The sequence below is a fragment of the Carettochelys insculpta genome, unplaced genomic scaffold, assembly GCF_033958435.1.
Source record: "Carettochelys insculpta isolate YL-2023 unplaced genomic scaffold, ASM3395843v1 scaffold_0036, whole genome shotgun sequence".
Classification (NCBI taxonomy): Eukaryota; Metazoa; Chordata; order Testudines; family Carettochelyidae; genus Carettochelys; species Carettochelys insculpta.
Genome location: NW_027439073.1, coordinates 115,449 through 232,378, shown reverse-complemented (window position 1 = coordinate 232,378; position 116,930 = coordinate 115,449). Strand labels below are relative to the sequence as shown.

Genomic DNA, 116,930 nt, shown 5'->3' with positions numbered 1-116,930 from the left:
GGAGCAGGCCCGGGTGGGGTCTGTGCATGGCCGGATGGGGGAGACCCCCCCCTTAAGGGCCCCCCCACGTGTTGCTGCAGGAGCAGGCCCAGGTGGGGTCTGTGCATGGCCGGATGGGGGAGACCCCCCCCTTAAGGGCCCCCCCACGTGTTGCTGCAGGAGCAGGCCGGGGTGGGGTCTGTGCATGGCCGGATGGGGGAGACTCCCCCCTTAAGCCCCACTCCCCACGTGCTGCTGCAGGAGCAGGCCCGGTGGGGGTCTGTTCATTGCCGGATGGGGGAGCCCCCCCTTAAGCCCCCCCCACGTGTTGCTGCAGGAGCAGGACCGGGCGGGGGGGGTCTGTGCATGGCCGGATGGGGGAGACCCCCCCCTTAAGCCCCCCCACGTGTTGCTGCAGGAGCAAGACCGGGCGGGGGTCTGTGCATGGCCGGATGGGGGAGCCCCCCCTTAAGCCCCCCCACGTGTTGCTGCAGGAGCAGGACCGGGCGGGGGTCTGTGCATGGCCGGATGGGGGAGACCCCCCCTTGAGGGCCCCCCACCCCCCGCGCTGGTGCAAGAGCAGGCCTGGGTGGGGTCTGTGCATGGCCGGATGGGGGAGACGCCCCCTTAACAGCCCTCCCCATGTGCTGCTGCAGGAGCAGGCCCGGGTGGGGTCTGTGCATGGCCGGATGGGGGAGACCCCCCCCTTAAGGGCCCCCCCACGTGTTGCTGCAGGAGCAGGCCGGGGTGGGGTCTGTGCATGGCCGGATGGGGGAGACTCCCCCCTTAAGCCCCACTCCCCACGTGCTGCTGCAGGAGCAGGCCCGGTGGGGGTCTGTTCATTGCCGGATGGGGGAGCCCCCCCTTAAGCCCCCCCCACGTGTTGCTGCAGGAGCAGGACCGGGCGGGGGGGTCTGTGCATGGCCGGATGGGGGAGACCCCCCCCCTTAAGCCCCCCCACGTGTTGCTGCAGGAGCAAGACCGGGCGGGGGTCTGTGCATGGTCGGATGGGGGAGCCCCCCCTTAAGCCCCCCCACGTGTTGCTGCAGGAGCAGGACCGGGCGGGGGTCTGTGCATGGCCGGATGGGGGAGACCCCCCCTTGAGGGCCCCCCTCCCCCGCGCGCTGGTGGGAGGGGCTCGGACCGGAAGGGAGCGGGGCCCAGCTTTGAGCTGCGCGTGCGCACAGCATTGCACTCCTCCTCCTCCTCCCGCCCCCCCCGGAAACGCGCGCGCTGCCCGGCGCACGCGGACCTGCCCGCGCCCTTCCCTCCCCCCCCCGCCCGGAGCGGTGCGGCGCGCGGCGGTTGGGCGGTTGGGCGGGCGGGAGCCGTTGGCGCGCGGCGGTTGGGCGGTTGGGCGGGCGCGCGCGCGCGCGCGCGTGTGGTGGATGGGGAGGGGGTTGGGAGCGAGCTCGCTGGGGCCGCCGCACGGCGCGGGGCCCGGCCTTGGGCAGCCTTCCGCCCCCCGTCCCGCTACCTCCCAGGCTCCGCCCCCTACCCCCTCGGGTGCCGCCCCTTGACCCCTTAGGCCCCGCCCCTACCCCCTCAGGTGCCGCCCCTCGACCCCTTAGACCCCGCCCCCTGACCCCTTAGGCCCCGCCCCCTACCCCCTCAGTCACTGCCCCTGGACCCCTTTAGGCCCCGCCCCCATCCCCAGAGTCACCGCCCCTCGACCCTTTAGGCCCTGCCCCGTGACCCCCTGAGGCCCCGCCACCTCTCCCCTCAGGCGCTGCCCGTTGACCCCTTAGGCCCTGCCCCTGCCCCCTCAGGCGCCACCCCTCGACCCCTGAGGCCACGCCCCCATCCCTCTAGGCGCCGCCCCCTCCACAGTCCATCCCCACCCCCTCAGGCCCCACCCCTGCCCTTCAGGATCCTCCCCCTCCCCCTTCAGCCCCTGCTCCCTCCATCCCCTCAGGCTCCGCCCCCTCTATCAGCCCCTGCCCCCCCACCCTTTCCCCTCTGGCCTTACCCCTCCCCCTTCAGCCCTGCCCCCTCTCTTCGAGCCCCTCCCCCCTCTCCCTTCAGGTCCCGCCCTCACCGCTCCCCTTCAAGCCCCGCCCCTTCAGGTCCTAGCCTATCACCCCTCCCCCTCGCATTCCATTCCCCCTCCCCCTCTGGCCCCGCCCCTCCAGCCCCATCACCCCTCCCCCCCAGGTAGTTGCACCAGCTGGCCACTCCCCCTTGTGCAGGCTTGGAGGCAGGGGGTCCAGGGCACTGGGGGCAGCGGGGCAGCCTGGGCTGTGGGGGTGGAAGGCACTGGGGGATGGGCTGGGAGGGCTGCTGCCGTGGGTGCACCCATGGTCACTCCCTCCCCCTCCCCCCAGGAGTCTGGCCCCATGGCAGTGCTGCAGTTCTACCAGCGCCCCGACCCGGCGGACGTCCCCGCGGCCTTGCTCAGCGCGGCCCAGGCGGTGGTGGGGGACGTCCGCGCCCTGCACAAGGAGCTGTGCTACAACCTCAGCTGGACAGGTACGGGCGGCTCGGCGGTCTGGGGAGGGGGTGTCGGGTCTGGGGAGGGTCACGGGCACCGTGCCCCCCAAACCGCTGCTAGTCCAACAGCCGGTGTGCCCTGTCAGCTGAGCCCTGCGTGTCCCCAGGAGTGGTGCAGATCCGCACCGCACACAGAGCAAAATTCATTCCACACCCGCGTGGGAAACGTTCCTGGGCCGCCGCGTTGCTTCAGCGCGGCCGCAGCAGCTCACGCCCCTGCTTCGGCCCGCCCGGAGCCCTGTTTCCGACTGCCGAACCCCAGCTCCCGCAGAGGGAACCAACAGAAGGTGGCCACGCTCCTTCCATTCCTAGCACCTCGGAGGTTTAACCTGATCCTCCCCCTGTGCGCGGCTGTAGCCCTAGTAGCTCATGCGAAGAGGCAGCTGCAAAAGTGAAACGTTTGTGAACCCCATAAGAGCGGCCTAGATTTCAAATTTAGAAGGAAAAAACGTCCCAGGCCCAAACCTGGGAGTTTTTCACTCACTGGTGCCCCCGTTCCTCCAGCGTGCTGGATAAAAGGCCTTTTACTGCCCCAGGGAAATGGGTCGTAACCCCAGGAAAACAGAGGATTCTCCGGCTCCGAGAGGCGCACCCTTTACTTTTGCCCCAGGGAAATCACGCCTCCCCAGTTTGCTGGAGTTATTAGAGAGTGGTCACAGATGTGGGCCAGGGTGACCTGCCAGATGTGAGGCCCTTGGATTTCCTGAGAGCTTCTGGCAAGGGTGTGATGGAGTGGGGGATACCTGTGTGTGTGTGAGTGGCTCACAGAGGGTGTGGGGCTCCTGCTGAGGGTAACCCTGACAACCAGGTAACACCTTTGTACTGCAGACAAAGGAGGAGGTGGAGCCTGAGGGGTTTGAATTGGAACTGGGAGTTGGAAGCAGTTAGTCTGTGCTGAGGGAGAGAGCGAGACCAAGAAGGGGGCAAGGCCCCGGCTCTGGGGGCCCCTCGGGGCCTCCTCTCCCCAACATAAATTGGACTGGCTGTCTCTGCCTGCTGTACTGACTCCTCTGTACAATGCTGTGTCCTGTCGGCTAATAAACCCGCTGTTCTCCTGCTAAGTAAGAGACTCTCCTGCCTGCGGACGGGGTGCAGAGCTTGGGGGACCCCAGAACCCCATCACAAAGGGCCCTTGCTGAAGGCTTGGAATTGCAGCGTGTGGTCATGAGATAAATCATGGGACCCTCTTGAGGGCCAGTCACGGGTGATTGGAAGCGCAGGCTCGGAATAAATCCAGGCGGGGGGTGGCCGTTGTGGGTCAGGGCCGCTGAGCGATGGAAAAATCAGCAAGGAGTCACAGAAGTGAGAAGTAACAAAAATATACCCCCACCCCTCACTGATCTGTCCCCCAGGTGAGATGGAGGGGGAAAAAAAGCCTTGGGTGTGACCCCACATGAGAAGCACGGGAAAAAAAACCACTTACCTCAAGCTCTGGCCCCACTGGGTAGCGCTGGCGTGGTTTTTTGGGTCAGATCTGAGGGATACGTTGACCTGGGGACATGGCTGGTCCCTTTGGGGCTGGAAGAACCTGGGTGGATCTGGAGTGGGTTTTCGAGTCAGATCTGAGGGATACGTTGACCTGGGGACACGGCTGGTCCCCTTGAGCCTGGAAGAACCTGGGTGGATCTGGAGTGGTTTTTGGGTCAGATCTGAGGGATACGTTGACCTGGGGACGTGGCTGGTCCCCTTGAGGCTGGAAGAACCTGGGTGGATCTGGAGTGGGTTTTGGGTCAGATCTGGGGGATATGTTGACCTGGAGATGTGGCTGGTCCCTTTGGGGCTGGAAGAACCTGGTGGATTGGGTGAGGAGGGTTTCCATTGGGGTAAGGAGGGCCTCGCTGTGGCAAAAGGGAAGCTGGGGCATCTGAGGGAATTGCTGGTGTGACATTTGGCTGACCAAGGCAGCAGTGGAGAAGTTCTATGTGACAGGTTTGGTGCCTTAGCAAGGAGGGCCCCAGTCTAGGGCTGTCAGTGGCCCTGGTTTGGCCCTCTCAGCTGTGCCCAGAGAAACCTCCACTGTTGCAGGGGGATAGATTTCTAGAACTAGCAGGGACCTGGCCATCCCACATCCGCCCGGAGAGAGACCACAGGCTCGGCCAGCCTGCCAGCGTCCCCTTTGGCCGGAGACAGGTGCCCACCTGTGTGTTTGGTGCAAACAAATGAGGTATTCTGCTCCAGGCAGCGTTCGTTGCATCCTTCGCGTACCTGCTGCTGAGAGGAAGCTGTTCTCTGTTACCTCTCCTTTCCTTGGAGAGGGGTCGCTGTGTTCCTGTAGCATCCTGTTGTTAAGCCTCCGAGACGCACACGGGATCTTTTTCGGAGGAGAAGGAGAAACGCGGCAGTTACGGAGAGAACAGCAGAAAAGCTGCTCGCATCTGCTCTGTCTCACACGCTGGCTTGCAGGTCGATGAGCTAGTTCCCAGTCAGTCGCTTGCTTTCCGAAAGTCAGCCAAGCTGGGTCGGGACCGGGTTCCTTTCACCCTGGCCTGGGATAATAGGGAAAGTGGCAGACAGACCCGAAGACTGTGGCCAATCAGCCCCCTTCTTAGAGTCGATTTCTTGCAGCGGGATCGGTGGGTTTCGCGTCCGTTTAAGGGCTTGTTTGCTCCAGTGTCTTTGTTTCCTTGAGTAGTTGTCCTTGCTCATCTCTTGTCCCACCCTGCCGGTTTGGGTCACTGCTGTCTTGTTCCTGTGGACCACTGCCTGTGTCCTCTTCCAGAGTTGTCACTTTGCCCCGTCTCACGTTTTAATGAGGATTTGTCGCCATCTCGTCCCATCCTAGAACACCTGGCGACGGTCCCCTGTTCATCAGAGAGGTTCCTTCTTCCCTCAGTCGGGGGCTTTCGTTAGCAAAGAGACAATAGCAGCATTTGGACAGATCAAGTTATTTTAGCCAACGCTCGTCAGACTCTTTCCCAATATTCATCTCGCTTCCGAGTTCAACGCCTGCTGCAGCTACGAGCAAATACGCGCCATTGGACGAATGCTGATCTGTTAGCTAGGAAGAACGTGTTTGAACCATTCCTAGAGAACGCCGGGTGTTTTCCTGCCCAGTCGGGGGCGTGCTTGCTTCGCCAGCCAGTACCTCAGGTTGTGGTTTGGCCAAGCGTCGGCCTGTTTTAATTCACAGCCTTTGGGTCACGCTGTTCGTTAAGCCCACGGCTCCCGCCAGGCCCGCACTGGGTGGCTGAGAATCAAAGTGGCACGTGGATGAACTTAAAGGGATGCACGTTGGAAGACGTAATCCCAATGCTGCGTATAAAGTGACGGCGACTAAATGAGCTGCTAGCGCTCGAGAGAGATCATGGCGTCCTTGTGGATAGTTCTCCCAATCATCCACTCTGCGTGCAGCTACTACTACTACTACTGCGGATGGAAATCCTTGTACTCCGCATGGAGCACAGACCATCTGTGAGTTTCCTCCACTCCACTCTGTCTCGGGACAAAACTTCTAACTGGCCCCAAGAGCAGCCTAGTTGCCCTTCCATCTCAGGAGACCTTCTCCGCGTTGGCCGAGGTCTTCCTCCTCTGTGTTTTCCCGGCGGGTTCCATGGATGAGCATGACGGACGATCCCGGAGGGTGGCCTGGCCAAGCCCTCTTTCTTCTCTGGATTGGAACGTCAAACCTCCTTGCTGGTGACCGCGTCTCGCCATCGGATGTGAGGGCCGTACCTCAGGCATCTGTGTGGCAACGTCTGTAGCTTGTGGGTGGAAGACTTTTTAGTACACCGGATCTCGCATCCATGCAAGAGCGCGCTCTTCACGTTTGTGTTGAAGGGCTGTAGTTTCGTCTTCACGGAGATTAGTTGTCAGCTCCACGTGGGATGGAGTCTTGAATGCAGCTGTTGCATCTGTTGGAGGAGGTAGGTAGCAAGACACAAAATATCTCATTGCCTTTTCATAAATGCACAGCTACGGAGCCGCACGCGGCTATTTAAGGATTTCTTTGTGGTTTCAGGCCCTATCATTGTAAAATTAAAGAAACAAAACCTCCTGATTGTTTTCTACAAATGATGACTATCTAAAAACCCAGCAGCGAACAACTGCTTTCTAAATAACAGACGAGACATGTGCTTGTAACATTTGCAACCTGTTACTTAGCACAGTGCACATTGGGATGGGGGGCAGGATCTGTGTTTTGATGGTGTCGCTAAGAAAGCCTTGATTTCGGAAAGGAAAAGGGGCTGGCGGGAACAGCAACGCCTGTTCGAAGAAAGAAATCTGAAATTAAATGTGCTGTGAGATCGGCACAGTGGAAGCAGGTCAGAGTGACGGGGCACGGTGACGTGTGAAAAGTCGGTGACCAGCCTGCCGTAAACCCGGCTCGTGTTCGAAACCATTGTGTGCACTCGGTTCTTTGCAGAAAGTGGGGTTTGCCGTCCTTTATGAAGGACCGTTGCGTGGTCTCGGGCGCTGCAGCTCTGGAAGGGTTGAGGTGTTTACCGAATTCGAAAACAAACGGCTCTTGCTGCTGTTCTGGTCGCCGAGCCCTGTCCATGGTACACCCATACCTCGAATGCCGAGTGTGGATCATTCACCTCGGAAGGGCAGCGACTTGGGGGGCAGTGCTAGAGTGGGTGTGCCCGGTGGGGGACAGTGACCCCCCTGGGGAGGGGCTTGAAATTTCACAGGGTCTCCGGCTCGTCTAGCTCATTAACGATGTTGAAATCTGTTCCTGGTTTTGTCTCTAGACCCAGACCCAGTTTCTGTTCTATCAAAACATAAAAGCAGTCAGGTAGCACTTTAAAGACTAAAACAGTCATTTAGTCGTGGGACAGACCCACTTCTTCAGATCAATATGTAAAGCCCAGAGGTCCAAAACTTGTTGTCAGGGTTGACGAATCCAAAGCATCGTTATCAAGGTTGGCAAATCAGAAGAGCAAAGGGGCGGGAGGAGGCGGGTCAAAAGTCGGGTAAAAGAGCCCTTATAACGGGCGGGTCATTGCTGTCCCGGTTCAAAGCACGTGTAAATGTGTTGAATTTGAGTGTAAGTGACAGCTCGGCAGGTTTCCTCCAGAAGCGATCGCTCGCTCAAGTCCGGCTTCAGTAAAATGCAGACTTGCAAAGTGCTCCACTTAGGAAGGAACAATCAGCGTCACACATACAGAGTGGGAAAGGACTGCCTAGGAATGAGTACAGCAGAAAGGGATCTGGGGGTTATAGTGGACCACAAGCTAAATATGAGTCAACAGTGTGATGCTGTTGCAAAAAAAGCAAACGTGATTCTGGGATGCATTAGCAGGTGTGTTGTGAACAAGACACGAGACGTCATTCTCCCGCTCTACTCTGCGCTGGTTCGGCCTCGGCTGGAGGATTGTGTCCAGTTCTGGGCACCGCAGTTCAGGAAGGATGTGGAGAAATTGGAGAGGGTCCAGAGGATACCAACGAGAATGATCAAAGGTCTAGAGAACTTGAGCTATGAAGAGAGGCTGAAAGAATTGGGCTTGTTTAGTTTGGAAAAGAGAAGATCGAGGGGGGACATGATAGCAGTTTTCAGGTGTCTAAAAGGGTGTCATAAGGCAGAGGGAGGGAACTTCTCCTTGCCTCTGAGGATAGAACAAGAGGCAATGGGCTTAAACTGCAGCAGGGGAGGTTCAGGTTGGACATTAGGAAAAAGTTCCTAACTGTCAGGGTGATCAAACACTGGAGCGAGTTGCCAAGGGAGGTGGTGGAATCTCCATCACTGGAGCTATTTAAGAAGAGGTTAGAGAGGTGGCTTTCAGGGATGGTCTAGAAAGTGCTTGGTCCTGCCATGAGGGCAGGGGGCTGGACTCGATGGCCTCTCGAGGTCCCTTCCAGTCCGACTCTTCTGTGGTTCTGTGGCAGAGCGGCCCTCTCCGGTAAAGTGCCGGCTGGCAGGTTTGTGAGGTAGGAGCTTTCGGAGGTCTACTTGGCGTCCGTTCGTTCTCCGTCGCAGGCTGTCCTGTATGCACGGCGCGTGGGCGTTGCTGGCACATGATGGCGTGTGGGATGTTAGCTGAGGGACCGGAGACGTGCCTGGGACCCTGCCAATGACAGGGGTAGCTCCAGGGACGGCATCTCCAGAATAGATAAGTGGCCGGCTTACACGCTTTCCTTTTGCCCGCGCGGGCGGAACTGAGATTTGCGGTGGCGTGGGTGGGGGCAGGCGGGACGAAGGTGGGGCCCGGCCGGTGGGAGCCGTTCGCTCGCGCCGGGCTAGGGCGCGGCGGTGCGTTATCTGCCCTTGGCCGTGAAGCCGGAGGTTTGAAGTACCAAGCGGCGGGGCTCCTGCGGGACTCCTGGCCAGGGGATGCAGCGCAGGGTTGTGTCAGCGGCGCTGGGCTGGGGCAGCCCCATGCTCTGGCCGTCCCCGGCCTCGGAGCGCCAGGCACTGGGACAGGACAAGGCGAATCACTCCCTGCCTGTTCTGTCCTGTTCTTATGGGGCTGGGAGGGGCGTCCTATGCCCCGGGGGCTCCCCTTGCTGCCGGCTGGGTAACACGGCCCCTTGTTCCCCGCAGGCGCCTCGCCCCCCAGCCCCCAGGACACCCAGCGGCTGCATTGGCTCTTCGGCTACCCCTTCGAATCTGGGGCTGTTGCCTCGGAGTCCTTCCTGCACCCAGAACCCACTGACCTGCTGATAGAGATCGGGCCACGGTGTGTTGCGGGGGGCCCTGCGCTGTGGGGAGCCGCTCAGGGGCTGGGGGGGGCCCTGCGCTGTGGGGAGTGGCTCAGGGGCTGGGGGGGCCCTGCGCTGTGGGGAGCGGCTCAGGGGCTGGGGGGGCCCTGCGCTGTGGGGAGCGGCTCAGGGGCTGGGGGGGGCCCTGCGCTGTGGGGAGCGGCTCGGGCTGGGGGGCCCTGCGCTGTGGGGAGGGGCTCGGGGGCTTGGTGGGGGGCCCTGTACTGTGGGGAGCAGGTCAGGGGCTGGGGGGGCCCTGCGCTGTGGGGAGCGGCTCAGGGGCTGGGGGGGGCCCTGCGCTGTGGGGAGCGGCTCAGGGGCTGGGGGGGGCCCTGCGCTGTGGGGAGGGGCTCGGGGGCTTGGTGGGGGGCCCTGTACTGTGGGGAGCAGGTCAGGGGCTGGGGGGGCCCTGCGCTGTGGGGAGCGGCTCAGGGGCTGGGGGGGGCCCTGCGCTGTGGAGAGCGGCTCGGGCTGGGGGGCCCTGCGCTGGGGGGAGCTGCTCTGGGGCTGGGGGGGCCCTGCGCTGTGGGGAGCGGCTCAGGGGCTGGGGGGGCCCTGCGCTGTGGGGAGCGGCTCAGGGGCTGGGGGGGCCCTGCGCTGTGGGGAGCGGCTCGGGCTGGGGGGGCCCTGCGCTGTGGGGAGCGGCTCGGGCTGGGGGGGCCCTGCGCTGTGGGGAGCGGCTCGGGCTGGGGGGCCCTGCGCTGTGGGGAGCTGCTCTGGGGCTGGGGGGGCCCTGCGCTGGGGGGAGCAGACTGGGGGCGCGGCCGGGGGACAGGGGTCGGGGGGGTCCGTGTGCCCGGGGGGAGTGGATCGGGGCTGGGGGGGTCGCTGTGCTCAAGGGCTGTGGGGAGCGGCGGGGGGTCCCTGCATGGCAGGGGGACCGGGACTGGGGGCAGCCGCAGGGTGCCGGCATCTCTCCTGAGTCTGCCCTTTGCCGGCCCAGGCTGAACTTCTCCACGGCCTTCTCCACCAACGTGGTGTCCGTGTGCCGGGCGGCGGGGCTGGGCGCCGTGGGCCGCGTGGAGCTGTCTCGCCGCTACCTGCTGAAGGTGAGGGGGGCAGGCGCTGGGGGGAGCCGGGGCGCTCCCAGCTCTGCGGGGAGGGGCTCGGGCCGCCGGCTCCCTGCCGGCTCCGGTTCCCCGCCTCAGCCCGCCCTTCCCGGCAGTGCGCCCGGCGCCCCACGCCCGCCGACGAGGCCGCCCTGGTGGGGGCGCTCAGCGACCGCATGACGGAGCAGCGCTACGAGCAGCCCATCCGCAGCTTCACCGTGGCAGCCCTGCCCGCGCCCACCTGGGAGATCCGCCTGCTGGAGGAGGGGCGCCCTGCGCTGGAGAGAGCCAACCAGGAGCTGGGTACCAGGGGCTGGGGCTGGGGTCAGGCTGGGGGTGAGCCCTGGGGTTGGGGGGCTGGGGGCAGGCCTGTGTGGGGCGGAGAACTGGGCTAGTGGGGGGCTGGGGTCACGGGGTCAGGCTGGGGGTGAGCCCTGGGGTGGGGGGCTGGGGGCAGGCCTGTGTGGGGCTGGGTACCGGGCTAGTGAGGGGCTGGAGATCAGAGGGTCAGGTTGGGGGGCTGGGGGCAGGCCTGTGTGGGGCTGAGTACCGGGCTAGTGAGGGGCTGGAGATCAGAGGGTCAGGTTGGGGGGTGAGCCCTGGGGTGGGGGGCTGGGGGCAGGCTTATGTGGGGCTGAGTACCAGGCTAGTGAGGGGCTGGAGATCAGAGGGTCAGGTTGGGGGGTGAGCCCTGGGGTGGGGGGCTGGGGGCAGGCCTGTGTGGGGCTGAGTACCGGGCTAGTGGGGGGCCGGGAATCACGGGGTCAGACCTAGGGTGGGGGGCTGGGGGTTGGGGAGCAGCTGGGTGCAGGGGTTGGCTTTGTGGGTCGGGGGGGACACGGGGCTCAGAGCTGAACTTGTGGGGTGGGGCAGTGGCTACAGCTCTGGGCCCCCTGCTGCCCCGGAGGGAACCCCTTGGGGAGCGCTGGGGTCGGGTGTAGCTGCCCCATTGCGCCCCCAACCCCTTCCCCGCAGGCCTGGCCTTCGACTCCTGGGACCTGGATTTCTACACGGCCTATTTCCAGAAGATCAGACGCAACCCAACCAGCGTGGAGTGCTTCGACCTGGCCCAGTCCAACAGGTGTCGGTGCCGAGTCGTGCCCCACACTGGGCCGGGGGAACCGGCGCCCCTAGAGGGGCCAGGCCCTGCCCCATTCCCTGCCCCCTGAGCCGGCCAGTCCTGCCCTGGGCCGGGGGAACCGGCGCCCCTAGAGGGGCCAGGCCCTGCCCCATTCCCTGCCCCTGAGCCAGCCAGTCCTGCCCTGGGCCGGGGGGAGCCGGCGCCCCTAGAGGGGCCAGGCCCTGCCCCATTCCCTGCCCCCTGAGCCGGCCAGTCCTGCCCTGGGCCGGGGGAACCGGCGCCCCTAGAGGGGCCAGGCCCTGCCCCATTCCCTGCCCCTGAGCCAGCCAGTCCTGCCCTGGGCCGGGGGGAGCCGGCGCCCCTAGAGGGGCCAGGCCCTGCCCCATTCCCTGCCCCTGAGCCGGCCAGTCCTGCCCTGGGCCGGGGGGAGCCGGCGCCCCTAGAGGGGCCAGGCCCTGCCCCATTCCCTGCCCCCTGAGCCAGCCAGTCCTGCCCTGGGCTGGGGGGAGCCGGCGCCCCTAGAGGGGCCAGGCCCTGCCCCATTCCCTGCCCCCTGAGCCAGCCAGTCCTGCCCTGGGCCGGGGGAGCCGGCGCCCCTAGAGGGGCCAGGCCCTGCCCCATTCCCACCCCCTGAGGCGGCCAGTCCTGCCCTGGACCGGGGGGAGCCGGCGCCCCTAGAGGGGCCAGGCCCTGCCCCATTCCCACCCCCTGAGCCGGCCAGTCCTGCCCTGGGCCGGGGGGAGCCGGCGCCCCTAGAGGGGCCAGGCCCTGCCCCATTCCCACCCCCTGAGCCAGCCAGTCCTGCCCTGGGCTGGGGGAGCCAGCGCCCCTAGAGGGGCCAGGCCCTGCCCCGTTCCCTGCCCCTGAGCCAGCCAGTCCTGCCCTGGGCTGGGGGAGCCAGCGCCCCTAGAGGACAAAGGCTCCATGTGTCCCCCCTGCCATTTCTGCCCCCCAGCGAGCACAGCCGCCACTGGTTCTTCAAAGGGCGCCTCCTGGTGGATGGGGAGGAGGTTGCGGAGTCGCTCTTCGAGTCCATCATGCGGACCCAGGAGAGCAGCAACCCCAACAACGTCATCAAGTTCTCCGACAACAGCAGGTGCCGCCTGGGAGCCCGGCCGTGGGTCAGGCTCTCGCCGCTGCTGGGCCACGCCGGGGCTGGGACCATGGCCAGGCTGGGGGTCAGGCTCTCTCCTCCGCTAGGCCAGGCCACGGCTGGGACTGTGGCCGGGCTGGGGGTCAGGCTCTCGCCTCTGCTGGGCCACGCCGGGGCTGGGACCATGGCCAGGCCGTGGGTCAGGCTCTCTCCTCCGCTAGGCCAGGCCACGGCTGGGACCGTGGCCGGGCTGGGGGTCAGGCTCTCGCCTCTGCTGGGCCAGGCTGGGGCTGGGACCATGGCCAGGCTGGGGGTCGGGCTCTCGCCTCTGCTGGGCCAGGCTGGGGCTGGGACCATGGCCAGGCTGGGGGTCGGGCTCTCTCCTCCGCTGGGCCAGGCCAGGGCTGGGACCGTGGCCGGGCTGGGGGTCGGGCTCTCGCCGGGGCTGGGACCGTGGCCGGGCTGGGGGTCAGGCTCTCTCCTCTGCTGGGCCAGGCCGGGGCTGGGACCGTGGCCGGGCTGGGGGTCGGGCTCTCGCCGGGGCTGGGACCGTGGCTGGGCTGGGGGTCGGGCTCTCTCCTCCGCTAGGCCAGGCCGGGGCTGGGACCGTGGCCGGGCTGGGGGTCGGGCTCTCGCCGGGGCTGGGACCGTGGCCGGGCTGGGGGTCGGGCTGTCGGCTCTGCTGGGCCAGGCCGGGGCTGGGACCGTGGCCGGGCTGGGGGTCGGGCTCTCTGTGCTGCGGCTGGGGCTGGGATGGGCGTGGGAGCTGCTGAGGGGCGGGCACAGGGGACACGGGACGGCCCCCAGGTGCCCAGGGCGGGGGCCGGCTGACGGCCGCGGCTGTTCCCCCCCTCCACAGCGCCATCCAGGGCAGGGCCGTGTGCTCCCTGCGGCCCCGTGACCCATCCCGGCCCAGCCCCTTTGAGAAGAAAACCTCCGTCCGGCACGTCGTTTTCACAGCCGAGACCCACAACTTCCCCACCGGTCAGTGGCGGGGCCCTGGGGGGCGTACGTGGCGGGGAATCTCCAGGGAGAGGGGTGTCCGTGGGGCAGGGCAGGGGGGTACCCAGGAGGGGCGTCACCCGCCGGCTCTCACCCGTCTCTCCCCCCAGCGGTGGCCCCCTTCAGTGGCGCCACGACGGGCACTGGCGGGCGCATCCGGGACGTGCAGTGCACAGGCCGTGGGGCCCACGTCATCGCCGGCACGGCCGGGTACAGCTTCGGGAACCTGCTGATCCCTGGTGAGAGAGAACAGACCTACCCGCCCCCAGCCCTGCCCTCCCCTTCCCCTTCCCCTTCCCCTTCCCGGCGGTGGCATCGGGGACCCCCAGCATCCTGGCCAGCGCCCCCTGAGCCTCTCTCCTGCCCCCCCAGGCTACCCGCTGCCCTGGGAGGACCCGGCCCAGCCCTACCCCGCGAACTTCGCCCGCCCGCTGCAGGTGGCCCTCAGGGCCAGCGACGGAGCCTCGGACTATGGCAACAAGTTCGGGGAGCCTGTCCTGGCCGGTGAGTCGGGGCAGGGGCGGGGCTGTGTCTTCAGAGGGGGCGTTCCCGAGAGGCCGCGGCAGCTGCCCTGGGGCTCCTGACTCGGAAGGGGTCCCCAGTGGGTGGGGAGCTTCTGGTAGTTGCAGGGGGCTGGGAGTGTCTGGCAGTGGGGGGGTTGTGCCTGGGTCTGGGCTGGGGATGGGGGAGTACTGGACAGCACAGGGTGGAGGTGCGCCTGGCTCTGGGGCGCGGCGGGGGGGATGGAGGCGGCTGGCTGTGGACTCGGGCAGGGGGGTGGAGGCGGCTGGCTCTGGGGTGCAGCGGGTGGCCAGGCGGGGGGAGACGCCTCTGGCTCTGGGACGCAGCGGGGGGATGGATGCGGCTGGCTCTGGACCCAGGTGGGGGGGTGGGCGCAGCCGGCTCTGGGGCGCAGCAGGGGGGCTGGATGCGGCTGGCTCTGGGGCGCAGCGGGTGGCCGGGCGGGGGGAGACGCCCCCGGCTCTGGGGCGCAGCGGGGGGATGGATGAGGCTGGCTCTGGACCCAGGTGGGGGGGTGGGCGCAGCCGGCTCTGGGGCGCAGCGGGGGGGCTGGATGCGGCTGGCTCTGGGGCGCAGCGGGTGGCCGGGCGGGGGGAGACGCCCCCGGCTCTGGGGCGCAGCGGGGGGATGGATGAGGCTGGCTCTGGACCCAGGTGGGGGGGTGGGCGTGGCCGGCTCTGGGGCGCAGCGGGGGGAGACGCCCCCGGCTCTGGGGTGCAGCGGGGGGCTGCATGCGGCTGGCTCTGGACCCAGGTGGGGGGGTGGGCGCGGCCGGCTCTGGGGCGCAGCGGGGGGATGGATGAGGCTGGCTCTGGACCCAGGTGGGGGGGTGGGCGCGGCCGGCTCTGGGGCGCAGCGGGGGGAGACGCCCCCGGCTCTGGACCCAGGCGGGGGCTGCCCCCACCCCGTCTCGCGCAGGATTTGCCCGCTCCTTCGGCCAGCGGCTCCCCACCGGGCAGCGCCGCGAGTGGCTCAAGCCCATCATGTTCAGCGGGGGCGTCGGCGCCATGGAGGACGCCCACGTGCACAAGGGCCCTGCCCAGCTCGGTGAGTGCCCCAGGGACCCCCGGCTCCCAGCGGCTGCCCCCCACACCCCGGCCGGGGGTTCCTGGGGTCTCACTCTTGGCTCCCCCCAGGGATGCAGGTGGTGAAAGTGGGGGGCCCCGTGTACCGGATCGGAGTTGGAGGGGGCGCCGCTTCCTCTATCCAGGTGAGTGGGGCGGGGGGCACTGCCAGCCCTGCCCCCAGCCCAGTGCTGGCTGAGAGCAGGGGGCCTTGCGGGGCAGCAGTGGGGGGTGTTGGGGTGACCTGCTCGCTGGATGGAGGGCAGCTGAGCCAGCCAGCTGCATTCCCCCAGGGCAGGGCGGGGGGCAGAGCTGGGTGGTGGGGACCCCCTGGCCGGGTGGGTGTGGACAGCCCCTCTCGCCCCAGGTGCAGGGGTACAACGCCCGTGAGCTGGACTTGGGGGGGTCAGATCAGGGTGGTGGGGACCCCCCTGGCTGGGTGGGTGTGGACAGCCCCTCTCCCCCCAGGTGCAGGGGGACAACGCCCATGAGCTGGACTTGGGGGGGTCAGATCAGGGTGGTGGGGACCCCCCTGGCTGGGTGGGTGCGGACAGCCCCTCTCCCCCCAGGTGCAGGGGGACAACGCCCATGAGCTGGACTTGGGGGGGGTCAGATCAGGGTGGTGGGGACCCCCCTGGCTGGGTGGGTGTGGACGGCCCCTCTCGCCCCAGGTGCAGGGGTACAACGCCCATGAGCTGGACTTGGGGGGGTCAGATCAGGGTGGTGGGGACCCCCCTGGTCGGGTGGGTGCGGACAGCCCCTCTCCCCCCAGGTACAGGGGGACAACGCCCATGAGCTGGACTTGGCGGGGGGCAGATCAGGGTGGTGGGGACCCCCCTGGTCGGGTGGGTGCGGACAGCCCCTCTCCCCCCAGGTGCAGGGGGACAACGCCCGTGAGCTGGACTTGGGGGGGTCAGATCAGGGTGGTGGGGACCCCCCTGGTCGGGTGGGTGCGGACAGCCCCTCTCCCCCCAGGTACAGGGGGACAACGCCCATGAGCTGGACTTGGCGGGGGTCAGATCAGGGTGGTGGGGACCCCCCTGGTCGGGTGGGTGCGGACGGCCCCTCTCCCCCCAGGTACAGGGGGACAACGCCCATGAGCTGGACTTGGCGGGGGGCAGAGCTGGGTGGTGGGGACCCCCCTGGCCGGGTGGGTGCGGACGGCCCCTCTCCCCCCAGGTGCAGGGGGATGACGCCCGTGAGCTGGACTTGGGGGGGGGCAGATCAGGGTGGTGGGGACCCCCGTGGTCGGGTGGGTGCGGACGGCCCGTCTCCCCCCAGGTGCAGGGGGACGACGCCCGCGAGCTGGACTTGGCGGGGGGCAGAGCTGGGTGGTGGGGACCCCTGTGGCCGGGTGGGTGCGGATGGCCCCTCTCCCCCCAGGTGCAGGGGGACGACGCCCGCGAGCTGGACTTGGGGGGGGGCAGATCAGGGTGGTGGGGACCCCCGTGGTCGGGTGGGTGCGGACGGCCCCTCTCCCCCCAGGTGCAGGGGGACGACGCCCGCGAGCTGGACTTGGCGGGGGGCAGAGCTGGGTGGTGGGGACCCCTGTGGCCGGGTGGGTGCGGACGGCCCCTCTCCCCCCAGGTACAGGGGGACAACTCCCGCGAGCTGGACTTCGGGGCGGTGCAGCGGGGGGACCCCGAGATGGAGCAGAAGATGAACCGGGTGCTGCGGGGCTGCGTGGAGCTGGGGGACGCCAACCCCATCGTCAGTCTGCACGACCAGGGCGCCGGGGGCAACGGTGAGGGGGGCGGGGCGGGGCGGGGCGGGGCGGGGGCTGCTGGGGGGGCAGGGCCGCGGCTGTGGGTGACTCACCTGCCTGCCCCCCAGGGAACGTGCTGAAGGAGCTGAGCGAGCCGGCCGGGGCCGTGATCTTCGCCAGCCGATTCCAGGTGGGTGAGGGACCCCCCCGCCGGCTGCCCCCGTCTCCCTCCGCTCCCGCCCCCCCGCCGGCTGCCCCCATCTCCCTCCGCTCCCGCCCCCCGCCGGCTGCCCCCGTCTCCCTCCCCTCCCGCCCCCCCGCCGGCTGCCCCCGTCTCCCTCCGCTCCCGCCCCCCCGCCGGCTGCCCCCACTCCCTCCGCTCCCGCCCCCCCGCCGGCTGCCCCCGTCTCCCTCCGCTCCCGCCCCCCCGCCGGCTGCCCCCGTCTCCCTCCCCTCCCGCCCCCCCGCCGGCTGCTCCCATCTCCCTCCACTCCCGCCCCCCCACCGGCTGCCCCTGCTGCCCCCGTCTCCCTCCGCTCCCGCCCCCCCGCCAGCTGCCCCTGCTGCCCCCGTCTCCCTCCACTCCCGCCCCCCCACCGGCTGCTCCTGCTGCCCCCGTCTCCCTCCACTCCCGCCCCCCCGCCGGCTGCCCCCGTCTCCCTCCGCTCCCGCCCCCCCGCCGGCTGCCCCCGTCTCCCTCCCCTCCCGCCCCCCCGCCGGCTGCTCCCATCTCCCTCCACTCCCGCCCCCCCACCGGCTGCCCCTGCTGCCCCCGTCTCCCTCCGCTCCCGCCCCCCCGCCAGCTGCCCCTGCTGCCCCCGTCTCCCTCCACTCCCGCCCCCCCACCGGCTGCTCCTGCTGCCCCCGTCTCCCTCCACTCCCGCCCCCCCACCGGCTGCTCCTGCTGCCCCCGTCTCCCTCCACTCCCGCCCCCCCACCGGCTGCTCCTGCTGCCCCCGTCTCCCTCCGCTCCCGCCCCCCCGCCGGCTGCCCCCGTCTCCCTCCCCTCCCGCCCCCCCGCCGGCTGCTCCCATCTCCCTCCACTCCCGCCCCCCCACCGGCTGCCCCTGCTGCCCCCGTCTCCCTCCGCTCCCGCCCCCCCGCCAGCTGCTCCCATCTCCCTCCACTCCCGCCCCCCCACCGGCTGCCCCTGCTGCCCCCGTCTCCCTCCCCTCCCGCCCCCCCGCCGGCTGCTCCCATCTCCCTCCACTCCCGCCCCCCCGCCAGCTGCCCCTGCTGCCCCCGTCTCCCTCCACTCCCGCCCCCCCACCGGCTGCTCCTGCTGCCCCCGTCTCCCTCCGCTCCCGCCCCCCCCGCCAGCTGCCCCTGCTGCCCCCGTCTCCCTCCACTCCCGCCCCCCCACCGGCTGCTCCTGCTGCCCCCGTCTCCCTCCACTCCCGCCCCCCCGCCGGCTGCCCCCGTCTCCCTCCGCTCCCGCCCCCCCGCCGGCTGCCCCCGTCTCCCTCCCCTCCCGCCCCCCCGCCGGCTGCTCCCATCTCCCTCCACTCCCGCCCCCCCACCGGCTGCCCCTGCTGCCCCCGTCTCCCTCCGCTCCCGCCCCCCCGCCAGCTGCCCCTGCTGCCCCCGTCTCCCTCCACTCCCGCCCCCCCACCGGCTGCTCCTGCTGCCCCCGTCTCCCTCCACTCCCGCCCCCCCACCGGCTGCTCCTGCTGCCCCCGTCTCCCTCCACTCCCGCCCCCCCACCGGCTGCTCCTGCTGCCCCCGTCTCCCTCCACTCCCGCCCCCCCGCCGGCTGCCCCCGTCTCCCTCCGCTCCCGCCCCCCCGCCGGCTGCCCCCGTCTCCCTCCCCTCCCGCCCCCCCGCCGGCTGCTCCCATCTCCCTCCACTCCCGCCCCCCCGCCAGCTGCCCCTGCTGCCCCCGTCTCCCTCCACTCCCGCCCCCCCACCGGCTGCCCCTGCTGCCCCCGTCTCCCTCCGCTCCCGCCCCCCCGCCGGCTGCCCCCGTCTCCCTCCGCTCCCGCCCCCCCGCCGGCTGCTCCTGCTGCCCCCGTCTCCCTCCGCTCCCGCCCCCCCGCCGGCTGCTCCTGCTGCCCCCGTCTCCCTCCGCTCCTGCCCCCCCGCCAGCTGCTCCTGCTGCCCCCATCTCCCTCCGCTCCTGCCCCCCCGCCAGCTGCTCCTGCTGCCCCCATCTCCCTCCGCTCCCGCCCCCCACTGGCTGCTCCCGCCCCCGCCAGCTGCTCCCGCCCCCCCACTGGCTGGTCCTGCTGCCCCCATCTCCCTCCACTCCCGCCCCCCCCCACCCCTGCCAGCTGCTCCCGTCCCAGTGGACGAGGACCCCCGTCCGCACTGGCCGCTCCATGGTCCGTACGCCCTCATCTGCCCCCTCCCCCCCAAGGCCAGCCACTCCCGCGTGTGGGGGGCCTTTCCCCTCTCCCAGGGGCGGGGAGCAGCCCCAGGCTCAGGGTACCTGGCTGTGGCCCTGTGGCTCCCCTGCTCCCCACCAGGGCTGGGACCGCGGCCCCCTGCGCCCCCCATGGCAGGAGGACTTTGGCCGTCCACTGACCCCCGTGTGCCCCCAGCTGGGAGACCCCACGCTGAGCGTGCTGGAGATCTGGGGGGCCGAGTACCAGGAGTCCAACGCCCTCCTGCTGCACTCCAGGGACAGCGACCTGCTGCAGCGGCTCGGCCGGCGCGAGCGCTGCCCCGTGGACGCCGTGGGCACCGTCACCGGGGACGGCCGGGTACGGGGCGCGGGGGGCGGGGGGCTCAGCCCCAGACCTGCAGCACAGATGGGGGTCTGCTGGAGCAGGGGGTCCCCGCCCTGCCCTGGCTGTGACACCCCCTTGGGCCAAGGCCCAGCGGGGGGCGCCGTGGCCTGTGGCTGACCCCCACCCCCCCCAGATTGTGCTGGTGGATGACCTGGAGGCCCCGGTGCCGGAGGTGGGGCGGACGCAGATCAATGGGGTGAAGAAGCCGGTCGACCTGGAGCTGGAGTGGCTGCTGGGCAAAATGCCGCGGAAGGTACCGAGGGGGCTCTGGGGCCGCTCCCCACACCCTGCCCCCCGAGTGCCCCTGCCGGTTTCAGTCCCGACTCTCCTGTTGTTTGTGCAGGAGTTCGCCCTCTCCCGCCGCCCCCCGGACCTGCGCCCCCTGGACCTGCCCCCCGGGCTCAGCGTGGGGGACGCTCTCGAGCGGGTCCTCCGCCTGCCGGCCGTGGCCAGCAAACGCTACCTCACCAACAAGGTACCCGGCCCCTGGGGGTCAGCGACCCCCGGCCCCCTGTCTGTCCCACCGGGGGGGTGCCCTGTGTCCCCAGGCCCCCTCTGTGCCCCACCAGCGGGGCGGTGCCCTGCGCCCCCCGGCCCCCTCTCTGTGCCCCCACCAGCGGGGCGGTGCCCTGCGCCCCCCGGCCCCGTCTGTGCCCCCACCAGCGGGGCGGTGCCCTGCGCCCCCCGGCTCCCTCTCTGTGCCCCCACCAGCGGGGCGGTGCCCTGCGCCCCCCAGCTCCCTCTCTGTGCCCCCACCAGTGGGGCGGTGCCCTGTGCCCCCCGGCCCCCTCTCTGTGCCCCACCAGCGGGGCGGTGCCCTGCGCCCCCTGGCTCCCTCTCTGTGCCCCACCAGCGGGGCGGTGCCCTGTGTCCCCCGGCCCCCTGTCTGTGCCCCCACCAGCGGGGCGGTGCCCTGTGCCCCCCGGCCCCCTCTCTGTGCCCCACCAGCGGGGCGGTGCCCTGTGCCCCCCGGCCCCCTCTCTGTGCCCCACCAGCGGGGCGGTGCCCTGTGTCCCCCGGCTCCCTCTCTGTGCCCCCACCAGCGGGGCGGTGCCCTGCGCCCCCCGGCCCCCTGTCTGTGCCCCACCAGCGGGGCGGTGCCCTGTGCCCCCCGGCCCCCTGTCTGTGCCCCACCAGCGGGGCGGTGCCCTGTGTCCCCCGGCCCCCTGTCTGTGCCCCCACCAGCGGGGCGGTGCCCTGCGCCCCCCGGCTCCCTCTCTGTGCCCCCACCAGCGGGGCGGTGCCCTGTGTCCCCCGGCTCCCTCTCTGTGCCCCCACCAGCGGGGCGGTGCCCTGTGCCCCCCGGCCCCCTGTCTGTGCCCCCACCAGCGGGGCGGTGCCCTGTGTCCCCAGGCCCCCTCTCTGTGCCCCCACCAGCGGGGCGGTGCCCTGCGCCCCCCGGCCCCCTGTCTGTGCCCCCACCAGCGGGGCGGTGCCCTGTGCCCCCCGGCCCCCTGTCTGTGCCCCCACCAGCGGGGCGGTGCCCTGTGTCCCCAGGCCCCCTCTCTGTGCCCCACCAGCGGGGCGGTGCCCTGTGTCCCCCGGCTCCCTCTGGCTGCGTCTACATGTGCACGCTACTTCGAAGTAGCGGCAGTAACTTCGAAATAGCGCCCGTCACGGCTACACGTGTTGGGCGCTATTTCGAAGTTGAAATCGACGTTAGGCGGCGAGACGTCGAAGTCGCTAACCCCATGAGGGGATGGGAATAGCGCCCTACTTCGACGTTCAACATCGAAGTAGGGACGTGTAGACGATCCGCGTCCCGCAACATCGAAATAGCGGGGTCCTCCATGGCGGCCATCAGCTGGGGGGTTGAGAGATACTCTCTCTCCAGCCCTTGCGGGGCTCTGTGGTCACCGTGGGCAGCAGCCCTTAGCCCAGGGCTTCTGGCTGCTGCTGCTGCAGCTGGGGGTCCGTGCTGCATATACAGGGTCTGCAACTAGTTGTTGGCTCTGTGTATCTTGCACTGTTTAATGAAAGTGTGTCTGGGAGGGGCCCTTTAAGGGAGCGACTTGCTGTTGAGTCCGCCCCGTGACCCTGTCTGCAGCTGTGCCTGGCTCCCTTATTTCGATGTGTGCTACTTTGGCGTGTAGACGTTCCCTCGCAGCGCCTATTTCGATGTTGGGCTGAGCAACGTCGAAGTTGAACATCGACGTTGCCAGCCCTGGAGGACGTGTAGACGTTATTCATCGAAATAGCCTATTTCGATGTCGCAACATCGAAATAAGCTATTTCGAAGTTGGGTGCACGTGTAGACGTAGCCTCTCTGTGCCCCCACCAGCGGGCCGGTGCCCTGTGTCCCCCGGCCCCCTGTCTGTGCCCCCACCAGCGGGGCGGTGCCCTGCGCCCCCCGGCTCCCTCTCTGTGCCCCCACCAGCGGGGCGGTGCCCTGTGTCCCCCGGCTCCCTCTCTGTGCCCCCACCAGCGGGGCGGTGCCCTGTGCCCCCCGGCCCCCTGTCTGTGCCCCCACCAGCGGGGCGGTGCCCTGTGTCCCCAGGCCCCCTCTCTGTGCCCCACCAGCGGGGCGGTGCCCTGTGTCCCCCGGCCCCCTGTCTGTGCCCCCACCAGCGGGGCGGTGCCCTGTGTCCCCAGGCCCCCTCTCTGTGCCCCACCAGCGGGGCGGTGCCCTGTGCCCCCCGGCCCCCTGTCTGTGCCCCCACCAGCGGGGCGGTGCCCTGTGTCCCCAGGCCCCCTCTCTGTGCCCCACCAGCGGGGCGGTGCCCTGTGTCCCCAGGCCCCCTCTCTGTGCCCCACCAGCGGGGCGGTGCCCTGTGCCCCCCGGCCCCCTGTCTGTGCCCCCACCAGCGGGGCGGTGCCCTGCGCCCCCCGGCCCCCTGTCTGTGCCCCCACCAGCGGGGCGGTGCCCTGTGCCCCCCGGCCCCCTGTCTGTGCCCCCACCAGCGGGGCGGTGCCCTGTGCCCCCCAGCCCCCTGTCTGTGCCCCACCAGCGGGGCAGTGCCCTGTGCCCCCCGGCCCCCTCTCTGTGCCCCACCAGCGGGGCAGTGCCCTGTGCGTCTGTACTCTCCTGGAGGGGTCACACCCTGCCCCTCCGCCCGCCCCTGAGCTGCGCCCCCCCACGGCAGGTGGACCGGTCGGTGACGGGGCTGGTGGCCCAGCAGCAGTGCGTCGGGCCCCTGCACACCCCCCTGGCCGACGTGGCCGTAGTGGCCCTGTCCCCCTTCGAGACAGTGGGGGCGGCCACGGCCCTGGGGGAGCAGCCGCTCAAGGGCCTGATCGACCCACGGGCAGGGGCCCGGCTGGCCGTGACTGAGGCCCTCACGAACCTGGTCTTCGCCCGTGTCACCGACCTGCGGGTGAGTCCCGTGGGGCTGGGGCAGAGTGGGGGGGCCGTGTGGGGGAGGGCCTTGGCGCTCTGCCCCGAGGATGGGATGTGTGCCTGGGGCTGGCTGTGGGGCGGGTGGGGGGCACGGGCTGTCCAAGGTTGACCACCTCTCCCCCAGGACGTGCAGCGCGGAAGGTGTGGGTTTTGGGGGTTGTGGGAGGGATGAGGGGGGCCGTGGGTCAGCTCCCCTCTCCCCCAGGACGTGCAGCGCGGAAGGTGTGGGTTGTGGGGGCTGTGGGGGGATGAGGGGGGCCGTGGGTCAGCTCTCCTCTTCCCCAGGACGTGCAGCGCGGAAGGCGTGGGCTGTGGGGGTTGTGGGAGGGATGAGGGGGGCCGTGGGTCAGCTCCCCTCTCCCCCAGGACGTGCAGCGCGGAAGGTGTGGGCTGTGGGGGCTGTGGGGGGATGAGGGAGGCCGTGGGTCAGCTCTCCTCTTCCCCAGGACGTGCAGCGTGGAAGGCGTGGGCTGTGGGGCTGTGGGGGGATGAAGGGGGCCGTGGGTCAGCTCCCCTCTCCCCCAGGACGTGCAGCGCGGAAGGCGTGGGTTGTGGGGCTGTGGGAGGGATGAGGGGGGCCGTGGGTTAGCTCCCCTCTCCCCCAGGACGTGCAGCGCGGAAGGTGTGGGCTGTGGGGGCTGTGGGGGGATGAGGGAGGCCGTGGGTCAGCTCCCCTCTCCCCCAGGACGTGCAGCGCGGAAGGCGTGGGCTGTGGGGGGATGAAGGGGGCCGTGGGTCAGCTCCCCTCTCCCCCAGGACGTGCAGCGCGGAAGGTGTGGGTTGTGGGGGCTGTGGGGGGATGAGGGGGGCCGTGGGTCAGCTCCCCTCTCCCTCAGGATGTGCAGCGCGGAAGGCGTGGGCTGTGGGGGTTGTGGGAGGGATGAGGGGGGCCGTGGGTCAGCTCCCCTCTCCCCCAGGACGTGCAGCGCGGAAGGTGTGGGCTGTGGGGGCTGTGGGGGGATGAGGGAGGCCGTGGGTCAGCTCTCCTCTTCCCCAGGACGTGCAGCGTGGAAGGCGTGGGCTGTGGGGCTGTGGGGGGATGAAGGGGGCCGTGGGTCAGCTCCCCTCTCCCCCAGGACGTGCAGCGCGGAAGGCGTGGGTTGTGGGGCTGTGGGAGGGATGAGGGGGGCCGTGGGTTAGCTTCCCTCTCCCCCAGGACGTGCAGCGCGGAAGGTGTGGGCTGTGGGGGCTGTGGGGGGATGAGGGAGGCCGTGGGTCAGCTCCCCTCTCCCCCAGGACGTGCAGCGCGGAAGGTGTGGGCTGTGGGGGGATGAGGGAGGCCGTGGGTCAGCTCCCCTCTCCCCCAGGACGTGCAGCGCAGAAGGCGTGGGCTGTGGGGGGATGAAGGGGGCCGTGGGTCAGCTCCCCTCTCCCCCAGGACGTGCAGCGCGGAAGGCGTGGGCTGTGGGGGGATGAAGGGGGCCGTGGGTCAGCTCCCCTCTCCCCCAGGACGTGCAGCGCGGAAGGTGTGGGCTGTGGGGGGATGAAGGGGGCCGTGGGTCAGCTCCCCTCTCCCCCAGGACGTGCAGCGCGGAAGGTGTGGGCTGTGGGGGTTGTGGGAGGGATGAGGGGGGCCGTGGGTCAGCTCCCCTCTCCCCCAGGACGTGCAGCGCGGAAGGTGTGGGCTGTGGGGCTGTGGGGGGATGAGGGGGGCCGTGGGTCAGCTCCCCTCTCCCCCAGGACGTGCAGCGCGGAAGGCGTGGGCTGTGGGGCTGTGGGGGGATGAGGGGGGCCGTGGGTCAGCTCCCCTCTCCCCCAGGACGTGCAGCGCGGAAGGCGTGGGCTGTGGGGCTGTGGGGGGATGAGGGGGGCCGTGGGTCAGCTCCCCTCTCCCCCAGGACGTGCAGCGCGGAAGGTGTGGGCTGTGGGGGGATGATGGGGGCCGTGGGTCAGCTCCCCTCTCCCCCAGGACGTGAAGTGCAGCGGGAACTGGATGTGGGCGGCCCGGCAGCCCGGCGAGGGCGCGGCGCTGGTGGACGCCTGCGGGGCCATGTGCGCCCTCATGGCCCGGCTGGGGGTGGCCGTGGACGGGGGCAAGGACTCGCTCAGCATGGCGGCTCGCGTGGGCGACGAGGTCGTGGTGGCGCCCGGTGAGTATGGGGGCTGCCCCCCGACACCCCTCTCCGACAGCCCCTCGCTACTCTGTTCCCAGCCCCTTCACAGCCGGCTGGCTGGGCCTTCATCCGGGGGGAAACCGAGGCACACCAGCAGCAGCCCCTTCTCCCACCAGGCTAGCTGGACTCCCAGCTGACCCACATCCTTTCTCCCCCCAGGGACACTGGTTGTATCAGCCTATGCCGTGTGTCCGGACATCACGGCCACAGTCACGCCCGACCTCAAGTGCCCCGACGGCAAAGGTAACAGGCGGGGACTGGCTGGCTCGGGGCGGGGCAGGCAATGGGGCAGGGGCCTCTCTTTCCTCGGGTCCCCAGCTCCCATCCAGCCCCACGGCAGGAGCTAGCTGGCTCAGGGGGCCGGAGACACCGGCGCCGTCTTTTCAAGGGGTGCCGGTGGATTGATTCAAATCAAGGGAATTTTAGCTCACTGATTTACATCGTGCTTTGATATCGCGCTTTTAACTCGCCGGTTTTAACCGCTCGTTTTTCATCCTGATTTTAACTCGCTGGTTTTTAACCAGTGACATTATCCTGATTTTCATTCCCTGGGTTTTTTATACCCCTGATCGTTATTGAGATTTTCCCTCGCTGATCGGTTAAGTCGTGAGTTGAAATGGCCAGAAGCAGCCCTGGACTTCCACGCCGGGGCCGAAAACGCTCGGCCTGCGCTTTGCGGGTGCTCGGTTTCAGAGCAGGCCCCGCCGAGCTCCCTGGCACGTGGCTGTCTCGGAGGGAGCTCGCCGGGGAAAGTTCAGCGAACCAAGGGGATGAGTTCAGGGGAGCCCCACCGTTCCTTCCCCGGCTGCCGCCGGCTTTGCCTGTCTGGTGCGCGCGGACCCAGCCCTCCCTCCCCCCCCGGCGCGCCGGCGACGGGAGCAGCTCGCTGGGCTCTCCGAGCCCCTCGGTGGCGCCGAGCGGTCGCTGTGCTCGAGAGACGACCGGCGGTTCAGCCCCGTCGTGCCGGCCTGCGAGTCCCGGGGGGTTTGCGGCTCAGCAGTCGGATTATTACGAGGAAAAGCCCTTTGTGATTTGAAGCGCCGTTGGGGTTCGTTTCGTTCACCCCCCCCCCCCCGCCCCCAGCCAGGCAGGGAAGTGGGGGCAGGTGAGGATCCTGGTGTCCGGCTCTCCCCTCCCCACAGGAGTCCTGCTGCACGTGGAGCTGTGCCCGGAGCGGCACCGGCTGGGGGGCAGCGCCCTGGCGCAGTGCTACGCCCAGCTGGGGGATCGCTGCCCCGACCTGGACAGCCCGGAGGCCCTGGCCGCCTGCTTCCGCGTCACCCAGCAGCTGCTGCGAGGTCCGTGTGTGGCCGGCCGGCCCTGCGGCCCCTGGTGGGGGTGGGTGGGCCCTGGTGTGTGTGCGTATGTCCATCTGTCTGTCCATCTCTGCCCCTCCTTGCAGGAGGGGATGGGCCGTGTGTGTGTGTGTCCATCTGTCCATCTACCCACTCCTGCTGCCCCTTGCGGGAGGGGCCGGGCCCCAGGATCTGTCTGTCTGTCCCTGCCGCCCCTTGCGGGAGGGGCTGGGCCCCGGGATCTGTCTGTCTGTCGCTGCCGCCCCTTGCGGGAGGGGCCGGGCCCCGGGATCTGTCTGTCTGTCGCTGCCGCCCCTTGCGGGAGGGGCCGGGCCCCGGGATCTGCCTGTCTGTCGCTGCCGCCCCTTGCGGGAGGGGCCGGGCCCCGGGATTTGCCTGTCTGTCGCTGCCGCCCCTTGCGGGAGGGGCCGGGCCCCGGGATCTGCCTGTCTGTCGCTGCCGCCCCTTGCGGGAGGGGCCGGGCCCCGGGATTTGCCTGTCTGTCGCTGCCGCCCCTTGCGGGAGGGGCTGGGCCCCGGGGTCTGTCTGTCTGTCGCTGCCGCCCCTTGCGGGAGGGGCCGGGCCCCGGGATCTGTCTGTCTGTCGCTGCCGCCCCTTGCGGGAGGGGCCGGGCCCCGAGATCTGTCTGTCTGTCGCTGCCGCCCCTTGCGGGAGGGGCTGGGCCCCGGGATCTGTCTGTCTGTCCCTGCCGCCCCTTGCGGGAGGGGCCGGGCCCCGGGGTCTGTCTGTCTGTCGCTGCCGCCCCTTGTGGGAGGGGCCGGGCCCCGGGATCTGTCTGTCTGTCGCTGCCGCCCCTTGCGGGAGGGGCCGGGCCCCGAGATCTGTCTGTCTGTCGCTGCCGCCCCTTGCGGGAGGGGCCGGGCCCCGGGATCTGTCTGTCTGTCGCTGCTGCCCCTTGCGGGAGGGGCCGGGCCCCGGGGTCTGTCTGTCTGTCGCTGCCGCCCCTTGCGGGAGGGGCCGGGCCCCGAGATCTGTCTGTCTGTCGCTGCCGCCCCTTGCGGGAGGGGCCGGGCCCCGAGATCTGTCTGTCTGTCGCTGCCGCCCCTTGCGGGAGGGGCTGGGCCCCGGGATCTGTCTGTCTGTCCCTGCCGCCCCTTGCGGGAGGGGCCGGGCCCCGGGGTCTGTCTGTCTGTCGCTGCCGCCCCTTGTGGGAGGGGCCGGGCCCCGGGATCTGCCTGTCTGTCGCTGCCGCCCCTTGCGGGAGGGGCCGGGCCCCGGGATCTGTCTGTCTGTCGCTGCCGCCCCTTGCGGGAGGGGCCGGGCCCCGGGATCTGTCTGTCTGTCGCTGCCGCCCCTTGTGGGAGGGGCTGGGCCCCGGGATCTGTCTGTCTGTCGCTGCCGCCCCTTGTGGGAGGGGCCGGGCCCCGGGATCTGTCTGTCTGTCGCTGCCGCCCCTTGTGGGAGGGGCCGGGCCCCGGGATCTGCCTGTCTGTCGCTGCCGCCCCTTGTGGGAGGGGCCGGGCCCCGGGATCTGTCTGTCTGTCGCTGCCGCCCCTTGTGGGAGGGGCTGGGCCCCGGGATCTGTCTGTCTGTCGCTGCCGCCCCTTGCGGGAGGGGCCGGGCCCCGGGATCTGTCTGTCTGTCGCTGCCGCCCCTTGCGGGAGGGGCCGGGCCCCGGGATCTGTCTGTCTGTCGCTGCCGCCCCTTGCGGGAGGGGCCGGGCCCCGGGATCTGTCTGTCTGTCGCTGCCGCCCCTTGCGGGAGGAGATGGGCCCCGGGATCTGTCTGTCTGTCCCTGCCGCCCCTTGCGGGAGGGGCTGGGCCCCGGGATCTGTCTGTCTGTCCCTGCCGCCCCTTGCGGGAGGGCCTGGGCCCCGGGATCTGTCTGTCTGTCGCTGCCGCCCCTTGCAGGAGGGGCAGGGCCCCGGGATCTGTCTGTCTGTCGCTGCCGCCCCTTGCGGGAGGGGCTGGGCCCCGGGATCTGTCTGTCTGTCGCTGCCGCCCCTTGCGGGAGGGGCCGGGCCCCGAGATCTGTCTGTCTGTCGCTGCCGCCCCTTGCGGGAGGGGCTGGGCCCCGGGATCTGTCTGTCTGTCGCTGCCGCCCCTTGCGGGAGGGGCTGGGCCCCGGGATCTGTCTGTCTGTCGCTGCCGCCCCTTGCGGGAGGGGCTGGGCCCCGGGATCTGTCTGTCTGTCGCTGCCGCCCCTTGCGGGAGGGGCCGGGCCCCGGGATCTGTCTGTCTGTCGCTGCCGCCCCTTGCGGGAGGGGCTGGGCCCCGGGATCTGTCTGTCTGTCGCTGCCGCCCCTTGCGGGAGGGGCCGGGCCCCGAGATCTGTCTGTCTGTCGCTGCCGCCCCTTGCAGGAGGGGCTGGGCCCCGGGATCTGTCTGTCTGTCGCTGCCGCCCCTTGCGGGAGGGGCTGGGCCCCGGGATCTGTCTGTCTGTCGCTGCCGCCCCTTGCGGGAGGGGCCGGGCCCCGGGATCTGTCTGTCTGTCGCTGCCGCCCCTTGCGGGAGGGGCCGGGCCCCGGGATCTGTCTGTCTGTCGCTGCCGCCCCTTGCGGGAGGGGCCGGGCCCCGGGATCTGTCTGTCTGTCCCTGCCGCCCCTTGCAGGAGGGGCTGGGCCCCGGGATCTGTCTGTCTGTCGCTGCCGCCCCTTGCGGGAGGGGCCGGGCCCCGGGATCTGTCTGTCTGTCCCTGCCGCCCCTTGCGGGAGGGGCCGGGCCCCGGGGTCTGTCTGTCTGTCGCTGCCGCCCCTTGCGGGAGGAGATGGGCCCCGGGATCTGTCTGTCTGTCCCTGCCGCCCCTTGCGGGAGGGGCCGGGCCCCGGGATCTGTCTGTCTGTCGCTGCCGCCCCTTGCGGGAGGGGCCGGGCCCCGGGATCTGTCTGTCTGTCGCTGCCGCCCCTTGCGGGAGGGGCCGGGCCCCGGGATCTGTCTGTCTGTCGCTGCCGCCCCTTGCGGGAGGGGCTGGGCCCCGGGGTGGGGCTGGGGTGGAGCCGAGCTGCCTGGCGGCCGAGTCAGGCCGCGGGCGCCAAGGGTCTGGAGGGCCGGTCCCACCCGGCGCTGTGTCCCCAGAGTCGCTGGTGAGCGCTGGGCACGACGTGAGCGACGGGGGGCTGGTGACCTGCCTGCTGGAGATGGCCTTCGCCGGGAACTGCGGCCTGGAGGTGGAGCTGGAGGCCCCCGGGGCCAGCGGTGAGTGGGGGCCCGGCCCCGAACCTTGCGGCACCTGGGACGCAGGCTCCCGGGTTCAGCCCCTGCCCAGCTCGGCTCTGAATGGAAACGCCCGGCCCTGACCCCGCCCTGACGCCCCCCCCCCCCCCCCCCCCCGCTGTCCGGCTGTGAATGGAAGTGCCCGGCCCTGATCCCGCCCTGACACACACCCCCCCCGTAGCCCAGCCCTAAATGGAAACGCCCATCCCTAACCCTGCTCTGACACCCCCGCCCGTAGCCCAGCCCTGAATGGAAGTGCCCGTCCCTAACCCTGCCCTGACACCCCCGCCCGTAGCCCAGCCGTGAATGGAAACGCCCATCCCTAACCCCGCCCTGACACCCCCCCCCCCCCGTAGCCCAGCCGTGAATGGAAACGCCCATCCCTAACCCCACCCTGACACCACCCCCCGTAGCCCAGCCCTGAATGGAAGTGCCCGTCCCTAACCCCGCCCTGACACCCCCCTCCCCATAGCCCAGCCCTGAATGGAAACGCCCATCCCTAACCCCGCCCTGACACCCCCCCCCGTAGCCCAGCCGTGAATGGAAACGCCCATCCCTAACCCCACCCTGACACCACCCCCCGTAGCCCAGCCCTGAATGGAAGTGCCCGTCCCTAACCCCGCCCTGACACCCCCCTCCCCATAGCCCGGCCCTGAATGGAAACGCCCATCCCTAACCCCGCCCTGACACCCCCCCCCCCCGTAGCCCAGCCGTGAATGGAAACGCCCATCCCTAACCCCACCCTGACACCACCCCCCGTAGCCCAGCCCTGAATGGAAACGCCCATCCCTAACCCCGCCCTGACACCACCCCCCGTAGCCCAGCCCTGAATGGAAACGCCCGTCCCTAACCCCGCCCTGACACCCCCCTCCCCATAGCCCAGCCCTGAATGGAAACGCCCATCCCTAACCCCGCCCTGACACCCCCCTCCCCATAGCCCAGCCGTGAATGGAAACGCCCATCCCTAACCCCACCCTGACACCCCCCCCGTAGCCCAGCCCTGAATGGAAGTGCCCGTCCCTAACCCCGCCCTGACACCCCCCTCCCCATAGCCCAGCCCTGAATGGAAACGCCCGTCCCTAACCCCGCCCTGACACCACCCCCCGTAGCCCAGCCGTGAATGGAAACGCCCATCCCTAACCCCACCCTGACACCCCCCCCGTAGCCCAGCCCTGAATGGAAGTGCCCGTCCCTAACCCCGCCCTGACACCCCCCTCCCCATAGCCCAGCCCTGAATGGAAACGCCCGTCCCTAACCCCACCCTGACACCACCCCCTGTAGCCCAGCCGTGAATGGAAACGCCCGTCCCTAACCCCGCCCTGACACCCCCCTCCCCATAGCCCAGCCCTGAATGGAAACGCCCATCCCTAACCCCGCCCTGACACCCCCCTCCCCATAGCCCAGCCCTGAATGGAAACGCCCGTCCCTAACCCCGCCCTGACACCACCCCCCGTAGCCCAGCCGTGAATGGAAACGCCCATCCCTAACCCCACCCTGACACCCCCCCCGTAGCCCAGCCCTGAATGGAAGTGCCCGTCCCTAACCCCGCCCTGACACCCCCCTCCCCATAGCCCAGCCCTGAATGGAAACGCCCGTCCCTAACCCTGCCCTGACACCCCCCCCGTAGCCCGGCCCTGAATGGAAACGCCCGTCCCTAACCCCCCCACGACACCCCCCCGCAGCCCAGCCCTGAATGGAAACACCCGTCCCTAACCCCCCCCCGACACCCCCCCGCAGCCCAGCCCTGAATGGAGGCGCCTGCCCCCTTCCTGCAGCGGGGCAGCACCCCAGCCCCCCGCCAGGTCCGAGCTGCGCCTGACCCCCGGCCCCTGTGCCCCCAGCGCTGGAGCTGCTGTTCGCCGAGGAGCCGGGCCTGGTGCTGGAGGTGCACCACGCGGTGGCGGCCGAGGTCTGCCAGCGCTACCGGGACGCCGGCGTGCGGTGCCAGCCCATCGGGCGCACGGGAGCCCTGGGGCCCCAGGCCCTGGTGAGTGGGGGCGGGGGCTGTGGGGTGGGAGCAGGACGCCAGGGGTAGGGCAGGGCAGGGCAGGGCAGGGCGGGGGCTGCAGGAGGGGAGGGGGGCAGGGCAGGGCAGGGGCTGCAGGAGGGGAGGGGGGCAGGGCAAGGCGGGGGCTGCGGGAGGGGAGGGGAGGGGAGGGGGGCAGGGCAGGGCAAGGCGGGGGGCCGCCAGGGGCAGGGCAGGGTGGGGGCTGCGGGAGGGGAGGGGAGGGGAGGGGGGCAGGGCAGGGCAAGGCGGGGGGCCGCCAGGGGCAGGGCAGGACCGGGCCGACTCTGCTGCCCCCCAGGTGCGGCTGCGGGCGAACGGGCAGGAGGTGCTGGCCCAGCCCGGGGGGGCCCTGCGCACCCTGTGGGAGGCCACCAGCTTCCAGCTGGAGCGGCTGCAGGCGGCGCCCCACTGCGTGGAGCAGGAGGAGCGGGGGCTGGCGCGGCGCCAGGGCCCCACCTACACCCTCACCTTCGACCCCGCGCTCCCGCCCCCGCGGCTGCGCCACATGGGTGAGAGCTCGGGGGGGCCTGTCTGCCGGGGGGAGTCTGTCGGCTGGGGAGGCGCTCGGTGGGGTCTCTGCTGGGGGTGCACTCCGGGGTGTCTGTCTGCGGGGGGGTCTGTCTGCAGGGGGTCACTCTGGGGGTGTCTGTCTGTGGGGGGGGTCTGTCGGCTGGGGGGGCGCTCAGGGGGTCTCTGCTGGGAGTGCACTCCGGGGTGCCTGTCTGCGGGGGGGGTCTGTCGGCTGGGGGGGCGCTCAGGGGGTCTCTGCTGGGAGTGCACTCCGGGGTGTCTGTCTGCGGGGGGGGTCTGTCGGCTGGGGGGGCGCTCAGGGGGTCTCTGCAGGGGGTCACTCTGGGGGTGTCTGTCTGCGGGGGGGTCTGTCTGCAGGGGGTGACTCTGGGGGTGTCTGTCTGCGGGGGGGTCTGTCGGCTGGGGGGGCGCTCAGGGGGTCTCTGCTGGGAGTGCACTCCGGGGTGCCTGTCTGCGGGAGGGGGGCACTCCGGGGCGTCTGTCTGCCAGGGGGACACTTCGGGGGGGGATGGAGCTGCTGTCTAACCCCCCCCATTTTCCCATAGCCCCCCCAGCCCCCCGCGTGGCCGTCCTGCGGGAGGAGGGCAGCAATGGCGACCGGGAGATGGTGGCGGCTTTCGTCATGGCCGGGTTCGAGGTGAGACCCCCCCCCGCCACCCCCTGTCCCCCCCATTGCTTCTCCCCCCTCTAACCAGTAGGCCCTCTGCCCCCAGGCCTGGGACGTGACCATGCAGGACCTGTGTGCGGGGGAGGTGACGCTGGACTCCTTCCGGGGGCTGGTCTTTGTGGGGGGCTTTAGCTACGCCGACGTGCTGGGGTCCGCCAGAGGTGAGTGCGCTGCCCCCCGCGCCCCGTCGCCTGCCCCTGAGCCAGCCAGTCCTGCCCTGGGCCAGGGGAGCCGGCGCCCCCAGAGGGGCCAGGCCCTGCCCAAGGGACGACCCCCATGCCCCTTTTCTCTCTCTCTCTCTCCCCGCAGGCTGGGCGGCTTCGGTGCTGTTCAACCCCACGGCCCGGGCCCAGTTGGAGGCCTTCCATCAGCGCCGGGACACGTTCAGCCTGGGCGTGTGCAATGGCTGCCAGCTGATGGCGCTGCTGGGCTGGGTGGGGGCCGAGAGCCCCGCCACCGGCCCCACGGGTGAGTGGGGCAGGGATGGGGAGGTACTGTGGGCGGCCGTGTGCTTCTGGGCGGGGCTCAGCCTGTCCGTCTGCCCGTCCGCAGGGGAGGCCGTCCGTCCCGGGGTGCTGCTGGCCCCCAACGACTCCGGTCGCTTCGAGTCGCGCTTCGTGACGCTGGCCATCCAGGAGAGCCCGGCCCTGATGCTGCGGGGCATGGCCGGCTCCGTCCTAGGCATTTGGGTCGCCCACGGAGAAGGTAACGGCCCCCCCGGGGCTGGGGTCTGTGGGGGTCCTGCCCCGGGCAGGGGAGTGATCACCCTGCGCGCACTGCCCCAGAGGTGGGCGCATCTCGGCGCTGGGCGAGGGGTCCCTGTGTCACCGCCACGTCCACCACCCCAGAGGTGGGCGCATCTCGGTGTCAGGTGAGGGGTTCCTGTGTTGCCGGCCACCCCGCCCCAGAGGTGGGGGCATCTCGGCGCCGGGCGAGGGGTCCTTGTGTCACTGCCATGTCCACCACCCCAGAGGTGGGCGCATCTCGGCGCTGGGCAAGGGGTCCCTGTGTCACTGCCACGTCCACCACCCCAGAGGTGGGCGCATCTCGGTGTCAAGTGACGGGTCCCTGTGTTGCCGGCCACCCCGCCCCAGAGGTGGGGGCATCTCGGCGCCAGGTGAGGGGTCGCTGTGTCACTGCCATGTCCACCACCCCAGAGGTGGGCGCATCTCGGCGCTGGGCGAGGGGTCCCTGTGTCACCGCCACGTCCACCACCCCAGAGGTGGGCGCATCTCGGTGTCAGATGAGGGGTCCCTGTGTTGCTGGCCACCCTGCCCCAGAGGTGGGGGCATCTCAGTGCTGGGCGAGGGGTCGCTGTGTTGCCGGCCACCCCACCCCAGAGGTGGGCGCATCTCGGCGCCAGGCGAGGGGTCCTTGTGTCACTGCCATGTCCACCACCCCAGAGGTGGGCACATCTCAGCGCCGGGCGAGGGGTCCCTGTGTCGCTGGCCACCCTGCCCTAGACTCAGGCGCATCTCAGCGCCAGGCAAGGGGTCCCATGGCCACCCCACCCCAGACGCAGGTGCCTCTCAGCGCTGGGCGAGGGGTCCCTGTTTCACTGGCCGCCCTGCCCCAGAGGCGGGCGCATCTCAGCGCCAGGCGAGGGGTCCCTGTTTCACTGGGCCAGACAAGGTGTACCCGTGTCACCAGCCGCCCTTCCTCAGAGGTGGGCGCATCTTGGCGACAGGCGAGGGGTCCCCATGTCACTGGCTGCCCCACCCCAGAGGTGGGCACATCTCGGCGCTGGGCGAAGGGTCCCTGTTTCACCAGCCGCCCCGCCCCAGAGGCGGGCGCATCTCAGTGCTGGGCGAGGGGTCCCTGTTTCACTGGGCCAGACAAGGTGTCCCTATGTCACCGGCCGCCCCTCCCCAGAGGTGGGCGCATCTCAGCGCCGGGCGAGGGGTCCCCATTGTCACCGGCCGCCCCTCCCCAGAGGTGGGCGCATCTCAGTGTTGTCAGCAGAGGAACCAGAAGCAGTCAGTCCAATCCATCTTAGAGAGAGGGTCTCCAGCTCCCTTCTGCCCCCAAGGCTGCCCCGCTCCCAGCTGTCAGTTCCTAGCCCCCCAGCCACGTCCCCCCAGGCTCCGCTGAGGAAGGGCATTGGCTATTGGATGGGAGTGGGGTGCCGAAATTCCCAGCCCTACCTAAGCCTCGCTGCAGTGAGCAGGGAAACCGAGGCACGCCCAGGGACACGGCAGAACGACACGAGGCCTCAGGGCAGGCTCCAGACCTGAAGGCCTCTGTGGACAAGGCAGGCTGAGCCTCCCAGTGCCCCACTGCTATGGGGCTGAGGCCTCACCCCCACACCTGTGCCCCTCGGCGTTGGAGGGAAACTGAGGCACGCTTGGCCCCCAGCCTCTGCTCTGAGGGGGCCTCAGCAGCCGCCACATCCCATCTGCCGCGGAGCAGACCTGGCCTTGAGGCTGGGTCTGGGGGTCCCCCCCGGCAGTGCCCCCCTCTCACCCCCTTCTCCCCCTCCAGGTCGGATGCGGTTCCGTTCGCCCCAGCTGCAGGCGGCGCTGACCTCGGGGGGCCTGGCCCCCCTGTGCTACGTGGACGACCAGGGCCAGCCCACCCAGGAGTACCCCCTGAACCCCAACGGCTCCCCGCAGGGCGTGGCCGGGCTGTGCTCTCCCGACGGGCGTCACCTGGCCATGATGCCCCACCCCGAGCGCTGCGTGCTGCCCTGGCAGTGGGCCTGGCTGCCCCCCGCCTGGCGCCGCACCATGGAGGTCTCCCCCTGGCTGCGCATGTTCCAGAACGCCTGCGAGTGGTGCTTTCAGCATCCCCACGGGGAAGCTCCTTAGAAGTGCCACGGCGTCGGCAGAGGGCTTGCCCAGGAAGTGGGGCGACGCATCAGCCCCGGAAGGTCCTTAACCCCGACCCCACCCTGGGGGTTTGGGGGATCCTCAGGAGCTGGAGCTGCTCAGGGACCGACGTGCGGACCTCCCCCTGCAAGTGCTGATAGCTGGAGAGATTTGTACAGCCCCTTGCGCCGGGAGTACCTAATCTGTACAGCCCCTTGCGCCGGGAGTCCCGACTCTGGCCAGGCTCTGCCCCCGTCTCTGGTGCCCTGGCCCCTTTGCTCTGTTACTCGTCCTCCCGGCGGCGGCCCTGTCCGTAGAAACCGCTCCGCTGTCCCCTCGCCCTGCGCCAAGCCGGGCGGGGCCCAGCCAGTCAGGACGCCCTCCCCCCTCGTTGGCATTCCACAATCAGTGTTCCCCGTGCGGCTGGGCAGGAACCGTCTTCCTTGTCACGCAGTCGCTGGGGGCTAATAAAAGGCGTATTCAGCGTCCGGGCTCCCCTCCGCCTCCGGGTCCCGGCTTTGGAGCCTCAGTGAAGGGAGCCCCACTGCTCCGCTGGGGGTCCCCGAGCTGCAGCGTCGTCCTCGCTCGGCCTCCCCTATTGAACGCTGCTGAAATTTCAGCGACGTTTTTGCTGCCTTTTGCGTGCTCAGAAAACCGACTTCTCGGCTCTCCGAGGACTCCCGGTGTTGGGGTGGAGGTTCGGAGGTGAGAAATAACCCGGGCCAGCACCGTTAGGACGCCGGAGATCGTAGGGGTGGTTCTTGGGAGAAGGATGTAGAAATTGCTGTAGCGAAGATGGACGTCCAATCTCATTTGACTAAACGCAAGTCGGGCAGGAGACCTGCATCATCCGTGGCCATGAAGAACCAAGACGTGGCATTGGAAGCCCCGGAGCTAATCAGTCGTTAACCGCCCCCCGCTCCAAAATGCAGCTGTTTTTAAGCATCGGGCACGGGAATCCGGTGGTTGACCTCGCTTTTGTGCAAGAGCAGACCTGGTTCCGGGAAGAGGCCATGACGTACGCAGCCCTGAGCGGGAGAAAACGCAACACAGCTTCCCGAAAGGTGGATTCCCGCCAGCCCGGCCAGCTCTCGTTTGAGTGGGCGAGATCTGATTTGATTTTTCAGACGAGGAAATGCAGCAGGTCTAATCTAGCGTGGCCGGGGCGAGAAAGCTGTCTGGTATGGGTCCCCAGGGGCAGCCGTTAGCTGGCACCCGGCGAGGCGGGTGAGAAACTGGGTCACCAGCGGTTGCTCGTACGTTCAGGGCTGCCCCCGGCACAGGAATCGAGTGTGAGTGCGACAGTTGGCTTAGCCAAGGTGGAGCTCGACTGCAAAGTCCAAGGAGACCTTGGCACCGAGCAGCACTAACGGTTGGCTAGAAGGTGGCATGGTCTGGTCTCCTCGGGTTCCGGAGCCGGAGCCAAGCTGGGACGGCATAGGAGAGGGCCTGACATCAGGGGAGCGGCCCTGGACCAGCCTCCTGTGAGGAGTCGGCGGGGGAAGCCGATTTCAAGACAGATTTCCTCCCCCGGGGGTGTCTGGTCGCACCGGCTCCTGGCGGGGAGGAGTATACCCCTGAGGTCCGAGATCATGGGCGCGTGTTCAGCTTCCTCCAGAGGGTAGGGCAAGGGCAGGGGTTCTGGCCTATGACGGGTGGGTTGATTTCTGTGGCCGACCACATGCAGGAAGCCGGAGTCGGTGACCGCGAGTCATCCTTCCGCTCTGCTCGGATTCAGCCTCAGCTGGAGTCTTGTGGCCCCACGTTGCAGGAGGGATGGGGAGAAATCGGAGAAGGCCTGAAGAAGGGCGACAAGAAGGATGGAAGATCTGGAGAACGTGGGCCAGCTGGAGGGACGCCGGAAAGAACGGGGCTTGTTTAGTGGAGAGAAGAGGAGAGGGGTCATGGGGCAATTTTCAGAGGTCACGAAGAGGGGGAAAATGGTTCTCCAGGGCCTCTGAGGACCAGACAGCTGCAGCGAGGGAGGTGGAGGTTGGACGTGAGGAAAAACTTCCTGTTGGGGGGCTCAAACGCTGGAATAAATTGCCCGGGGAGGTGGTGGGATCTCCATCGCTGGAGACACTGACAAGCAGGTTGGATGGATGGATGTCTACCGGGGTGGCTGCCAGGCCAGGAGGCCGAGGGTGTGTTGCTAACGTACAGGGGAGCATCGAGTGAGGGAATGCTCGGGAGAGGAAGGGGGTGCGTGCCTCAGTTTCCCCCGGTGCTGGGTTGTCCTTTCTGGAAGGTAATCAGCTGAGCGCACCTCCCCCCACACACACCAGGTTTGTGTGAACCTAAAATGTTGTTCTGCACATGGGTGGAAAAGATAAGTGGAATTGTAGGAAATTGATAAAGGAAGCTGAGGTGCAATGAGCCGAGTCATTGCCAGGAAGGAATATATTGTGGGGGGAAAGAGTAATCTTACAATTACTGTGCCAGTGCATCCTATATTCATAATTACAGTTAGGGCATAATTAATTACATTATGCATAAGTCAGGTAGAGGGTTCATTAGATCAGCTTGGATTTGCCTGGCCTATTTCTGTAACTGAAGTCAGGACTAAGGGAGGGAAAAGGGTCTGTCCACCCCATGCATTGACCCTGGGGGCCAGTTTTTCCACCCCCCATCTCAGGAGGGACACAACCGGAAGTGGCAATCGAGGCAGGCCAGGGTCCAGTCTAGCCAGTAGACTAAGTGGCAGGGGCGTATGCTTGCTGGGCAATCTGCTTTGATGTGTTTAACATCACTGACGCTCGCCCTCCCGTAGTCAATCAACTTGGGTTTCCCTGGATGGGAGTCATGAGGAAAAACCCTGCCTAGGCTTCCATCCACTCTTTGGAACTGCCCTGATGCCTGAAGGCTGACTGAAAATCAGCCTTAACATGCCTCGGCCTGCTCTTTTGAAACTCTTGGCTGCAAATGAATTGGCCCTGCTGATTTGAAAGGGTCCAGTGCTAGTAACTGCTATTTAACGTCCCAAAAAGCTGCTGGGAGGCTGGAAAGGATATTACCATTGTCCACGCTGAAACTAGCTCATCTTCCCCCCGAAACTTGGGATAAGAATATTTATTGAGCGTGGCTGCGTGATTTATCGACAATTCTTCCGTTCCCGTTCTGTCTAATAATGGCTGGCTAGCGCTGTCAGCAGCCTCTCTTCTCCCTAGTATCCGTTGGCCTCATTGGCCATAAAGGCCCTGGCTCGATTTCACCTTGTGGGCTTTGGCTTCCCTCTGCCGCGCGCTACACGTCCCAATTGTGATGTCCATTCGTTGCTATCCCAGAGCCGGGAGAGAACCCAGGCGTCCGGGCCCCTCCCCCACCTTCCCGCAGTGAGACACTGGAGGCACTTGGTTAAAAATACACCTTTATGGGGGGAGAGACCCCAATAACTTAACCCGCTTTGTACACAACACCCGCCCACCCCCCCGAAGTCCCAGCCCCCTCCCCCCCAGGGCCGTGGGGGGAGGGGCAGGCAAGGCACAGGTGTGGCTGGGGAGGGGCGGAGCTGGGGCGGGACGAAGTTCCCTGAGTGGCGGGGGGGCGGGGCCAGCGCTAGGGGTCGACGAAGGAGACCATGATGTAGCGGGTGCCGTGGGTGGTGGGCAGCCCCTCGTGGTAGTGGGTCAGGCGCCCGGGTGCATCAGACTCCAGCCTTTGCGGGGGGCCTGCACGGCGCAGTTGTACCGAAGGAACCGGCAGCCGCCGCCCTGGAGGGGGGGAGTAATGGCTGTCAGTGGGGGCCGGGCCGGGGCCGGCCCCTCACGCCCAATCCGGAGCATCCCTCCCTCCCGTCCGGCCCCTCACGCCCAATCCGGAGCCTCCCCTCTGTCCACCCCCTCGCGCCCAATCCGGAGCCTCGCTCCCTCCCGTCTGCTCCCTTGCACCCAATCTGGGATTCCCCTCTGTCCGCCCCCTCGCGCCCAATCCGGAGCCTCCTTCCCTCCCGTCCGCCCCCTCACGCCCAATCCAGAGCCTCCCCTCTGTCCACCCCCTCGCGCCCAATCCGGAGCCTCGCTCCCTCCCGTCTGCTCCCTTGCACCCAATCCGGAGCCTCCCCTCTGTCCGCCCCCTCGCGCCCAATCCAGAGCCTCCCCTCTGTCCACCCCCTCGCGCCCAATCTGGAGCCTCCTTCCCTCCCGTCCGCCCCCCTCACACCCAATCCAGAGCCTCCCCTCTGTCCACCTCCTCGCGCCCAATCCGGAGCCTCCCAACCCCCATCTGCCCCCTCACGCCCAATCCGGAGCCTCCCTCCACCCCCATCCGCCCCCTCCTGGCCACCCCCCTCGCACCCAATCCAGAGCCTCCCTCCCTCCCGTCCAGCCCCTAGCCACCCAATCCGGAGCCTCCCTCCCCCCCCGTCCGCCCCCTCGCACCCAATCCAGAGCCTCGCTCCCTCCCGTCTGCCCCCTTGCACCCAATCCGGAGCCTCCCCTCTGTCCACACCCTCGCGCCCAGTCCGGAGCCTCCCAACCCCCATCTGCCCCCTCGCCCAATCCGGAGCCTTGCACCCAATCCGGAGCCTCCCTCCACACCCATCCGCCCCCTCCTGGCCACCCCCTCGCACCCAATCCGGAGCCTCCCCCCCCGTCCGCCCCCCTTGCGCCCGATACGCAGCCCCCCCCCATGGGTACCGCCCCCCCCACGGCCAATCCCCCGGCCCTCACCTCGTAGTCGGTGTCCTTGCTGTTGAGCGCGATGTTGATGGTGAAGGTGGACGAGTCGTGGTGGGGCCTGAGCGCCGGCTGCTGATCCGGCCGGTACCGCACCACGAAGTTCAGCAGGGCCCGGGCCTGCGGGGGCAGGAGTCAGCCCAGCCGGCGCCTCCCAGCTCCCCCCCCGCGGCCCTGCCGGTGCCCCCCGGCTCCCCCCAGCGCGGTCCTGCCGGCGCCCCCCCCCCGCGGCCCTGCCGGTGCCCCCCCCAGCTCCAGCCCCACAGCCCTGCCAGTGCCCCCCAGCCCTTTTCTTGCCCCCCAGCTCCAGCCCCATGGCCCTGCTGGTGCCCCCAGCTCCAGCCCCATGGCCCTGCTGGTGCCCCCAGCTCCCACCCCACGGCCCTGCCGGTGCCCCCCAGCCCTTTTCTGCCCCCCCAGCTCCAGCCCCACAGATCCTGTCCCCTTAGCCCGGCCGGTGCCCCCTGCCCCGGCCGCGTGGGGCACCTTGGTGTAGTAGCCGGGGTAGAGGTACTCGACGACGGGCGCGATGAACTCCCGCAGGAAGAAGAGCCACTCGCGCTCGAAGCCAATCTGGTTCATGTGGATGTCGTCGGTGGGGACGTTCTCGTAGCCGCCAGCCAGGCGGGCGTCCTGCGGTACGGCACCGTCACTGGGAGTGGCGGGGGGGGGGGGGGGTGCTGTGGGGCAGGGCAGGACGGGGGCGCCGTGGGGCAGGGAGCAAGCAGCAGGGGGCGCTGTGGGGCAAGGAGCGAGCAGCAGGGGGCGCTGTGGGGCAGGACAGGGCTCTCCGTGGGGCAGGGAGCGAGCAGCAGGGGGCGCTGTGGGGCAGGACAGGGCTCGCCGTGGGGCAGGGAGCGAGCAGCAGGGGGCGCTGTGGGGCAGGACAGGGCTCACCGTGGGGCAGGGAGTGAGCAGCAGGGGGCGCCGTGGGGCAGGACAGGGCTCGCCATGGGGCAGGGAGCGAGCAGCAGGGGGTGCTGTGGGGCAGGACAGGGCTCGCCGTGGGGCAGGGAGCGAGCAGTAGGGGGCGCCGTGGGGCAGGACAGGGCTCGCCATGGGGCAGGGAGCGAGCAGCAGGGGGCGCTGTGGGGCAGGACAGGGCTCGCCGTGGGGCAGGGAGTGAGCAGCAGGGGGCACTGTGGGGCAGGACAGGGCTCGCCATGGGGCAGGGAGTGAGCAGCAGGGGGCGATGTGGGGCAGGGCAGGACAGGGCTCGCCGTGGGGCAGGGAGCGAGCAGCAGGGGGCGCTGTGGGGCAGGACAGGGCTCGCCATGGGGCAGGGAGTGAGCAGCAGGGGGCGCTGTGGGGCAGGACAGGGCTCGCCGTGGGGCAGGGAGCGAGCAGCAGGGGGGCCACAGCCCCACTCACCTTGTGCTGCCCCCCGGACCAGATCCCGTAATGCTCCACCTCCTCCACCAGCTCGTCGCAGGCAGCCCCAGTGAAGATGGGGAACCAGTAGACGTCGGGGCAGGGCTGTGGGGCAGGGTTAGAGCCTGAGCGGCAGCGGCAGCAGTGGGGGGCAGGGGGGATGCGGAGGGATGTGGGAACGGGGGGCACACAAGGGGTTCGGGGGCACACAGAGGGCTGGGGTGTATGTGGGGAGTTTGGGGGGACATGGGGGCTTGGGGGGATGGGGAGCTGGCGGGCACACAAGGGGTTTGGGAGGTTGGGGGACTGCAGGTACAAAGGGAACTGCTGGGACATGGGGTATTTGGGGGGACACGGGGGGGCTGGGGGTACAAAGGGGACTGCAGGGACGTGGGGTATTTGGGGGGACACGGGGGGCTGGGGGTACAAAGGGGACTGCAGGGACGTGGGGTATTTGGGGGGACACGGGGGGGCTGGGGGTACAAAGGGGACTGGAGGGACGTGGGGTGTTTGTGGGGACACGGGGGGGCTGGGGGTACAAAGGGGACTGCAGGGACGTGGGGTGTTTGGGGGGACACTGGGGGGGTTGGGGGTACAAAGGGGACTGCAGGGACGTGGGGTGTTTGGGGGGACACAGGGGGGCTGGGGGTACAAAGGGGACTGGAGGGATGTGGGGTGTTTGGGGGGACACTGTGGGGGTTGGGGGTACAAAGGGGACTGGAGGGACGTGGGGTGTTTGGGGGTACAAAGGGGACTGCAGGGACGTGGGGTGTTTGGGGGGACACTGGGGGGGTTGGGGGTACAAAGGGGACTGCAGGGACGTGGGGTGTTTGGGGGGACACGGGGGGGCTGGGGGTACAAAGGGGACTGCAGGGACGTGGGGTGTTTGGGGGGACACGGGGGGTTGGGGGTACAAAGGGGACTGCAGGGACGTGGGGTGTTTGGGGGGACACGGGGGGGCTGGGGGTACAAAGGGGACTGCAGGGACGTGGGGTGTTTGGGGGGACACGGGGGGCTGGGGGTACAAAGGGGACTGCAGGGACGTGGGGTGTTTGGGGGGACACTGGGGGGGTTGGGGGTACAAAGGGGACTGCAGGGATGTGGGGTGTTTGGAGGGACACGGGGGGTTGGGGGTACAAAGGGGACTGCAGGGACGTGGGGTGTTTGGGGGGACACGGGGGGTTGGGGATACAAAGGGGACTGCAGGGACGTGGGGTGTTTGTGGGGACACGGGGGGTTGGGGGTACAAAGGGGACTGCAGGGACGTGGGGTGTTTGGGGGGACACTGGGGGGTTGGGGGTACAAAGGGGACAGCAGGGACGTGCGGTGTTTGGGGTACACGGGGGGCTGGGGTACACAAGGAGTCGGGGTACATTACCTGCTCTACCAGCTCCCCCTCCAGCACGCGGGAGTAGTTCTCATGGATGTATTTCTCCTGCCAGTCCTGGGGGGCGGGGATCCCCAAACACTGTGAGAGAGACGCCCCCCACCCCTGCCACGCCCCCCACAGCCACTGCCCCCCAACCAGCCCTGTCTCTCGCCAAAGCCCCTACCCAAGGGGTGGGGTCGCCCACAGGAGGAGGGACCACTCATGGGGGGCGGGGCTTCTCACCAGGGGGCGGAGTCACTCACCAAGGGGTTCACCTTGATCTACCAGAGCTCAGGCTGCAGGGCAGGGGTGGGGTCTCCCAAAGGGGGTGGGGCTTCTCACCAGGGGGCGGGATCTCTCAGCAGGGGGCGGGGTCACTCACCTGGGGGTTCTCCTTGATCTGCCAGAGGTCGGGGTGCAGCCGGGAGGTGTTGTAAGTGGCCGTGGAGAGCAGATGCCCAAAATCCTCCAGGTTCGTGACGTGCATGAAAATCCCCTGCAGGAGACCGGCCGCTCAGTGGTGGGTGGAGAATTTAGGGGGGCTGTGGGGTGTTGGGGGCCCCGGGGGAGGGGGCTCTAGGACCCGTGGGGGGCTGGACCCTCATGGACATTCTTGCAGAAGGCATGTCGGGGTGGGGGGTGGATTTTGGGGGGGGGCTGTACCCTTTCATGGACGTTCTTGCAGAAGGCGTGTCGGGGTGGAAGGGGGAGTGTCGGGGGGCTGTGGGGTGTCGGGGGGGGCTGTACCCTTTCACGGACGTGTTTGCAGAAGGGGTGTCGGGGTGGGGGGGAGTTTCGGGGGGCTGTGGGCTGTTGGGGGGGGCTGTACCCTTTCACGGACGTTCTTGCAGAAGGCGTGTCGGGGTGGGGGGGAGTGTCGGGGGGCTGTGGGGTGTCGGGGGGGCTGTACCCTTTCACGGACGTTCTTGCAGAAGGCGTGTCGGGGTGGGAGTGGGGTTTCGGGGTGCTGTGGGGTGTCGGGGGGCTGTACCCTTTCACGGACGTTCTTGCAGAAGGCGTGTCGGGTGGGAGGGGGAGTTTCGGGGGGCTGTGGGGTGTCGGGGGGCTGTGGGGTGTTGGGGGGGGGCTGTACCCTTTCACGGACGTTCTTGCAGAAGGCCATGTCGGGGTCAGTCTCCTCCAGCGTGAAGACGTTGCGGTCGTACAGCTCCGAGCGCAGGGTGGTGCCCCGCACTAGGTAGACCTGGCTGATGTAGGGCACATTCCACACCCCCCTGCAGGACGGACACACGGACACCAGCTCAGGGGCGTGGGGGACGGGCAGTCGGTCTCCCCTCCCCCGCGAGGGGGCGGGGCTCTGGCCTCAGGGCGGAGCCTAAGTTCAGGGGTGGGGTGAGGCTGGGGCCCACCTCCAATAAAGGGGGTTCCATGTTGCTGGGGTTCAGCCCCAGGGTTGGGCCGCATGGGAACAGGGGGCAGAGCTCCAATCCAGGCCACGCCCCCCTGAAAGGGGTGGAGCTTCAGTTGGAAGGGCGGGTGCAGGCCACACCCCCAGGAAGGCAGCAGAGCTCTGGTTGGAGGAGTGGATTTAGCCACACCCCCGGAAAGAGGGCAGAGCTCTGGTTGGAGGTGTGGATTTAGCCACACCCCCAGAAAGGGGGCGGAGCTCTGGTTGGAGGAGTGGATTTAGCCACGCCCCCACAAAGGGGGCGGAGCTCTGGTTGGAGGAGTGGATTTAGCCACACCCCCGGAAAGAGGGCAGAGCTCTGGTTGGAGATGTGGATTTAGCCACACCCCCGGAAAGGGGGCGGAGCTCTGGTTGGAGGAGTGGTTTTAGCCACACCCCCAGAAAGGGGGCGGGGCTCTGGTTGGGGGCGGGACTCACATGCGCTTGCCCTGCACCAGCTCCACGTAGTCCTCGGAGCGGGCGTAGTAGCCCTCGGGGCTCAGGGCCCCCCAGAAGTTGGACCAGAGCTTGCCGGGGCGCGACACCATGGGGGCGATGATCTTCCTGTGGAGAGAGGGGGGCGGAGCTCAGGCGGAGGGGGCGGAGCCGGGTGGGAGGGGGCGGGGCGGGGGGCGGGGTCTCACCGGTTCTGCTCGATCAGGGCTCGCAGGGCGCCCGGGTGGGTCAGAGCCACGTCGGCGTCCAGGCTGAAGTAATAGTCGCAGGAGGGGTCCTGCCGGCAGAGGTCCCTGGGGGGGGGGGGGCGCCATGGGGGAGATGGGGGTCAGAGCAGCCCAGCTCCGACACCCCCCTAGTGCTCCCTGCATCCCTTGGTCCAGGCCCCCAGCCCAGCCCCGCCCGTTTCCCCTTGGCCCCGCCCATTTCCCCTTGGCCCCGCCCACTCCCCCACAGCCCCCAAGCCTAGCCCCTCTCCTGTAGCGCTGCCCCATCGCCTACTTCCTCTGTCCTTCCTACGGCATCACTTGTCCCATGGCCCCGCCTCCACCTGATGGCCCCGCCCCTCATTTCCATGACCCCGCCCTCCGCCTGTCCCTTGCCCCACCCTCCATCCCAATGGCCCTACCCCCATTCTGACAGCACCCCCCCGCCACACCCCCCCCACACCTCCACCCCTTACTCCTGCAGCTCAGCCCATCCCGTCCCTTGGCCACTGCCCCACTTCTCCCATTGCCCCGCCCCATTTCTACGGCCCCACCCCCACCTCTCTCTTGGCCTCGCCCCGTTCTTACAGCCACGCCCCCCCACTTACCCCAGAACCCTCCCCCACCTTCCCGCGGGCCACTCACTGATTGTCCAATGGCCCTGCCCCCACCCGAGTGCCCCGCCCCTTTTCCAGCTGGCCCCGCCCCTTGGCCCCGCCCACTCACATGCCCATGTCCCGGGCCTTGCCCTGGCTCAGCTCTTCCTCTGGCCCCACCAGCCTGACGCTGGCAAAGGCCCCCCGGAGCTGCTCCCAGGCCTCCTGCAGGTGGGGCTCATGGAACACCTCCTGGGGGGAGAGGGGGTCACACGGGGGGGTCTCTAATGTGGGGGGCGCCAGGGAGATCTGGGGGTGTCTGAGGGGCCTGGGGAGATCTGGGGCTGTCTGGGAGCATGGGGAGGTCTGGGGGTGTCTGAGGATACTGGGGAGATCTGGGGGAACCCTGGGGGGGGCCTGGGGAGATCTGGGGAAACCTGGGGGGCTGGGGAGATCTGGGGGAACCCAGGGAGCCTGGGGAGATCTGGGAGAACCTGGGGGGCTGGGGAGATCTGGGGGAACCCGGGGGGCTGGGGAGACCTGGGGGTGTCTGAGGGGGCTGGGGAGATCTGGGGCTGTCTGGGAGCATGGGGAGGTCTGGGGGTATCTGAGGATACTGGGGAGATCTGGGGGAACCCCAGGGGGGCTGGTGAGATCTGGGGGAACCTGGGGGGCTGGGGAGATCTGGGGGAACCCAGGGAGCCTGGGGAGATCTGGGAGAACCTGGGGGGCTGGGGAGACCTGGGGGTGTCTGAGGGGGCTGGGGAGCTCTGGGGGTACCCAGGGGGCCTGGTGGCAGTGGGGGGCCCAGGGAGCCAGTTGGGTATTGAGGCAATGGGGGGTGGTGAGGGGGTCGCAGGGGCCGCGGGAGAAGGGAGGGGGCCCGAGGGGGTTCGGGGGGCTCACCCGGTTGTGCAGGAAGAGGCGCAGGCGGGCGTAGGGGTACTCCCAGCTCAGCAGGCGGTGCAGGAACTGGGGCAGGAAAGGGGTCGGCTGCTCCACGAACACCCCCACCAGCACCTGGGGCAGCGCCTCCTCCTGAGGGGCAACGGGGGGGGTCAGTGGGCCACCTCCCTGGCCCCCCAAAACTCCCACCCCCCCATCGCCCCACTTCTGGGGAGGCACAGGGTCACCCCAACCCCCCAATGGCAGCCTGCCCTGAAGCCCCCCAGCCCCGACACCCTGAGGCTCCAGCATAGCCCCCCCAGAGCCCCTTGGCCCCCAGGCTCTGCCCTGGGGTGCAGCCGTCCCCCCACTCACGGGGATCCCCGACAGGTTGAGCAGCCCCTGGTCGCAGCCGCCACAGCCCCCCTCGTAGGTCCAGCCCACTGGGACGTAGTTGCCCAGGTAGTTCAGCTGCAGCTGGGGGTGGAGATAGAGTGAGAGAGACTGCCCCCCCGGCCCCCCAAAACTGCCACCGCTCCCCCGCAGCCCCATGGCCCCCCCAAAACTGCTGCCCCTACCCCCTGCAGCCCCCCCGGCCCCCCAAAACTGCCAGCCCTCCCCCGCAGCCCCCCAGAACTGCCACCGCTCCCCCGCAGCCCCATGGCCCCCCCAAAACTGCTGCCCCTACCCCCTGCAGCCCCCCCCGGCCCCCCAAAACTGCCACCCCTCCCCTGCAGCCCCACGGCCCCCCCAAAACTGCCACCCCTCCCCTGCAGCCCCCCAGAACTGCCACCGCTCCCCCGCAGCCCCATGGCCCCCCCAAAACTGCTGCCCCTACCCCCTGCAGCCCCCCCGGCCCCCCAAAACTGCTGCCCCTACCCCCTGCAGCCCACCCGGCCCCCCAAAACTGCCACCGCTCCCCCGCAGCCCCCCAGAACTGCCACCGCTCCCCCGCAGCCCCATGGCCCCCCCAAAACTGCCACCCCTACCCCCTGCAGCCCACCTGGCCCCCCAAAACTGCCACCCCTCCCCTGCAGCCCCACGGCCCCCCCAAAACTGCCACCCCTCCCCTGCAGCCCCCCAGCCCCCCAAAACTGCCACCCCTCCCCCACAGCCCCCTGGCCCCCAAAACCGCCCCTCCCCCACAGCCCCATGGCACCCCTAACCTGCTGCCCCTCCCCCACATCCCCCCAAAACTTCCACCCTTCCCTTGCACCCCAAAACTGCCACGCCTCTACCAGGGCCCTCCCGGCAACCCAAACCTGCCACCCCTCCGTCCCCTCCCCCACAGCCTGCACCCCAAACCTGCTTCCCCTGCCCTGCAGGCCCCCCCCAACATACACCCACTCCCTGCCCCCGCCCCCCGCAGCCGCCCCCATCCTCACCTAGCGCCCCTCCCACTCAGCCAGCCCTCCCCTCTGCCTGGGTCCTCCCTCCCCTGCCCCCCTCACTCCCCACACCTGGGAGCGTCGGGGTCCCCCCAGGGCACGCTGAGCGAGAGGGGAGGGGTACCTTGGTGGGCCCATTGCCGTGAACGACCACAGGGAGGGTGTCATAAGCCACGTTCCGGGCCCGGACGCGGTTCTTCTCGAACTTCAGCACCACCTCGTCTGAGAGAGACGCACGCATGGGGGAGAACCCACCCCCGGCCCCACCACCCTCCCGCAGCCGGCAGAGAACCCAGGAGTCCTGGCTCCCGGCCCCTGCTCTAACCACCAGCCCCCACTGCCCTCCCAGCACCAGGGAGAGAACCCAGGAGTCCTGGCTCCCACCCCCTGCTCTAACCACCAGCCCCCACTGCCCTCCCAGCGCCGGGGAGAGAACCCAGGAGTCCTGGCTCCCACCCCCTGCTCTAACCACCAGCCCCCACTGCCCTCCCAGCGCCGGGGAGAGAACCCAGGAGTCCTGGCTCCCACCCCCTGCTCTAACCACCAGCCCCCACTGCCCTCCCAGCGCCGGGGAGAGAACCCAGGAGTCCTGGCTCCCACCCCCTGCTCTAACCACCAGCCCCCACTGCCCTCCCAGAGCTGGGGAGAGAACCCAGGAGTCCTGGCTCCCACCCCCTGCTCTAACCACCAGCCCCCACTGCCCTCCCAGCGCTGGGAGAGAACCCAGGAGTCCTGGCTCCAGCCCCCCTGCTCTACCCACCAGCCCCCACTGCCCTCCCAGCGCCGGGGAGAGAACCCAGGAGTCCTGGCTCCCACCCCCTGCTCTAACCACCAGCCCCCACTGCCCTCCCAGAGCTGGGAGAGAACCCAGGAGTCCTGGCTCCCAGCCCCCTGCTCTAACCACCAGCCCCCACTGCCCTGCCAAAGCCAGGGAGAGAACCCAGGAGTCCTGGCTCTCAGCCCCCTGCCCGGTTTCTCACCAATGGCTCCGTTGAGGTTCTGGAAGATTTTTGACTTATGGTCGAGCGCCAGCCCAAACTCCTCCTGTGGGGGAAAAGAGGGGTCAGAACAGGGAAGGACCTGAAACAGCAAGCGGAATCAGTAGGGCTGGGGTTGTGGTTGGCAGGAGGGGGTTTAACAGGAGCGGGGCTGACAGGAGCAAAGATGATGGGAGCTGGGCCAACGGGAGCAGGCCCAGTGTGTGTGAGCAGGACAGGAGTGGGGCTGGCAGGAGTGGGAGTCAGTCCAATGGGAGCAGGACTATGGAAGCAGGCCCAGCGGGAGCAAAGCTGATGGGAGTGAAGCTGACAGGAGCTGGGCTGACAGGAGCAGAGCTGGCAGGAGTGAAGGTGATGAGTGCTGGGCTGACGAGAGGTGGGCCAACGGGAGCTGGGCTGATGGGAGCAGGGCTGGCGAGAGAGAAGCCAACAGGAGCTGGGCCGACGAGAGCTGGGCCGACGGGAGCAGGGTTGGCAGCAGTGAAGCCGACAGGAGCTGGGCCGACGGGAGCAGGGCTAATGGGGTGAAGCTGATGGGTGCTGGGCTGATTGGAGCTGGGCCGGCGGGAGCAGGGATGATGGGAGCAGGTTCGGCGGAAGTGAAACTGATGTGAGCTGGGCCAATGGGAGCAGGGCGGTGGAGTGAAGCTGACGGGAGCTGGGCCGACAGGAGCCGGGCTGATGTGGTGAAGCCGACGGGAGCTCAGCCAATGGGAGCAGGCCCATGGCTGTGAGGCAGGACGGGAGTGAAGCCAACGGGAGCTGGGCTGACGGGAGTGATGCTGATGGGAGCTGGACTGATGGGAGTGAAGATGACAGGAGCTGGGCTGACGGGAGCAGGAGCAATGAGAGCAGGCCCGGTGGCTGAGAGACAGGACGGGACTGAAGCCAACGGGAGCTGGGCTGACGGGAGTGAAGCTGACAGGAGCTGGGCCGACGGGAGCTGGGCTGACGGGAGTGATGCTGACAGGAGCTGGGCCGACGGGAGCTGGGCTGACGGGAGTGAAGACGACAGGAGCTGGGCTGACGGGAGCAGGAGCAATGAGAGCAGGCCCGGTGGCTGAGAGACGGGACGGGAGTGAGGCCAGTGGGCATGGGGCGGGGCTCCCCAGACTCACCCGCAAGCCGGGATCCAGGTAGAGGCGGGTGTAGAAGAGCTGGTCGTCGTCGTCGTCTCTTGTAGTGCCAGAACTGCACCAGGCGGTGGATGGTCGGGGCGAACCCGATGAATCCTGGGGGCGCGCAAAGGTGGGTCCCCCTGGCTGCCAAGTGTTGCCCCCCGGCACCCACCTCCTGCCCCCCCGGTCCTCCCCACACATCCCCCCCAGTGCCAGCGTCGTCCTCCCACCCAGCCTCCTGCCCCAGCCCTCCCCCTCCCTGCATCCCAGCCCCCCGGCTGCCCCCTCACCTCCAGAGTTGAGGTAGCGCTTGCCCTGGCTGACGGGGGGGTAGCGCTCGGCCAGGCCCCAGTTGGGCCAGCAAAAGCTCTCGGCCGAGAACACCACCCGGCTCTCGAACGCCACGAACTTCCGCAGCAGCTCCACGGGCCCACCCGCCAGCACCACGTCGTAGCTGGGGGGAGAGGAGCCCAGGGGTGGGACGGGGACGGGGCCCCTCTCGGGCCCTGCCCCGCTGGATCAGCCCCCGCCCTGCACCCGCAGAGAACCCCTGCAGCCCCAGAGCCCCCATACCTCCCTAGAGCCCCCAGAACCCCCCATACCTCCCGAGAGCCCCCCATACCTCCCGAGAGCCCCCAAAACCCCAGAACCCCCCATTACCTCCCAGAGCCCCCATACCTCCCCACAGCCCCCCAAAACCCCAAGCACCCATAACCCCAGAGCCCCCATACTGCCCCAGAGCCCCCCATAACCCCAGAGCCCCCCATACCTCCCCAGAACCCCCATACCTCCCCACAGCCCCCCAAAACCCCAGAACCCCCCATACCTCCCCAGACCCCCATTACTCTCCCAGAGCCCCCCAAAACCCAGAACCCCCCATTACCTCCCCACAGCCCCCCAAAACCCAAGCACCCATAACCCCAGAGCCCCCATACCGCCCCAGAGCCCCCATAACCCCATAGCCCTCCATAACCCCAGAGCCCCCCACAATCCCAGAGCCCCCATACCTCCCCAGAGCTCCCCACAGCCCCAGAACCCCCATACCTCCCAAGAGTCCCCCATGACCCCAGAGCCCCCATATATCTCCAGAAACCCCCTGCACCTCACAGCCCCCTCCCACAGCCCCAGAGCTCCCTGCACCCCAAAACTCCCTCCAGCAGACCCAGAGCCCCCATATCTCCCCAGAGCCCTCCTGGAACCCAGAGCCCCCCCTGCACCCCAAAACCCCCTCCTCCATACCCGGAGCCCCCCATACTTGCCCAGGACTCCGCTGCACTCCAAAACTCCTCCCAAAACCCCAGAACCCCCATATCTCCCCAGAGCCAACTGAACCCCAAAACCCACTCCCACAGCCCCAGAACCCCTGTATTTCCCCAGAGCCCCTCTGCACCCCAAAACAACCTCCTGCACTCCCAGAACCCCCCACCCCAAAACCCCCTCCCACAGCCCCAGAGCCCCCCTGAAATCCAGAGCCCCCCCAGCACCCCAAAACCCCATCCTCCATCCTTAGAGCCCCCCATACCTCCCCAGGCCCCGCTGTACCCCAAAACCCACTCCCACACTCCAGAGCCCCCCTGGAACCCAGAGCCCCCCCGCACCCCAAATCCCCCTCGCACAGCCCCAGACCCCCCATATCTCCCCAGGACCCCGCTGCGGCCTTACCTGTCAACGAACATGACAACGAGGTCCTCGCGCTCGGCGTACGCCACCATCTCGTCCTTCAGCCAGCGCACCTTCTGCCCGCCCCCCAATGTGCGGGCCACGTCCCCACCCCGCCACGCCTCGCCCAGCCCCAGCGTCTGCGGGACGGTATGGGCGGGTGACAGCGAGACCCCGGCTGCTCACAGCTCACGGGGCAGGATGCGCCAGCTCTGGGGCAGGGCGAGGGGGCTGGTTACAGGGGATCCCTCCCCCGGGGCTGAGATGCACCCAGCTCTGGGGTGGGGCGAGGGGGCTGGTTACAGGGGGATCCCTCCCCCGGGGCTGAGATGCGCCCAGCTCTGGGGTGGGGCGAGGGGTGCTGATACAGGGGATCCCTGCCCCGGGGCTGAGATGTGCCCAGCTCTGGGGCGGGGCGAGGGGGCTGGTTACGGGGGATCCCTCCCCCGGGGCTGAGATGCGCCCAGCTCTGGGGCGGGGCGAGGGGGGCTGGGTACAGGGGATCCCTCCACCGGGGCTGAAATGCGCCCAGCTCTGGGGCGGGGCGAGGGGGCTGATACAGGGGATCCCTCCCCCGGGGCTGAGATGCGCCCAGCTCTGGGGCGGGGTGAGGGGGCTGATACAGGGGATCCCTCCCCCGGGGCTGAGATGCGCCCAGCTCTGGGGCGGGGCGAGGGGGCTGATACAGGGGATCTCTCCCCCGGGGCTGAGATGTGCCCAGCTCTGGGGCGGGGCGAGGGGGGCTGGGTACAGGGGATCCCTCCCCTGGGGCTGAGATGCGCCCAGCTCTGGGGTGGGGGCGAGGGGGCTGGGTACAGGGGATCCCTCCCCGGGGCTGAGATGCGCCCAGCTCTGGGGCGGGGTGAGGGGGGCTGGGTACAGGGGATCCCTCCCCGGGGCTGAGATGCGCCCAGCTCTGGGGCGGGGTGAGGGGGGCTGGGTACAGGGGATCCCTCCCCCGGGGCTGAGATGCGCCCAGCTCTGGGGCGGGGCGGGCTGACTCACCCTGACGGTGTAGTTGAAGTGACGGGCCGACTGCAAGAAGCGTAGGTATCCCTCCGTCTCGTCCGTGGCTGCCGTGATCACCAGCAGGTTGTCTGTGGGGCAGAGGGAAGTCAGGGCGGATCTACACTCCCGAGAGGCAGCCGGGCTCTTCGCCTGCCCCCCCCCCCCCCCCCCCGCATTATCCTCCTTCCGGGGGAGCTGCCTCCCCACAGCAGTGGTAGGGCTGTTACCCAAGTACCGGAATGGGAACAATGGGAGGATGATAAGAAAAGAACAATGGTTACCCTCATAAGTTGCTCTGGGAGCCAGGACACCTGGGTTCTCTCCCTGGTGCTGGGAGGGCAGTGGGGGCTGGTGGTTAGAGCAGGGGGCGGGAGCCAGGACTCCTGGGTTCTCTCCCCGGTGCTGGGAGGGCAGTGGGGGCTGGTGGTTAGAGCAGGGGGCGGGAGCCAGGACTCCTGGGTTCTCTCCCCGGCGCTGGGAGGGCAGTGGGGGCTGGTGGTTAGAGCAGGGGGCGGGAGCCAGGACTCCTGGGTTCTCTCCCGGCGCTGGGAGGGCAGTGGGGGCTGGTGGGTAGAGCAGGGGGTGGGAGCCAGACTCCTGGGTTCTCTCCCCAGCGCTGGGAGGGCAGTGGGGGCTGGTGGGTAGAGCTGGGAGCCAGGCTCTCGCTGGGTGGTATTTGATATGCCAGGGTGGGGACCATTCTGGGCCAATGACGGATGGGGTGACACGCTGGGGGGGGCAGTTTTCAGCTGCAGATAGATGGGGGGACACACGGGGAGCCCCCTTTTGGCTGCAGATACGCTGGGGTCCCCATTCCCAGCATACGTGTGACCAAGCGTGTGACGCACACGACCAGTACCAGGAGTGAATTCCAAGTGGCTGGTGGCACCCGGCCAGGAGTGTGGGCAGGCCTGGGGGCCCCAGTCCCACTAGGGGGCTCTGGCACACCCGGGGAGGGGCTCCCCACTTCCTGGAGTGCCAGTGGGGTCTCCACGGCCTGATGTTGGGCTGGCCTCTGAGCCCTGGGCTGGGAGGGCAGTGTGGGCTGGTGGTGAGAGCAAGGGGGCGCTGGACTGGGAGCGGGGCTGCCCAATGCCCCCACTTGCATTCCCCACAGCCCCCCACACAGTCCCGACCCTGATGCCCGCACCCCATTCCCCCCCTACACCTCCGGTCCCCCTGTTCCCCAATCTCCTGCTCCCCAGCGCCCCCATATCCCCTACACCCCAGTTCCCCAATCCTTCTACACCTCCAGTCCCCCCATTCCCCATTCCCCAATCCCCTGCTCCCCCAGCGCCCCCGTTCCTCAATCCCCCTCCACCCCAGCGCCCCATTCCCCGCTCTCCCCTACACCCCAATCCCCCCAGCACTCCTGCTCCCCAATCCCCTATTACCCCCAGTGCCCTCATTCCCCAATCCCCCCACTCCCCCAGCGCCCCTGTTCCCCAATGCAACCCACTCCCCCCAGCGCCCACAGCCCCCGATCCCCGCAGCGCCCCCAATCCCCCCTTGCACCCCCAGCTCGGCCCCAATCCCCCAGCGACCCTGTTCCCCAATCCCCCCACTCCCCACATCACCCACAGCCCCCGATCTCTCCCTGCACCCCCAGCTCGGCCCCAATCCCCCCAGCGCCCCTGTTCCCCAATCCCCCTTTGCACCCTCAGCTCCCAACCCCCCCCGCGCCCCACATTGCCCACAGCCCCCGATCCCCCCTTGCACCCCCAGCTCGGCCCCAATCCCCCCAGCGCCCCTGTTCCCCAATCCCCCCGGCTCCCCACATCGCCCACAGCCCCCGATCCGCCCCTGCACCCCCAGCTCCCGATCCCCCCCTACACCTCCACCTCCGGATCCCCCCCTGCACCCCCACCTCGGCCCCGATCCCCCCTGCACCCCCACCTCCCGATCCCCCCCTACACCTCCAGCTCCGGATCCCCCCCTGCACCCCCAGCTCGGCCCCGGTCCCCTCCTGCACCTCCAGCTCCCGATCCCCCCCTGCACCTCCAGCTCTGGATCCCCCCCTGCACCCCCACCTCGGCCCCGATCCCCCCCTGCACCCCCACCTCCCGATCCCCCCCTACACCTCCAGCTCCGGATCCCCCCCTGCACCCCCAGCTCGGCCCCGATCCCCCTCTGCACCCCCAGCTCCGGATCCCCCCCTGCACCCCCAGCTCGGCCCCGATCCCCTCCTGCACCTCCAGCTCCCGATCCCCCCCTGCACCTCCAGCTCCGGATCCCCCTCCTGCACCCCCACCTCCCGATCCCCCCCCTACACCTCCAGCTCCGGATCCCCCCCCTGCACCCCCACCTCGGCCCCGATCCCCCCCTGCACCTCCAGCTCCCGATCCCCCCCTGCACCTCCAGCTCCGGATCCCCCCCCTGCACCCCCACCTCCCGATCCCCCCCCTACACCTCCAGCTCCGGATCCCCCCCCTGCACCCCCACCTCCCGATCCCCCCCTACACCTCCAGCTCCGGATCCCCCCCCTGCACCCCCACCTCGGCCCCGATCCCCCCCTGCACCCCCAGCTCCCGATCCCCCCCTACACCCCCAGCTCCGGATCCCCCCCCGCACCCCCAGCTCCCGATCCCCCCCTACACCCCCAGCTCCGGATCCCCCCCTGCACCCCCACCTCCCGATCCCCCCCCTACACCTCCAGCTCCGGATCCCCCCCCGCACCCCCAGCTCCCGATCCCCCCCCTACACCTCCAGCTCCGGATCCCCCCCTGCACCCCCAGCTCCGGATCCCCCCCCTGCACCCCCAGCTCGGCCCCGATCCCCCCCCTGCACCCCCAGCTCCCGATCCCCCCCCTACACCTCCAGCTCCGGATCCCCCCTGCACCCCCACCTCCCGATCCCCCCCCTACACCTCCAGCTCCGGATCCCCCCCCTGCACCCCCAGCTCCCGATCCCCCCCCTACACCTCCAGCTCCGGATCCCCCCCCTGCACCTCCAGCTCCGGATCCCCCCCCTACACCTCCAGCTCCCGATCCCCCCCCCTGCACCCCCAGCTCGGCCCCGATCCCCCCCCTGCACCTCCAGCTCCGGATCCCCCCCCTGCACCCCCACCTCCCGATCCCCCCCCTACACCTCCAGCTCCGGATCCCCCTTGCACCCCCACCTCCCGATCCCCCCCCTGCACCTCCAGCTCCGGATCCCCCCCCTGCACCCCCACCTCCCGATCCCCCCCCTACACCTCCAGCTCCGGATCCCCCTTGCACCCCCACCTCCCGATCCCCCCCCTACACCTCCAGCTCCCGATCCCCCCCCCTGCACCCCCAGCTCGGCCCCGATCCCCCCCTGCACCTCCAGCTCCGGATCCCCCCCCTGCACCCCCACCTCGGCCCCGATCCCCCCGGCGCTCACCCGCGCTCAGCACTCCGGGCTCCCGGACCGCGGCCGCCGAGACGAGGAGCAGCGTGAGCAGCGCGGCCGGGGCGCACCGGCGCGTACCGGGACGCGGGTCCATGGCGCAGCGGCCGGGCAGGGCAGACTCTGGGCGCCCCCGGGGGCTCGCAGCTCTCGCGAGCCGAGCCTGGCCCGGCCCCGCCCCGCCCCGCCCCCTGCCCCCCCTTCGCCCGCCCCAGGGAAAGGGGGGCTCCCAAAATCGCTCAGCCAATCAGCCCCGGGGTCCCCCAAACCCTCAGCCAATCAGCCCCCGGGGTCCCCTCCCCGCCGGCCAATCAGCCCCCGCGCCCCCCTCCCCGCCGGCCAATCAGCGCCCTGGAAAGTTCCCGAGCGAGAAAGGGCTGGGAAAAAAATTGAAAAAAAAAAAAAAAAGCGAGTTTGAGGGGAAAGGGGAAAAGTTTTCGGTTTCCGCCACGTTGCCAAAAGCGGGGAGGGGCGCGGGGCGGGGCGGGATCGGGCCCCCGTCCCCCGTGGGGCCCTGGCGGGGAGAGTGGGGAAAGGGAGGGGCTGGTGGTTAGAGCAGGGGGCCGGGGACCAGGACTCTTGGGTTCTCTCCCCGGCGCTGGGAGGGCAGTGGGGGCTGGTGGTCAGAGCAGGGGCCGGGAGCCAGGACTCCTGGGTTCTCTCCCCTGCGCTGGGAGGGCAGTGGGGGCTGGTGGTCAGAGCAGGGGGTGGGAGCCAGGACTCCTGGGTTCTCTCCCCGGCGCTGGGAGGGCAGTGGGGGCTGGTGGTTAGAGCAGGGGGCGGGAGCCAGGACTCCTGGGTTCTCTCCCCGGCGCTGGGAGGGCAGTGGGGGCTGGTGGTCAGAGCAGGGGGCCGGGGACCAGGACTCCTGGGTTCTCTCCCCGGCGCTGGGAGGGCAGTGGGGGCTGGTGGTTAGAGCAGGGGGCGGGAGCCAGGACTCCTGGGTTCTCTCCCCGGCGCTGGGAGGGCAGTGGGGGCTGGTGGTTAGAGCAGGGGCCGGGGACCAGGACTCCTGGGTTCTCTCCCCTGCGCTGGGAGGGCAGTGGGGGCTGGTGGTCAGAGCAGGGGGCGGGAGCCAGGACTCCTGGGTTCTCTCCCCGGCGCTGGGAGGGCAGTGGGGGCTGGTGATTAGAGCAGGGGCCGGGGACCAGGACTCCTGGGTTCTCTCCCCGGCGCTGGGAGGGCAGTGGGGGCTGGTGGTTAGAGCAGGGGGCGGGAGCCAGGACTCCTGGGTTCTCTCCCTGGTGCTGGGAGGGCAGTGGGGGCTGGTGGTTAGAGCAGGGGGTGGGAGCCAGGACTCCTGGGTTCTCTCCCCGGCGCTGGGAGGGCAGTGGGGGCTGGTGGTTAGAGCAGGGGGCGGGAGCCAGGACTCCTGGGTTCTCTCCCCGGCGCTGGGAGGGCAGTGGGGGCTGGTGGTTGGAGCAGGGGGTGGGAGCCAGGACTCCTGGGTTCTCTCCCTGGAGTGGGAGTGGGGAGGGGGGACCCTGGGCGGGGACTGCCCCGTCCCACTCCTCTGGAATCCGCGGGGGGGAGGGGCGAGCAGGAGGCGGGGCCTGGCGCGGGGCGGAAGTGCGGCCTCCCCGAACAAAGATGGCAGGCGGGGGCGGTGCCGGGGGGCCGGAAGTGACGCAGATCCGGGGCTCAGGCCGGCATGGTGGAGAAGAAGGTGTCAGGTGCGGGCGGGGCGGGGAGCCGCGGCGGGGAGCAGAGGGGGAGGGGGCAGGGGGGAGCCCGGGCACGACCGGGGGGCGGGGCCAGGGCTGGTGGGAGCTGGTGCTGATCCCGCCCCCGACGGGCCCTGCCCCGAGGGGCGGGGCTGGGAGCGGGGGATTCCCTCAGGGGTGGGGGCGGGGCCAGAGTTTCTCCGAGGGGCGGGGCCGGCGCTGACCCCGCCCCCTTCAGGGCGCTGGCGGGGGGGGGAGAGCTGGGTAGTCCCGGGGGGCGGGGCGGGCGCTGACCCCGCCCCCCTCAGGGCGCTGCCGCGGGGGCCGGGGATTCCCGAGGGGCGGGGCCGGCTCTGACCCCGCCCCCCGCAGGGCGCTGCCCCGAGGGGGGGCGGGGCCGGGGATTCCCGAGGGGCGGGGCCGGCTCTGACCCCGCCCCCCGCAGGGCGCTGCCCCGAGGGGGCGCAGCGGCGGGTGCTGGACCGGGCCACGCGGCAGCGCCGGCTGAGCCGCCAGCTGGAGGCGCTGGAGAACGACAACTTCCAGGACGACCCCCACGCGGGCTCCCCCAGCTGGCCAAGCGCCTGCCCCAGTTCGACGACGACGCGGAGACCGGTGTGCCCCCCCCCGGGGTCCCCTGTGCCCCCTCTTCCCCATGGGGTCCCCCAGCACCCTGGGGTCAGCCCGATCCCGGGGGGGCCCCCATCTCCCTGTGCCCCAGGGTCACCCTACACCCCCACTTCCCCATGTGGGGTCCCCAATCCCCCTGTGCCCTGAGATCACCCCACATCCCCATTTCCCCTGTGGGGTCCCCAATCTCCATGTGCCCCAGCCCCCCTGCAACCTGATTCCCCAACCCTTGGGTCCCCCGCAGCCCCATTTCCCTGCCATGGGATCCCCCTGCATCCCATTCCCCCTCCACCCCAGCCCTAGGGTCCCGTGCACCCCCTTTCTCCCCCCATGCGGTCCTCTGACCCTCCATGTGCCCCCGGGCTCATCCTGCACCCCCAGTCCCCCTCTGGGGACCCCCTGTGCCCTGGGTTCACCCCACATCCCATTCCCCAGCCTTGGTGTCCCCCGAATTCCCCCATCCCATTTCCCACAGCCCTGGGGTCCCCCGATTTCCATTCTGCCAACCCCCCTGCACCCCGATTCCCTAGCCCCAGGGTCCCCCCACCCAATTCCACCCTGCATCCCATTCCCCCAGGTCCCCTGCTGCCCAATTCCCACCCCCCTGCAGTGCTGGGAGGGCGGTGGGAGTCCCTGCTGTGTCTGACCCGTTGCCCCCCAGGCAAGAAGAAAAAGAAGACCCGGGGGGACCATTTCAAACTCCGCTTCCGTAAGAACTTCCAGGCTCTGCTGGAGGAGCAGGTACGGCTGGGGGTCAGGCTGGCCCTGGGGGGTGTCTGGAGCTGCCCTGGGGGATGTGGGGGTGTCAGGGGCTGCCGGGGGTGGGGGATCTGGCTGGGTCCCCGGGGCCTTGGGGGACAGCAGAGGCTGGGATGGAGCCATGGGGGGCGGGGCGGGGCGGGGCAGGGCGAGGGGGCTGTGGGGCGGCCGGGGGCTCACTCCCTGCCCCCCACCCCAGAACCTGAGCGCCAGCGAGGGCCCCAACTACCTGACGGCCTGTGCGGCCCCCTCGAGTCTGCCCCAGCGTCACTTCTGCGCCGTCTGCGGCTTGCCCTCCCCCTACACCTGCATCAGCTGTGGGGCGCGGTACTGCTGCGTGCGCTGTCTGGCCACCCACCAGGAGACCCGGTGAGCCCCCCCTGGGACCCACAGCCCCCCAATGCCCCCTGTCCCCCCCACATCCCCCTGCCTTCCCCTGACACCAGGAGACGCGGTGAGCCCCCCAACACCCCCGTGGGACCCACAGCCCCCCCTGCCTTCCCCCTACACCAGGAGACCCCCTGAGCCCCACCGAGCCCCCCCTGGGACCCACAGCCCCCCAATGCCCCCTGTCCCCCCCACATCCCCCTGCCTTCCCCTGACACCAGGAGACGCGGTGAGCCCCCCAACACCCCCGTGGGACCCACAGCCCCCCCTGCCTTCCCCCTACACCAGGAGACCCCCTGAGCCCCACCGAGCCCCCCCTGGGACCCACAGCCCCCCAATGCCCCCTGTCCCCCCCACATCCCCCTGCCTTCCCCTGACACCAGGAGACGCGGTGAGACCCCCAACACCCCCGTGGGACCCACAGCCCCCCCTGCCTTCCCCCTACACCAGGAGACCCCCTGAGCCCCACCGAGCCCCCCCTGGGACCCACAGCCCCCCAATGCCCCCTGTCCCCCCCACATCCCCCTGCCTTCCCCTGACACCAGGAGACGCGGTGAGCCCCCCAACACCCCCGTGGGACCCACAGCCCCCCCTGCCTTCCCCCTACACCAGGAGACACGGTGAGCCCCCCTGGGACCCACAGCCCCCCAACGCCCCCCTGCCTTCCCCCGACACCAGGAGACCCGGTGAGCCCCACTGGGAACCCCCCGAGCTCCCAACGCCCCCTGCCTTCCCCCTACACCTGGAGTCCCAGTGAGACCCCCCCCCGAGCCCCCCGCCTTCCCCCTACAACAGGCGACCTGGTGAGTCCCCCTTGGGAACCCCCTGAGCCCCCTGCGATCCACAGCCCCCCTGCTTTCCCTCTACACCAGGAGACCCAGTGAGCCCCCCAGTGCCCCCCTGGGACCCACAGCCTCCCTGCCTTCCCCCTATACCAGGAGACCCGGTGAGCCCCCCCCCCCCGGTACCCCCCCAATGGCCCACAGCCCCCCTGCCTTCCCCCTACACCTGGAGACGCAGTGAGGGTGCCCTGGGACCCCCCTGCCTTCCCCCTACACCAGGGGACCCTGTGAGAGCCCCCCAGGACCCCCCACCACCACAGGGACCCCCTGGAGCCCCCAAACACCGCGGAGCCCCACTCCCCAGCACCCCTGGGAACCCATCCAGGGCCCCCTGTTCCCCACACCTGGGGGTGTACCCAGGTTGCCCCTGCTCTGCCCAGAAGTCCCCCCAGGGGTCCCCCTGCTGCTCCCCACCATCCGCTGGGGCCCTCCTCTCCACCCCACCTGCCCCTGCAACCCCCAGTACCCCACCGCCCCCAGACTTGCCCCCCCCCACGTCCTGCGGCTGCTGGAGGTTTTGGGCTTCTCCATTAATTCTCGCCCCTCCCGTCCCTCTGCTGCCGGGGGGGGCCGGGGCAACCCCCAGAGACTGGAGCCCCCCCCCCAGTGGGGTGCCCTGGCCGACCCCCCCCCCACACACTCTCTCTCTGTTTCTTTGCAGGTGTCTCAAGTGGACAGTGTAGCTGTGCCGGGGACCCCCCTCAGGAGGACCCCCATCTGCTGCAGGGGGGTGGGGCAGAGATCTTGCCGGGCTCCAGGGGAGGGCCCGATCCTGCTGCCCTGGGCTGGGGGCGGATTCTGGCTGCCCTCTGATTGCTCGTCAATAAACCGTCTGTCCTAACTGCCTGGTGTGCGTCCTGCAGGCCCAGCGGGGGGGGGGGGGGGGGCAGGGCCCCAGGGCGCCGAGTGTGGGGGGCACAGATCCATCCTCAGCTCTCTGCAATGGGGGTCCACCCTGTTGCACCGAGGGGAAACTGAGGCACACGGGGGAGCTGGTGTGCCCTGCTCTAAGCACCAGCCCCCACTGCCCTCCGAGCGCTGCGGAGAGAACCCAGGAGTCCTGGCTCCCACCCCCTGCTCTAACCACCAGCCCCCACTGCCCTCCCAGCGCTGCGGAGAGAACCCAGGAGTCCTGGCTCCCACCCCCTGCTCTAACCACCAGCCCCCACTGCCCTCCAAGCGCCGGGGAGAGAACCCAGGAGTCCTGGCTCCCACCCCCTGCTCTAACCACCAGCCCCCACTGCCCTCCAAGCGCCGGGGAGAGAACCCAGGAGTCCTGGCTCCTTCCCCTGCTCTACCCACCAGCCCCCACTGCCCTCCCAGCGCCAGGGAGAGAACCCAGGAGTCCTGGCTCCTTCCCCTGCTCTACCCACCAGCCCCCACTGCCCTCCCAGCGCCAGGGAGAGAACCCAGGAGTCCTGGCTCCCACCCCCTGCTCTAACCACCAGCCCCCACTGCCCTCCCAGCGCCAGGGAGAGAACCCAGGAGTCCTGGCTCCCGGCCCCCTGCTCTAACCACCAGCTCCCACTGCCCTCCCAGTGCCAGGGAGAGAACCCAGGAGTCCTGGCTCCCGGCCCCCCTGCTCTAACCACCAGCCCCCACTGCCTTTGCCTCCAGCTGTCAGCCCCTGCTGTTTTAAGTGGGTGGCTGGCAGCCGGCAAAGACCCAGTGAGGCTCGGGCCTTCTGCAGAGGAGAGTCAGGGAGGGGAGGTGAGATGGGGGGCTGGGGGTGCCTGGCTCAGGGGAGGGGGTCAGAGTGGGGGGGGGCCTGGCTTTGGGGCACGGGGGGGGCTCGGGTGGGCTGCTCGCAGGGTTTGGGCAGGTGGCTCTGGCAGTGCAGGGCCCAGGCAGGTGGGCAGCTGGTAGGGGGCTCGGGCGGCTGGTAGGGGGCTTGAGCAGCTGGTATGGGGCTCAGGTGGCTGCCACGGGGTGTAGGCAGCTGGTAGGGGGCTTGAGCGGCTGGTACGGGGCTCAGGTGGCTGCCACGGGGTGTAGGCAGCTGGTAGGGGGCTTGAGCGGCTGGTACAGGGCTCAGGTGGCTGGCATGGGGCGTGGGCAGCTGGTAGGGGGCTTGAGCGGCTGGTACGGGGCTCAGGTGGCTGGCATGGGGCGTGGGCAGCTGGTAGGGGGCTTGAGCGGCTGGTACGGGGCTCAGGTGGCTGGCATGGGGCGTGGGCAGCTGGTAGGGGGCTCGGGCAGCTGGCGCAGAGCTCTGGCAGGTGGCACGGGGATCTGGTGGCTGGCGTGGGCAGCTCTGGTGGTTGGCATGGGGTGCAGGTGGCTGGTACGGGGCTGGGGCAGGTGGCTGGTATGGGGCTCAGGCGGCTGCTACAGGGCTCGGACGGCAGGTACGGAGCTTGGGCAGCTGGTACGGGGCTCAGGCGGCTGACATGGGACTGGCGGGTGGCACAGGCCTCGGGCAGCTGGTAGGGGGCTCGGATGGCAGGTATGGAGCTTGGGCGGCTGGCACAGGGCTCAGGCAGCTGGCATGGGGCGTGGGCAGGTGGCACAGAGCTCTGGCAGGTGGCACGGGGATTTGGTGGTTGGTACGGGGTTCAGGTGGCTGGTAGGGGGCTCGGATGGCAGGTACGGAGCTCGGGCGGCTGGTACGGGGCGTGGGCAGGTGGCACAGAACTCTGGCAGGTGGCACGGGGATCTGGCGGGTGGCACAGGCCTCGGGCAGCTGGTAGGGGGCTCGGATGGCAGGTACGGAGCTTGGGCGGCTGGCACAGGGCTCAGGCAGCTGGCATGGGGCGTGGGCAGGTGGCACAGAGCTCTGGCAGGTGGCACGGGGTTCAGGTGGCTGGTAGGGGGCTCGGATGGCAGGTACGGAGCTTGGGCGGCTGGCACAGGGCTCAGGCAGCTGGTACAGGGCGTGGGCAGGTGGCACAGAGCTCTTGCAGGTGGCACGGGGATCTGGTGGCTGGCATGGGGTTCAGACAGCTGATATGGGACTGTGGCGGGTGGCACAGGCCTTGGGCAGCTGGTAGGGGGCTCGGACGGCAGGTACGGAGCTTGGCAGCTGATGGGCTCAGCCAGCTTGCTGCAAGGGGCCAAGAAACACTTCCTGCTCTTTTGTCTGTGCGCCCGGCTCGCTTCGGGCTTCACCATCCCCAAACCCGGCCCGGCGCCGGTCCCGGCTGTGCCCAAAGCTCCCCTGGCGCCATTTTCAGGGGGCTGCAGCCCCCCACGCCGGAGCACCCCTGTGATGGAGTGGGGGGGGGAGTGCAAATGCGGGACTCAGGCTGGATGGGAGAGACAAGCAGAGCAGCTCCCAGTGGCTAAGGATGACCCTGGGGCTACAACTGGCAGGTGACACCTCTGCCTGAACAAAGAGCAGGGAGGAGCCGAGCTGGTTGTTTGAATCGGGGGCGGCAGTTAGGAAGCTGGGTAAAGGAGCTGGAAGGCAGCCAGCCTGAGGAGGGGGAAGCTACACCCCAGAGGGGCCCCCCTCGGGGTCTTCCCCCCAGAACGGGTTGGAAGGACTGTCTCTGGCGGCTGCACTGACGCTTCTGTGAGAAACTGGGCATCTGTCGCCTAATAAACCTCCTGTTGTACCTGCTGAGTGAGAGTCTCTCCTGCCAGCAGCCGGGATGCAGTGCAGGGGGACCCCTGAACCCCATCACAACCCCGGACAGGTTCCCCCCTCCAAGGCAGAAGGGGACTTCTCGCTACAGCCGGTCCCAGGGCTGTCTAAGCCCGAGGCGATCTGGGCATACAGACATGTAAGTCGCAGCCAAGGGCTGAAGCAGACTCGATCTGGTTCCCCTTCACTTGCGGCCCAGTGGGGGGACGTCTCCGGTGCCCCCGGCCGCCCTAACTTCCCTGTGGGACCCTTCCCAGTCCCGGTCCGGAGTGGGCTCAATCCTGGACCCCTTCCCTCTGGGTCTGCGGTTTCTAGGCCCGAGACGGTTCCCGGGCGGGGGACGCTCGGCTGGCGGGTGAGTTTCGGCCCAGGTTGCGAGCGCCATCCTCGGGGAGGGGGATCCTGCCAGAAGACCCCCTGGGGGCGCCCGCCCTGGGTTTATAGAGGGGCGATTGACCTCTTTGGGGGCAGCAGTGACCTCCCAGGGCCCGGGGTCTATGACCTTAGGCAGCTTTTCAGCAGAGCCCCTCTAGGGACGAGTGATTGTCAGGTCTCACCCGACACCGGGGCCCGCAGAGGCGAAATCCGACCCAGGATAAACACACCTGCGCCAGGTGGTGCGGCTGGATGAAAGGCCGTGGATAAAGGAGCCCCCACCCACGGAGCGGGCGCGCCCTGAGCCCGGATTCAGCGCCCCAGCTGCAGACAGCCGGCTGAGCGAGGGACACCACAAGCGGGACTCCTGGGTTCTCTGCCGGCGCTGGGAGGGCAGTGGGGGCTGGTGGTTAGAGCAGGGGCCGGGAGCCAGGACTCCTGGGTTCTCTTCCCGGCGCTGGGAGGGCAGTGGGGGCTGGTGGTTAGAGCAGGGGGTGGGAGCCAGGACTCCTGGGTTCTTTCCCTGGCGCTGGGAGGGCAGTGGGGGCTGGTGGTTAGAGCAGGGGGCCGGGAGCCAGGACTCCTGGGTTCTTTCCCTGGCACTGGGAGGGCAGCGGGGGCTGGTGGTTAGAGCAGGGGGTGGGAGCCAGGACTCCTGGGTTCTCTGCCGGCGCTGGGAGGGCAGTGGGGGCTGGTGGGTAGAGCAGGGGGTGGGAGTCAGGACTCCTGGGTTCTTTCCCCAGCACTGGGAGGGCAGTGGGGGCTGGTGGTTAGAGCAGGGGGTGGGAGCCAGGACTCCTGGGTTCTCTGCCGGCGCTGGGAGGGCAGTGGGGGCTGGTGGTTAGAGCAGGGCTGGGAGCCAGGACTCCTGGGTTCTCTCCCCGGCGCTGGGAGGGCAGTGGGGGCTGGTGGTTAGAGCACAGCTGGTGCTGGGCCCCACTGATTTGCACCCCCCGCCCCCGCCCCATGGCCTCTTCTCTCCTGTGATCCTGTCCCTTTCAGACGTGATGATGCTTTGGTGGGTTCCCGGATGCCTGGGTCCCTTCCTTGCCCTGCTCCTGGTCGGACCTGCCATTCCAGGGGGTGAGTGTGTAGGGGTGGGGCCAGCTGGGGGTCTCTCTGAAGCCAGTGGGGGGGATGCACTATTCTGAAATACTGGCCCTGGGCCTGTGGGGACCGGGTATTTAAAGGTGCAATTCTTAAAGCCACACATGCTCTGGACTCCTGCGTTCTCTCTGCAGCAGTGGGAACTGGTGGTTAGAGCAGGGGGCTGGGAGCCAGGACTCCTGGGTTCTCTCCCCAGCACTGGGAGCGCAGAGGGGGCTGGTGGTTAGAGCAGGAGCCAGGACTCCTGGGTTCTCTCCACAGTGCGGGGAGGGCAGTGGGGGCTGGTGGTTAGAGCAGGAGCCAGGACTCCTGGGTTCTCTCCCCGGTGCTGGGAGGGCAGTGAGGGCTGGTGGTTAAATCGGGGGCCGGGAGCCAGGACTCCTGGGTTCCCTCCTCGGCTCTGGCAGAGCAGGTAGGAGGGGCTTTTGTTGGCAGAAGGGATCTCTCACCCCATCTCTGCCAATCCCCCTGCAACAGGCTCTTAGGAACTCGGGGGCGGGGGGAGAGCCCCAAAAATTCCAACCCCCTGGAGAAAGTTTCCCCAAACTATCAAATTTTGGGTCAACAACCCCCAGGTTGGGACGTTTCCAATTTCCTGGTGTTGGCCCATTGGGGGCTGCCCCCTGCTTGGGGCTGGGCTGGCCCCCAAATCCAGCTGTGGGGTGTGGGAGGAGGGTGGGACAGCTTAAAAGGGAGTCATCTTTCCCCCTACACATGTGGGGATTGAACCACAATGTGCCCTGGATATTTTTTGACCCCCCATCGGTGTGTGGAATAAATTTTGTACCAGGCATCAAAGCCTGGGTGATGCGCACCACCCTGGAAACCCGCCCTGGTGAGGGGCCGTCCCAGGAGTCCTGGGCTTCCCAGGCTCAGGGGTTTTTGGGGTCCTTCTTTGCTGACCTGACAGCCCACCCGGCCTGGCTTCATGCTCCTCTTCTCTGCCTGTAGCGTCCTCTGAGGTCCGCTCCTGCCCATGCACCCAGGGGTGCTGCCCAGCCGGCTGGTACCAGTACCGGGACGCCTGCTACTACCCAGTGGTGGCCACGAAACAGTGGAAGGAAGCTGAGGTATGGACCCCGCCACAGCTCTGGTGCCACGGCCCTGCCTGCGGTGGGGAGAGAACCCAGGAGTCCTGGCTCCCACCACCAGCCCCCACTGCCCTCCCAGCTCCGGGGAGAGAACCCAGGAGTCCTGGCTCCCAGCCCCTGCTCTAACCACCAGCCCCCACTGCCCTCCCAGCGCCAGGGAGAGAACCCAGGAGTCCTGGCTCCCAGCCCCTGCTCTAACCACCAGCCCCCACTGCCCTCCCAGCGCCAGGGAGAGAACCCAGGAGTCCTGGCTCCCAGCCCCTGCTCTAACCACCAGCCCCCACTGCCCTCCCAGCACCGGGGAGAGAACCCAGGAGTCCTGGCTCCCAGCCCCTGCTCTAACCACCAGCCCCCACTGCCCTCCCAGCACCGGGGAGAGAACCCAGGAGTCCTGGCTCCCAGCCCCCTGCTCTAACCACCAGCCCCCACTGCCTTCCCAGCGCTGGGGAGAGAACCCAGGAGTCCTTTCTCCTAGGCACCCCCACGCCACCCCGGGTTGGCCTGCCCCCACAGAACTGGATTAAGACATCATTTTTCCCATCCCTATGTGGAATAAATTTTATTCCCGGCACCGTGGTATGGGTAGAGATTCACCAGCCATAGCAATACACACCACCGCCTCCTCGGCAGGGCAGCCCCTGATTCTCTCCTGGGTGCTTGTCCCAGCTCGAGGTTGTGGCTCAGCTGTGACACAGGGGGTTTCCAGGGGGCACTGCTGAGGGAGGCAAACCAGGGTGAATTGGTTAGAGACAGGGTCCCCGGCAGCCCAGCCTCGGCGTCCCCCAAACTACGGCACCAAACTTGTCACACAGAGGACGTCTGTGCTGCACTGGCCTGCTAGAGTGACACCAGCCCTTCCCTCCGGCGCTCCAGTTCTCCTGGGTCGCTTCCTGTCCCCTCCTCACCCAGATGGGGCATTACGAAAATCCATCTCAGCCCATCCACCCAGGTTCTTCCAGCCCCCAAGGGACCAGCCACATCCCCAGGTCAACGTATCCCTCAGATCTGACCCAAACCCCACACCAGATCCACCCAGGTTCTTCCAGCCCCAAAGGGACCAGCCCCGTCCCCAGGTCAACGTATCTCTCAGATCTGACCCAAACCCACACCAGATCCACCCAGGTTCTTCCAGCCCCAAAGGGACCAGCCACGTCCCCAGGTCAACGTATCCCTCAGATCTGACCCAAACCCCACGCCAGATCCACCCAGGTTCTTCCAGCCCCAACGGGACCAACTGCGTCCCCAGGTCAACGTATCTCTCGGGTCTGACACAAACCCACACCTGATCCACCCAGGTTCTTCCAGCCCCAACGGGACCAACTGCGTCCCCAGGTCAATGTATCTCTCGGGTCTGACACAATAGCTATGCCACACCAGTCCTTCAGCACTGAAAATCTAAAGGTTTTGGAAAGAAAGAAAGAAAGAAAAAGAAAGAAAGAAAGAAAAGGGGCGAGTGAGAAAGAAAGAAGGAAGAGGAGCGAGTGAGAAGAAAGAGAGAAGGAAAAGGGGCGAGTGAGAAGAAAGAAACTTATTAAAGTTGCCCACCACTCACACCAGTTGCAGAGTTCTGGGTGCCGGCTCATAGTGGCAAAGGACAGACCTTGCCGGCTTAGAACCTGGCCCCGGCGCACGCCCTCGCTGCGGCCGGCTCACAGCCCCCCGTGGCAGGTGCCATTCACCCCGACTTTTGGCCTGTCCAGGGAACAGCAAAGGCCTTTGCTCACCACGTGGGGGCAATGGAGCACATGGGGAAACTGAGGCACGCCCCGGCTTCCTGTAAATAACACAGCCTGGTCCCATCTCAGCCAGCTGGCATGTGGGTTGGGTGGAGCAGGGGGGAAGTGCGGCCTGTGGGAGAGTGGGGGCGACTGGCATGGGAGGGGTGCACTGGGTGGGGAATGGAGGAAGGGGAGGTCTGGGGCTTATGGGCCTAGTGAGGGGTCCAGCTCTGCCCCCACCAGGAAGCCTGCAAGAATCTGGTTGAAGGCGCCCACCTGGCATCGGTGCACAGCGCAGAGGAGAACAACTTCATCTACCACCTCATGGGCACCCCCAACGACTACCAGGCTAAGACAGCCTACTGGCTGGGGGCCTACGACGACGTCGAGGTGAGGGGCTCTGCCGCTGCTCCATCCCCTGCCCCAAGTGCCCCGTAGCCTGTCCTCGGCTCCGTGCCACGTCCCCGTCCCTCTCCACCCCCTCGGATGCCTTTTTACAGAGTTACGTCCTGCCCACGGCTCCGGGCCACGTCCCCGTCCCTTTCCACCCCCTTGGCTGCCTTTTCACAGAGTTACGTCCTGCCCACGGCTCCGGGCCACGTCCCCGTCCCTCTCCGCCCCCTCGGATGCCTTTTTACAGAGTTACGTCCTGCCCATGGCTCCGTGCCACGTCCCCGTCCCTCTCCGCCCCCTCGGATGCCTTTTTACAGAGTTACGTCCTGCCCACGGCTCCGGGCCACGTCCCCGTCCCTCTCCGCCCCCTCGGATGCCTTTTTACAGAGTTACGTCCTGCCCATGGCTCCGGGCCACGTCCCCGTCCCTCTCCGCCCCCTCGGATGCCTTTTCACAGAGTTACGTCCTGCCCACGGCTCCGTGCCACGTCCCCGTCCCTCTCCGCCCCCTCGGATGCCTTTTCACAGAGTTACGTCCTGCCCACGGCTCCGTGCCACGTCCCCGTCCCTCTCCGCCCCCTCGGATGCCTTTTCACAGAGTTACGTCCTGCCCACGGCTCCGTGCCACGTCCCTGTCCCTCTCCGCCCCCTCGGATGCCTTTTTACAGAGTTACGTCCTGCCCATGGCTCCGTGCCACGTCCCCGTCCCTCTCCACCCCCTCGGCCGCCTTTTCACAGAGTTACATCCTGCCCACGGCTCCATGCCACGTCCCCGTCCCTCTCCACCCCCTCGGATGCCTTTTTACAGAGTTACGTCCTGCCCACGGCTCCGTGCCACGTCCCCGTCCCTCTCCACCCCCTCGGCCGCCTTTTTACAGAGTTATGTCCTGCCCACGGCTCCGTGCCACGTCCCCGTCCCTCTCCGCCCCCTCGGATGCCTTTTCACAGAGTTACGTCCTGCCCACGGCTCCGTTCCACGTCCCCGTCCCTCTCCGCCCCCTCGGATGCCTTTTCACAGAGTTACGTCCTGCCCACGGCTCCGTGCCACGTCCCCGTCCCTCTCCGCCCCCTCGGATGCCTTTTCACAGAGTTACGTCCTGCCCACGGCTCCGTGCCACGTCCCCATCCCTCTCCGCCCCCTCGGCCGCCTTTTTACAGAGTTACATCCTGCCCACGGCTCCGTGCCACGTCCCCATCCCTCTCCTCCCCATTGGCTGCCCCTTTCCCTCTTCCTGTTAGTCCCCGGTCTGCCTCATCTCCTGGTGAACATCTTCTCCCCTCTTGCCCCACTTCGATCTTTTTCCAAGCTCCTGCGCTCCGGGGAACCAGCACCAGTTTCCTCATTCCAGGAGGGCTAACGGAGGGAGTTCTGGGCTTCAATTTCAGGAAGATGAACACCCAGGGGAACCGAATTGTCCTGCTCCTCCCATTGTTTTTTTTCTTTCGCACAACGAAATTCCCTCCCTGCGGTAGCCCCACGGCAAAGTGGGGTTTTCCGATGGGGTGCAAATTCCCATCCTTGCCGTCTGGTGTAGAGATTTTTCCGTGGGGTGGGAGATTGCAGAGCAGCTGGCTCGGCCCCAGAGGGGATGGGGAGCAGGTGGGGGCTGAGAAGCAAGATCTGATGGGAGCAGCTCTCCCAAGGACCGCGAAGGATTTGCCGATCCTCAGACATTCGTACGTGCTAGCTCACCCATTGGATATGGGCTGGCCCAGGCAGGGACCTGTTCTCAGAGCGTCTCAATGCCTTGTCTCACCCCCAGGATGACTCGGAGGATGAGGCCTCCTGGAGCTGGACGGATGGCTCAGCATGGGATTATAACAATTTCGGGACAGGAAAGCCCGATAAGGATGCTGAGGGGGAGAATTTCGTGGCCTCCTGGATGTTTGAAGGAGGTAACGGAGGCAGGGTGGGGAAAGGCCGTGCCCCACGCCACCTCCTGGTGCAGGAAGTAGGGTCACATGGACAGCCCTGCCCCATGGGTCATGTGCCCCTGGGGGATGGGTGGGAGAGTCACTTGTTTCATTGCAGAAAGGGGCTGAGTCCTGTAAGTTAACGCACAGTCCAGGAGTCCTGGTTCCTGGTCCCCCTGCTCTAACCACCAGCCCCCCACTGCCCTCCCAGCGCTGGGGAGAGAACCCAGGAGTCCTGGCTCCCAGCCCCTGCTCTAACCACCAGCCCCCGCTGCCCTCCCAGCGCCGGGGAGAGAACCCAGGAGTCCTGGCTCCCAGCCTGCCCCAGGTCTAACCACCAGCCCCCACTGCCCTCCCAGCTCTGGGGAGAGAACCCAGGAGTCCTGGCTCCCAGCCCCTCCCCACTGACTCTCTTGTGCCCATAGATGCCATCGCATGGGATAACTACGCTGCGTCCTTGGAGTTCATGTCTGTGTGCAAACGGGCGCTGGACTGATGGGCTCACAGGGTGGCCGGGGTATGCCAGCACTGCCTCACCGGTGCCCCTGCAGAGGGAGACCTGGGGGGGCCTGTGTGCCTCCTGGGATTCCCCCCCCACAGGGGCCGGTCACCCCCCACTGGTGCCCTGGGAACCTGGGCACGTCTGTGTCGCAGGCTAAGCACGAAATAAAATTATCTCCCCAGCACTGGTTGGCACGTTCCCGGGTCTCCTTATCTTGCCACCTCGTCTGCAAGGGTAGTGGGCGGGGAGCCAGGACTCCTGGGTTCTCTCCCTGGCACTGGGAGGGCAGTGAGGGCTGGTGGTTAGAGCAGTGGGCCAGGAGCCAGGACTCCTGGGTTCTCTCCCTGGCACTGGGAGGGCAGTGGGGGCTGGTGGTCAGAGCAGGGGGCCGGGAGCCAGGACTCCTGGGTTCTCTCCCTGGCACTGGGAGGGCAGTGGGGGCTGGTGGTTAGAGCAGGGGGGCCGGGAGCCAGGACTCCTGGGTTCTCTCCGTGGCTCTTGGGGGGCTGGTGGTTGGAGCAGTTGAGAACAGGACTTAACCCGGCCCCTGGTGTTCCTGTGAATGCAGTGGGGTGAAGGTGGTTTTCTGGGGCTGGGGGACCATCCCAGGGAAGATGGGGGTGAAAGGTACAGGGGGACAGGAGACGGTATGTTGTGTGTCTAGCCCCAGCGTGGGCTCTGGGAGAAAGTGTTTTAGGTGCAACAGTCGCTCCCCCAAGAGGGCTCCCTTCCCCAGCAGGAGCAGCCCCTCGGTCTCCCTGCCCCCCAGAGGAGCAGGGGGAGCACCCGGCCCATTCCTCCCCCTCCTGCTTCACCGCGGCCCAGCCAGCCAGTGGCCACTCCCGCAACGCCTCTCTCTCCACTGGGTTGCAATGCAAGGTACGGGGAGGGAAACTGAGGCACGCTGTGGTATCACGCCCGTGTGATGGGAAACCGCCATGCACCCGGGATGGGGTGCTGGGGGGCGTCTGTGGGACTGTGTGAAGGGCAGATGGGGGACAGGGTGAGCCCTCATGGGGCTTGTGACCCCAGGGAGAAGCTGTGCAAACCCCACCGGGCGGGGGGGCCACATGTTCCCATGGGAACGGGCAGCTGGAGAGGCACCCAAATAGGGGAGTGGTCCCTGTGTTGCCATGGGAACGGGATACTGGGCACGCCCACCCCCCCAGCTGAGGGGTGGTCCCTGTGTTGCCATGGGAACGGGATACTGGGCACGCCCACCCCCCCAGCTGAGGGGTGGTCCCTGTGTTGCCATGGGAACGGGATACTGGGCACGCCCCCCAGCTGAGGGGTGGTCCCTGTGTTGCCATGGGAACGGGATACTGGGCACGCCCCCCCAGCTGAGGGGTGGTCCCTGTGTTGCCATGGGAAAGGGATACTGCACACCCCCCCCAGCTGAGGGGTGGTCCCTGTGTTGCCATGGGAACGGGATACTGGGCACACCCCCCCAGCTGAGGGGTGGTCCCTGTGTTGCCATGGGAACGGGATACTGGGCACACACCCCCCAGCTGAGGGGTGGTCCCTGTGTTGCCAAGGGAACGGGATACTGGGCACACACCCCCCAGCTGAGGGGTGGTCCCTGTGTTGCCATGGGAACGGGATACTGGGCACACCCCCCCAGCTGAGGGGTGGTCCCTGTGTTGCCATGGGAACGGGATACTGGGCACGCCCCCCAGCTGAGGGGTGGTCCCTGTGTTGCCAAGGGAACGGGATACTGGGCACGCCCCCCCCCCCAGCTGAGGGGTGGTCCCTGTGTTGCCATGGGAACGGGATACTGGGCACGCCCCCCCAGCTGAGGGGTGGTCCCTGTGTTGCCATGGGGACGCGGCGCTGCACACGCCCCCTAGCAGGGAGGGCTTCTGTTGCCATGGTGACTAAGGCCCCGCCCACGGGGGGGCGTGCCGAGCCCCTCCCTGCTCTCGCGGGAGTCGAAGGAGTCGGACGCCCCAGCACAGCCCGGCGCCCCCCGCGCATGCGCAGCTCCCTCTCCGTCCCGCCCCTCCCTCCACGCTGCGCAGGCGCGCTCATTCCCCCCGCCGCCGCCGCGGCAACAGGGGTGGGCGTGGCCCAAGGGGCCGAGGCAGCTGCGCATGCACCCCGGCAGGGGGCGGGGCCGGGGCGGGGCGGAGAAGAGCGGCGCGTTTCCGCTTCCGGGGTGCGCGGCGGGTCAGTGCCGGGGGAGGGGCCGTGGCTGTTGCGCGATGGAGTCGGTGCTCAGCGAAGTGGTGGCGGTTGAGGACCTGATGGTGAGCAGCCCCGCCCCCTTCGAATCCCCCCGCCCCCTTCGAATCCCCCGACCGCCCGGGCCCCGCCCCCTTCGAATCGCCAGGCCGCCCGGGCCCCGCCCCCTTCGAATCGCCAGGCCGCCCGGGCCCCGCCCCCTTCGAATCCACCGAGTCCAGGCCCCGCCCTCCGAATCCCCCCTTCCGCCCGGGCCCCGCCCCCTTCGAATCACTGAGCCCAGGCCCCGCCCCCTCAGATCCCCTCGGCCGCTTAGACCCCGCCCCTCCTTGGGTCTTTCCAACCCTCAGCCCCGCCCCGCCCTTGGAGACACCCCCCCAGCGCCCCCCTCGCGCCCGGGGCCCCGCCCCCTCCAGCTTCTCATCCCCATGGCAACCCCAGCTCGGGCCCCGCCCCCTGGGAGTCCCCCAGTGCCCCCTCCCCCCATCTCAGGCCTTGGAGACCTGGGGGGGGGGGTTTCCCTGAGTCCTGGCCCTGCCTCCCCGGCACCCCTCCAGGTGCTGCCCCAGAGACCCCTGGCCCTAGAATTCTACCCCCCTACCCAGAGCCCCTCCCCCACCCCAGCCCTGCCCCCAGAAATCCCCCCTACCCAGAGCCCCTCCCCCACCCCAGCCCTGCCCCCAGAAATCCCCCCCCAAGTCTGGGCACCCCCTTACCGAGAGCCCCTCCCCCACCCCAGCCCTGCCCCCAGAAATCCCCCCCCCCCGAGTCTGGGCACCCCCTTTACTGAGAGCTCCTCCCCCACCCCAGCCCTGCCCCCAGAAATCCCCCCCCCCGAGTCTGGGCACCCCCTTTACTGAGAGCTCCTCCCTCACCCCAGCCCTGCCCCCAGAAATCCCCCCCCCCGAGTCTGGGCACCCCCTTTACTGAGAGCTCCTCCCCCACCCCAGCCATGCCCCCAGAAATCTCCCCCCTACCCAGAGCCCCCACCCCAGCCATGCCCCCAGAAATCTCCCCCCACAAGCCCGGGTAACCCCCTCCCCACAGCCTCTCCTCCACCACAACCCCGCCACCCCCCAGCATCTCCAGGCCCTTGCACCCTGATCCCCGTCCCGCAGTTTGCCCCTCCCACCCCCACCGGAGTCCTCTGAGCCATTGGCCCAGGCCCCAATCCCCTCCACCCTGGGGTCCTCTCCCTCCTCCACCCTGTCCAGCCCAGCCCCCCTGAGCCCCATCCCCTTTTAGACCCCTCCCCCAAATTCTCACCACGCTGACGGAGCAGCCGCACACCTCCCTGGCTTTCCCTGGCTTCCGGGCTGCTAGACTGCAGGGGTGGGGTGAAGCTCCCCTCCTCCCCACTATCCCCGCTGCGAGCCGGGTGTCTCCCGAGCGTGGGGGCCTGCGGGGGCAGCTCGGCTGGGGATCCCGCCCCCCAGGTTGTGCCGTGTTAAGCTATTTCAGGGGCCTGCCTGAGGCGCTCGTTGTGGGCAGGCTGAGCTGGTGCGGGGCTGGGGACAGCACAAAGGACTTACCGCCTCTGTGGTTAGGATCCCAAGCCTTGGGGGTGAGCGGTAGCCATGGTTGTAGTCAGGCCGGTTTCCTGCCCCGGGGTCTCTGGCTCCGCCAGCGATGAGAACCAGAAGGCTGCTGGCGCGGAGCGTTAGACCAGCCAGGCTGGGTGAGGCCGAAGGTCCCAGGGGGAGCGAACCGAACAGGTCGCAATCTCCCTCGTGCCAGCCGTCTCCAGCTTCTGACGGAGGCCGGGGACCAGCCTGGCTAACGGCCCTTAACGGACCGAACCTCCGTGAATTCATCCAGCTCCTTTCTTTAAAGCCTGGTCTGGTCCCAGCCTTCGTGAGCCCCCTCCGGCGAGGAGTCCCGCAGGTTGGCGGCGTGCTGGGTGGAGAACTTCTACCTCTGAATCCTTCTGCCCGTTAATTTCGTTTGGTGGCCTCTGTCGATCGTTTTTTCCCTGTTCGCTTTCCCCTCGCCGCTCGTCATTTTATAACCCTCTACCGTAGCCGCCTCTTTGATTCTCTCTCCTCTCTCCTTCGATGAGACCCCTTCCGAACCCCTAATCGTGTTCCTTGCCCTTTTCTAACGCCAGACATCTTTCTTTGAGGTGAGGCGACCACCTCGGTACGCCGTACTCAAGTTGTGGACGTCCCAGGGTTTTATACGAGGGCAGGAAGATGTTTTCTGTCCCATTTTTTTTTTAATGATTCCTAATGTCCTGTTTGCTTTTTTGATGTGGATGGTTTCAGAGAACTTCCCACGATGCCTGCAAGATCTCTCTCCTGATGAGTTGTAGCTAAATTAGCCCCCGGTGTATTATACCGGTATACAGGTATAGTTGGGGTTATTTTTTCCGATGTGTATCTCCAATTATATCTATCTATGCACATCTCCTAGAACTGGAAGGTACCTTATCCAGAAGTGATCTGGAGAAAGGGGTAAACGGCGATTGCAGACGGTAAGAAACCGTTAAGCCCAAAGCAGGCTGCGAAGAACTCCCTAAGGCTCTCACCAAACTGAGCGCTCGGTCAACAGGACGGCCAGTGAAACCTAGTCCAGCCCCCTGCCCTCTTGGCAGGACCAGGCACCATCTCTGACATCTGTTTGCCCCAGTTCCTAAACGGCCTCGTCAAGGATTGAACTCGCAACCCCGGGTTTGGCAGTCCCACGCTCAGGTCGTTCCTTTACGTGTAGCTGCGTTACGTTTCATTGGCCGTCCTGTTGACCGAGCGCTCAGTTTCGCAAGAGGCTTGGGGAGTTCTTCGCCGCCTGCTTGGGGCTTAACAGTTTCGTACCGTCTGCAATCGCCGCTTACCCCTTTCTCCAGATCACTTCTGAATAAGCCGAATAGGATCGGTCCTAGGTCTGACCTTTGGGGAACACCACTGGTTACCCATCTCCAAAACTCCCGAAACTTTAAAGGGCGCGATCCATAGTCTATGCAGACTGAAGGACGCCTACTACTTGACTGCTTTTTGTTTTGATAGCGTATAAACTAGCACGGCTTCCTCTCTGTTACTAAGAACCAAAATTGTCAACCTTGCTTACGATATCAGACAAATATCGAGGTGAGCAAATCAGAGAGCAGAGGGGCGGGGCGGGGGGTGTCAAGAATTAGATTAAGCCAAGTACACAAATGAGCTGCTATAATGACCTAAAAATTCCCATCCCGGTAATCAAGTATCAGAGGGGTGGCTGTGTTAGTCTGGATGTGTAACAGCAACGAAGGGTCCTGTGGCACCGTAGAGACTAACAGAAAAGTTTTGAGCGTGAGCTTTCCTGAGCACAGACTCACTTCATCAGATGCTGGTCGTGGAAATCCTGCAGGGCCAGGTATAAATAAGCCAGAGCAAGGGTGGGGATAACAGGGTTAGCTCAGTCAGCAAGGGTGAGGCTTACTACCAGCAGTTGATCTGGAGGGGTGAACGCCAAGGGAGGGGAAGGTGCTTTTGTTTTTAGCCGGCCATTCGCAGTCTTTGTTTAAACCTGAGCTGAGGGCGTCGAATTTGCAGATGAATTGTAGCTCAGCAATTTCTCTTGAAATCAGTAATCGGAATGAGGATTACAGTCAACATCCCAGCTCTGTGTTCAGGCCAGAGGTGTAACCTGCTGCTTAGGTTACAGCCCCAGGGGGTCCTTAGCCGCTGGGAGTTGCTCTGCCTGTCGCACGCATCCAGCCTGAGTCTCTCACACACCCCCTGGGGGCTGCCTCGCTCATAATACGCCGGGGCGCGTGCACCGGGGGGGGTCTCTCGTCTGGCAGCCGGACGTGACCCTTCGTGCGCTCTCGACAGAATCAAAGCCAGCAGGTAATGCCGTGTTCTGCTTTGATCCTGCGAAAGAGCCACGTCAGGCGCCCTTAAGTATCGTCCAGTTCCCCTCCCCGCAGGGTCCCTTCCCCTTCCGCGGGGAAGCCCTCCCCAGATGGCTGGGGGGCTCTAACCGGACTCCCCTTTGGAGCAGTGGTTCTTAGAAAACCTCGTGGCCTATTTGGGAATTTTATTTTGTGCAAACAAATTTTGCTGTCAGGTTTTTCAGCTGGCTGCAGTGATGTTCTCTCATACCGCCACGGGGGGGGTGGGTTTCTCTTGGCTTTGTTTGAATTCACTGAGCCGCTGACCGTTAGCGGGTCCGCGACGGTTTCCCTCCGCGACGTCTCTGGGTGGTACTTGCATACTTTTGCGTGCCTGCTGTACGGTGATTTGTGGTGAGTGCGAACGGAAGACTCTCTCTTACAGATATTTAATGTGCACGGGCTCCTCCAGCTCCGTTTTTGATAAGGGGTCGGTGATGGAGTGGGGGATATGTGGGGGGCTCCTGCAGACAAAGGGGGAGGTGGAGCTTGTGGGGTTTGAATTGCAGCTGGGAGTTGGAAGCAGTGAGTCTGGCCTGGGGGGGAGAGAGAGAGAGACAAATGAGGGGGCAGGGCTCTGGCTCAGGGGGCCCCTGGGGCCTCCTCTCCCCAGCATGGATGGGACCGGCTGTCTCTGCCGGCTGCACTGACTCCTCTGTACGGCGCTGTGTTTAATAAACCCGCTGTTGTCCTGCTGAGTGAGAGTCACTCCTGCCTGCGGCCGGGGGGCAGAGCTTGGGGACCCCTGAACACCATCGCATCAGAGAAATGCAACGCAGCCGGAGCTCTTCTCTGGCAGGTGCGTAACTGGCTGGATAACCGTTCTCAGAGCGTCGGTATTACAGCTTCACAGTCGTGCCAGAAGGGCAGAACCCGCCGGGATCCGTTTTTGGGGCCGGTTCCGTTTGATGTCTTCGTAGATACGGGCGCATAGAGGACGCTTGGTAAATTCGCCAATGACACCAAGCGGCGGCGGGTTGCAGTTGCTTCGGGGGACGAGCTGAGAATCCGAAACGGTCGGAGGTGAGCAGGCAGGAGGACGAACGCAAAGTGATCCCCTTAGGAAGGAGTGTCTGACGCACTCTGGGAAGTAACACAGAAAGCTCTGCTAGTCTGTTTACTGTCAAAGCAAAAAAGCCGTCCAGGAGCACTTTAAAAACGAACAAAATAATCGATTTAGGTGACGAGCTTTCGTGGGGCAGACCCACTTCCTCAGCCCAGAGCCGTACCAGAACGGACTCGATATTGACGGCACCGAGAACCACAAATCGTAATCAAGGTGGACATACCAGAAAAAAAAACGATCGAGGTGAGCAAATCAGAGAGCAGACGGGCAGAAGTGTCGCGGGGTGGGGGGAGAGTCAAGAATTAGATAAAGCCGAGCGTGCAAAAGAACCCTCATAGTGACCTAGAAAACTCCCAGCCCGGTTCAAACTGTGTCGAATTTGAATATAAAAGAGAGTTCGGCAGCCTCTCCTTCCAAACGGCTGTGAAAATTCGCCTTCAGAAATAGGCAAACTTTCCGGTCGTTAGCAGAACGGCCCACTCCAGCAGAGTGCTGGCTGAGAGGTTTGTGGGTCAGGAGCGTATTTATGTCTGTCTTATGCCCGTTAATTCTTTGTCTGAGAGAGTTTGACGTCTGTCCCATATACAAAGCGTCTGGGCGTTGTTGGCACATGTGATGTTGGTTGAGGAACATGAGAATGCGCCCGCGATTCTGGGAATAACCTGGTGAGGCCCAGTGATGGCATCTCCAGAATAGATATGTGGACGAAGTTGGCAACGGGCCGGCGGCTGTCGAGGAAGGAGCGCGGCAGGGAGGGATCGAGGGGCCGGAGCGGACCTCCAGTTGAGTGTGGTGCTGTTGCCCCAAAAAAGGAAGCGTGGTTCTGGGTTGCGTTCAGAGGAGCCAGGTACGAGAAGTCGTGCTTCCGCTCGCCGCTGATGAGGCCTCGGTTGGATTATCCTGCCCAGTTCCGGGCCCCGTGTCTCCAGAAAGATGGGAAGAAATTGGAGAGGGGCGACAAGGAGGGTGGAAGATCTGGAGAACATGAGCTCTGAGGGGCAGCGGAAAGAGCTGGGCTTGTTTAGGGTACAAAAGAGAAGGCCAAGAGGGGACGTGATGGGGGTTTTCAGGTACCTCGGAGGGTCACAAGGAGGAGGGAGAAAAGTTGTTCTCCTGGGCCTCTGAGGACAGGTCAAAGCAATGGGCTTAAGCTGCAGCGAGGGAGGTTGAGGTTGGCCATGAGGAAAAACTCCCTAACTGTCAGGAGGGTTAAACGCTGGAATAAATTGCCAGGGGAGGTCGCGAGGTCCCCATCACTGGAGGTATTTAAGAGCAGGCTGGATGGACACCGATCAGGGATGGTCCAGAGATCATGTTTGGTCCTCTCGAGGTCCCTTCTACTTCTGTGATTTTTACCATAGAGTTCCCACACTCTCTCTCTCTCTCTCTCTGCCCCTTTAAACGGGACCGAAGCTGTTCGCTGTGCACTCTGGAGTCCCTGGGCGCAGCCGAGAGAAGCAAAGGGCCCATTGTTCCTACCGCAAGCCACCGAGGCTCGGATCGCTCCAGAAGGCGTCGAGAGGAGGGGATCTGGCAGAGTTCGGGAGCTGCCTGCAAAGGGGCACGTGATACGGGACGTGTGTCCTCATCAACCCCCACTAAGTCATCCCAGCCAGGGCCTTGTCCAGCCGGGACTTAAACACCTCCAGGGATGGAGGATCCACCACCTCTCTAGGCAACACATTCCAGTGCTTCACCACCCGCCTGGGGAAGGAGTTTTTCCTAATATCCAACCTGCACCTCTCCCTCTTCAACTTCAGCCCATTGCTCCTTGTTCTGCCGTCTGAAACCACCGAGAACAGCCTCTCGCCAGCCTCTTTAGAGCTCCCCTTCAGGAAGTTGAAGGCTGCTATTAAATCACCCCTCAGTCTTCTCTTCTGTAAACTACACAAGCCCAAATCCCTCAGCCTCCCCTCATTGGCCATGTGCTCCAGCCCCTGAATCATTTTTGTTGCCCTTCGCTAAACCTGCTCCAGCAAATCCACGTCCGTTTATACTGGGGGGGCCCAAAACTGGACACAATATTCCAGCTGTGGGCTCCCCAGTGCCGAATAGAGGGGAACAACCGCTTCTCTAGATCTGCCCAAAATGCTCCTCCTAATGCCCCCCAATACGCCATTAGCCCTCTTGGTTACAAGGGCCCACTGTTTACTCACATCCAGCCTTTCATCCACCAGCACCCCTAGGTCCCTTTCCGTCGTACTGCTGCTGAGCCAGTCGCTCCCCAGCCTGTGACAATACCTGGGATTCTTCCGCCCCAGGTGCAGGACTCTGCACTTCTCCTTATTGAACCGCATCAGATTTCTTTTGGCCCCGTCCTCCAATTTACCCAGGTCCCTCTGGATTCTCTCTCTACCCTCCAACCTATCTACATCTGCCCCTAGTTTTGCGTCATCCGCAAACTTGCTGAGGGTGCAACCCAGCCCCTCACCCGGGTCATTAATAAAGATGTTGAGCAACTCCAGCCCCAGAACCGAGCCTTGGGGCGCTCCGCTTGGAACCGACCGCCATCCAGACATTGAGGCATTGACCACCACCCATTGGGTCGAACCCTTGAGCCAGCTTTCTACCCCCTGACTTCCCCGTGTCCGTAGAGCCTGTTACCTCGTCACAGAAGCTAATCAGATTGCTCAGGCAGGACTGAGTCCACGTTGACTGTTCCTCATCACTTTCCCCTCTTCCGAGTGCTCCAAATGGATCCCTCGAGGATCCCCCTCCGTTATTTTCCCAGGGGTTGAAGTACGGCTGACCGGTCTATAGTTTCCTGGTGTGCCCTCCTTTCTTTTTTCTAAAGCTGGGCGCTACGTCGGCCTTCTTCCAGTCATCCGGGATCCCTCCCGATCTCCGGGAGTCTTCACGGCTCTGCAAGCTGCTGCCCCCGCCCCGCGTGATGCGCTTTCTCGTGGGCCTTGGCTCAGTTTCTGCAGGGCAGCACGGCACTGGAGAAGCCGAATTGGACCAGTCAGGGTTCCCCCTTAATTTTCTTCCCGCGCATGGGTGGAATAAATTTTAATACTGCGCACCAAAGGTGCGGGGATGTGCCCCACCAAGGAGAGAAACAGGGCGGGTGTTCTGCTGGGCGGCACCTGAATCTCTCCAGCTTCCAGCCAGCGCCCGTCCCCAGGTTATTTTAGGGGCATCGCCATATTACGTCTGGGTGGCCGGATCTGGGGCAGCCGCTCGAGGGCCCCCGGCTCCGCAGGCAGGAACGCGGAAGTAAGCGTGCAAATTGTAATGGACCTGCAAGGATCCCACGAGCTCTCCCCACTCGAGAGAGAGCGGTCGGTGGGGATGGCTCTCTGAAAACACCCCCTCCGTGTGCAGCAGCCGTCGGAAAAGCCACCCGAACGCTGAGAAGCATTAAAAAAGCGGGTAAAGAGAGAGGCAGCGGATCTCTTCTGGCCTGTGTGTAAATCCACCCGGTGCCCCCGTCTTGTGTCCTGCGTCCGGCTGGGGTCACCTCCTCTCCGAAAGGATACGTTGGCGTTGGGAACGGTTCAGAAAAGGCCGTCGAAAGTGGCGAGGGGCTTTGGAACAGGGGCCGGAGGAAGAGAGGTGAAAGAAGGGGACCTCTGATCTGAGAAAAGAAGAGACGAAGCGGGGATGGGACAGAGGGCTTGGAAGTCGGGACGGGGGTGGAGAAGGTGACTAAGGAAAAGCAAATGGGGGGCGTCCCGGAGCTGGGCCGGAGCCTGCAGCTGGGGCCTTGTCCACACAGAGCCGAGCGGGGGAACGGCGTGTCCAGTCTCGCCCGCGCCGCTCGAATTTGTAGAACGTTTGGTGGCCAAAACCAGGAATTTTCCTGCTCCCTGGGGGCCTTGGTGTGAGCTTGGTCTGCCGGCAGCGCGGCTCTTCTTGGCCGTGGAAAAACGCACCCTCGAGAGCGGCCGTGCCGACCCAACCCCCAGCGTGGGCGGTGCTGGGTAACCCTTTTCCCCAAGGGGCCGACTTTGCCTTCTCGTTATGGGCCTGGGCTGAGCCTGATCCTCTGTCTCGTTGTGGTTATAAATGCCTGGGGGCCCGACTTCAGAGACCGAGGGGATGGAGACCTAGAGGAGGGGGCACGGAGGAAAGAAAGATTTTCGTCCCTATGTGCAAGGGGGGAAGATCTGCACTGGGGAGCATTTGTTCTGAAGAAAACTTGGGTTAATGAGCTGGAGACGAGTTCCCAGCACGTCCCGGTGACCTGAAAGGTTCAGCGTGGTCCTAGGAGTCTTGGGTAGGCACCCTTGTATTTGGCCTGGCGGCGGAGCTCGTGATCTAGAGATGGGATTGTTCCCCTGTGCTCGGCACGGGGGAGGCCCCGGCTGGAGGGGTGTGTCCGGTTCTGGGCCCCCCAGTGCAGAAGGGACGTGGGGGCGTTGGAGAGGGGCCAGCGGAGGGCAACCAAAATGCGCCGGGGGCTGGAGCAGGTGGCCGGCGAGGAGAGGCCGAGGGACTGGGGCGTGGTGAGTTGGCAGAAGAGAAGAGCGAGGGGGGTTTGCTGGCAGCCTTCACCTCCCTGCAGGGGCTCTGACGAGGCCGGGGGGAGGCTGTTCTTGGGGGGTGCCGGGGGGCAGGACGAGGAGCGATGGGCTCACGTCGCGGTGGGGGAGGTGGGGGTCGGAGAGGAGGAAACCCCCCCCCCCCCCCCCAGGAGGGCGGTGAGGCACTGGGGTGGGTTCCCCAGAGCGGTGGTGGGATCTCCAGCCCTAGAGGTAGAGCTGGCCCAAGCCCTGGCTGGGACGATGGAGCTGGGGTTGGTCCTGGTCTGGAGTCGATGACCGCCTGAGGCCCTGTCCAGCCCCGGGAGTCTGGGGTTCCTACATCCGCTCGTGGGCCGACGGCTCCAGAGGAGGTTGATGGGTTGGAGACCAGTCAGAGGAGAGCCCCAAAAGATGGTGGGATCGGACAACCGGCCTGAACGTGAGACGCTCCAGGAGCGCAACCCCCTTTAGCTTCCCTCCTGAGGCCCTTGTTCCTTGTCAGCTGTGCGCGGGGGGCAGCCGTGTTAGCGTCCAGCTTTGAGAATAACAAGAAATCTTGTCCATAACTGACTCTTGTTAGTCTGTGAGTTGCCCCAGGACGACTTGTTCTTCCAGAAGAAGCTGCATCTCTCTCTTGGTGGCGCAGGTCCACACACGCGACTTGCTGTGGGGAACTAAATTGATTCCACCCCGGCCGGGGGGAGAAAACAAGGAGGAACATGAGTTGAGGGACGACTTGACTCCAGGAACTGGACAACTCCCCGCTTGGCTCCTTAGTTTTCCCAGCCCGGCTTGAGCGCTGAGCCGTATCCACCCCTGCGAAAGGGCTAACGAGCGCTCGAGGAGCTAAGGAAACTCGCACGAGAAACGGGGGGCTGGTTTTGCTCACGCTTTGGCCCGGAGGGGGATTCCCAGGTGGTCGGGTGCGACTCTGGGTCGGCGGGGAGAACGGAAGGTAAGCGGGCGACAGGGACGTGGCGTAGAACTGACTTGTTAGTCCAGAAGCCCCCAGCCAGACCACCCCTCTCCCCAGCCCCCTTCCCGTTCCAACCCACCAGGCCCCCATCCGCCCGCCTTTGTCCCGTCTCCCGGGGAAGAAAGGGGCCCTGGTTACCGAAAAGCCTGGAGCCCCACTGTCTCCGTGCGAGACCTCGTCAGCCCGAAACGCCCCTCACGACTGGGCCTGGGGAAACTGAGGCGCCCGCCCGGGTTACTGCAGGACAGTGGGGGTCTCACAGAACCAAATCCTCCCCCGTCGCCACACTGCTGTGGGGGCAGGATCTGCTCACCTGTGGCTGTCTCCTGCTCGGCTTTCGGAGAGCTCTGCTCTGGGCGAAGCGGCACGCGACTGGGGCCCCCGCGCCTCTGAAATGCGGCGTCTTCCCTTTGCCGCGTTGGTGTTCTGCGTGGGGGGCCGCAGGAGACCAGTTGGGGGCCCCCGCGGCCCTCGCCAGGAGCAGGTGGCGGTCGCAAGCTGATGGATTTACACCCGGAGCGGACCTCCTGCGTGCGGTGTTCGGCTCTGGCCACCGGGAGGCAATGTGGAACGTGCCACAGGGTGCCAGGAGCCGTTTAAAAAAAGGGGATCGGGTGCAAGCCAGAGCCGGTCTGGCTGCCTGGGGATAAATCCGTGGCATGCCCCCAGCAGGAGTACGGCGTGCAGCTGGGTTTTCCTCTCGCCTCCGAAAGGCGAGCGTGGTGCTGGCAAAACCTCAGGAAAGGGCAGCAAAAATGATTCAGGGTCCGGGACGGGAGCGGATGAAGGGAGATGGGGGGGGGGGGATGTCGGCTTAGAAAAGAGGGGACCGACTGGCTCAGCAGCGGTACGATGGAAAGGGACCTAGGGGTGCTGGTGGATGAAAGGCTGGATGTGAGTAAACAGTGGGCCCTTGTAGCCAAGAGGGCTAACGGCGTATTGGGGGGCATTAGGAGGAGCATTTTGGGCAGATGGAGAGAAGTGGTTGTTCCCCTCTATTCGGCACTGGGGAGGCCCCAGCTGGAATATTGTGTCCAGTTCTGGGCCCCCCCAGTATAAAAGGACGTGGATTTGCTGGAGCAGGTTCAGCGGAGGGCAACAAAAATGATTCAGGGGCTGGAGCACGTGACCGATGAGGGGAGGCTGAGGGATTTGGGCTTGTTTAGTTTACAGAAGAGAAGACTGAGGGGTGATTTAATAGCAGCCTTCAACTTCCTGAAGGGGAGCTCTAAAGAGGCTGGCGAGAGGCTGTTCTCGGTGGTGTCAGATGGCAGAACAAGGAGCAATGGGCTGAAGTTGAAGAGGGAGAGGTGCAGGTTGGATATTAGGAAAAGCTACTTCCCCAGGCGGGAGGTGAAGCACTGGAATGTGTTGCCTAGAGAGGTGGTGGATTCTCCATCCCTGGAGGTGTTTAAGTCCCGGCTGGACAAGGTCCTGGCTGGGATGACTTAGTGGGGGTTGATCCAGCTTGAAGCAGGGGGCCGGACTCAATGACCTCCTGAGGTCCCTCCCAGCTCTGTGATTCAATGAAGGGGACAGAGGGCTAGAAAATCAGGGCCGGGGTGGAAGGAGGAAAAGTGGGTTGACTCGTTCCCAGAAAATAAGAGCTAGTGAAATTAACGGGGAGCAGGCTTTTCCTTCACGCGGCGCGCCGTTAACCTGGGGAACTCCTCGCCGGAGGAGGCTCTGGAGACCAGGACTCGAATAGGTTTCGAAAAAGCGCCAGAGAGATTCACAGAGGTGCAGGTCCATCCAAGGTCCTTTGCCAGGTCGGGTAGGAATGGTGTCCCTGGCTTCTGTCTGTCGGAGGTTGGAACTGGACGTCAGGAGAGGGGTCCCTCTGGGGCATCCGGCGGTGGCCCACGGGGGGCTGGCCTGGATGGCTCTTCTGATGTGCTCCAGGGCTCTGCATTTGCTGCCGGCTACGAAAGCATCTGGCTCCGTCTCCAGCTGAGCTTGTTCCGTGTTCCCACCCCCATGTCCCGGGCCTCCCCAGGCCTGCTGACTGGGGTGGGAGAAGGGCGGATGCCCCAGGGCCCCTTTAAATCACCTTGCACTGTGCTCCGGCTGGCTGGGGGTCGGGGCATGGTGTGTTCCCGGTTGTGCCGCCTCACCTTGCCCAGGGGCCTGGCAAATCTGTCACCCCCCCCCCCCCCGCCTCCTCTCTTCCGGTCCCTTGGAAGCTGCTCCTGTGTTCCTGGCTCATCCCTTACTTGTTCCTGGAGAAGTTGTCGTCCTTCACCGTCCGTAGCCCTTTTTCTCCCCGAGGTCCCGCTTCTCCCATGGATCTGGTCCCGCGGCACCTGGCGAGGTTGTGGGATGTCCATCCCTAGTGGTTTGTTAAGTCCCGGCTTGACCAAGTCCTGGCTGGGCCGATGGAGGTGGGTCGGTCCTACTTTGGGCAGGGGGGTGGACCCGCCGACCTCCTGAGGTCCTGTCCTGCCCTGGGAGTCTTTGAAAGCAGCAAGACGGCCTCTCAGCCTGTGTTTTGCCAGGTTACCCTGCCCCTTCCCTTGAACGATTGGTGCCCAGAATCAGACGCTGTCGATTATTGTTGAATCCCAGGGCAGGACGGGACCTCAGGCGGTCGTCGGGTCGAGCCCCCTGCCCAACGCAGGACCGACCCGACTCCATCGGCCCAGCCAGGGCTTGGGCCAGCTCCACCTCTAGGGCTGGAGATCCCCCCCACCGCTCTGGGGAACCCGTCCCAGTGCCTCAGTGCCCTCCTGGGGGGAGAGTTTTTCCTCATCTCCGACCCCCACCGTGACGTGAGCCCATCGCTCCTCGTCCTGCCCCCCGGCACCCCCGAGAACAGCCCCTCCCCGGCCTCGTCAGAGCCCCTGCAGGGAGGTGAAGGCTGCCATCAAATCCCCCCTCGCTCTTCTTTTCCACAAATTGAATACACCCAGATCGTTCGGCCTGTCCTCACTAAGTCAACCAAGTGACCCTGACAGCCTTCAGCTCCCCGGAGGCTAACTGAGGGGTGGGGAGATTCCCCCCACTTGGACTTCAAGGTAAGCGCCCCAGCCATATCTGGAAGGCCGCTTCACGATCACGTGTGCGCCTTTCTCCTGCGGATCTGCCCGGGCCTCGTGCGTCTGTCACGTTCCTGGGACACACCCCTGCTTCTGAACTGGTGTTTGATCAACAGAGGCGGGGCCCAGCCACTCTCAGACACCAGATCTGCGCTCTAGGGAAACGCGGTTTCCATTGTAGGCTTTGCTCAGCTTCCGAGGCGCAAATCTCTTGCTGAGTCCCGGGCTTCCTCTGGTCTGGGCCTTGCAGCGGAGCCGGCACGAGGGAGAACTGCCACCCAGCGCTGCCTGGCCGCATGCTGCAGGACCGGAGACGCTGCAGCTGGCGGGTCGGGGATGCGGCTTTTGTCGGCTGCAGCAAGCTGCCCAGGGTGGTTCCTGCCCTGCAGGGGGATGCCGTGGCGGTGCTGGGATGGGAGCCAGGCCCTGGGCGTTCCTACCTCTTGGAGGAAGCCGCTTCTGTTGCGTGGAGTGGGACCAGCTGTGGCTTTTGGTACCTGGAGCAGGGCCGGTCCCGGGCAGCTGTGTGCAGCTCTTGGGGTCCCCCCTTGGCAGTGGTGAGGGGCTGGTAACCCGCATCCTATGCACCAGGCGGGAGCCCCCAGCAGTAGCTATAGTCCACCGCCAAGGCAGGCTTCACCCCCCCCCCCAGCTGCCTGATTGGGGCAGGGAGCTGGAGGAGGAGTCAGCAGAGGTGACGTCCTGAGCCACAAATGGCTCCTGTGAGAGCCACATGTGGCTCAGAGCTACGGGTCACTGACCCGGCGCCCTGCAGCCGGCTTTCCAGACGGCGCTGCTGCCCACGTCGGGGTCCAGATGAAAAGGGTCCGCTGGCTGGTGGTGGACAGCCCTATCCTAGAGAGCTCAGGCCCATGAGATTACCTAGATTAGCTGAGGCTCCAGAGCTGCATGAGGCTCTTTCCACGCTTGTGGGGCTGCCGACTGGTACAATTATGAAGTAAAAACCCCCCTCGGATTATTTTTGATAAATGGTGAACAGCTAAAAGCCCTGAAATGAACAGTTCCTCTCTAAACAGCAAACGATAGGGTAACTCCCCCAGGCATCCTCCAGAGAGAGGGGTGGTTCAGGGGCAAACATCTGGGAGACAGATAAACTGTGAGGAAATAGAATACGTAAAAATTTTGCGGCCATCCTGCAGAGAATACGTATTGTGTTTACAAATCGGTGCGTGCACTCTTCTTACAACCGGGGTTACAAAAGGGAGGGTTTGGCGTTACTTATGAAGGACCGGCTCTTAGTCACGCGCATTGCGGCTCTTGAACAGTTGAGATTTTTTTTTTCTTTTTTAACCGAATTGGGAAAAAATGTCTCTTCTTGCTATTTTGGCTGCCAATCCCTGATCTAGACGTTCACAGGCCCCCTGCCAACATCCACAAAACCACCCCCCCGTGGCCTTCAAAAGGCCTGAGTTCAGCAGGCCACTTTGTCGGGCTGTTTTCTTGGCAGGGTGCGTGTTGTGGGGGAGGGAGGGGGATCTACCCCCTGGAAGGGAGCACCAAGGGAAGCAATAGATTCCCTCATCTCTTGGAGTCTTCAAATCAGAGCCCAGCTTTGGGGAAGACGTGCCAGTGATCGGGCTCCACGTTTCCAGCGCAGCTCAAGGGCCTGCTACGTTGCCTGTCAGCCGGGATGATCCAGCCGTCCCTTCTGGGCAGCGAGGTGATGGATTTAAGGCCACCTCTCCCTTGGCGATGGAATCAGTCTCTCAAGAGCTTGGTCAGGCGCTCCTCTCCTGAAGCTCTGACTTTGCGTCGGGTGTCCCGTCTCCCTCCCCAGGACTTGCGTGCCAGGACGTCTTCCATTGTGTGATCCCATTATTTACGTAGGAGGCGGGAGGTAGCGGTGGCATCCCCCACCGTCCAGGCAGGCACTACAACCTGCCATCAACAAGTGTCTGTAATTCCTTCCGTAGTGTTCGTACCGATGGTTCACAGTGGTATCGCTCACAAGCTTTCGGAGATGAACACACGGCGTGAGCTCTTGTGCTAGCCCAGGAGTCAGCCATCCCCAGCACAGGGGCCAAGAGCCAGGATATTTTTTTTAATTTTTTTATTGGCACGTGAGGTGGGACCTCAGCCCTGCCCTTCTTCCCCCACGCAGCCAGGAGCTTGGTCCAAGCTGGGCTGCCTGTGTATTAACGAAAGACCAGCAGATGCTACCAACCACCACCTCGGCAGGAAAGTTCCGCATCTTAATTTATTTGTTAACGGAGCCGTTCGTGGCTCTAAAAAGTATCGCCAGTGCTCGGACCGTACACAGAGGACAAAAGGTCCCATTTCGGTCCCCCGCCTTGCAAAGGTTGCTGACCCCCTGTTCTGAGAAACCTCCAGTGACCGGGATCCCATATTAAGGTCCGTAAAATTACAAAGATGTTGCCTCTTCCTGGTGCAACTGTTCAGGTATGAGGGCGGTCGAGCACTGGGACGGGTTCCCCAGAGCGGTGGGGGGATCTCCAGCCCTAGAGGTGGAGCTGGCCCAAGCCCTGGCTGGGACGATGGAGATGGGTTGGCCCTGCTTGGGGCAGGGGGCTGGATTTGATCACCTCCTGTAAGAGTCTGTGTTGTGCCGCAGAGGTCCCAGTTGCCTACCCGTTTCCTCTCCTGGACCTCGGACCCCCCCCCCGCCCCCTTGTTTTTTCATTCCGAAAATAACTCCGGTTTGCCTGATCTCCGGAAGACTTGACCAGTCGGCTAACGATGGGCCCGAGGAAAACGTAGGTGTTATTCAGCGACTTTCTTATCGCTAAGTGCTATAGTGACTGGGTTTTGTGTGCCTGATGGATGGAGAAGGTAATTTTAAAGTCAAGAGCAAATATTTGTTTTCGGCATTATGAGATTTCGCCGCCCCCCCGCGCCTTTATCTGCATGGCTGAGCCAACGGCATTTTCTTTGTGGCTGCGTCTCTCCCATCGATCTCCGCCAGCTTTGTTCAATCAATCTAGCTCATTGTCCTCCCGCAATGCTACCGAAGGAGGAAATGCCAGAAACGCGACGTGCCTCGTACGCCTTCTTGGATGACCACCTGTCCCCGTCGTCCTGCGTTGGCTCATAGGTGACTACAGCCCTCGGTTAGCTGACGCCCGACTCTCGGGCTGGTCCGTGAATCAAACCCACGTGCCTTTCTTTGAGAAACACGCCCGTTGACTGATTCACCCCGGTTTGCAATCCGGCTGGGCATGAGTCCAACGCACATGCGTGAGGCTTAATGCTTTTGTGTGTGCACATCACGTAAGACCAGGGACTTTTAGGTTTATCATTTTCCAGCGTCCTTCACGGGGCGGATGCCGCTGGAAGAGAGCTCGGGAGGTCACCTGCGCCAGCCCTCCAAGCTCATGGCGGCTCCAGCCACCATCTGGATCTTTTCTGACCCATATCTGTCTCTTGGGAATCCCCAAGGAGAGGTTACACAACCTCCGGGGGTAATTTATCATTTATAACCCTCTGGACTGGGACGAGGTTTGTTCTCGTGTCCAGCATGAACCTCCCTTGTTCCAGTCGAAGGCCGTTGCCGCTTGCCCAGCGGTGGGGGTGGGAAATCTAGGGTGGAGATAAGGATTGTGTCCGGTTCTGGGTCCCCCAGGACAGCAGAGAAGGACCTGGGGGTCGCGGTGGGTGACAGGCCGGAGAGGAGCCCCCAGTGGGGCCTTGTAGCCGAGAAGGCGACCGGCGCATGGGGCTGTGTCCGGAGGAGCATTTCCAGCAGCGCTAGAGAAGTGATTGGTCCCCTCTACTCAGCACTGGGGAAGCCCCGGCTGGAGGGTTGTGTCCGGTTCTGGGCCCCCCAGTGCAGAAGGGACGTGGGTGCGTTGGAGAGGGGCCGGCGGAGGGCAACCAAAATGCGCCGGGGGCTGGAGCAGGGGGCCGGCGAGGAGAGGCCGAGGGACTGGGGCGTGGTGAGTTGGCAGAAGAGAAGAGCGAGGGGGGTTTGCTGGCCGCCTTCACCTCCCTGCAGGGGCTCTGACGAGGCCGGGGGGAGGCTGTTCTCAGGGGTGCCGGGGGGCAGGACGAGGAGCGACGGGCTCACGTGGCGGTGGGGGAGGTGGGGGTCGGAGATGAGGAAAAACTCTCCCCCCAGGAGGGCGGTGAGGCACTGGGACGGGTTCCCCAGAGCGGTGGGGGGATCTCCAGCCCTAGAGGTGGAGCTGGCCCAAGCCCTGGCTGGGACGATGGAGTCTTTCCCAGACACGCTCCGGTCTTCGCCTCTTCCCCCGTCGGTCGCTTCTCTGGCCCCTCTCCAACTTCTCCGCCGCTTTCCTGAACCGCGAGGCTCGTCCATCCGCCTTCTTGTCACGCCTGCCTGGACCCCTCCGCTCCTGTGAGCGCAGCCCAGGATGATGCTGGGTTCTTTTGGGTGGGGCGTTGGCAACTGGGTGGTGCTGCAGGCTCACCGAGGTCGTGCCCCGCTCTGACCCCTTGGGCAGGGCGCCGTCCGAGGCAAAACAACAAGTGCTGGGGCACCGGAGAGGTTAACCTATTTCTTAGAGCATCAGCTTTGGTGGGCAAACACCTGCGGCGTCAGAGGTGGAGGCAGTGGGGGCTGGTGGTTAGAGCAGGGGGTGGGAGCCAGGACTCCTGGGTTCTCTCCCCGGCGCTGGGAGGGCAGTGGGGGCTGGCGGTTAGAGCAGGGGGTGGGAGCCAGGACTCCTGGGTTCTCTCCCCGGCGCTGGGAGGGCAGTGGGGGCTGGCGGTTAGAGCAGGGGCCGGGAGCCAGGACTCCTGGGTTCTCTCCCTGGCGCTGGGAGGGCAGTGGGGGCTGGTGGTTAGAGCAGGGGGTGGGAGCCAGGACTCCTGGGTTCTCTCCCTGGTGCTGGGAGGGCAGTGGGGGCTGGCGGTTAGAGCAGGGGGTGGGAGCCAGGACTCCTGGGTTCTCTCCCCGGCACTGCGAGGGCAGTGGGGGCTGGTGGGTAGAGCAGGGGGCGGGAGCCAGGACTCCTGGGTTCTCTCCCCGGCGCTGGGAGGGCAGTGGGGGCTGGTGGTTAGAGCAGGGGCCGGGAGCCAGGACTCCTGGGTTCTCTCCCTGGTGCTGGGAGGGCAGTGGGGCTGGAGGTTAGAGCAGGGGCTGGGAGCCAGGACTCCTGGGTTCTCTCCCCGGCGCTGGGAGGGCAGTGGGGGCTGGCGGTTAGAGCAGGGGCCGGGAGCCAGGACTCCTGGGTTCTCTCCCCGGCGCTGGGAGGGCAGTGGGGGCTGGCGGTTAGAGCAGGGGCCGGGAGCCAGGACTCCTGGGTTCTCTCCCCGGCGCTGGGAGGGCAGTGGGGGCTGGCGGTTAGAGCAGGGGCCGGGAGCCAGGACTTCTGGGTTCTCTCCCCGGCGCTGGGAGGGCAGTGGGGGCTGGCGGTTAGAGCAGGGGGTGGGAGCCAGGACTCCTGGGTTCTCTCCCCGGCGCTGGGAGGGCAGTGGGGGCTGGTGGTTAGAGCAGGAGGTGGGAGCCAGGACTCCTGGGTTCTCTCCCCGGCGCTGGGAGGGCAGTGGGGGCTGGTGGTTAGAGCAGGGGCCGGGAGCCAGGACTCCTGGGTTCTCTCCCTGGCGCTGGGAGGGCAGTGGGGGCTGGTGGTTAGAGCAGGGGCCGGGAGCCAGGACTTCTGGGTTCTCTCCCCGGCGCTGGGAGGGCAGTGGGGGCTGGCGGTTAGAGCAGGGGGTGGGAGCCAGGACTCCTGGGTTCTCTCCCCGGCGCTGGGAGGGCAGTGGGGGCTGGTGGTTAGAGCAGGAGGTGGGAGCCAGGACTCCTGGGTTCTCTCCCCGGCGCTGGGAGGGCAGTGGGGGCTGGTGGTTAGAGCAGGGGCCGGGAGCCAGGACTCCTGGGTTCTCTCCCTGGCGCTGGGAGGGCAGTGGGGGCTGGCGGTTAGAGCAGGGGCTGGGAGCCAGGACTCCTGGGTTCTCTCCCCGGCGCTGGGAGGGCAGTGGGGGCTGGCGGTTAGAGCAGGGGGCGGGAGCCAGGACTCCTGGGTTCTCTCCCTGGCGCTGGGAGGGCAGTGGGGGCTGGTGGTTAGAGCAGGGGCCGGGAGCCAGGACTCCTGGGTTCTCTCCCCGGCGCTGGGAGTTAGTGTGGTGGCCCCCAAGAGGCGCAGTCTGAGCCCACCCTGTTTCTGCAGCGCTTCGAGAAGAAGTACCAGGCGGAGCTGAGCGGGGGCTCCGTCTCCAAGGGGACGCAGTTCGAGTACGCCTGGTGCCTGGTACGCAGCAAGTACTCTGAGGACATCAAGAGAGGCGCCGCGCTGCTGGAGGGTGAGTCCCGCCCAGCCCCAGCCCTGCTCACGGGGGTGCAGGATTGTGATGAGGTTCGGGGGTCCCCATGCACTGCACCCCGGCCGCGGGCAGGAGTGACTCTCGCTCAGCAGGGAGAATAGGAAGTTTATTAGGCGACAGAGGCTCAGTTTCTCACGGAAGAGTCAGTGCAACAATCAGAGACAGTCCTCCCAACCCGTCCTGGGGAGAGGAGCGCGAGGGGAGCCCCTCTGAGGTGCAGCTTCCCCCCTTGCCCGGCTGGCTGCCTTCCAGCTCCCTCTCCCCTCCAGCTTCTAACTGCCCCCTCCCATTCACACCCAGCTCGGCTCCTCCCTGCTCTGTGCTCAGGGCAGAGGTGTTACCTGCCAGCCTAGGTTATAGCCCCAGGGTCATCCTTAGCCGCTGGGAGCTGCTCTGCTTGTTTTACACACACCCAGCCTGAGTCTCACCCACGCATTCCCCACCCCCTACTGCATCACATCTATGCAGCAGCTCAAACGGGGAGAACCCCGTGGATTCCTGGGGCACCTCCCTGTATGCAAACAGCAGGTGGGGTAAGTACTTGTCCCAGTCATGGGGGTGCTGATTCATGAAGGTTCTCAGCATCTGCTTCAGAGTCCCATTGAACCTCTCCACCAGCCCATTGGTCTGCGGGTGGTAGGCTGTGGCCCAGGTGTGCCGGACCCCACACTTGTCCCACAAGCTTTGCAGTAGGGCCGACATGAAGTTGGACCCCTGATCTGTGAGGACCTCCTTGGGGAACCCCACTCTGCTGAAAATGGACAGCAGTGCATCTGCCACGGTGTCAGCGTCGATAGAGGTCAAGGCCACTGCTTCTGGGTATCGCGTGGCAAAATCTACCACTACCAAAATATATTTCTTCCCCGAACGCGTTGCCTTGCTGAAGGGGCCCACTATGTCTATAGCCACTTTCTGGAAAGGCTCCTCTATGATGGGCAGTGGCCTCAGGGCAGCTTTCCCCTTGTCCCGGCTCTTCCCCACCCTCTGGCAGGGATCGCAGGACAGGCAATACAGACGGACAGCTGCAAAGATCCCTGGCCAACAAAAGTTCTGTAACAACCTTCTCCTGGTGCGGTGGATCCCCTGGTGTCCTGCGAGCGGGACATCATGGGCTAGGTACAGCAGCCTGCGCCGGTACTTTTGGGGAACCACCAGTTGCCTCTGGACCTTCCATGGCTCCACTTTGCGTCTGGGAGCCCATTCCCGGTACAGGAATCCCTTTTCCCACAGGAATCTCTCCCTGCAGCCCTCCCCCAGCTGTGGAGCTGGGCTGAGACTGGCCAGTTCCCTCGGCTTCTGCAAGGAGGGGTCTCTCTGCTGCTCTGCCTGGAACTCTTTGGCCTGGGCAGGGGCGGATGCTACTTCCCCATCCCTGCCTGGCTCCAGAACCACCAGCCTGTGAGATCTGGTTTTTGGGGGGCCCCTTTCTCTCAGGGTTGGCCCCTGTGGCTCCTGTGACTTTGGCTGGGCCTGTACCCCTGAATCTGGGGAGCGCACCCCTCGTTTTCTTTGGCTACGGGTCAGGACCAGGGCACGAGGGCGTTCACCTGGCCAGTTCTCCAGGTCAGCGCCCATCAGTACATCTGCCGGCAAATGGCTGTGCACGCCCACTTCCTTGGGGCCTTCCTTATCCCCCCATTTCAGGTGCACCCTCGCCATGGGCACCTTGAAAGGGGTCCCATCAATTCCTGTTATCGTCAGGTGGGAATTGGGTATTACGCAGCCCGGTGCCACCACCCCGGGTCGGGCCAGCGTCACGTCAGCGCCTGTGTCCCAGAACCCCGTGACCTTTCTCCTGTCTACCTCGAGGGGTGTGAGACACTTGCTCCGCAGAGGCATTGCCGCCCCCACTCTGTGAACTGGCCTCTGAGCATTTGGTCCCCCTGAGGAGCTGGTCTGTGGGGCGGACTCGGCCCAATCCGAGGACACCCTATCGGCACCACCCGCCTTGGCCGCCAGCCCCTCTGGCTTCTGGGACTCCACCCAGTTGACTCCATGACCCCCCGGCCTGCTCAACCTGTCTGGGAGCTTGGGGCACCGGGCTGCTCTATGCCCCTTCCACCCACAGCGATAACAGCCTGGGTCTTGCTGCGTCCCTCGGGCCGGCTGCTCTGTCCAGGCTCTGGCTGGCCCCTCTTTCCTGGGCTCGCCCAAGAGGTGGTCCCCTCTGTCGTACAGCCAGAAACCGGTCTCTCCGGGACTCCCTCTCTCTCCGGGACTCCCTCTCTTTCTGGGGCTCACTTTCAAACCTGGCCCGGCTGTTTGTGAAGTCATCTGCCAGCTTCCCTGCGCTGTGTGAATCCCCGGGCGTCCGGTCCACGAGCCACACCCTCTGGTCAGGCTCTCGTAGAATCGCTCCAGGACAGTCGGCTTAACCAGGTCCTTCACGGACTGGACTCCCATCCCGATCGCCCACTTCTGCTAGTATTGCATTAGGCGGGAGGCCGCATCTACATTGGTTTCCTCTGGCCTCTTCTGCGCCTCCTGGAACCTCTTCTTGTACATGTCTGGAGTCAGCCCGAAGTTATGCAGCAGGGCCTGTTAGACCCGTTCATAGTCCCCAGGCTGCAGCCCCTCCAGCTGGCTGAGCACCGCTGCGGCCTTCTGGCCCAGCAAGGGGGTGAGGTGCCGGAGCCACTCGGCTGGGGAAGCCTCGTGCAACTCACAGGCTCGCTCAGAGGCGGCAAGGAACTCGTCCGTGTCCTCTGGGTCCTGACACTGGGCCGGACACGCAGTTGAGACCTCTTGGCGTCTCGCCTCTGCCATGGCCCGCTCGCGCTCCCGCTCTCGCTCTCTTTCCTCCCGCTGTCTCTCTTGTAGCTGGCGCTCGTGTTCCCTCTGCCGTTCCTGGGCTTCCAGTTCCTTTAATCTCCCCTCGAGCTCCAGCTGTCGCAGCTCTGCGGTGGGGGACTCCGCCCGCGATGGACCACCGCTAGCTGAGCGCGAGCTGGTGGGCACCGTGTGTGTCTGACGGCGTCGAGCCCCCGCTCCTGTCGGAGAATCCGAAACGCTTTCAGGGGGTGACTGGCCACTTCCTGCCGGGACAGGCTCTGCCCCCCGGATCGGTCACTCTGTTCCAGCTGGGCAATCAGCTGGGCCTTGGTCGCCTTCCCCGCGGTCAGGCCCCTCTCTCTGCATAGCCCCGCTAGCTCTGCCTTCAGGAGTCGGGTATAATCCATCTCCCCACTGTCTCCCGGGGTATCCACTCACCAGCAGCAGCTGCAGGAATCTCTCTGTTCCACCTCTGGCTCTTGTGAGGCCCCTTCCTTCTGCGCTCAGTCAGCCACCGCTGGGAGCTCATCCGTGGGTGCAGTGCATCCCACTGCTGACACCAGTGTGATGGGGTTCAGGGGTCCCCCTGCACTGCACCCCGTCCGCGGGCAGGAGTGACTCTCACTCAGCAGGTAGAACAGGAAGTTTATTAGGCGACAAGAGGCCCAGTTTCTCACAGAAGAGTCAGTGCAGCAATCAGAGACAGTCCTCCCAACCCGTCCTGGGGAGAGGAGCGCGAGGGGAGCCCCTCTGGGGTGTAGCTTCCCCCCTCCTCAGGCTGGCTGCCTTCCAGCTCCCTCTCCCCTCCAGCTTCTAACTGCCCCCTCTGATTCAAAACCAGCTCAGCTCCTCCCTCCTCTGTGCTCAGGGCAGAGGTGTTACCTGCCAGTCTAGGTTATAGCCCCAGGGTCATCCTTAGCCGCTGGGAGTTGCTCTGCTTGTTTTACACACACCCAGCCTGAGTCTCACACGTGCACCCCCCCACCCCTCCGACTCCATCACAAGGATCCGGCCCCTGGGGATGGGGCTCCCCTCGGCATCCCAGCCCTCCCCTCCCACCATCCCCCCTTACCTGCCTGCTCTGCCCACTGAGCAGCACAGCCCAGCCACTGGGGTGGTGCCCCATGGGGTAGCGCAGGGCGGGGAGCAGCTTGGCTCTGCCTGTCCGTCCGTCTGGGGCTGGAATAGCCGGGGGCTGGAGGGTAGGGGGCTGGGTTCCTGCTACCCAGCCAGGGAGGGAGACAGGTGTGTGAGCCAAGGCTCAAGGGGTCCCCCACTCCCCCTCCCCCAGAGCCAGGTCAATACGGCCCAACCCCACAGCTGCCCCCCTCGGCTAACCACACCCCCGTCCTCCCTGCAGATCTGGTCCCCCAGGGCTCGAAGGAGGAGCAGCGGGATTACGTCTTTTACCTGGCCGTGGCCAACTACCGGCTGAAGGTGAGCCTGGGCGCAGCTCCCCCCGGGGGGTGGGGCTGTGGGGCAGGGCCCACCCGGAGCCACCTCCCATTTGCTGGCGCAACTGACACGGCCTCGTCAGTTTCGCTCGCCCCGCCGTCCCCAGGGGGGGCCGGCCCTGTCTCTTATCACCTGCTGGGCTGGGCCCCCCTCCGCCGGGGCAGTTCATAAACTCCCAGGCGAGATAAGCCCCGGGGTGGGGCACGGCGGCCGGCGACTCTGGGGCGAGGCGGGGCTGACCGCTCCCTTCCCCTCCCCGCAGGAGTACGAGAAGGCGCTGAAGTACATCCGGGGGCTGCTGAAGACGGAGCCGAAGAACACGCAGGCCCTGGAGCTGGAGAAGCTGATCGAGAAGGCCATGCAGAAAGGTCAGCCCAGCCCAGCCCAGCCCGTCCTGGGCTCCCCCTCGGGCGGGGGCGGGTCCTGCTGCCTGGTACCCCGGCATTCGGGGAGCACCGGGTGGGCGGGACTGAGCCGGTAGCCTCCCCCCCCCCCCCCCCCCCCGACTCTAAGCCCTGTGTTCTCTCCGCAGACGGCCTGCTGGGGATGGCGATCGTGGGTGGCATGGCCCTGGGCGTGGCCGGGCTGGCCGGCCTCATCGGATTGGCTGTCTCCAAGGCCAAATCGTAACCCCTCGGGCCCAGCCGGGGCGCCCCCTTTCCGGAGCGTGGGCGCCGCCTTCCTTCGAGCTGCTGGCCTGGGCCCCGCCGCGCCCCGGGCCCCGTCTGTGCATTCGCCGAGGGGGGGTGAGGGAAGACAGCCGAGGAACCGGGATGAAGGTCGTCTCCTACGCTGGAGATGCCAGAGGTGAAACTGACTCTGACTCGCCCCCTCCAGGGGGGTTACCAACTCCCTGGCCCATCTCCCCCTGTGCCCGGGCGGCGTCCCTCCGCAGCCCGGTGTCGGAGCCCAGCCTTGTGCAGCTGCTGCTGTCAGCTGTTTTCCGGGCCTCTTTCCCCAGGGTGGGGTCTCCCGTCCCGGGCAGGGGCCCAGGCACCCCGCAGGCTCTGACTCCCCTGCTCTAACCAGCCGCTGCCTCTGTGATGTAAATAAACGTTTGAGCCGACAGATGCTGAACCGCTCAAGCCTCGGCGGAGTTTCCCCAGCGAAGCGATGGGGCAGGAAACCGGGCCGTGCAATCTCGGGGGGGGGGGGATAACCGCCAAGTCGCACGCCTTTGGTGGGGGGAGAACCCCAACTGTCCCTGCGAAAATCAGGGGGAGCCCCTTAGCTATACCCACTGCAGGGTGCGATCTGTCGCCACTCGAGCGAGAGAGCGTGGAGTCACCGTGGGTCGTTCTCCGCCCCCCGGCTGGGTGCAGCAGCCGTCAAAAAGGCAAACCGGCCGCTGGGGAGCGCGTAAAAAAAACCAGGGCCCGTGTCTGACTGCCTCGCTGTAAAACCCCGGGCCGCCCCCAGCTGGAATACGGCCTGCAGCTGGGGTCGCCTCGTTCCCAAAGGCGCGCGCGCGACCTTGGAAGAGGTTGAGAAAAGGGCCACGAAAAAGATGCGGGGTTAGGAAAGGGGGCGGGAGGGCGAGAGCTGGAAAGGGTGGGGGGCCGGCTCAACTGAGACGAGAGGAGAAGGCGGCGTGGGTGGGGCAGCAAAACCGGCCTGGCCGGTGGAGAAAACGAGGGAGGCGAAGCGATTGACTTGGGCCTGAAAGAACTGAGGGGCGAGCCGGTGAAATTAACAGGCGGCGGGTTGAAAACGACCCCCAGGACGTTCTTCAGCCCCTCGCCGGCGGAGGTTGGGGAGAGCCGGGCTGGGACGGGGCTCAGTGAAGACCTAGAGGCGTTCCTGGAGGACGGGTCCAGCAGTGACGTCCCGGCCTCGGTTTGCAGGCGCGGAGATGGGACCCTGGCTGATTCTCTCCTGTGTTCGTTCCCTCTGGGGCATTGGCCGCTGTTGGCAGACAGGGTCCTGGGATGGCTGGGCCTTTACTCTGGCCCTTCTCATGACGTGTGGGAGGAGGGTGTCTCGGCTTTGCCTTCCCCGGGGCGGAGGTGCGATCGGGCCGGCTGGAGGGGGAAGCACCGGCTGATACGGCCGTGGGCTGCAGTGCCTCAGGGAAGCCTCCAGCTGCCCTTGAAAGCCGGCCGTGCCCCTCGGCGTGCGGGCAGGAGGCCGTGGGGGAGAAGCGCGTTCCTGCCAACCCCTCCCAGGCTGCCCCGTAAACATATCCGGTGATAACCAGGCTCCTCTTGAACTCTGGAGTACGGCCGAGGACAGTAAAACCGCGTGCCTGCCATACAGCTGAGGCCAGGGGCGCGTGCCAGGTGGGCCAGCGGAGTCAGTTGTTGCAGCTGATGCTGGGGTGGAGCCGGGCATGAGCTCTTCCCTAGTTTGCAGCCGGCCTTTTGCCGCACACTCAGCGGAGTTGGGCTCCGCTGGGTCCCCTTGAGGTAACAACCTTCTGCTGCCGCCGTTAACCCTGTCGTAACCGCGGTGGTCCCGCGCGGAGAGCGAGAGGCTCGGGGCGGGCTGCTGGTCTCCTGCCTCGAATTGTCAACCCTGCAGGATGTGGATCGAAGGGCAGATGGGTAACAGAAATGCCGCCCGAATGGGAAGAGGAGCAGAGGCGGGGAGCGCCCGGCGTTCCCCGAAAGCTGAGCACTGGGGCGGCCATCTAGCAGAGGTTCCCTCTGGCGTTTTCTTCTAGTGGTTCTCCAGCGCCCACGATTGTGCAGGCCGGTTTGGTTTTCTTTGGTTCGTGGACTCCCAGGGTGGGACGGGACCTCAGGAGGTGGTCGGGTCCGGCCCCCTGCCTAAAGCAGGACTGACCCGACTCCATCGGCCCAGCCAGGGCTTGGGCCAGCTCCACCTCTAGGGCTGGAGATCCCCCCACCGCTCTGGGGAACCCGTCCCAGTGCCTCACCGCCCTTCTGGGGGGAGAGTTTTTCCTCCTCTCCGACCCCCACCTCCCCCAGCGCGACGTGAGCCCATCGCTCCTCGTCCTGCCCCCCGGCACCCCCGAGAACAGCCTCCCCCCGGCCTCGTCAGAGCCCCTGCAGGGAGGTGAAGGCTGCCAGCAAACCCCCCTCGCTCTTCTCTTCTGCCAACTCACCACGCCCCAGTCCCTCGGCCTCTCCTCGCCGGCCACCTGCTCCAGCCCCCGGCGCATTTTGGTTGCCCTCCGCCGGCCCCTCTCCAACGCCCCCACGTCCCTTCCGCACTGGGGGGCCCAGAACCGGACACAACCCTCCAGCCGGGGCCTCCCCAGCACCGAGGAGAGGGGACCAACCACTTCTCTAGCGCTGCTGGAAATGCTCCTCCGGACACAGCCCCATGCGCCGGTCGCCTTCTCGGCTACAAGGCCCCACTGGTGGCTCCTCTCCAGCCTCCCCCCCACCGCGACCCCCAGGTCGTTTTCGGCCGCCCGGCTCCTTAGCCAGTCCGTCCCCAGCTGACTGGGTGCAGGAGGCCAGCTAGGTAGTCGTCTCAGTCTTTCTGGTCTAAAATGCACCTGACCGTCTCTAACAGCGAAGCACCCAGCTTCCTCCCCGCGGTCTGCCGCCCTGCTTGTTAGGCAGCAAAGGGAATCGTGGAACATGAGAACGGAATGGGACCTCGAGAGGTCATCAGGTCTAGTTCCCAACCCTTGCGGCATCACCAAGCATCCCTGGTAGACGTCCGTCCAACCTGCCCTTCGGTATCTCCAGCGATGGGGATCCCACGACCTCCCTAGGCAATTTATTCCAGGGCTTAACCCTCCCCCGAGAGGTGGGAATTTTTCCCTCACGTCCAACCTGAACCTCCCTTGCTGCAGGCTAAGCCCCTTACTTGCTTTATCTCTTTGTCACTGAAGGGTGACTGCAGCTCACGGTCGGCCGTAGACCTCGGAACAGGGCATTCTGTGAATCTCTGGCCGCTGTCTTAGTATTGGACCCTTTGCCCTGCCTGGGTGCGTATCCTCCTGCAAGTTCCATAATCCCTGTTACACGGTGTCTTGACCGCTCTGGGTCGACCTGCCAGCCTGTTCTCTCCTCCTCCGGGCGTGGGCGTCTGTTGGATTTTCCCCAAGAAGCACTTTAGCGTGGGTCTGTTTCCCAGCAGGAAACCTGAGCTCGTGCTTTTCTTTCCAGCGAAAATTACAGACTCCTAGAAGGCGGACATGAGGTGGAAACTAGACGCGGGACTTTGGAGGCTCCAGAAAACCAGATGAGGTGGTGGCCTGGCGCAGGAGGACGGCCCTTGCACCAATCTGACTTTTTTTTCATCCAAAATCTCTGGTTTTCGTTGGAGGCTGGGCGGGTGTGGGGGGACCAGCCACTTCCGAACCCTTAGGACAACCCTAAGCCGAGGACCACCGGGCCGTTCCCTACAGCTCTGGCGTGCCTTGGCTGTTGGAGACCTCATCTCTAGGGGGAGATCTGCCCTGCGAAGTTATTTCGCTAGGAAGGCCGTTGTTTGGAAATAACTTGCCGAGCGTCTGCACAACACAACCGCTTTTTCAAAATAGCAGGCGCCTGATTTGGACATGGTTAAACCGCATTGGATGAAGCGTCGGGCCTATTGCAAAATAAGCCATGGTGCGGCCGAAGCTGGGTTTTTTTCAAAACACGGGTGGGACCTCTCTCATCCGGCACTCTCATCCCGCAACCTCCCTAATCCAGCGTGATTTTAGTTAGCCGGACGACTGCTTGTCACGGGCGTGGCCACGTTTCCTGCAGTCCCGTAACGTTTGCGTCCAGCCGCCAGGCCTGGCTGTCCACATTCTGGGCTGGTCTTTAGCTGTCGTTTACCCCAGGCTCTCAAAATGGAAAAGCAGTCCAGGAGCATTTTAAAGACTAACAAAATAATCGGTGAGGTGAGGAGCTTTCATGGGACAGACCCACTTTTTCAGATCATAGGTGTACCAGAGCAGATTCATGGCCCTGGGCTGAAGCAGTGGGTCTGTCCCCCGTAAGCTCATCACCTCATCAATTATTTGTCTTTAAAATGCTCCTGGACTGCTTTTTGTTTTTTCGATAGTATATACACTAGGGTGGCTTTCTCTCTGTTACCCTAGAAGGTCTTCTAAGCAGTAGAAGTGTCGGTAAGCCTGCTGGAAACCACTGACCTCCTGTGGTCCAGCAAATTCATCCAGCACCAGTCCGGTGCCGAAGGTGTCAGACGAGCGGTTCCGGCTGTAGACGCGCTATTTTGGAGCGTAGATATGTTCTTCTGGAATAGTTCATTTGGGAATAATGGCTCTGGACTAAGCTATTCCAGAATAATTTAGCTGTGTGGATGGCCTCTTCCGTTGCCAAGCCGCCCTCTTCAGCAGAAATGGTCTTCAGTGGAGCACTGGTCGGAGGTAAAGAGGATGAGGTTTAACAAAGACAAGTGCAAAGTACTCCTCTTGGGAAGGAACAATCACTTTCACATACAGAATGGGGAGAGACTGTCTAGGAATGACTACAGCAGAAAGGGTTATAGTGGACCACGAGCTAAATGTGAGTCAGCAGGGTGATGCTGTTGCACAAAAAGGCAAACTTGATTCTAGGATGCATTAACAGGTGTGTTGTGAACAAGACCTGAGAAGTTATTCTTGCGCTCTACTCTGCGCTGGTGAGGCCTCAGCTGGAGGATTGTGTCCGGTTCTGGGCACCGCCGTTCAAGAAAGATGGGGAGAAATTAGAGAGGGTCCAGAAAAGAGCGACAAGATCGATTAAAGCCCTAGAGAATGTGACCTATGAAGAAAGGCTGAAAGAATTGGGCTTGTTTGGTTTGGAGAAGGGAAGATTGAGGGGAGACATGAGAGCGGTTTTCAGGGATCTAAAAGGGAGTCATAAGGAGGGAACTTGTTCTTCTTGGCCTCGGAGGACAGAACAAGAGGCAACGGGCTTAACCTACAGCAAGGGAGGTTTAGGTTGGAGATTAGGAAAAAGTTCCTAACAGTCAGGGTGGTCAGACAGTGGAATAAATCGCCTGGGGAGGTTGTGGCATCTCCATCACTGGAGATATTTAAGAACAGGTTCGATAGACGTCTATCAGGGATGGTTTAGACAGTACTTGGTCCGGACATGGGGACATGGGGCTGGACTCGATGGCCTCGCGAGGTCCCTTCCAGTCCTAGCGTCCTACGAACAGCAAATGAAGTCTTCTCTCTGGAAAACTGGCTGTCCTCGTCCCTTAACCACGCCAGCACTCAACCCTGGGGCCTCCTGTTGCTGCGACTCTCTCGCCATTCAACCTTGGACTTTGCTCCAACGCTTTGGCTTCTTTAATCTTTAGCTGCTTTTCCGCCGGGCAGGGAGAACGAATTCGTTTCCCTTCCGTCCTCTGTCTCGATTTTCCTTGCAAACGTTGGCCCATCTCCCCCGCGAAAACGAACACAAGCCTTCAGCTTCTGCCTGGCCGTGGACAGAGACCTCGGCACTGACTGGCTTTCTCTGGTCGGAGGTGCTGAAACCCTGAGTCGCTCCCTTGGGTGCCCAGCTGCCGAACCTGATGGATTGGTATGTCTTGCCTCATCTAAGTATTTCATTATCTCTCGGCTTTTTTTTTATCACCCGCTTTCTTTTTACAAGCGCTCTCCTGCCAACACGCGAGCTTTTAAAAAGGCCGAGTTCCGTCCGCAGGACCCGGCTGGCAGCAAGAGGCCAAGAATGACCCTGGGATATCAGACCAAAGGTCCATCCGGTCCAGGAGCCTGTCGTCTGATGGTGCCCAACACCCAGCGCTCCACTGGAAGCGAACCGAGCAGGGGATAACCCAGCTGTCGCCCATTCTCCGCACCCGCCAGATGAGGCTTGGGATACCCTCCCTCTCCATCCTGGCTAACAACCTGTCCTCCATGAACTTCTCTAGATCTTCTTTGAACCCTGTTTAAGTCCTGGTCTTCCCAACTTCCTCCAGCGAGGAGTTCCCCAAGTTAACAGTGTGCTGCGAGAAGAAAAAACACCTTTGGGTTAGTTTAAAACCTGCTCCCCCACACCCGGTTCTGGGACTTCTCCAGCTCTGAAGAAGTGGGTCTGTCGTGCGGAAGTTCATCACCTCGTCCATCGTTTCATTAGCCTTTCAAGAGCTACAAGACGGTTCTTCTTTGCCCAGACTGACAGACAGCAAGAGGGGGACCAAGTCACTCACTTTCTCTCCATCGCTTTCTCCACCCTGCTCGTGGCTTTATAAACCTCCATCCCCTCCGCTCTCTTTGTCTCCTCTTTTCTAAGCCGAGAAGTCACCATCTTTTTTTTAAATCTCCCTTCCGGTCCCAACCTCTCAGCATTTTTGTTGCCCTTTCCTGAATTTTTTCCCCTGCTCAGATATCTTCTCGGCAAGGGGGAACCACTTCGCCGCAGTCGTCAAGATGCGGGCGCCGTGTTGGGCTTGTAAAAAGGCAATCAGATGTTCTCTGGCTTATTCTTTATCCTGTTTCTTAATGATTCCCAGCATGTGGGTTTTTTTTTCCACCCCTGCTGCCCCTGCAGTGGATGTTTTCAGAGGAAGAGCTGCACGGGGACCCTAAATCCTCTGGAGGTTCGTGACCAGAAGGTCCGAGGGGTTCCACTGTGACACCAAGCCAAGCGTTGGCCTGGGTTCGACCTTCCTTGAGCCAGAGCTGGTCTCTTCGAGTGAGACCTTCTCAGCGCAAAAGTCGGGGGTCCAGCTGTGGGCCCCACATTTCAGGAAAGAGGGAGAAATCAGAGACGGGGCAGAGAAGAGTCACAAGAAGGATGAACAGGAGGGGAAAAAAGGAGGCTGAGAGGGGACGGGAGGGGGAACTTTGGCGGGCGGGTGAAAGAGGGGAACAAGGGGCCGGGGGCCCGTTTTGGATTCTCCGTCAGGGGTTCCAGTGAAGAGCAGGGGGGTGGACGTCTCTAAGCGATGGTCTAGGTCCCTGGTGTCCTACCCCCTGGGGTTCGAGCGGCACCTGGCTGCGCCCCCAGCCCCTCCGGGCATGCGCCCCCATCAGCACCAGCGAGGGCGCCTCCTGAGGCTTACCCTAGGGTTCCTAACCTCCCACCGCGACGTGAGCCCCTCGCGCCTCGTCCTGCCGCCCAGCACCCCCGAGAACAGCCCCTCCCCGGCCTCGTCAGAGCCCCTGCAGGGAGGCGAAGGCCCCCCAGCAGAGCAGTGGGGGGAATCTCTAGCCCTAGAGGTGGAGCTGGCCCAAGCCCTTGCTGGGGGCTGGACGCGACAACCTCCTGAGGTCCCTACGGGTCCTGGGATCCCCCATCTCCCCTTCCTCGGGGTTCAGTTCCCGTGGGCCGAGGCAGGGGAGCCTCCTGGCTTTGGGGGAAGGAGCTGGGGCCCTGGTTGCAGGAAGGCAAGGAGAGTTACTGCTCAAGGGCTGCAGAACAAGGTCACCAGAACTGCCACGCCAGGTCCGGCCCGGCCCTCGCCGTGGCTGGCTCGGTTCTGCCATGGGCTTGAACCTCCCCTGGGACCTACCCCTGAGGGGACAGGGCCTGGGGTAACCCCCCAGCTGAGGGGCTCAGGGCAACCTCCCAGCTGCCGTTGCCCCGGCTTCCCCCACGCCCTGTCCCCTTCCAGGCAACCCGAGCTCAGGGGCACAGGGGGGCTCTGGTGGGGGGCCGGGCTTGGCCACAGAGGGCAGGAAGCAGGGCTACCCCCTGGCTGGCCTGGGGCTGGTGGGGGCCAGGCCGAGACCCCACTGAGGAGAGGACCTCCACCGTGCCAGCGGGGGAACCCTCCAGCCATTGAGGTCGATTGACCCTGGGTCCCCCCCCCCGCAAAACCTCCCACCTGCTCTAACCACCAGCCCTCCCAGCACCAGGGAGGGAACCCAGGAGTCCTGGCTCCCGGCCCCCTGCTCCAACCACCAGCCCCCACTGCCCTCCCAGCGCCAGGGAGAGAACCCAGGAGTCCTGGCTCCCCCCCCTGCTCTAACCACCAGCCCCCACTGCCCTCCCAGCGCCAGGGAGAGAACCCAGGAGTCCGGCCTGCCTTTGAGTGCAGCCTGTGGCACCAGCTCTGGGTGCTGCTGGAGGGCTGGTGACCCAGCTGCCCACACACGCATGAGCAGGGTGTGGGAGCGCCTGGCTGGCTGGGTCAGGCTGTGGTTCCCGTGGGGCCTGGGTGGTGCCGGTGCCAGCCCCCAAGAGCTGCCCTGCCTTGGGGAGGGGACGCTTTCCCCAGGCGGGCACTGAACCCCAGACCTGCAGGTGCCGGTTGGACACACTGCTGGGCCTGGGGAGGGACTCCTTGGTTCTCTCCCTGGCGCTGGGAGGGCAGTGGGGGCTGGTGGTTAGAGCAGGGCCGGGAGCCAGGACTCCTGGGTTCTCTTCCTGGTGCTGGGAGGGCAGTGGGGGCTGGTGGTCAGAGCAGGGGGGGGCTGGGAGCCAGGACTCCTGGGTTCTCTCCCCGGCGCTGGGAGGGCAGTGGGGACTGGTGGTCAGAGCAGGGGGGGGCTGGGAGCCAGGACTCCTGGGTTCTCTCCCCGGCGCTGGGAGGGCAGTGGGGGCTGGTGGTCAGAGCAGGGGGGGCTGGGAGCCAGGACTCCTGGGTTCTCTCCCCGGCGCTGGGAGGGCAGTGGGGGCTGGTGGTTAGAGCAGGGGCTGGGAGCCAGGACTCCTGGGTTCTCTCCCCGGCGCTGGGAGGGCAGTGGGGGCTGGTGGTCAGAGCAGGGGGGGCAGGGAGCCAGGACTCCTGGGTTCTCTCCCCGGCGCTGGGAGGGCAGTGGGGGCTGGTGGTTAGAGCAGGGGCCGGGAGCCAGGACTCCTGGGTTCTCTCCCCGGCGCTGGGAGGGCAGTGGGGGCTGGTGGTCAGAGCAGGGGGGGCTGGGAGCCAGGACTCCTGGGTTCTCTCCCCGGCGCTGGGAGGGCAGTGGGGGCTGGTGGTTAGAGCAGGGGCTGGGAGCCAGGACTCCTGGGTTCTCTCCCCGGCGCTGGGAGGGCAGTGGGGGCTGGTGGTCAGAGCGGGGGGGGCTGGGAGCCAGGACTCCTGGGTTCTCTCCCTGGCGCTGGGAGGGCAGTGGGGGCTGGTGGTTAGAGCAGGGGGAGACCTGGGTCCCGTACCCATGGGCCAGCCCCTTGCCGGAAGCCCGCCAATGCCAAACCCCCGGGTGCCCAGGCTTGGCCCACAAACGGCCCATTGTGCAGCGTGAGCCGGCTCAGCCAGAACTGTCAGGCTGCTGACTGCCGCCCTGCCAGGGAGGGACCCCACCGAACACGGGCTGCTTTGTGCCAGCTGGCTGGGGTCCAGCCCGCAACGCCCACGGGTGGGTCTGTGCCCTTGGTAGCCGCCAGGTATCCACCACCCTGGGGAGCTCAGCCCGGGACTGGAGGGGCCATGGCCCCAGCCGGGAGGGGCCATAAGACCTGGCGAGGGGAAGTCGAGGGCCAGTTTTCCAGAGTCACTCGTTGTCCCTGTAGCGGAGGCCTGGGGGGATCCAGTGAGAGTCGATCCCTGTTCCCTGGAGCATGCTGGGTAAGGAGGAAAGCTAGGCCCTAGATGCCTCAAAGCTGGCCCCCAGCTCTAACCACCAGCCCCCGCTGCTGGGGAGAGAACCCAGGAGTCTGGGCCCCCAGCTCTAACCACCAGCCCCCGCTGCTGGGGAGAGAACCCAGGAGTCTGGGCCCCCAGCTCTAACCACCAGCCCCCGCTGCTGGGGAGAGAACCCAGGAGTCCGGGCCCCCAGCTCTAAGCACCAGCCCCCGCTGCTGGGGAGAGAACCCAGGAGTCCGGGCCCCCAGCTCTAACCACCAGCCCCCGCTGCTGGGGAGAGAACCCAGGAGTCCGGGCCCCCAGCTCTAACCACCAGCCCCCACTGCTGGGGAGAGAACCCAGGAGTCCGGGCCCCCAGCTCTAACCACCAGCCCCCACTGCTGGGGAGAGAACCCAGGAGTCCTGGCTCCCGGCCCCTGCTCTAACCACCAGCCCCCACTGCCCTCCCAGCGCCGGGGAGAGAACCCAGGAGTCCTGGCTCCCACCCCCTGCTCTAACCACCAGCCCCCACTGCCCTCCCAGCGCCGGGGAGAGAACCCAGGAGTCCTGGCTCTCACCCCCCTGCTCTAACCACCAGCCCCCACTGCCCTCCCAGCGCCGGGGAGAGAACCCAGGAGTCCTGGCTCCCACCCCCTGCTCTAACCACCAGCCCCCACTGCCCTCCCAGCGCCGGGGAGAGAACCCAGGAGTCCTGGCTCTCACCCCCCTGCTCTAACCACCAGCCCCCACTGCCCTCCCAGCGCCAGGGAGAGAACCCAGGAGTTCTCCCCGCCACCAACCCCAGTCCCAGGTGTTGGAAAAGAACCCAGGTGTCCTGAAGACCGGGCTGCCCCTCCCTCTCTCCGAACGCCTCTGTTTGCCTTCCCAGCTCCAGGATATTTTTCTCTTTTATTGTCCTCATTCCGTGCCCGTCTGCCCTGGGCTGCGGCCAGTGAAGCTGATAAATAAACCCCGTGCCAGCAGAAGCGCTGGAGACATCTCTGTACGCACCGGGCAGGTCTGGCCAAGCGCACAGGCTGGCTTCAGATGCCGGCAAGCCTGGAGCGGACACAGAGATCCCTGCTCTGGAGCTGGGAATGGCCAGGGACCCCGGGCCTGGCCACCACCCTGCAGAAAACGCCCCCCAGCAGGGAGAGCCGTGCTCAGCTCTGGGTGCTCGGCAGGGCAGACCGTCCTCCCCCGGCCCCGTGCAAAAATTCAGAGGCGCCAAGTTTTGCTGGAATTTCTGGGGCTGGGCTTCCCCCCCCCCAACTTCTGAAACTAGTTCAGCCTGTGACTCCCACCCCCCCCAAAAGAACCTATCCAGCGGGAGCCGTGTTCCCCAGAAGGGCCGCACTCCAAGACCTCTCGTCCAGGCCTAGGATGGGATGGGTTGGTGGGCGGCTGCTCAGGAGTGAGGCCAGCGTCCCCCCAGCTGATTAGGGCTTGGTTTTCCTCCGGCTGGTTCACAGCCGCGTCTAACAAAATTTATTCCGCACATGGGTGCAAGAGACAACGGCAAACACTGGAGAAGTTGCGGGGGGGGGTGGAGCGGGAACTCACACCGTCCTAGCCAGCACATGGCTCTGCTCTGCTTTGCTTAGCCGTTGGGTCCGAAACCTGATGCAAATCAAGGTATACTACACCTACCGCTTCCCCCCAGCTGCTCAGCACCGGCCCATCAGCATTGCTGCTGGGGGTGCGGGGGGGGGCAAGCCCGCAGGCCTGGCCGGGTGGCACAGCGGTGGCTGTGATATGGGTCCGATCTCAAGAGACGCCCCCGCCCCAGCGATTGCCTTGTGCCCCCCAGTTTGAGACGCTCCTCTGGAATGGCCTCTGCGAACCACCAGCGCTTTGCTTTACGGGTTAATGGTGGGGAGGGCCAACGGCTGGGGCTGGAAATCGGTAAACCTAATTCGATGAGGAATAAGGCGGGACAGGGCCCTAGGGAAGTTGGAGGATGGGGCCGAGAGAAATCGGAGGAGGTTCAGCAGAGCCCTGCCTGCAGGAGGGGAGAATCCCAAGCCTTGTTCCAGGCTGGCTAAGGAGCCGGGCAGCAGAAAAGGACGTTGCGGGGGGGGGGGGGGGGGGGGGTCACGGCGGGAAAGGAGCCACCAGTGGGGCCTTGTAACCAAGAAGGCGAGTGGTGTTCAAGCAGGGCAGGTCCCTGGGTGGCTGGGAGCCAGGACGGGCTGGGAGCGGGGTCCTTAGCCTCAGTTTGCTGGTGCGGAGAATGGGCGCTGTGTTGTGGAGCATGCAATGCTTCCCGGGTCTGGGTGATCGCGCTGGGGCATTGGGTGCTGTGGCACGAGAGACTCCTGGGCTGGCTGCGCCTTTGGTCTGGCCCAGCCTGAGCGTTCTTATGGCAGCCTAACTGGCTGAGGGATTGGTGGTTACAGCGGGGTGTGGGGGCTCCAGGACTCATGGGGTTCTCTCCCCGGCACTGGGAGGGCAGTGGGGGCTGGTGGTTAGACCAGGGGGTGGGAGCCAGGACTCCTGGGTTCTCTCCCTGGCACTGGGAGGGCAGTGGGGGCTGGTGGTCAGAGCAGGGGACTGGGAGCCCGGACTCCTGGGTTCTCTCCCCAGCACTGGGAAGGCAGTGGGGACTGGTGGTTAGAGCAGGGGGGCCGGGAACCAGGACTTCTGGGTTCTCTCCCTGGTGCTGGGAGGACAGTGGGGGCAGGTGGTTAGAGCAGGGGGGCTGGGAGCCAGGACTCCTGGGTTCTCTCCCTGGCGCTGGGAGGGCAGTGGGGGCTGGTGGTTAGAGCAGGGGTGGGAGCCTGGACTCCTGGGTTCTCTCTCTGGCGCTGGGAGGGCAGTGGGGGCAGGTGGTTAGAGCAGGGGGGCTAGGAGCCAGGACTCCTGGGTTCTCTCCCTGGCGCTGGGAGGGCAGTGGGGGCTGGTGGTCAGAGCAGGGGACTGGGAGCCTGGACTCCTGGGTTCTCTCCCCAGCACTGGGAAGGCAGTGGGGACTGGTGGTTAGAGCAGGGGGGCCGTGAGCCAGGACTCCTGGGTTCTCTCCCCAGCACTGGGAAGGCAGTGGGGGCTGGTGGTTAGAGCAGGGAGCCAGGACTCCTGGGTTCTCTCCCTGGCACGGGGAGGGGCATAAGGAGATAAGATATCGGCATTGCTTGCTTGAAAATAAATGTGCCTGTCTAAGTTATCATTCCATATCTAAAGAGTTTTTTTCAAAAAATGAATGACTGTTGCCAAGTGAAACGGTAAATAGCGTGTAATTAATGGAGCCACTCAATGCGGAAGTTTGAAAACAAAATATTTTCCCCTCTTTCCTTGTGTGAAGACCAGCGTTGCCTCCTCCTTACGTGTAAGCCGCCAGGGCAAAAGGTGGCATTTAACCCCTCCTGTGCCGCTGTGAAGGCTGACCAAAAAAACCTGTAGTGCAAAGCATCGTCCCTGGGAGCGGCTGGGGCTGGGGGTGGGGGGGCTGTCCCTGGAGTTTCGTGGCTGGTTTTTCCATCAGCATATTCATCCCCTGAGCCTGGGCCGGTTCCCAGCCGCTTGGCCCTGGCCAGCTTGGCCGAACAGCCGCCAAGATGAAAGTCGTGGGATAATCAAAAGGCACGTTTCAGCAGCCCAGGCGTGAATCACGTGGGCCTGGCCCGGCCTATCGCTTTGGGCACCGAACGCTGGTGGAGTCTGTCCCCGGCGGCGCTGAAAAGAATCGCTTTGCCGTGCCAGGCTCTTGTGACTTGCGCCGGCGTCGAAGGGGTCCTCGCGGGCCAGGCCGACGGGGACCCCGGATGCTCATGGCGGCGGCCTGAGAAAACCAAAAATGAAAAGGCCAACCGGAAGGCAAATTTGACGTTTGTTTTTGGCCGGGTTTTCTGGCCCTCTCTTTTCATGCTGGTGCACGAGCTCTTCCTCATGGACTCGGCGGGACCTTCCTCCACCATTGTGCTGCACAATTATTCGGTGTGTTATGGTAGGGCACAGCCTGAGGACGCCCCCTCCCATTGTCCCAGGTTCAGTGTAAGTATTAGGTGTATTACGGTAGCACAGAGGCACCCCTCTCCTGTCGTGGTGGACCCCATTGCAGGACAGTTATTAGGTGTTCTACGGTACAGCACAGAGCCAACCCCCATTGTCCTAGGTTCAGTTTATTATCTATTAGGTGTATTACGGTAGCACAGGGGCACCCCCTCTTGGACCCCATTGAGGTAAAATGGAGTAGGTGTATTACGGTACGGCACAGAGCGAGACCCCCATTGCCTTAGGTTCTGTATACTATCTATTAGGTGTAGTACGGTAGAGCACAGAGCGAGACCACCCCCCCCCATTGTCCTAGGTTCCGTATGTTATCTATTAGGTGTATTACGGTAGCACAGGGGCACCCCCTTCTGGACCCCATTGAGGTAAAGTGGAGTAGGTGTATTACGGTACGGCACAGATCAGGGCCTCATTGTGCCAGGTGCTATATATTAGGTGTATTACGCTAGCTCGGGCACACGCTATTGGTCACCGAGGCCTGGGGGCTCCTTACCGCCTTTGGGGGGCTCTGGGCCCACCTGGGCAAATCCCAAGTCTCTGCCCGTCCGACAGGTCTAAGGACATCACCGACCCCCCCCGGGCAGGACGGGACCTCAGGAGGTCGTGGGGTCGAGCCCCCTGCCCAGAGCGGGACCGACCCAACTCCATTGTCCCAGGCAGGGCTTGGGCCAGCTGGAGATCCCCCCACCGCTCTGGGGAACCCGTCCCAGTGCCTCACCGCCCTCCTGGGGGGAGAGTTTTTCCTCCTCTCCGACCCCCACCTCCCCCACCGTGACGTGAGCCCATCGCTCCTCGTCCTGCCCCCCGGCACCCCTGAGAACAGCCTCCCCCCGGCTGATGCTGAAGTGATGCTGAAATGATGAGGGAGATTAGAGAGGCTATCAAAATAAAAAACACAGTAATAATAGGAGATTTCAATTATCCCCATATTGATTGGGTGCATGTCACCTCAGGACGGGATTCAGAGATTAAATTTCTTGATGCCTTAAATGACTGCTTCTTGGAGCAGCTAGTACAGGAACCCACAAGGGGAGAGTCGATTCTCGATCTAGTCTTGACTGGAACGCAGGATCTGGTCCAAGAGGTAACTGTTACTGGACCGCTTGGAAATAGTGACCACAATATAATAACTTTTAATATTCCTGTGTTGGGAAGAACACCGCAGCGGTCAAACACTCTGGCATTTAATTTCAAAAAGGGGAATTACACTAAAATGAGGAAGCTAGTTAAACAGAAACTAAAAGGTAGAGTAATTAAACTAAAATCCCTGGAAGCTGCATGGAAACTGTTTAAAGACACCATACTAGAGGCCCAACTTAAATGTATACCCCAAATAAAAAAACACAGTAAGAGACCTAACAAAGAACCACCATGGCTAAACAGCCATGTTAAAAAGGCAGTGAGAGAGAAAAGGGCAGCTTTTAAAAAGTGGAAGTCAAATCCTAGTGAGGAAAATAGAAAGGAACATAAACACTCCCAAATTAACTGTCATAATGTAGTAAGAAAAGCCAAAAAAGAGTTTGAGGAACAGCTAGCCAAAAATTCAAAAAACAATAGTAAAATGTTTTTTAAATACATTAGAAGCCGGAAGCCTGCTAAAAAAGCAGTGGGGCCCTTGGATGATAAAGATATAAAAGGAGCGATCAAGGAAGACAGTGCCATTGCGGAGCGATTAAATGATTTCTTTGCTTCAGTCTTCACGGCTGAAGATGTTACAGAGGTTCCTAAATCTGAGCCAGCCTTTTTAGGCGACAAATCTGAGGAACTCACTCAGATTGAAGTGACATTAGAGGAGGTTTTGGAATTAATTGATAAGCTGAATAGTAACAAGTCTCCAGGACCAGATGGCATTCACCCAAGGGTTCTGAAAGAACTCAAATGTGAAATTGCGGAGTTATTAACAGTGGTTTGTAACCTATCCTTTAAATCCACTTTGGTACCAAATGACTGGAAGACGGCCAATATAACACCAATATTTAAAAAAGGCTCTAGAGGAGATCCTGGCAATTATAGACCGATAAGTTTAACATCAGTACCAGGCAAATTAGTAGAAACACTAGTAAAGAGTAAAATTGCAAGGCACATAGAAGAGCACGAATTGTTGGGCAAAAGTCAGCATGGTTTCTGCAGAGGGAAGTCGTGTCTGTCTAATCTATTAGAATTCTTTGAAGGGGTTAATAAACATGCGGACAAGGGGCACCCAGTGGACATAATATACCTAGATTTCCAGAAAGCCTTTGACACGGTCCCACACCAAAGGCTTTTATGTAAATTAGGTGGTCATGGGATAGGAGGAAAGGTCCTTTCATGGATCGGGAATTGGTTAAAAGACAGAAAACAAAGGGTTGGAATAAATGGTAAATTTTCACAATGGAGGGGGGTAACTAGTGGTGTTCCCCAGGGGTCAGTCCTGGGACCGATCCTGTTCAACTTGTTCATCAATGATCTGGAAAATGAGGTAAGCAGTGAGGTGGCAAAGTTTGCAGATGACACCAAGTTGTTCAGGACAGTCAAAACCAAAAGGGATTGTGAAGAACTACAAAAAGATCTCAGCAAACTGAGTGATTGGGCAGCAAAATGGCAAATGAAATTTAATGTGGGTAAGTGTAAGGTAATGCATGTTGGAAAAAATAACCCAAATTACACGTACTACATGATGGGGTCAAATTTAGCTACGACAGATCAGGAAAGGGATCTTGGAGTTATAGTGGATAGTTCTCTGAAGACATCCACGCAGTGTGCAGCGGCAGTTAGTAAGGCAAATAGGATGTTAGGAATTATTAAAAAAGGGATAGATAATAAGACAAAAGATATCATACTTCCCCTATATAAAACTATGGTACGCCCACATCTCGAGTACTGCGTGCAGATGTGGTCTCCTCACCTCAAAAAAGATATATTGGCATTAGAAAAGGTTCAGAAAAGGGCGACTAAGATGATTAGGGGCTTGGAAAGGGTCCCATATGGGGAGAGGCTAGAGAGACTGGGACTTTTCAGTTTGGAAAAGAGGCGATTGAGGGGCGATATGATAGAGGTATATAAAATCATGAATGGTGTGGAGAAAGTGAATATAGAAAAATTATTTACCTTTTCCCATAATACAAGAACTAGGGGACACCAAATGAAATTGATGGGTAGTGGGTTCAAAACTAATAAAAGGAAATTTTTCTTCACACAGCGCACAGTCAACCTGTGGAACTCCTTGCCCGAGGCGGCTGTGAAGGCCAGGACTCTATTAGGGTTTAAAAAAGAGCTTGATAAATTTTTGCAGGTCAGGTCCATAAATGGCTATTAGCCAGGGATAAAGTATGGTGCCCTAGCCTTCATAACAAGGGCAGGAGATGGATGGCAGGAGATAAATCACTTGTCTTCTGTTCTCCTTCTCTGGGGCGCCTGGCATTGGCCACCGTCGGCAGATGGGATGCTGGGCTTGATGGACCTTTGGTCTGACCCAGTATGGCCATTCTTATGTTCTTATGTTCTTATGTTCTTATAAATGAGGCGGGACAAACGGATCGAAGGAGGGTCAGATAAATGGACGGCTGGCTGGCTGGATGGATGGATGGAAGGAGGGAGGGAGGGACAGATAGATGGACTGATGGAGGGGAGGAGGGACGGATGGATAAATGAGGAGGAAGAGGTGGATGATGGAAGGATAAATGGATGAATGAAGGACAGACGGCTGAAAGAGGAGGTACAAGTGGATGGCGGGATGGAGGGACAGATGGATGGATGAAGGACAGATGGATAAATGAGGAGGGACAAATGGATGAAGGACAGATGGATAAATGAGGAGGGACAAACGGATGGATGGAGGGACGGATGGATGGATGAGGAAGAGGGGTTGGAAGGACAGATGGATAAATGAGGAGGGACGGACAGATGGAAGCTATCAGTACCTCCTCCAAGCAGCCTGCGTGGGACGGCTGGCAGGGGAGGCCACCCGGTGAGACAGGCAGAGGCGGCCTGCGGGGAGGACACCCGGCCGCTTGCCATGGGGCTGGCTGCCAGGGACTCCGGCGAGCGCCCCAGCCTGTCCGAGTCAGTGTCCCCCCAGTGGAAACTCCCTGTCGCCTCCATGCTGGGACAAAAGCACATCAAGAATTGCTCTGGGGCGGTTCCTCCAAGTACCCGGCAGCTTCACCGGCCCTGCCCCTCATTCATCACCCCTCTACCTACCTCTCCATCCCACCACAAGCACAGCGCTCTGCCCCCCAGAGCTGGGGACAGAACCCGGGAGTCCTGCTCTGACCACCAGCCCTCATTGCCCTCCCAGTGCCAGGGAGAGAACCCAGGAGTCCTGGCTCCCACCACCAGCCCCCACTGCCCTCCCAGTGCCAGGGAGAGAACCCAGGAGTCCTGGCTCCCACCCCCTGCTCTAACCACCAGCCCCCACTGCCCTCCCAGCGCCGGGGAGAGAACCCAGGAGTCCTGGCTCCCACCACCAGCCCCCACTGCCCTCCCAGTGCCAGGGAGAGAACCCAGGAGTCCTGGCTCCCGGCCCCCTGCTCTAACCACCAGCCCCCACTGCCCTCCCAGCGCTGGGGAGAGAACCCAGGAGTCCTGGCTCCCAGCCCCTGCTCTAACCACCAACCCCCTCCCCCACGAGCATGCCCTACCCTAGCAGCTGGGCTTTTACCCAGGGCCAGGCCCAGCCCAGCTGGGGCCAAGGATACTTGTGACTCACCCCATCTCCAGCACCCATCATCACACATCCCGCTTCTTCCCCGCCAGCCGGCTTGCGGCCAAGGTCTCGGGTTGGCCTTGATCAAAGCTGCCAGGCCGGGGTGAATAATTAACCGGCAGCTGTCAGCCCCCCGCCCCAGAGCTCGCTCTGCAGCATCGCTTGGTTGTGGGGTCAAAGCTCACCCACGTCCCAGCCCAGCGAAACTTGGCACCAGGGCCCCAATTTCCAGCAGGATCTGTGCGGTTCCCGAGCTCGGCCTTGTCGGGCGTAAGCTCCTGACCACGCTCAGGATCCCACCAAACACTCTGAAAAGTGCTTCCGGGAAGCCTAAGGGAAACCAACAGCTGAGCCAAGCCGGGGGGAGGGGGCTGAGTTAGGCCCAAGCTCGGCGGGATGAAAAGCTAAACCTTGCTGAGATTTCATTGCTTGGGGCTTATTCCTCCCTGCCCTGCTTTGGGCGAAAGGACCCCCCAGCGACACGGGGCTATTTGTGGGGCTGCCGGAAAGGTGGTGCCCTTTGAAAAAGCTCCGCTTTGGGCACGTCTGTGTTGCAAATATAAAGCAATTTCCCTCTGCTGGCCATTTCCAGAAGGGACGCTCTACGAACGGGGGAAAGAAAGAAAGGGGGTGTGATGGAGTGGGGGGAGTGCAAATGCGAGACTCAGGCTGGATGGGAGAGACAAGCAGAGCAGCTCCCAGTGGCTAAGGATGACCCTGGGGCTACAACTGGCAGGTAACACCTCTGCCCTGAACAAAGAGGAGGGAGGAGCTGAGCTGGGTTTTGAACTGGGGGCGGCAGTTAGAGGCTGGGGGAAGAGGGAGCTGGAAGGCAGCCAGCCTGAGGAGGGGGAAGCTACACCCCAGAGGGGCACCCCTCGGGGTCTTCCCCCCAGGACAGGTTGGAAGGACTGTCTCTGGCGGCTGCACTGTAGCTTCTGTGAGAAACTGGGCATTTGTTGCCTAATAAACCTCCTGTTGTACCTGCTGAGTGAGAGTCTCTCCTGCCAGCGGACGGGGTGCA

General features: G+C 65.4%; 5 protein-coding genes across 6 annotated transcripts; 4 read left to right on the top strand and 1 right to left on the bottom strand.

Annotated features, from left to right (window-relative positions):
- Positions 1 to 2,274: 2,274 nt before the first annotated feature.
- On the top strand, positions 2,275 to 38,492 carry PFAS (phosphoribosylformylglycinamidine synthase). Of its 2 annotated transcripts, none has more exons than XM_074983117.1 (28): positions 2,275 to 2,448; positions 8,951 to 9,086; positions 10,052 to 10,157; positions 10,274 to 10,460; positions 11,133 to 11,238; positions 12,194 to 12,334; positions 13,191 to 13,315; positions 13,444 to 13,572; positions 13,706 to 13,837; positions 14,774 to 14,902; positions 14,992 to 15,065; positions 16,513 to 16,663; positions 16,753 to 16,814; positions 19,165 to 19,326; positions 19,487 to 19,606; positions 19,697 to 19,828; positions 22,437 to 22,667; positions 24,600 to 24,780; positions 24,964 to 25,047; positions 25,947 to 26,102; positions 29,136 to 29,255; positions 31,115 to 31,260; positions 31,580 to 31,790; positions 32,358 to 32,449; positions 32,526 to 32,640; positions 32,789 to 32,947; positions 33,032 to 33,184; positions 34,961 to 38,492. In XM_074983117.1, exons 1-28 carry the CDS (start codon positions 2,277 to 2,279, stop codon positions 35,284 to 35,286), a joined length of 4,038 nt encoding a protein of 1,345 aa, XP_074839218.1. In that variant the 5' UTR covers positions 2,275 to 2,276; the 3' UTR covers positions 35,287 to 38,492. The 2 variants fall into 2 exon arrangements, with proteins under 2 accessions (XP_074839218.1, XP_074839219.1); XM_074983118.1 differs by having other exon boundaries at positions 2,304 to 2,448; positions 16,507 to 16,663.
- A 166-nt stretch (positions 38,493 to 38,658) lies between these two features.
- On the bottom strand, positions 38,659 to 55,951 carry PLOD3 (procollagen-lysine,2-oxoglutarate 5-dioxygenase 3). Its single transcript, XM_074983127.1, is given in 21 exon segments — positions 38,659 to 38,918; positions 38,921 to 38,996; positions 39,954 to 40,079; positions 40,446 to 40,592; positions 41,331 to 41,435; positions 42,709 to 42,774; positions 43,082 to 43,195; positions 43,793 to 43,934; positions 44,546 to 44,671; positions 44,752 to 44,856; positions 45,496 to 45,617; positions 46,272 to 46,403; positions 46,626 to 46,727; positions 47,763 to 47,860; positions 48,619 to 48,682; positions 49,755 to 49,811; positions 49,813 to 49,868; positions 50,045 to 50,208; positions 51,417 to 51,553; positions 52,419 to 52,510; positions 55,785 to 55,951. Coding segments are annotated over 21 exon segments (2,211 nt in total). The 5' UTR covers positions 55,888 to 55,951; the 3' UTR covers positions 38,659 to 38,841.
- A 1,490-nt stretch (positions 55,952 to 57,441) lies between these two features.
- ZNHIT1 (zinc finger HIT-type containing 1) lies at positions 57,442 to 60,920 on the top strand. The gene is given in 6 exon segments (XM_074983116.1): positions 57,442 to 57,463; positions 57,900 to 58,010; positions 58,013 to 58,069; positions 58,746 to 58,825; positions 59,043 to 59,212; positions 60,734 to 60,920. Coding segments are annotated over 6 exon segments (462 nt in total). The 3' UTR covers positions 60,756 to 60,920.
- A 4,084-nt stretch (positions 60,921 to 65,004) lies between these two features.
- Positions 65,005 to 70,935, top strand: LOC142005953 (snaclec coagulation factor IX-binding protein subunit A-like). The gene is made up of 5 exons (XM_074983143.1): positions 65,005 to 65,116; positions 66,092 to 66,210; positions 68,193 to 68,339; positions 70,105 to 70,237; positions 70,681 to 70,935. The coding sequence occupies exons 1-5, from the start codon at positions 65,041 to 65,043 to the stop codon at positions 70,749 to 70,751; spliced, it is 546 nt and encodes a 181-aa protein (XP_074839244.1). The 5' UTR covers positions 65,005 to 65,040; the 3' UTR covers positions 70,752 to 70,935.
- Positions 70,936 to 72,871: 1,936 nt separating this feature from the next.
- FIS1 (fission, mitochondrial 1) lies at positions 72,872 to 97,917 on the top strand. The gene is made up of 5 exons (XM_074983142.1): positions 72,872 to 73,003; positions 92,460 to 92,592; positions 96,746 to 96,822; positions 97,103 to 97,208; positions 97,373 to 97,917. The coding sequence occupies exons 1-5, from the start codon at positions 72,959 to 72,961 to the stop codon at positions 97,468 to 97,470; spliced, it is 459 nt and encodes a 152-aa protein (XP_074839243.1). The 5' UTR covers positions 72,872 to 72,958; the 3' UTR covers positions 97,471 to 97,917.
- Positions 97,918 to 116,930: the final 19,013 nt, after the last annotated feature.

Excerpts from the sequence above, each read along its gene's own strand:
- PFAS (XM_074983117.1), top strand. The coding sequence starts at position 2,277 with ATGGTCACTCCCTCCCCCTCCCCCCAGGAGTCTGGCCCCATGGCAGTG. Across the intron at positions 2,449-8,950 it reads CTACAACCTCAGCTGGACAG|GCGCCTCGCCCCCCAGCCCC; the intron begins GTACGGGCGGCT and ends TGTTCCCCGCAG. Across the intron at positions 32,641-32,788 it reads CGTGCTGGGGTCCGCCAGAG|GCTGGGCGGCTTCGGTGCTG; the intron begins GTGAGTGCGCTG and ends CTCTCCCCGCAG.
- FIS1 (XM_074983142.1), top strand. The coding sequence starts at position 72,959 with ATGGAGTCGGTGCTCAGCGAAGTGGTGGCGGTTGAGGACCTGATG. Across the intron at positions 73,004-92,459 it reads TGGCGGTTGAGGACCTGATG|CGCTTCGAGAAGAAGTACCA; the intron begins GTGAGCAGCCCC and ends CTGTTTCTGCAG. Across the intron at positions 92,593-96,745 it reads AGGCGCCGCGCTGCTGGAGG|ATCTGGTCCCCCAGGGCTCG; the intron begins GTGAGTCCCGCC and ends TCCTCCCTGCAG.
- LOC142005953 (XM_074983143.1), top strand. The coding sequence starts at position 65,041 with ATGATGCTTTGGTGGGTTCCCGGATGCCTGGGTCCCTTCCTTGCCCTG. Across the intron at positions 65,117-66,091 it reads CGGACCTGCCATTCCAGGGG|CGTCCTCTGAGGTCCGCTCC; the intron begins GTGAGTGTGTAG and ends CTCTGCCTGTAG. Across the intron at positions 66,211-68,192 it reads AACAGTGGAAGGAAGCTGAG|GAAGCCTGCAAGAATCTGGT; the intron begins GTATGGACCCCG and ends TGCCCCCACCAG.